The 144,179-nt window shown below is 37.8% G+C and overlaps 4 protein-coding genes across 17 annotated transcripts; all 4 read left to right on the forward strand.

Annotated features, from left to right (window-relative positions):
• The first annotated feature begins 894 nt into the window (after positions 1-894).
• Positions 895-9,955, forward strand: tpma (alpha-tropomyosin). Of its 8 annotated transcripts, XM_041990777.1 has the most exons (10): positions 903-1,075; positions 1,441-1,566; positions 3,640-3,773; positions 4,663-4,780; positions 4,943-5,013; positions 5,111-5,186; positions 5,299-5,361; positions 5,607-5,676; positions 6,334-6,412; positions 6,849-6,981. In XM_041990777.1, exons 1-10 carry the CDS (start codon positions 962-964, stop codon positions 6,850-6,852), a joined length of 855 nt encoding a protein of 284 aa, XP_041846711.1. In that variant the 5' UTR covers positions 903-961; the 3' UTR covers positions 6,853-6,981. The 8 variants fall into 8 exon arrangements, with proteins under 8 accessions (XP_041846692.1, XP_041846711.1, XP_041846720.1 ...); XM_041990758.1 differs by lacking the exon at positions 6,334-6,412 and having other exon boundaries at positions 895-1,075; positions 6,849-7,653; XM_041990786.1 differs by lacking the exons at positions 6,334-6,412; positions 6,849-6,981 and adding an exon at positions 8,066-9,955.
• Positions 9,956-10,568: 613 nt separating this feature from the next.
• On the forward strand, positions 10,569-18,879 carry fbxo22 (F-box protein 22). Its single transcript, XM_041992574.1, has 7 exons — positions 10,569-10,799; positions 11,080-11,212; positions 11,888-11,975; positions 13,561-13,659; positions 16,312-16,464; positions 16,555-16,720; positions 17,124-18,879. Exons 1-7 carry the CDS (start codon positions 10,669-10,671, stop codon positions 17,515-17,517), a joined length of 1,164 nt encoding a protein of 387 aa, XP_041848508.1. The 5' UTR covers positions 10,569-10,668; the 3' UTR covers positions 17,518-18,879.
• A 359-nt stretch (positions 18,880-19,238) lies between these two features.
• Positions 19,239-64,337, forward strand: LOC121645906 (transmembrane protein 266-like). Of its 3 annotated transcripts, XM_041994685.1 has the most exons (11): positions 19,239-20,012; positions 20,679-20,818; positions 30,505-30,696; positions 51,451-51,605; positions 53,156-53,229; positions 54,409-54,465; positions 55,097-55,235; positions 58,188-58,303; positions 59,168-59,363; positions 62,448-62,510; positions 62,735-64,337. In XM_041994685.1, exons 2-11 carry the CDS (start codon positions 20,805-20,807, stop codon positions 63,373-63,375), a joined length of 1,647 nt encoding a protein of 548 aa, XP_041850619.1. In that variant the 5' UTR covers positions 19,239-20,012; positions 20,679-20,804; the 3' UTR covers positions 63,376-64,337. The 3 variants fall into 3 exon arrangements, with proteins under 3 accessions (XP_041850619.1, XP_041850628.1, XP_041850637.1); XM_041994694.1 differs by lacking the exon at positions 54,409-54,465; XM_041994703.1 differs by lacking the exons at positions 58,188-58,303; positions 59,168-59,363.
• Positions 64,338-74,581: 10,244 nt separating this feature from the next.
• isl2b (ISL LIM homeobox 2b) lies at positions 74,582-79,949 on the forward strand. Of its 5 annotated transcripts, none has more exons than XM_041980650.1 (6): positions 74,582-75,743; positions 76,147-76,336; positions 76,650-76,912; positions 77,768-78,066; positions 78,637-78,804; positions 79,067-79,949. In XM_041980650.1, the coding sequence occupies exons 1-6, from the start codon at positions 75,686-75,688 to the stop codon at positions 79,181-79,183; spliced, it is 1,095 nt and encodes a 364-aa protein (XP_041836584.1). In that variant the 5' UTR covers positions 74,582-75,685; the 3' UTR covers positions 79,184-79,949. The 5 variants fall into 5 exon arrangements, with proteins under 5 accessions (XP_041836584.1, XP_041836740.1, XP_041836662.1 ...); XM_041980806.1 differs by having other exon boundaries at positions 77,768-78,054; XM_041980728.1 differs by having other exon boundaries at positions 77,771-78,066.
• Positions 79,950-144,179: the final 64,230 nt, after the last annotated feature.

The raw sequence follows: 144,179 nt of genomic DNA on the forward strand, positions 1-144,179 counted from the left end.
GGCCCAGTGAGGGGGGGTTGTTGAAATGCCAGAGCTTCTGTACCTTCCACAGCACACTGCACTGTATCCATTATGGCCCATTTGAGATTGACTCTCAGGCATGTATTTGCCATCAGAGGAGTTGAACAAGCTTGATGATATACCTCTACAAAGAGCCAAACCTATCTGATTGCTGCTCGAGTGTTGAACTATGTTGTCAGGGAGCTGCTGAAATGATCTCAGGAAGCAAGCCATACTGGCTAATATGACATGCCTCAGAGAGAGAAGAGCTTTCACAGGGGCTTATTCAATCAGTTATATTTGTTTTGTGTGAATAGCTTTGATGCATGAAATTCTATTGTATTTAATTCAGTGCTGATCACTGAATGATTGAGAAAACGAGTTGAAATTTGAGGGGAGAACTCCTTATGCATCCTCAAATCTTTTAATTCTATGGTGCTAAACTGTTAAAAAAAACTGAATAAAAACTTAAATAGAATTTTATAGTCCTTTGGTGTCTTCTTTGGATTGAAATTTCTGTTTAAACTTTCTGGGTAACAATTGGATCAATATCATGAACATGTTTCTCCCAAATAACCCTAGAACTCTACTACCTCTTGAGCATTGACACTGCTTCCACCTGGAGGGTGATAGAAATAGGAGAAGACGTCTTGGTGTGAGAAGGGAGTGTCTTTATGACGCCTGTACCCCATGTATAGTCACAGAAGTGGTCAAATGTCTCGGAGGGGCGAATCAGTGAAGAGATTCGGGAAAAGTCAGGTCCCTTGTTGGCAAGCAGCTGCAGTTGTTTCCAAAAAAGTATTTGGTATCCAGTATCTGCCTGGCCAAAATACATATTTGACTCACTACAATTTTAGCGAGCTCGCACTCCAGCTTGGCGTTCAGTGTGGTTCAGACGCTCCGATATCCATTCAGTTCCTTTTTTTGTGGCTCAAGCGGAGACCTCCAACACTAAGCAGCCATGGATGCCATCAAGAAGAAGATGCAGATGCTCAAGCTCGACAAGGAGAATGCCTTGGACAGAGCTGAGCAGGCCGAGTCAGACAAGAAAGCAGCGGAGGACAGAAGCAAACAGGTCGGCAAAACGCGCTCTGGCACTTTTAAGCTCAGGTGCCAATGGCGCGTTGCGCATGGAATTTCGTGGTTCCCGTGACTACATTTACTTTTTCAAACTGATAATAGCTTTAAAAATCACATTATGACTTCTTATGTGGTCTGCGTGAATCAGACAAACTAGGAACATTTTACATGGACCTTTGGCTGGTTTTAACTAAGCTATGTTGTTTGAAGATACGCCAAAAGCATTTAAGACAATTGTTTAAAAATAATTGTTATTTCAGACTGTCTGAATAGCTTTCAAAGTTGCAAAAAGCTGTTATAACGAGTCTGAATGTATCTTCTAGTTTTACGTGTGAATAAAACTTTTTCTCTGCATGCCAGCTTGAGGATGACCTGGTAGCATTGCAGAAGAAGCTGAAGGCAACTGAGGATGAGTTGGACAAGTACTCTGAAGCCCTGAAGGATGCCCAGGAGAAACTGGAGCTCGCTGAGAAGAAAGCCACAGATGTGAGTTTGGACTGTGGGAGAAACTCAGGATGGACACTAAGTTTACTTATATTTGCACACCTGAGCTATAGATGAGAAAATTGACATTACTATCCCAATGCTCATTTACCGTAGCCTATTGCTTACCAAATACAACAATCATTTGGCATATGACACCCGTGGGCTGTATAGGATGGATATAGGGGCTGTTAAATTTAGCTCTTGCTCTGTATATGGTAAGGTTACAGCTCACTGGCGTACCGTTGCATCGCGCAGCCGTGACCGCAGTGTCGGGTTTCAGTCGGCCGTTTTAAAGGCACATTTTGGGCTCAAAAAAACCCTTGACATGTTTGTGATCGTACTGGTATCAGTTTGTTCATAGCTCTGCAAAGTCCGGATGACGTTACTAGCTTATGACAACATTGTACTCTACGCCAATTAAGCCTAATTGATGATGTCACAGTGAGAAAAATGGACCTCAGCTGCAGCCAACATAACACAACATAAAACAAACATTATTTGTCTCCGGAATTATTTAGTAGGGACTGACTGGTTGACAGAGTTGGATTAAAGTTAAGGTAAAGCTTACAAAAAGTGCTTTTTGTAGTTTTAATTGGACACAATTAGGCTAACCAACCAGAAATCAATTAGTGGTGAAATAAGTAGAGGAAAATACAAAATGAATATAATAAGGGATTATTTTGCGTCAAAAGACATTTTATATTTTATACAATTTTTTTGTTGTTCTTTAGGTAAATAAAAGTGAATGAGTAAGTATGCTCTAAGTAGGCTAGTTGTTTATGTAGTACGCTTATTATTAATAAAATAATAATATAATAAAATATAAATAAATTAATTAAAAAAAATTATGTTTGTGATTCAGATCCAGTTCGCTCATGACTGAACCGGTGTGTGATGTTTGGAGTTGTGATCTTGATAGGGCTGGTTCAATTTAGAAATCGGGGATGCACGTTTAATTGCTTGGGATTTATATAGTTATATAGCAGCAAGAAAAGCACATGTAATAAAACTAAATCAAATTTAAATTGTGTTAGAAAACGATATAATTCGTATATCTTTATCTGATTGATACATTTTATTTGTCGCGAGTAAAATGTGTTACTTCCGGGGTTGGTGGCACGTTCCAATCCTCATCAGCGGTTGATTAAAGGCGGTGGGGGCAGGGATCAAACGCGCCGCATCCCCAAGAGTGTCTGTGCCTTGGTAGAGGTAGCCTGCACAAAGCTGAAAGAAAACTTGCGTAGCCTAGACCAAGAACGCGAAAAAATGGCCGCTGGGAGCTCCCTGGAAGCCGTGAAGAAGAAAATCAAGTCGTTGCAGGAGCAGGCCGATGCGGCGGAGGAACGGGCAGCGTTGTTACAGCGGGAACTGAACCAGGAGAGGAGCGCGAGGGAAACTGTAAGCTGCTAATGATTTAAGGCAATTAGTCCCTTGGCTGCAGGAGGCATTAGGAGCAAATCTGGTCAAAAAGCGTGGCTGCTAGGCCTAATAGGCATGGTTTCTGTTCGAATACAGCCGGATACCAGGCAGGTGAGTTTGAGGTTAGCTCACTGTAGGATGTGAGGAAAGGATGCGTGGCTGAAGGGACAACACCCTGAACATCCCGAATAAACAAACCGCCCTGTTACAAGTAGGCTGAGGTTAGAGCAGCAGCATAAGTCCTCATGAGATAAAACCCTCTCTAACTATGCCACCTGCTAGTTTAAGTATAAGGAGGTGCCATTTGCTCTAATCCAAGACGAATTTTGTAGCTAATTCGTTTATGGGACAGGACAACTAAATCACAATAAGACAGGAAATTGTAGGTTTGGCTGGGAAGGAGGAGAGGCTGGACTATGTTGTCCACCATTTTCTTTAAATATAGTACCTAATAAATGGTGAAAAATGTTACTCTAGTCCTCAGTGTAAAATGTTTAATATAGCTGCCCTCCCTCTTGTGGCTTCGTTCCTAAAGAAGCCCCTGCTCTCGTTGGACAGCATGAGATGTCCTTTTTTTCTTAGTATTTTTTAAAATGAATAAAACCTACTTTATTGCACAGTCAAAAATTATCAAAATAATGCTTTGACTCCTAGGCTGAGGGTGATGTAGCTTCCCTGAACAGACGTATCCAGCTGGTTGAGGAGGAGTTGGACCGTGCTCAGGAGCGTCTGGCCACAGCTCTGACCAAGCTGGAGGAGGCTGAGAAGGCTGCTGATGAGAGTGAGAGGTGCGTATCTTTAAGTTGGTTAACATGCTTTGGTCAAATGCTGTCTCACACAGGATATGCAGAATCAAACATTATGCTAGATTATCCCATCCTATTCATTGCAGGCAAAAATTGGGTCATGGAGTTTGGATAGAACAAAGTGTTTGGTTCCAGGATGCTGGTAAAGGATTTTATATTGTCGTCAAGTTGGCACACTCTAAAGATATATATATATATATATATATATATATATATATATATATATATATATATATATATATATATATATATATATATATATATATATATATATATATATATATGCCATAAGTCCCACGGGGAATGAAAATGAGCGTCAAAGACTGGAACATGAAACGTGTTGTCAGTTTAACACTTATGATGTGGAGTCCAGTGCTTCCACCACTGACTGAGAGTTGGCTCTGAAGTTGGCACAATATTTTAAATGCAGAGGTTTAAAAAGTAGGTTTCTTACACTGACTTTATAAAATTACTTGCTGCTATTGCAAAGTAACTCCAAACAATGGTACATGTTCTGCACCTGATTTTAAAACTACAACAAATGCTGGCGTCGAAAGCATGGATGATTCAGTCCAGCTTGCTTGTCATGTATAATTAGCATTAATTCATTCATAACTCTTCATGCACATGCACAGTCATCGGTGTGTATTGCAGTAATAATACACGTGTGTGGCGAAAATGCCCAAGTATTTTGTTTGGATAGCTTTTGTCCGTTTTGAAGTTTAGACAGTCTTCACCAAGACGAGACATTTATGTACAAGACATAATTGAGATGTTTTGTAATAATAATGGATAATGGATTTCCTGAACTCCAGTGTGACAAGCAGAATATTACTTGGACTCAGTAGCAATCCTGTTTTCTCTCCCACAGAGGCATGAAAGTCATTGAGAACAGGGCAATGAAGGATGAGGAGAAGATGGAGCTGCAGGAGATCCAGCTTAAAGAGGCCAAACACATTGCTGAGGAGGCTGATCGCAAATATGAGGAGGCAAGTTTCTCAGCTGCTCACTGCATTTATAAATATTTGCATTCTTTTGTTGTGATTGAACAGCAGCACTGACTGTCTTTTCTGTCTTTGGATTAATAGTAGATTAAGAAAGTATTGAATTCTGTCTGATGTGTGGGACTAGACTCTACATTGTGATTTCAGGTGGCCCGTAAGCTGGTGATCATTGAGAGTGACTTGGAACGTACAGAGGAGCGTGCTGAGCTGTCTGAGGGGTACCATCCTCCTCCCTTTTATCTTCTCTATAATAATTATTAAATAACATTGATTTAATGTGTAATTCTTGTGTTCAATCACACTTTAACTCAACAGCAAATGCTCAGAGCTTGAGGAGGAGCTGAAAACCGTGCAGAACAACCTGAAGTCTCTGGAGGCTCAGGCAGAAAAGGTAGGATGATTCATCAAGAAGATTCATTCTCATATTTCCCTGTGTAGAGTTGTGAAATGTGAGTGAGTCTTGCATGTTTTTCTAACTCTGGTCTTTTACAATGTAACCACAGTACTCACAGAAGGAGGACAAGTACGAGGAGGAGATCAAGGTTCTCACAGACAAGCTGAAGGAGGTGAGTGAGCTAGAGTTATGAGCAAATTTATACTTTTAAAAAAAAAAAAATATCCGTCCTGTGTTGGAATTTTAAATGGGTATTTTGTAAAGCTTCTTTAGAAACTACATCTGTCTGATTAGCTACTTAAGTTAAACTTACCAGAAATTAATACATTTAAATACTTTTTTTTACTATGAGTACTTTGTTTCCTGAGGAACTTTTTAATGAGGTTTGCTAATGCTAAACTCTGTTCCTCCATTCAGGCTGAGACCCGTGCTGAGTTCGCTGAGAGATCAGTCGCCAAGCTGGAGAAGACCATTGATGACCTGGAGGGTATGAATCCTTTATGCTTTATTTGTTGTCTCTGGAAAGCTTTTAATATCACTTTGTTTTTTACAAACTATAGGGGGGATGTTTGTTTTATTAAATTACTAAACCAGTCAATGCAGAAAGAAACAGGTGGGCCATAAGTGGCCAGAAAGTGGGTGTCCTTGCATAATTTATATCTAAAAGTAAAACTATTAAGAGGGGATAAACCACTGCAGTGTGGGGGGGGGAAATCTATTTAGTCAGCAGGATGTTAGTGTTTAGAACAAATATTTGCACTGTCAGGCGTCTACTGGGGGGTGGAAAAACAAAGCGGTGATCTACAGAGACCAGCGTGATATTATTCATGTTGGCAACATTTCTCACCACAGTGGAGTCTAGCGTTCTGGTGTAATGACTGTTCAAGGCCAGCTAGTCCTTAGCGGTCGTCACAGGGTCATGGAGCATGAGGCAGTTTCTCAGTGACTTCTCAGGAATCTGACACAACATCAGCAGCTGTTCATACGCCTTTCCTATTTCTGTCCTACACTTTTTTTTTTTTGTCTCCTTTCACATACTCATATTTTCTTTTTGACTTTCATGCTCTTACCCTGTTGTGTATATTTTTCCTTGTGTTCTTGTTTTCAAATCTTCCACTGCCACTTAAAAACTACCACATAATAGATGAGCTGTATGCCCAGAAACTGAAGTACAAGGCCATCAGTGAAGAGCTGGACCACGCCCTCAACGACATGACTTCCATGTAATTCACAACATGCTTGATTCTGCTTTGTGCCTTAGATCCTAACATCCGTAGATCCTAACATCCCTAGCACTGTTACAATAGCGCCCTCTTGTGGCATGTTTGGGTGTGATGATTTTTTTTCCCCCGGGATTAATTCTAAAACAGATGCTCCTTTTATTGCTCCATTAACTTTAATTTGCGACTAAACTCAGCATTTTGGATCAAATGTTTGGTTATATTTAGCAAGCTGTCATTGATAAACTACTAGGTTGTAGTCTCTGTCCTTAAGGTTTCTTGCATCACAGCTACATTGAAGTTTCATTCTCATTCTTTTTTTTTTTTTTTTTTTTTTTTTTTTTCCCCTGCATCTTTATATTTAGTTTTGCATGCCATTTATCTTGTTGTTCCTTTTGTTTTTCTCCCTCCAACATTTGTGCTTTTCTGTTTTTCACAGCTAAACTTTTTCACCCCTCACTCCAGAAGCTGGTTGAGCATCATCATTTCTCTCCTGTGCAGCACAGCCCAACTTTTTCTGTCTTCTTCATTTCTGCATTTCTTTTAATACTCTGCCACAACTGCACATTGGGCCATCGCTGCCAGCATCCATTGTTCCATCTCTCATACAGACTTTTGAGCCATAATGTTTTCTGTAAAATAAACATTCTTACATCTATGTCAGCCCTTTCCCTTTCTCCTGCGATGTTTCTTTATTTCCATTTGTCCTATCCTCCTTTTTTTTTCTTTTTTTTTTTTTTTTTTTTTTTTTTTTTTTTTTTTTTTTTTTTTCTTGATTTGTCTTCTATGTGTTTAATTTATTTTGTCGAGTAGCTTTTGAATAAACTCTTTAGCTCCTCTCCCATTTACTGTTCTTTTTCTGTTTGAGAGGACTGTCATGGAAATGATGACTATGGTAAGTTACCATAGTCGTGATAAGTTGCTTTTATAATCAGCTTGTTCAGTAATTTTACTCAGCGCAGATTGTAATGCTAGGATTTCTAAATATAATTACCCAAACATCTTGATTTTATATACATTTTAGGGCCTCTAAATAATTTGAATCCTTTTAAAATACAGTTTTGCTCAGTATTGCAAGTGCTTTACACCACTTGAGCAGTTACCCTGACATATCCGCAGTAGAAGAGAAACTAGAATCTGTTTCAAATGTAACTAAAACTCTGGACAATCTTAGAAAAGCTTTCTGAATCTAAGCCAGAAATGTCTTGGATTCAGATGGCTTTATCCCGAACATTAAAAAGATAATGGCTTCTGCTGCAGAAGTTTTTTTTTTTTTTTCTTCTTAAATAGAGAATATAAAAGTACCCCCCCCCCCCTCATTTTCTAGTATTTAATACAGGTTTCAGGCTAACACGAAACCCCCCCCCCCTCAAAAAAAAAACAAGAAAATCTGTTTTGCTGTAATGAAAAAGTTCTGAAAGTAATGAAAAGTAATTCTAAAGAAGCTAATATGTATAAGAGATCAGTGCGGGTAGTGAGACCTTGTGGAAATGTGAAAAGATGGATGCTTTTAACTCGCTGTGTTTATGAGGTTAGTAGGTCATCGGCTTCAAAACTGACAGATTCATTTAGATTAAAAACTAACAGTTTGTCTTCTGTACTAACCTGCCTTCTGTTTCTCTCCTTTTTTTTTCTTACTGCTTTCTGACTGTCAAGACCATCTTTACAAGCAGCTTGAGAAAAATCGTCTTCTGACCAATGAACTGAGAGTAGCCTTAAATGAGGCGTAAACTAGGCTGGGTTCTCACATGCTTTAACTTTTCTGACACTTCAAAGTCCAGGAATATTTTAAGGTTTTATTAAAGATGCCAATGTCTGCGACACATACTGTGAGCAATCTTCTTGCTCACATCTCGATTTACTTTTTTTTTTTTTTTTTTTTTTTTTTCCAATAGCACTTTCATGTGGGATGTTGGGTAACTTGGATTTGATGGATCTCCTCAGTTATTGTCAGAGCTGGAACACATGCACTGGTTGTAATTTACATTATTTTTATTTATTTATTTTTTTTAAACCCCACACTAGGAGGTTTTAAGGGGCGTAGGATTGTTTCTACATCTGTTCTCAAGTTGAACTTGTAACAAAAAAAAAAAAAGAAGATAAATCATGGAGTATGACTTTAGGTGTGGTGTGTTTGGATGTACTGAACACCAAAACAACTGGGTATTTTAGTTGCGGTACAGATTTGAGGGACTACCTTAGCATTTATTTATCTGTAGCATGTCAGTGGACAGTCTCAGGTCAGTGAATTGAACACGTTACATTAATTTGGTTTTAGTCTTATTTTAAATGCTGTGATGCTTGAGAGCCACTGTGAGCTAGGTTTATTCTCGACCCCCAGTTGATCAGGTAAGAGTCACATGAAGCTGAACTGTAGCAAAAGAAAAGATTGTGTGTTTAGGATGTAGCAACAAGACCTTTTGGGCTAACTGGTGGTGGTGGTATAAAAGTCTTATGAATGACTGCATGTTGACTCAAGACCCCCCCCCCCCCCCCCCCCCCCCCCTTTGAATGGGTTTAAGCTTCACAACATCAACAGAAAATGTATTTTAAGCAGTTTTGGTCTTTAAACTAAATTTGTCTTGCATCAGAAAATCTGTTTTATAGACACTTGTGCAGTCATGACTTCAGCCCTGTCAATAACCTAACGCATCAGCTCCAAAGAGAAGGAAGACTTACCAAAAGGGATTTAAGTTTAATAAGATGAGGATATGTACTTGATTATAAAAAAAAAAAAAAAAATAATCCAACTCTTCAGGTTTGTGACAATATCAGCATGTTGGTTATTGTTCTTCTGGACCAGAACCTTGTCTGTTTATTTTCTCTGCTGTGTTGGCTTGTTTGATGGTCTTTTAACTGTTGTAATGCTATATTAACAGATAAACTCACACGTGCTAAAGAAGAAGGCCTGAACATAAAGCAGATGCTGGATCAGACTCTTATGGAAATGGTTAATATTTGACCCAGCTCTATTCCTCTCCAAACATTATGTCACATTCTCTGAATATGGCTGGCTCTCACATCCAACCACTACAGATTGTGGGGGTTTGCGTTCTGGTCTCTCCTGGCCTTGTCAGCTTGAGGACACAAGCTCTACACAGAGTAGCCGCTACAAGTTTATGAGCAGCAATTCAACTGCAGTGTTTGTATTACATGTTCACTGTTGATCTTTAATTGTTTACATGTATATGTTGGGACTTTGCACTTTTTGTGGTAAACATACTGCACATGATCATTTTTGAATGAAGCCATAATTTAAGCCAAGGTTATATAAAAGGGACTTTTATTATATGTACTTTAGTAAAGTTGATTTTGTGCCAGTTTCTTTTGTATTAACACATTCAGTGTCATTGATGTTTTTCTCCCACAGTTCATCAAGGAATTCTTAGCACAGTTTGGAATGTACTGCATTGTCAGTGAAGCGAGAGAAATACTTTTGCTCTGTACTGTCTCTTATGTAGATGTTTTCATTAGCAAAAGCCTGTTTTTTCCCCCTATCTCTTCCATTTTATCTTTGAACAAATCATAAATAAATGGTTGAACCAAGTTATTCTTTGCCTGTGCATGGTTTTTTAAAGTTTATGTTCCTCCACACGTTGAAGAAATACAGGAAAACGGAAAACTTGACAGCATTGCATTATGGAAATCTTGGCACACAATGGAAAATGGAATGGAGCCTTTCGTGCTTAAGTGTAACAATATTTAAATGCTTAACCTGGAAAATATAAACATTTTTTAGCTTGTTACAATTTAGCACTCATGTCATTATGACTTTATTTCCTTTTTGATGGGCCCACACATGCTTAACGTGAGCACCTAGGAGTATGTGTGGCACTGATAACCAAACACTTAATACACTGAAAGTATATACAGCAAGTGTCCTTACCATTGTTTAGTGGTAAAGGGGAAAGAATCGGGAATTTTGGGGTGGACGCATCAAAACTTGGCCAACTATCAACACAAATGTTCTCTGTTTAAGTGGTCCTTTATCAAGTGTAATCACTTAGTAAAAATACTATAAAATTTTGTATGGATCCTGCCTTGGAGCAGACTGTCTTTATTTTATCACCCACCTGTCGAGACAAATTTCTTGCACGTGCGAACCTACTTGGCAATGAAGTCCCATTATGATTGCTATACCCCTCCTCGCCGCAGGAGGGCGGTATCGCTCTAAGGCATCACTGCAGTGGTGGACGTGCAGAGGTAAAAGTTCGTAGTTGGGTAGTTCTGCTGGAAATCCCACCACTTGAGACTGAAATATGAGTGAAAATCAAGAGTTAAGTGACACTTTACTTGACAGCAAAGCATCATACGTACTCAGCAATGTTGCTGAAGTAGTTGAGAGAATTCTGACGTTCATACCAACCAAATCGCTGCTCCGGATCGCGAGGTAATGAGAATTGTTTATATGCTAAACTGTTAACTTAGCTAATGTTACTGCTCGTCGAATGGAAGCGAAACTATTGATGTAAAACCTTGCATGAGACAAATGGGAAGCTAAAGCAGCAACTAAATCTTCTGCTAGAAACTTGATTTTGTGTGATAGACGGGGCTGAGTTGTTTAGCCGTGATACTTTAACCGAAACGTAAATAAAATAAGCTAATTCATGTTTGATGAAGTTGCTTTTCGGATATCAGGTGAATCTGGTGGTGTTTGTGGTTCTTGTCAGTGTGTGCAGGCTGTGGAGAAACACTGCCCGCAGAGTGCTCAGGACTCAGCAGCAGCTGGCCTGGGTGTCAGCATGTGGACCCTCCACCACAGATGTCCACTCTCTCTGCAACATCTTGGCTGAAGAAGTGGAGGTAAGCTACCGAACTTGCAACGACTGGATGCCATGGGGAATTCAACGTTGGGTCAAAGAAAATAATGCGAAGATTAAATACACATACACAACGAGTAGAGGGGAAAGGGGTATGCCAAAGAAAGGCAGAAATGGATGGTGGCCGGTACGTTTCTCACCTCATCACCACGAAAGAAATCCTTATATTTTCCCTGAGTGGACAAGCCCGAGTTATCATTTTCGGTTCCCGAAAACATTTAAGCAAACTTGTCAATTATACTTTATCTTACTGTATTGACGTCGACCAAGAATAAACATAAACATGTCTGAGCCTTTGTTAAAATATTCAGGAAAAAATGTTGGAATAAGGAACGAGTAATTAGATTTTGGTAGTGATCCGGATCACTGCTTGGATCCAGGAATTGTGTAGTGTTTTTTTTTTTTTTTTACTATGGGAAAATAGGGATAATTTTGCCATTAGAGCTTCTAACTCCAAAATAATGCCCACAATCATTAACAAATAAATTACCATGGCTTGGCGGAGGTCTGCGCTCTGAGTGCTTCTAGTATTGATCATGACATCTGTCTTTTGAACCTAACATTTTGATTTATGAGTATATTATTGGAGATTGTTTTATTTCACATACTATTAAAAAATGTTTTTAACATGTCCATTTTTGTCTCCGATTACTTCCAGAAAGTATTTCTCCTGCCTAAAACAGTTCTAGCAATGGTAGACTGTGAGGCCTTCAATGGACAAGCTTATTGCTACAGACAGAACAAAGGTTGGTACAACTGTATAAAACCTACTGTTCATTAGACAGAATATGTCAAAGGAAAATATATCTGTTGTACCGTTTTGATATTCACACAATTTTTATTTCATGCAAAACCATTTAAATAAGTCATACAGAATACTCTTTAAGGAGCTCAGATTGGGCAAAGTCATGTTATCATAAAGAAAATTTTACAACACATTCATAATAATTTGTGAAGAGCTTGCAGCTTGAAGTGAGTACCCACTGTCCTGAATCTAACCATCTTCAGTTGTTAATTGGCTCTGGGGAAGCCCTTTCCTTAAATTAGTCTTTGGTGATGGTGACATATTTGTCTTGAGGAGAATTTTTAATCACCTGGCTGGAAACTATCTTGAGTTAATTCCACTTTGTTGTCGTCTTTAGATGTCTTTCCTTTTTTGTAACCCTAAGTTTAAAAAAAACAATTGATTTGACCACATGTCATGTATCTGCTGTCACGGATTTTAGTTTTTGCAGGATGTGTGTGGCCTGTTTCTCTTGCATTAAGAGATCAGTTGACTCTAGATTTTTTTACTTGACTAAATAATAAAGAACGAATGAAAAAACAGCAGTCATGTCAGAAACAGCCTTTCAAGCAGGAATTCAGTTACATTTGGTTGCTTCAAAAAGAGGAGCATATGTATTAAAGCTATATTCCTTTATTCAAAATTAAAACTAAGAGTCTGTTTTTGAAGTCTGTGTTAATTACATATGTATAATTCGAATGTGTTTAGGGAAACAGTTGTTTTAAAACATTTTGTCAATATTCAAATGTTTTAGACCTTATTGGGTAATCTTGCTTGAGTGCAAATACACATCTGTTATGAGTAATATAAGATTTTTTTATTAGAAAAGATGCATCTAAGTGAAAAGGTTGACACAACTGAAACAAATACAGCCCAGGGCGTTTAGATGGACTTAAAACATAGACAAACTGGGTTCCACCAAAATGCCAGCATTTAACATACAGCTATATTTTGCTCTGTCAAAAATTAAAATTAAATTAAAAATTCTACTTATGGATATGATATTGTAGGTCCCATTGAAAAGCTAAAGCATAATTCCAAACATCATGTAGACAGAGTGGAGAAAGTCAAATGGCTTTAATAATAGTGTTGTAAATACAGTAATGCTTCTCAAATGCATGAGACTTTTGTCTTGGTTGCGAATAAATCGTTTGGTTGTTATACCACCGTTCATGCTGTACTGGTTGTGACAGCGTCCTGCGATGACAGGTTACGTTAGTAGAAGTTAACGTCGATCAATACTGTTGTTTAAACATTGACAACAAAAAGGGGAAACCCAGAATATTTTTTATAATTTAAAAATGACTTTTGTATTAGTATTTTTGTATTTTAGTATTAGTATTAGTAGTAGATAACTCTGGCTCTATGTTTGAATCATCTGTATGCCAGAAAATAAATTTGGGATTTATCAGCAGCCTCTTTAATGCTACTGTGTGATGGTTTACGACCCAAATATTGAATAAAAACATTGACAAACTACTTTTAGCATCCTCTCAGATTTGAAATGTTTATTTTTATTATCTATTTTTTTGCCTTCTAACCTGAAGCAAAAAGAAGTCGCCACTGTCCAGATACAGCTGAAAACCTGAACCTGCTTTTCCCTAAAGGCTGTGACATCTTGGGCATCACTACGCCAGGCATTGTGTGTAAGTGTTCTTCTCTTTCATGAAGGAAAATATAAAATCTCCACCTCATCATGAATAAAATTGTTTTTTTTTTTCCCTTTTTTATTACATTGCAGAACATAACATAGTTTAATATTATCCTTTTTGTGTCTTAAATTAGTGTAGTGATAAAAGCTTGGAGTCATTAAGAAATGGGGTCATTCAACAGTGCAGTTTTTTAACTTCCTGAAAATACGTGTCTGCTTCTGGTGCTGTTCTCCTCATTTCTCCTTGTAAACACCAGAGTAGTGGCTCTCCATCAAACATATTCTCTTTCCTAAAGATGATGGCTTATCAGGACTTCATAGCCTGTCTGGTTTGATGGCTGCATCGGCTGAATGTGGTAACACAGAGTTGTGATTTTGCAGCAAACAACTAACTGAGCTGATTTAAATCTTTAATTGAATAAAGTTCAGGCTGTAGCAGGGGCAGCCTATCCATTTAAAGTGATGAAGCGGTGCTTAATAAAAAATGGAGTCAAGCTACATTTGGCTGTTACATGAAATGATTGATTACCTTCTTTTGATGTTGTATCTTGCGTAGCTGTACTGACTCAGTAGTTTTGTGTTCAGCTGCTTCAGCCTGCAAAAATTTAGAATGACTTGATGCACATTCAGTCTGTGCTTCACAGCTGGGCATATTTTAACAGGTGTGATCTGTTTTGAAGCCCTGCTCTAACATTTAGAATCAGTTGCACACTTTCTTACAGATCCACAGGGCCCCTGCTAGCAATTTGGGAGCCTTAAGCACAACTGCTGTGTGGTGCCCCCATATTATTTAATCTAATAATTAGTACAAGATATAATGGTCTAGAAAAGTTTGGGGGGCCGGGCAGGAGCACTGACCAGGAAGAGGTTGACACAAGTGACATATATATTTTTAAGGTCTTGATTTTATGTAATATTGAACTGATTATTACAACTAAAGTGATCATATAATTTAAAAATGTGAAGAAAAACTCCGGTAAGCACTGGCTCTTTCTGTTGATACAGTACAGTAAAAATAGACATATTGATAATGATCAATCATGATTAATTTGTAAACTGAGATTAATGTTATTGAAATTTTTAATCATTTGACAGCCCTCATAAAATGGTGGTGGGGGGTCATGGTTAAAAAAAAAAAAAAGAGTTGGAGAATCACTGGATTTGAACCGAACTCTAAGAGGTTTACCAACTGAGTTTTTTTCTTAGTTTGACTAATATTTAGATGCCATAACTGTCTGGTTAGGTTTAGGAAAACTTTAAATTTTTATTTAGATGTGAACCTTCTCACAACACAAAAGAAAAAGTCCTGAAGGCAAACTTCTCCTATCTGTATTTGTCCCTCTTAAATTGAGCACAAGTGTTTAAGTGTTTATGAGCAGTCAGTCTGCTTTCTGGTGTTTTTGTTACTGTTGTCTCAAGAGGACGTTAATGCTACTACGTCTCACTGTATGAACTGTGAGTACCCATCACGTCCTGCTGCTGATCCGCTGTGACTCACAAATCCACCTCTCTGATCCTAAAAGACCAAGTGCAGTATAGACTGTAAAAATAAGTGAAAGGCCTAAAAAAGCAAACACTTTACCATCGTTTAAATCTTGTAAAAGTCCAGCAGTAAGTTCTCCACCACGGCTGAGACAAACTCCTGTTGAACTCAGCTCGTCAGCATAAATACAATTTGCTGGAATTGCAATAAGGTTGTTCAAGTTTTGAGTGTGTTTAAAAGGAAATAATTCACTTTGGTGGATATACTGTACATATAAATTCAAAAGATGACTTACAATAGATACAAATTTTCTTCTTAATCATAATGAATACCATAATCTGGAGTGCAGTGGGGAATTGGAATAAATGGAAATAATTTTGCCTGATTTGAATGAACAATAATAGGTTTCCTATAATGTACAAATTGAGTTTTACATCAACGCTTCAGCTCACGAATAATTTAAACCCAAAAATCTAAATCTAATAAAGCGTAGGAGCAGTGAATGAGGCTGCCTGTCTCATGAATCTTTCATTCATGGCAGTGAAGCCTGATGTTTTCTCATTTGCATTGTAGCGTATCCATCTACTAAACTGTCATTGACTGTAATTGCATCATTAATTCACAGAGGTGAAATCACATGTCGAGTGTCGAGTTTTATTTCAGTAGAAGTCATTTGTCCATTGTTTAGCTCATGTAAAAGCAGCAACACTGCCGTGGTTTGTGATGGTGAATCCGCTGCCAATGTGCCTCAAAGCTGCAGCTCCTCCAAACAGCCACTAGATGGGGACTCTGAGTCTGACTGTATAAGTTAAGATACTGATTTTTACCTCTTTTTCAGTTACAAAAGCAAAACTCAATTGTGTACAAGTGGTTTATTTTTTTTAGACTCCCCTGCATGTAATTTAAAGGATAGTTTATGAGGCTTTTGGCTTTGATCTGGTTTGTTTGCTTCATGATGGTTGTTTCCTCTCAGCAGCGATCAGCTTTTCCTGGATTTTACTCAGAAATGTTCATTTTCAGTACATCTTTAACCAGAAGTAAAGATCTAAAAAAATAAAGAAAAAAGTATTTAATAAGAAATCAAAGCATTTTGCCCTAAATGGAGGTTAGGAGCATAGAGTATAAAATGTAGTTTCATGCTACTTTGTGATTGGCTCTGTACAGTGACTCCGACTGGCTCTCGCTCCAGCCCTCCTCGAGAGTACCAGGAGGGGGAGGCTGGCTTTGCACTCATGTTCCCCAGCACTGAGGGAGTCCACATCAAGCCCTTTCACTTTTGTAAGAAGACCATCTCCCAGACAACCCTGAAAGAAGCAGGTGAGTGTACACATGTTCAGTAATCTAAGATGAGAATTGCAGAACTTTTGTAAAAATCTTACAGCTTTACTTTGTGTTTTTGCCTGACAGGACTAGTAGACAATCCAGAGCTACGTGTAGTGCTGGTGTTTGTCTATGAGGCATATAGATCTGGAGGAGCACGGTTCCTCAACCAGATTCTAGAGCCGCTGGCCAAGAGCAAGGCTTTAATTGCAGGAGGGTTGGTAGAAAGTGTTTTCTCACCTCCCAGGCACTGGTGAGTTAATATCCTGACATCAAGGCTCTTTGTTTGCAAATGTTGATAAGTACATATGCATAAAGCAGAAATATGCTGACAAGTAATTGCTGATAAAAAACTCCTTTAAAATTTTAAGGTTCTCTCAAACATATTTATACCCAGGTCTGTCCTTGTGGACATTCAACAGTATGTAACAGTGTCCTGTGGAAAAGTGGAAAACCTGATCTAATGATGCAAGATCTAACCATGCACTTGATCAGAGCACATTTCCACCGATGATGTTTGAAAGTCATTTTAAAGTTTCATGTGTGTAATTTTTCAGTATTGTTCTCCTTTATCTCACTAGACTTTGAATTTGAGGAATAAAATTCATTATGCATTTAATGGTGCTTTACATCTTTTATTATTTCTCACTTTGTAGCTGCAGCCAGGGAGCCTATGGTGTGGTGGGCCTGGCTCTGAGCGGCCCTAAAGTACAGGGGGCATCTGTGCTCTTGGACAGAGATGTCGGCACCGCAAAGGCGGCCGAAGCAACAGTCCAGCGACTAAAAGCAGCCAAAATTCCAGAGAAAAACACTCTGGGTTTCATGTTTGCCTGCGTGGGGAGAGGCCAGAACTACTACTTCAACCAGGCCAACGTAGAGGCAGACGCTTTTCACAAGGTGTTTCCCAACACGCCTCTTTTTGGTCTTTTCGGCAATGGGGAGATTGGCTGCGACCGCATCGTTAAAGATGACTACACGTTGTGCGACAACGATATGGATGGCCTGCAGCATGAGTACACCACTGTCATGACTCTGGTCCATCTAGGCTGACTGTCCTGCAGGAATAATGAACAAACATTAAAAGGACTGCCATGCTCATTTGCAGCAGCAGTTGGGAGCAACAGACATTATGTACAGTGTTACTCAGAATATTGCTTTCTCCAGTTTTTCTATTTACAGAGCAGAAGAATGATCCCTTAAGCCATAAATGGCAGTGTTTGAGAGAGATTAGCCCTTGGAGGTTGTGTGAATACAGCTTTATATTAAAACTAGTGAGTCTCACATAGACCAAAAAACAACAACAAAAAAATGTATCTTTTATATAATGTATTTGTATTATTTTTCCCTAAATTTCACATGTATTCAAGACATGCGTCCCTTCTGACTGTAACTTCTGTTTGCTTTGCAGATGAGGGACTTACACATGGTTGTTTGTTAAGCTATTCTAACAGTTACTGGTTCATCTAGAGCACTTTTAACTCATTTAAGTAAAAGAATTGTGGTACTTCTCCCACAAAATCAGGGAAAAGCTATGTAGGTTTTACACTTTTTGCTTTTACACAACTTTTACCAATGGATAAACTTAGTTGTTTTTAACAACCATTGTTCAAGTAGTCACAGGGTAATGCATTTGGAACTTTATAGTATTTTTTTCTTTTGTCCACTTTTCAGTTTACATCTACAACTACCTATTTCCATCCATTAACAGTTGAGCTGCTTGGTCACGTGATCCTTTAAGCTTCTGCAGCATAAAAACAACACAAACAAACAAAAACAATCGAGGACAGAACGGCTTCTCTTTAGGCTGTTTTAGTTGTTCTGGCTGATAGAAACTCTTACCTCACTTCAATATTGCCCCCTATAAAGTTTCCTGAAATGAGCTCTTTGTTGTTTGGAAATAACTCAATAACATATTAGGATTACAGGGGGGAATTAATCAATATTGGGGTTTTCACTTACTAGCTTCTAAAAAATCTACCTAAGTGTAGATGTGGATATCTACATTTTTCCCAGATGGACCAGACTTTTTGATTTGTTGTTTTTTGTTGCTCAGAGGAATGTCTCAATGTTTTAATGGTGCAGTGTACTATATACTTTGCAGCGGCGGTAACTGCTAAATGTTGAAAATTGCTGATATTAAGTGAAGTTTAATGTAAAAAAATAAATAATAAAAAATGCAACAATGGTTGTAGCAAGTTTTGATGATTGAGAAAGTCCCGGTATTTTTTTTGTGTGCTTTCTTAATGTTATCCTTTCTTTGTACTGTAATATATTGATTTTCCATGGATAGTTTTTGAAGATTAAATGGAAATGTAGGTTAGTCTAAATGAAGTAGTTTTGGTGTTGCACTTTTTCTACATGTGCCAAATCATATCTGTTCTGCTCCACTCCTTAATAAACAAGTCAATTGTGTGATTGTTGGCATAATTTTATATTTTGAAGCTGCTGGAGCATCCTTCAGTTGTGAGCGTGTGAGCCTACTGTGCTTCACGCAGCCTTTCTGGTCTATTCCAGGTAATTCAAATCACCACTTTTCTTTATTTTATGCACAGTCTGAAATCTGCACCTCAGCCTATTAAAACCTCAACAGCCCACGTCCAGGCGTGTTTAAATAAAGGAAGACACGCATCAGATTGATTGATGTGCGCTTTAACCATCGAGTGGCTAATCCCGATGAATGGCAAACGGTTAAGCCAATTGCTGTTAAGACACTTTATATCCCCATTGTATCTTTATTTTGGGAAACCAGAAAAAAACCCGCTCATGACACTGAGGAACGACCAACCAGGCGTAAAGCTAATAAAATAATCCCGCTCTCAAATTGGCCTCAACCGGGAGCTGAACAAATTTACTCACAGGCTTTTCTTCCTCTCTGCCACTCTCTTGCTCATACACACGCACACGTCCACCCCACGGCCAACATTTTTAAACTGCTATGTCGTGACCGGAGCGATGCAAATGTCACACGATTCATTGGCTACTGTCAGTCTCCTGCACGAAAACGTCAATGTTTTGGTTTGGCTGTGGATGAAACTGGCTGCGTGTTGTCCGCCTACTGCTGTGGAGGGGGTTCGTTAAGGAGCCGAAGCTTTGTCAGGTTCGCTTCAGCACCTGGACAGCTCCCCTCGCAGGGTTCCCCGCTGCGCACGCCGGGGAAACCCTCGGCTGGGGAGCGCAACCTGGATCTGCATCTGGATCAACCCCCCTTACCCCCCTCCCCAGCATGCTCAGCCAAGAGGGCCGGTATTTGATTGTTGTGTTAGCGCTTAGAAGCTAATATGGTCTTGCCAAGTGACGATGCTTCTTGCGTTTGAGCTACAGCATCTCGTAGGTTTTGCAGTGAAATCCTTGCAGCGTAACGGAGCAGCGGAAGCAGCGGTGGTGCTCGTGCAATGCAAAAGTGCTAAGGATTGCTGCAGCCTACACACACCGCGAGCCTGCTGCCGCTGCTTCACTTACTCTGATCTCTACCGAGGGAGACATTACTGTCAGCACGGGTGCAACGGAAGGCTCGGTTACCCATCAACAATGTAAATCTTACACAGGTAAGTCTTTTGCTCCGTGTAAATAATTAATTGATGCACAGAGAGGAGCTCTTTGGTTGTGGGTTTCACAACTAACATTCAGTCAGATAGGTGCAAGTGAATCAGTGCATTTTTATCGGAGGAGTTAATATTACAGCTGAAAGGAGCGTGGGAACTCTACAAACCCAACTCTGCAGAGTGCCAAATGTTTGCAGCTTTAAGCAGCTTTGTGATTTATCAAAAGTTCATACTGGGGAAAACATTTTATTTGGAGTTTACAAGAGACTTTTGGTGACTATGAGCATATATTTCAGCAGTGTATCTTGTTAAATTTTTTATTTGACAAACTTTTTACAAGAATGTGTAACATATACAGCTGACTAAATAGCACTGTAAAATTTTTCATTGTCAACACAAATTTCAGTAGTTTCTGGATTACATGCCACTAAAGATAGATGTTTACTGTTGCTGGTTTTAAAAAGAATAAAATATATCAGCTTCTAAAACAATTTGTCCACTCTCCGAAACATGTTAGACAAATACCTTTTGGTTGGGAAGAATTTAATCATTTAGAAAGGAAACTGCATTTGTTTTACCATTCACTAAATAATCTGGTGAACTGGTTCTACTGGGATTAATTTTGCTTTGTAAATTCTGTGCGGTGTGGTCGGCTGCGTTTTTACCCAGGTTCAACATGAAAGCGGCATCTCTCAGGTGGGAAGGTGAACTGCAGCTCTAAAACAGGTAGAAGCGAGTGGAGACCTTGTGACAAACACTACCACAACAGCACCACTCTCATCATCATCCAGCATCATGGCCAACGCTGAGTAAGTACAGTGTACACACCATGTTTAGTACTGACATTTCCACTTTTCCGCCTTTGCTGTCAATTTGAACAGGACCCATATGATACTCGATTTCTGTTTGCTTCCCCTCATGTGCTAAAGCAAACAGCCTCAAGTGGAACCAGAAATGTGTCATCAAATGCAAGAAGTGTCACTTAAGGAAATTACTACTTTCTGTAGATGTTTTCTTTTTTCTTTCTTGCTGTACTTTCCTCCCAGCATCATTCTTTTTCTCAGATTTTCCTCATCTGGTACTCAATCTTTCCTCTGTTGCCATTTACCAGGTTGATGTATCGCCATTTGTACAATAATGACCTTTATTCAGTCAGACACTGCTCCCATTGACGAGATGCTGACTCTCCTAACTCTGAATGAACATGCACATGCTGGGATGCAGATTAATGCAAACACACCTGCACAGCACTGACTATAAAGCACTTGTTCTGCAGTTGGAAACATTGATCACAGTCTTAATTAATGACATGAAAAATCTACTATATTCTTCTTCTTCTTGTTGTTAGCATTGCTATTGTTATTAATGTTAATATTGCCATGACTGTAAGTAATCATGGCCTTTCTCCAGCTTTCTCTTTTAATCTCCATTATCCGATGTGTTCTGTGAACAGCTGATGCATTGCTGAAGGAATATCCAGAGCACTGTGTGTATGTTTGTGTGTGTGAGTGGAAAAAAATAAGGAGAACAGTGAAAACCATTATTCTTTGTCAGCTTGTGATACTGCTGGCGTAGCATGACTCTGTAATTTGTCTCATCATAACTAGCTGCATTTATTCTCTTGACCTAGATGAATGGCCCCAAATCATTGCTCCATTTGGGCTTTTGTAAGAATTCGGTTCTGCTTGCTGTTCTCCGTTTAGCGGCTCTCATCAGCAACAAAATATTGTACCATGATTAAGGTGACGTGCATCCTAAAAAAAAAAAAAAAAATAGCAATGGCTTGCATTATATTAGAAGAGTATACTTGAAGAGAAACAAAAACACAACAACAAAAATCTTTGTGTTGACCTCTGCTGCTCATGCATTAAGATTCTATGTAAATATATATTGTAATGTTTTCAGTTTCTATTTTAACATGGAAACAACAAAGATAAGTAGAAATTATTCATTTTCTTTTTAACTAACATTTACGTTTAGCAAGAAATTAATAGAGCATTTACTTACGTAAAAGGAAACATTTTCTATTTGATTCTTTTTAAAATGTAGAATTGTTTTTGTCTTTATCTTGATATAAAAACAGATTTTGTGAGATCATATGATTTACTTTACGTCATGAGTGCATTCTATCCCCCCCCCAGATATAACTCAGATCTCAATAATAGTAATAGTACTTGATAGATAGTACATTGTTCCATATGCTATGGAGTACAAGACAACTCTAGAAGAAAATGGATATCCTGAAGCATAGAATTTCAGTTTTATTTACGTCAGTGCCCACATTTACCTCCTGGTTGATTTTAACCTGCAGCTTCAAGTTGCGTTTGAATTTAGCTTAAACTTTAGAGAAAAATGTTCTCATCTGCAAGCCAAAGACTAACTTCTTGGAGATAAAGCATAAACTGTTAGACTGTTTCTCAGAACAGGACATGGCCATTCATCTTTCTCACCATGTTGCTGATTACTCTGTTTTTATGCAGTGCTTCTGTGAGGTTGGACAGTTTGGAAAGTTTCTGCCTTTTGGGAGGAAATTCTGTATATGAGTGGCCCCAAAAAATCACATGCAGTAAGGATTATCTCTGCTCGACTTCATTTCTTTTTTCTGTCTCTCTCTGACTTTGTGTTATCTTGTAACGCTTATACATGTGTGTTGTAATTAATGACACACATGTCTTTGCTGCACATGGTACAATAGGTGTAAAAATGTACATACGTGAGAGTCTTTTATCAGGATTTTATGAAAATTTCATTTACTTTTTTTCCTTTGAGTGTTTGTTGAAGGATCTCTGCTTTACTTTTATATGCAGAAACACTGAGATAACAACTGCAGCTGCAGATTTTTCCTTCCATATAGAATGCAAATCTCATAAATGTACATTTATAGATAAGTGTCCTTCAATTATAAACAATACAGAGAAAGCAAGTCCGAGAATAAAAAAGAATATGACATTACAGAAATCCACCTTTTCAGTTATTAAGTCTTGGAGGACATATTTCATTAATGCTTCAGTAAAATTAAATTTAACAGCTATTTGACACTGACACAGTACAAAAAGTTCCATGGACCTTTCTATTCTAAAGAAGACATCTGCTGTCTTAGTCTTGCCCCACAGGGGTCTCTGTGTCTCCTGTGTCTTCTGCTGTTTAAAGCTGTAAAGGTCAGATAAGAGACTGGTCACACCAGGGCCAGAACAGTCCATTGTGCAGTCTGCCAATTCATCATAAGTTAATCTGTAATTTTATTAATGAGCTAATGTGCTTGGCAGACTTCATTAATATCCACTGGCTAGAAATAATGCAAGTTTCTCTGAAGTTGAATTGGCTTTTCTAGGAAATTACCTGGGGTTGTTCTTAAACTCTGTAGAACTGACAGGTGCTGCAACATTAATTATGTTAAACACCAAATTTTAAAATCCATATCACACTCTGCATGAGTCAGCAGCAAAGGTGGACATAGCTGACACTTCAGCTTGGAAGCAAGAGGAAGACATGTCTTCTGGTCACGATGGCACAACAAAAAACTGTTAAATACACAACTAATACAGACATCACAATACAAGACTTGCAACTTCTTATAGGATAAAAGTCTTGAAATAGTTTCTAGCTGGTTGTTTTAGACTAATAAAATAATGAGCCTGTAACGCTAACATACTGTGATGTCCAGCCTCTCCGAAGTCCTCCTTGGCAGCTGTTGAGAGCAGCAAACATCTGCTTTGTCCTGTGTTTTTAGATCCTCGGTTACACCCAGAAAGCCCAATCTTAGATGTGGGGTAATGTTATATATTTACTAGGGCTATGACAGAAGGGTATGTAGATCTGGAGAAATTGTGTCTACATGTAAAGACATTTTATCCAATGTCCCAGAAAGAGTGTTTTCATAATTGCTGTTGGAGATTCAGAGAGGAGACAGAAGGCAGCAGAATATCTTTGTTTAATATGATGTTTGTACAGAAGTAACATGCAATGAGCTCACTCTTAAGCTTTTTAGAAAGCATTTTTTTTAAACTACATCAGTGTTTAAGAAGTCTTTTTCAGGGGTTTCTTCTTTTTTTGTTATATTTTAGGTTATTTTAAAAGAGAGATGAACCCCGAGCTTCTCCAACTACCAGGGTGTCCAAGTGTTGCTTATTTCATTATGCTATTTGTGGAAGAGGAACATATCAGAGACAAATGATATATGTTTTTCACTGAATTCAAGGTTATTTAAACCAAAGAAGTAACTCCAACACCACGGTACGAGCTGACATTTTCATGTTTTAAACTCACAGTGATATCACTAGTATTCCTAACATTTTGCTAATCAGCAAACAAAGCCAAATTATCCCTTTCCTAGTCCCATGGCTTCAAATAAGTCTCTCATTTTGCAAGGGATTGGGAGGGTCACGAGAGAGGCACTTCCACTTGTCAGAGAAAGAACATTCTTTAGTGCCACTGGCCCGCAGTTACTTACATGACCTTCTGTTTTGGTCAGTGAAATCCCTTGAGCCTCTTTTGTCACATAATGACCTTTTCTACCTGGCCCGCAACACCACAGTCCACCATTTAATTTTATCTGCCACCCTCAGGAAAACTAGCTCCCCTGAATATCACTTCTATCCTGTGGCTGCTCTTCTGCAGCTGCAGTCTTGTTAGGCTTTCTATGTAATAATGTTTTCAGAATTTTTCAATTGTCTCTTTCTGTTAGATAAGAACATACAGAAAGGTCAATATTTGTATAAAAAATAGCTAAAAATATATTCATATTTGTACTTGGACAGGAAGTAAATCTGCCTTTGTCTTTTGGGTTCATTGACACAGGTGATATAAATTTGTTTAAGACTTTAGTTCCTTATGAAACATTTAAAATAAAGATATTAAGGCTAGTACTGGAACAATATAACAGTTATATGATTATTTTATACATTTTACATACATTTATTTCATACATTTTATACATGGGTTTATTTCTCATATGTTCTTTTTTCATTTTCTTACTTTTTAAAAATTTTATTTTACCTGTTAATTTGTATGATATACAGCCACTTAATACCTCACTGAAGCAGGTTTTAAGTGTCTGTGAGTAGAACAGAGACTGAAATATCACAAAGCCCAGCTTTGATGTTGTTGCCTTGGATAAGAAAGTCGATGAACATTTTATAAATCCATGCACAAGTCAGCACCTTTTCCTGATATCTTGACTGTCAGCCAGGCAGAGCACCAGGCCCATCAGAGCAAAGCTGTGGGCTGGTGGGCTCTGGACAGCTTGTGTCTGTCATGAGTAGTTATGTGTACAGCCCTGATTGCTTGGGAAAAGAGCCAAACCTGCTGCTGTGCTGTGCATGAGAGGTGGTATGGATGAGATGTTGCTTGTAGGAGAAGTGTGGAGAAAACAGCATCTTTCAGGCCTACACACTGTGGCATAACACTGTGCATCTGCAGTCTCAGGGTACAGATCTTCTCCACGGAAATTTGTTATAGAGGCACACTGACAACCTCCACGGAACAAAAATATACTTGTCTGTTCCAACATATTGCACATTAACAAAATGTGTTCTCTTCTCAGTGGCTCAGAGCAGCACTTTTAGAAGAACTTTATCAATAATAGTGATGTTTCACTAGAAATTTGATGCTCTCCTCTCTTTATAAGAAACTATAGTCTAAAGGCCTTGGGCATCATCCCAAGTTCAAGAATCCAAGAATCCTTAATTTACACTTACAGATACAGATTTTCATCTTTCACGTCATTATTTATTTTGTATGCACATATGTGTCACCAAAATCACTCAACAGACAAGAAAATTCTAATCCCTTTTATACTGTTTTTATTGAATATACACATGTCTCACCCACATCATATATATTACATTATTGTCCATCAGTCAAAAGCATCATGGCCCCTGGTGACTTCTATTTTTTGATGATATAGAATATGTATCTTCAAAGAAAAGTAAGGCCTTCTTGCCGAGGGAAATAATCCAGTCAAACTGGAATGTGAGCAGCAGCTCTTGAGACTAGGATGCAATAACCCAATGTTTTTATTAATAAAAAAAAAAGACAGTGCGATTTTTTGCTGTGCATGGAGAAGTGCACCACTCTTAGAAAAATTTACAAACTTTATTCATTTTTTTTAAAGTCGTTATCTAACTAATAAATTTAGGAATCTCTATTCAGGTGTTTCTACGCATGAACTACTGCCCATGTTTCTGTACATTTTCTCGAGAAGCTCTCGGAGTTTAAATAACTGCAACACTTGGTTCAAACTTATTTCCAGGTTTACCCTGCCAGCTTCTTTATAGTAAAGTAGAAGCAAATGCAGATACAGCAGGTAATCGCCTGCAATTTTCACATGTGTTGTCATAACAGTTGCTGATTCAGCGTATTTTGCTTCTGGTTTGTATGTTTGAAATGTAAACACAGTTACGAAGAGAGCAGCTCCTACCATGTGCAACATGATTAGAACAAAGGCTGTGATTAAAACAAGGCCACTTGCTACTCTGATTAATTTAAATTGTTTTATTCATTGATTAACCTGGTTGTTTTCTGTATGTTTTGTGGAGTGGCATACTTGTGTTCACTTCAGTAAATATATCTTTACAGCTATTATCTGTTCAGAACAGCAACATTATTTAACCTGTACTTTACTACTTGTGTGTATTTAAAACTTTTACAACATCCATTTGTGTATTTGATGTTTATGGGACATTTATAAAAGTCTGAACATTGAATAAAACCAGGTTTACATTTTTCATAAACAGGGACTGCTGGTAGCATAACAAGTGTAATGTAAATAATTAAATGAAATTTATTTATATAGCACTTTTTACAGATAAAAATCACAAAGTGCTTCACAACAAATGTGTTCATTCACTGCTGCTTGCAATTTCCTGACTATCAAAATTCCAAAACTAGGTACTTTTCCTCACCTTCTTTATTTCTCACTAACCTTTGAAACAGATTTGAACCAGTTTTTCTTTAACTGTAGAGCTACTGAGAATTTCTTTGTTTTTTTTGTTCTTTATCGTTTCAGGATTCTGTTACTGTTAAATTTGTATTTTAATTAGATTATAGTGCCAGGGCTCCGTGAAACACCTCATTCTATCCAGTTTTTAATATAGAGAACCCAAAGTGACAAATGTTCGACATCAGTGTGCCATATGTGAATTACGTTGGCTATTTGATAGAATTTTCATTGAATGCAGTTTCTTCAGCTTAAACGTTTTACAGTACGGGAGTGTATGGCTACTCACCTGAAGGAGTCTTTTGAGAATAGTGTTTACAATAACTGTAACTCATTCAGTGGATTTTTAGAGTGAGATGCTTTGCTTACATACTTCCTGTTTGCCCCTTAGTTGGGTTTTATAGGTTGAGGCTTGTAGTGGTATTGTTACTGCTGGTTTACATGGTACTATAGCAAATTGAGACAGTTAGTTTGTTATTTTGTGATATCTTTTAGCATTTGGGAAGGACTAGGATGAAGCTAAATGATACGACAGATTCTTTGACTGTGTTCACTCATGATTGAAATTTCTGTTTATGGTTGAGTGAGGTGCTGTTTAGTGGTTTGTGTTGAAGTGGAATTAAAATGCTATGTTTTATGTCTGTTTATATTTTTGTGTCTTTCTACTAGGTATTTGCTTGTAACTAGTTATTTACTTCCTGCTGTTACAGCCTCAGTGAGTCATTAAAGAGATGAGATCGGCCTTGGTGGCGGTTGATTTAATCATGATTCCCATATAGACTACTACTCTGTGAAGCACACAAACACTGGACCCATTCACAGTGATCAGGATGCCCTCTAACAGCTTAGGTCATTTTAGATAGTATCAAAGCTCCTGTTTATTTCAGTAAACCAAGGTTGTATTGTAGCATAGAGGATCATGGTGTGTGAGTGTGTGTGGTTATTTGTTATCTGCATACATATCTGTCCTTTCTGTCAGGTTGCATATCTCCCCTTGGTTGTGTTTTAGGTCAGTCTATGCTGTCTGCCACAACAGTTTGAAGATGACTTCCAGTGAAGCGTTTATCATTACACAGCTGGTTGCAGGGAATACTCCTTGCATTTCTGTTTGTGCTCAACTGTTACTTCAATCGGTTGAGCGTTTGGAATCAAACTTAATTTTCCTTTTCTTGTTGCCTTGTATATGGCCAACCATCTTTCTGCCTCTGTTCTTCCTAACGCGTTTCTCTCAACCCTCCTTTCTCAGATTATTGTATTACATCTACTTCTCAGCTTCAGTCTCCAGCCTTTGTGTTCTTTCCTTTCTTGTTACTTATCCTTACTCCTTTCTTTCTGGTTTCACCTCTCCCAAGTTCTTCTCGTGTAACCCCTGATATCTTCCCCTTTTCCTCCCACTCGTAGTTTCCCTTCTCATCCACCTTTTCTTTGACTTCCTTTGGCGTTTGAAGGAGAGTGGGGATCCACTCAGCTGACAAAGGGAGAGGCAATGACGTCACAGCTGACATGATACACCAGCATCTGCTCTGGTCTAAAAATACACACCACAGGGCACACACAGTCAGTCTGCAGCTGCACTCAGCATTTGTTTCCACCTCCACGCTCTTTTGAAATGGCCCAGCTTTTACACAACTGGGGCTTGTGGGCACGCTGGGCTTCATCTACTGGCCTACAACTGAGCAGCCTTTATGTGATCAGACATTAAGACTTTAGATGGAAAAGGGTGTGAGTTCGCTTAAACGACGACAGGAAGGTGGATGCAATCTCCTTTCAATATGTTATAGGCCCTTGTCTTAGATTTAATCAGTACAAAATAATAACTAAAAAGTTGAATCCTAATGAGAATTTCTACTGTAAAATGATCTTTTTCTTTTCTTTTCTTTTCGTTGTTGTTGCGTCTTTGTCATTTAAAAATATCTCATCATGGCAGGTACAGGCATATTTTTAAAAATATTCTTTATATATATATATATATATATATATATATATATATATATATCTGACAAAGTCATGCGGTTAAGTTTCAGACACTATTTAAGCAGTAGTTTTGGTTATATTTACATTGTCTCTAAAGTTTACAGTCACGGTTCCACTTCTCTTCTATGTGAATGAATGAAATTAAAGACATGAAAGGAAAATACTTTATTAACGAATGAATCTGCTTCCTGTAAAATGTCTCAGCCGCTTACACTGCAGCCTGTGCAAGCTATATTCTGCCGTCTGCTTGACAACAAAGTGCACACACAGCAGATTATTAGAACTTGCCCTCATGGGTCAGTATTGGGAACTCTTATCTCTTATGAATAGCTAAGGCTTGACCTGAAAATCGTGAGTAGTAATTTCCAAGGGATCTTAAAAGTAGCTAAATCTGGCAACAAATCTGCCAAATTGGCAGCACTGGTATTGATGAGGGCATTGTTTAACTTTGAAAAGAAACCTGCTGTTATGAATGTTGGTTCATTGTCAATAATTACTGGGGCATGATGGTGACTTTGCCATCATTTATATCATTCAGTATACCTGTGCTTTTCCTGGGGTGCTAAATCAAAATGCAATTTTACTGACCGATGAAAGACTTTTTATTCAGATGAATTATGCATGTAGGTCTTAAAATAGTCCATTAAATCCACACATAAAATCATGGATTACATTTTAATGAAACAGCAATCTGTAATTTAACTGACAAAAAAAAATAGAGTTGTATGTCTGTTAATGTATCATTACATTATCTCCAGTGTTACTAGGGAAATTGAACAGTATAACCAGCTATTAATCTCTCAGTACTTGATTGCTTACTTTATTTCTTTTCATTAAAATCTTTCCTCTGTAAAGTAATGAAGATGTTCTGTTAAACCTTAATGCTTAGATTGTTTTTGTAGGCCAATTTATGGGTCATAGAGATTGCCTTAAATTTTCAGGCTGTTGTCAGATTGCATCCATTACTGTCAAAGTCCCTTAAAGCAAAGTACTAGCATCAACTCCTCTGCTCCATATCAGTGAAGGATAGTGGGAGAGCATAGTAGCCTAGTCCCCGGTGCAGAGTCCATGTGTATGTGCAAACCTTTCTGACCCTGTGATAACCCCCGGGGCCATCACTGTAAATAAGAAGGTACTCTCAGTAAGGTTGCTAAGCTGAATAACAATAATTAAAAAAAATCCTTTTAAATGTACATTTCTTTTGTGCTACATATGCTTGCCCTTTTTTTTCCTGCTCTGCTATGTTGGCAATAACTGCTTTTTATTTTTGTCTTTATTGTATGTCATTATAGTCAGGTTTTTACCTCAAGCTTACTAGATATTTATCTGAAATACCAAAAATTATTTCAAAGGCAAACTTTTTCTTTTATTATGAAAGCCAGAAATTATCATATAGTATTTATTTATTTTTTCATATGCCTCAGTTCTAAATTCATATTACCAGTTTGAATTTTGCATGTTTCTGTACTTTTCTAGTAAATTTGGGCATTTTGAAAGTCAATCTTTTCCTTCTTTGTTCTGTCTCCTCTGTGTGCTTGCATGTGTGCATGGCTTGTGTTCGTCTGTTGCTGGTGTGGTAACTAGGGAAGTGGAGCAGGCAGGTCTGTCAGACTTGGAGATCATCTCCCAGCCGGTGGAGGATGAGAACCAGTATCTAGCTCCTCCAGTCCAGCTGGTGAGCTTTGGCTACAGAGACCTGCCACTTGCTGCTCTGGACCTCTCGCTTGCTGGCTCGCAGCTGCTCTCCAATGCAGATGAAGATGAAAACAGGGAGGGGTGAGTGAAATTTGTTGTTGCTGTCCTCTGTTCATTTTATTTTCTACATGATCAACCTGTGTGGCAATGTTTGAGAGACATGTTAACTAATCTGGATTGTTTTAGTTTTTTTCGCCCTATAACACACTCTGGCAGTTTCTATTGATTGTTTCAGTAAAAAAAAACAAAAAAAAAAACTGGTTTGCACTGAATCTGAATCACTTGCAAGAAACACACCATCAAAAGGTAAATCTTTCCTGAATACTAAACAAAAATTGTCATCCTTTTGCTTTGCTTATTTTAAGCATAATCACAAGTATTTTGATTACTTAAACTTGTGCTGTTTTTGTTGTGTAGTAGATTTAAAGTGTTGTAGGTAGGTTTTAAATGATTATTATTATTATTATCATTATTATTGTTATCATTGTTATTAATATTATATATATATATATATATTATTTTTTACCTCATATATTTCCGTATGTCCACAACGTTTGGTGAGATTAAAAATCGATAAAAATGTGTCCAACTGTATTTCCCAAGTTTCAAGCTGTTAAGATATGTGTAATTAATCACATAATAAGAGATAATGCAATTTTAAAAGAAAAATATACAATTTTTCATCATTTTTAATTAGCACATGGCCACTTTTGCCATGTCTGCAATGACCACCAAGGGATTTGCATGTAATATTGATACTTGATTACCTTCCATTTCTGCCGTACGGTTCATTCACACAAACAAACAACCTTCTGAAAGACATATTCCCTTCCTCGCCAGACGCACTGCTGCATCAAGAATAACTGAAAGAGAAGATAAGAAAAACAATAAGATCTGCCACATAAGAATAAAACATGGAGCTGCATCAAATCTTAGCAGTCTTGGGTTGGTCATATTTCAGAAATTTTACTGCATTCTTCCACATCTGATCATGAGCAATTTCTCCCTGCTACTGTTCTACATGTTTTGGTTGTATTTACCCATAATGCCCTGCGCTGAACCTACAAGTGTTGTAATCTACTTCCTGTATTTGGTTCAAAGCAAACTGGGATCTATCTTTGTAGGTGGACTAGAGTTTGCTTCTTTGATCTGCATTAGAATTTGGTTACACATTCACACCATCCAAATGAACTGAACTTTCTGAGCAAATGCCATCATCTTTTTGCTACAGGCTAGCTGAATGTTTTCTTCAGTTTATTGGAGTTTTTTTTAAACAATTATGTGGTACATTGCCACCACAAGGGATTGAAAGCTGTATTACATCTGAGCTTCTCTGACTTCCTGTGTCTTCAACTGATAACCTATGAAGTCCCGCGCCTGTAGGTGCAGCCCCATTGTGGCCCCATTGTTTAGAATCCCTGGTTTAGATAGTCAAAGCTAGGAAGAGTCCTCTTTTTCACAAAGCATTCAGAGCTTTAGAAAAATGGTGTACCTCTGTCCAGATCTATACAATATCACAGTTTTGTTGTGGGACTTTTCAGATACTTCAAACGTTTTATTTCTTTACATTTCTATGAAATTGTGACCATCCTCTAAAGGTGAAGCTTGAAAACTGTCAGAATCTTCGTAAGTAAGGAGGAAAATGTGTCTTTTTTTGGTGGATTTGGTTCACCGCTGTAAGAATGGACTTATATGCCCAATGTCAGCTTCTTTGGCCGAGATAAAGCCAAATTCAGTTTTTTAATATGGGATGAGTAACAACTTTGTTGTTTATATGTTAATGCATTTAAAAATAGTTCTACAGATTTATCTCTTTGCATAAACACATTAATTTTGACAGCCACAAATTTATTTGATAAATGTTTTTCCCCCCTAAAAAAATCATCTTGGGATTTATGGACCTTATATGTTCAGGTCTCACTCATTCTTAATTCTGTCCATTTGGGTTCTAATAGGACATCAATCTAATTCTAGACACATCTTGAGGGTCCTTAAACCAAACATACTTAACTTGAACCACAATTTCATGCCACTACAAATGCGTTGAATACTTGCAGCAAGCAATGGATTTCCTTCTTTTTCTTGATGTAAATTATGAAAATTTCCAGCATCATGTTTATTTGTCATAAAAGAGTTTTTATTGATGGGGAAACTATATTGATTCCATCAGTTCTGAATTAAATCTACACTGCTATTAATTTAACAGCCATAAATCTTATGTGTTGAAAAAAAAACAAGAAATAAACTAAAATAAAAAATATACATTAGATGCATTAAATTACAATTAATGCACTTAATTGCACTTAATTAGTATTACAGCAATTAAAATGTCAAACTTAAGAGACAGCAATGATATGGTATTCATTATCTAGTGTAAACACACTGCTTCACAGAGAAAACGTCCACCTCTAATTTTGTTCTGATAGTTAGTCAATGAAATGCCTGACTGATGCAAAGTGAACTTTACTGATCTTTCCATCGTCAGCAGTGACAAGATTCAGGAGAAGAGAGCAATGAACAACTTGTGTTGGTCTGTGCAGAAAACTGAAAGACTGTAGCTGGAAGGGGTCAATGGGTGGATGAGCTTTATTGATTAAACAAGTCAGCTGTATGGGGACCAAATACAATGGGAATATACAGTATGTTGAAGTTGTGAGCTCACCAATTTGGCTTGTGTTGCAAATTAGGCAGACTTCCATTCAGATGCACTAGTTGTGTCTTTTATCTGAACAGCATATGCACCATAATGTGTGCCATCATATTGTTGACAAACAATATCCCTTCTGTTAAGAAGGTCATCACAGTCATTATGGAGCAAGATCCTGCTTCTGTTTTACTAAGTTACATTATAGACTTATATTAAATAGGAGCTACTACATATCGAGACACACACACACACACACACACACACTCATGTTTACACACATGCCCCATCTTGCTTGTATAAATGTTACATAGTATGCAAGATATCCATCCATCATGGGTTAAGTCCCCCTCCCTAAGTCCTTGATGTGCTGTCCCTGTTGCTCAGTATTACATCCATTTATCATTAACTGACATCCTCTGGGTTGTCCAGCGTCCATAAGTTAAGTGAGATCAATTCATTATTTCAGGCTAAATATCTACCCTCCTCCCCCTGCTCGCTGACAATACAGTAAGGGCCTTTATTATACTTGACATTTTACTGTGCATGAGCCAGAAGCCGATAGTATCATATAATTAAGATCTTGTAAGTCTTGTCTATATACATGCCACCAAATTCAATCACTTTACAGGGTCTCATACAGCTGATCAGAAGTAGACTGATTAAAGTTGTTCTGTAACACTTGTTCAATTATTTCTTTATGTTTGATTTCAAAGACTTGAGCCTACAAATCGGCACAGAGTTGGGAAATGTTTTTTTTTGTATTTGTATGTGTTCATTCATGCTTTTCTACTGTCTGAGGATTCTGTGGAAGGATCCTTTTAACATCATCTTCTACTTCACTTTGTGCATTTATCATTAAGAGCTTGATTGAATAGACCCTGTAGACTTAGAATACAAAATAATTTTAAAGCATAATTATGCTAAATTATAAAACAAACAAACAAACAAATAAAAACAACAGCAACAAAAAAAAAAAAAAAAAAAAAACAATAACAAGGGGCTATTACACTTATGAACTAAGGGTTCCAAGTATAATATTGTAAAATGAAAGTTTTGCTTATGCATGCAGCTCATGTTAGTCTTTTTTGTTAACCATACATTTTTACTCATATTTTTTTTTACCTGCACTCTGTCCAGCAATTATGAGTCAAACCTGGCCTTTAGTCTGAGCTCTCACTAGGATGCACATAAACACCATAAGCTGTAGTGTGGGATCCAACACACACACACACACACACACACACACACACACACACATGCCATATCCATACACACTACCTCATCCAAGGACTCCGTTTGACACCAAATCAGACTTCACTCCATTGGTTCTCTACAGTTTGCCAGTCAGAGCCAGAAACAGATGGATTTCATGGTGAACAGTAGGTAGTGTTGACACTCACACTGCGCTGGTATTACAACCAGTACAACCCCACAGTGTTGTATCCCATATCAGGGTTAGTGGTAGTATTAATATATTCTGCATAGATGTGTAAGTATTTGCTGTGGCTGGGATTTAACAGTGTCTGCATTGTTTTACACTTTGCTGTACAGTGATGAAATATGAATGCAGCATTTCGTTGTCACCATACCTGCAAAATACCTGTAAGCTGGTTCTTTCTGGTTCTGTAAGCTGGAGTTTTAAATAACTGGGTCACATAATTGCTGTTGCTAAGCAGTTATAAAATGAGATCACCATTCTGTATAAATGAACTTGGGTCTGAGTCTCACCTTGTGGTTCAGAAGCTGAAAAGCTGTTAGAGCTCCTGCTCTAAAAGACCTAACAACAGATTTAGCAGACATTGTGGTGAAGGTTATTTTACCAGTGAGTTCAATTTTCTGAATGTGCGCTTAGTGTGATGGGGCCACTATTACATATTCAAGTCATTAGTGCAAACTGTCTCCCTGTAAAAATGTTGCTGATGGGAGTAATAAAAGTCATCATTCTTTGCTTTAGTTTTAATGGAATTCAATTTAAATCCAAGAGACTTGAGCTTTAGTGTTAATTTCAGTTACATATTTACTAGAAATACTATGTTAATCCTTCACATGAATTACTTCTATCTGTCTTTGTGTGGCTTTGTATTGTTTCAGGTTCATTTAAAATCCTTTGTGCAATGAGAGTTAAGCTATCTGTTATTGTATTAATATATCATTTTGTCAGGTGTTTTAGACAGTTTTTTAAACAGTTATTTTTAAAGCCCCACAATCAGTGAGACGTTGTTTAGTTTGTGAATGTAACACTCAGCTGACTCCCCTGCAGGACCCAATTCTGTTTCATTCTGTGGATTTCAGCACCACTGGGCTTTTCGTGTCTTCGTCTCCTCACTACTGTATTGATCCACATCTCAAACAGACAGCGTCCATTAGCCTCCCTCAATGACATTCGCAAGCACCATCATCATGTTTTACGACAGCCTCCTGCGGCAATGGGCAGCTTTCTTAAATCAGCACTTTTGTATCACCTACCTGTGAGTTGACTTTGTTGGGTCATAACTGCATGGAAGTGCCGTCGGGTCCATATCTTTGCTTTCAGAATGCAAATGGGAAAAGCAGCAGTGCATCTTGCAGAGTGAGCGATGGCTAATCTCACCTTTAGGGAAATGGGGCAGAAGAAATGAACCTTTTTTTTATGGACGAGTAGAATGATGAAGTGAAGTTTAGAGGAGGCGAGACAGCAGCAGTGGGGCTCAATCCACAATCATCAAAATGAAAATGTGGGAGAAGAATGTGGTGGCTGCTCTGCTAACTCTCAACCTGGGAAAGTGGATTGCCCCACTGCTAGCAGCCCCCCCACCCACCCATACACATCCACAACCCTCTGCTTCCTGGCTCATTGGCTTTCTGAGATAGTGAAGGTATGTGAGGAAGAAAACCTTGCATGGGAAGTATTTGGGCATGCTTCTGTGGCGATGTTAGGCACAACGACTGCACTCCTGAAAGTGAGAATGTCACACACATGGTTGAAGTGTTTCATCAGTGTGGTGACACTTCATTGGGTGGGGGGATGAATTATTTTCAAGGGTATTTTAAGACTGTGCTACTGTCTGCCGAAGTGAGTATAAATGAAAATATACATGTTTGACTGATATGTTCATATTTTTCCTCAAAAAGGACATGGCTTAGTTTACATTTTAGGTAGCAATTTAATGTAATTTTAAAAGTGTCCAACTAATCAGTTTTGTTGATGAGCCAATTAAATGAAAAATAGTTAGTTTATTTTTTAGCATATTGACATTAATAATTGAACATGTGTGCATGTTTCTTTTTTCTCTTCAGACACTTACAGATTAGTGTTAAAACCAACAGAGCTTTGTGTTATTACAGTTTGGTTACTATGAAGTTGCAGCATGTTTCATAGCAGGGAGCGAGCAAAGGGGATTAATCAAGAGAAAAAGCTCCCATGTCAAGCTGCCACTGTGTGATGAAGCACCTACTGTCAGGCATATTTGCATATTATAGCCTGTAGCATTGTGAAGGTGGAGCTGACCTTACTTCCATCTCTTGTATAGTGTCCTGCCCTCATGTCACATAATGGCAAAAGAGTCACTCACACTCAACCCCTCATTCTTTTGCAGTCTCCCTCCTCTCCACACCCATGTATATTTTTATGCATGAACAGAAACGCAGCACGTAGAGGATTTATACACTGAGAAAGAGAGACAGGAAACAAGGCCAGGCCTGAAAAGCCTTCTCACTGTGCTGTATAGTGGTTATCTAATCCTCTGTAATCATGGTTCACTTCATATTCCAGTTTATACTGGGCTGTCACACCTCATTAGGAACAATAGTGCTCCTTCATTGATGCCTCTGCACACTCAGATAGGCTCTTCTTTTTTCTCTCTTTCACCATTTTTCAGTGTGTGTCTGCATCTCTTCTGATTTTGCTCTGTGTTCTTGCTTCTGCTAATATTCCCTTAGATTATTTCCTGCTTCTTTGCGCACTCATTGTCTTGTCTGTATGCCCTCAGTTTAAGTTTATTTATTTATTAATTTATTTTTGCTGAATACCAATGAGCTCTGTAATGCCAAAAATAAACAAGTAATTAAATAAATGCATAAACTATGTCCTGCCAACATTGTAAATCCTCCCCAACACAAACACACCTATCTCTTTGTCCAGAACTACCTTGAAGCACCACCACAAGCCTGCAGATGGTTCTGTGGTGAGCTTGGACAGGTTGGAGATTTCCATCACCCGTTTCCTATATTGTTGCCTAAGAGAATGTTCTTATCAGGAGAGAAGTGGGCGACATTGTGGGAGGTGGTTGTTCTAGCTAGCATCAGGGGGCAGTTGCAGTGTTAGCAGTTTTGGCGCCATGGTAAGTGGAGTGTAGTTATTATTAGAGTTGGGCCCATCCATCTTCCTGTCTGGGAAAAAATGCTGGGAGGACCAAGGTGGCATGGGCTTGTGTTCAGCAGTTTCATGGCCTTCCACTCTTCCCCTAGTCATCAAGCTGCTTTTGTTTGTTTGCTAACCACTTTTTTTTTTTTGTTTTTGGGGGGAGTTGAAGGGTTGTTTTGGTGTATTTTGGGCTGCTACAGGTATATGACTTTGCTAATAAAACAAAGCACAAGGCCAAGAAAACAATGTGAAGTATTTATTATAATTATTTTTTTTAAATTAGAATAATAAAACACACTAGACAAACAGGACACACATACTGTAGACAAGCCAGTTTTTTGCTTAAGCTACTCAGCCTTCATGACTTCTCTTCATAGAAAAGACAACAAGCCTTCTGGGGTTTGATTTTTCACATAAACATGATTATATCGAGAATATCCTGAAAAAATATAACAAGTGCTCCCATGTTTTGCCACCCACCAGCTTTTTTGCCAAGGGTCCAAATGTTCTATTTTGGAAATACTATCGGCCTATTTGCTACACTACAATGGTTTTGTGCTCATGTTGGACGTGACTGTTGTAACATAAACCACACTGTGGCTGTTTTCCACATGGAGCATTTAAAGCAGCATTTTATTTGCAGTTTAGAGTCCAGTGTGATCAGCCTGAATCTGAATATGTGAACAGTACCTCTCCTTGTTAGTAGAAGCAATATGAAATTGTGTGACCGTTTACTGTGGTATTGTACTGAAATTTTTAATATACATGCTTTACTTTGTTTGACAAAAAGGAAAAAAGGTTACATGTTGAATTATTGCTTTTTGGAGTTATGGACTCTCTGAAGACTTTCACCCAGTCAAGCCAATTTGTCCTGATTTAATTAAAGAGCACAGGAAGTTGTCTGAAGCAGCGGTCAGGGAGTGACCGGCCTTTCTGTTATCACTTCAGCTCCTTAATTCTTATGCCACAAGAAAGACTGCAGGCCCATGTAATTATTAAAGGTAAATGTTCATTAAACAGCTATTTTCATCCATCATGAGCACAAACAGACCTAATATACCTTTACTGTATGAGACGCCTGAAAGAAATGTTTACTTTAAAACTTTGAAATAGTGCTTTTTATGACTTCTGTAGATTATTTTCCCACCAATGGGGTATGTTTTCCTGGAAACATACCTCATTGTTTAACAACTCATTTGACTTCGTACTTAAGTAATTTGATTGAATCAAGTTGGTAATAAATAACAAGTCTGTAGATTTTTTAAATTAAGTGCAACATATTTGCCACAAAATGTATATAAACATAAATAAATAATAGGTGCAGAGTTGTGCAGTGTTTGGATCTTACTCACATAAAAAATGTGAAATTCTTTGATTTTTTTCTTAAAAGAAATGAAGAAGGTTCATACACTCTGAAACCTTCATGTTACTCCCAAAATAAGAACAAACACTGTTGTGGGAGTGATAGGTTTTATTAGGTCAGTTACTAAAAATATACAAAAAATATTGTGAGAACCACATGACTGTGTGTGCTCTAGGTTTAAAGAGTTTTGAGTGCATTTGATGTTCATTAAAAAAAGTCTAAAGAAAATAAGAATCTAATCTTAAAAACCTTAAAATTATCAATAGACATTATTTTACTTTTTAATTGTTGCTGTTACTGGATAGAAGCTCAGCAAGATTGACTGAATGAGGATTTAATACAGCTGATTTTACTCTATCTTTGGCTGCTGTGGTCTTTCACATATGAGTCACCTGGGTCATGTTGCTGTTGGGGCTAAGTACATAAATAAAGAGGTTGAAGTAAAAGTTCTGTTTCTCTATAGAAGTTTTCTCCATGGATTGTTGCTGTAATGGCTAATAGTTTTGATCAGCTGATAACTAATTTAAGACTAACCTCCTCCCAAATCCCACCCCATGGGTTATTTGCCCATGCAAGCCCAAACAACCTATAATCATTGTCAAAGAATATACATACTCTTGGGGCCATAACAGCAACTTGAGGAAATTGTAAAAATGGTCCACGAAGGAAACATTTACATCATAAAGGAATGAGTTCTAGCCCTGACCACAACTATTTTCTAACATAGTTGTGAACTGATTAGTATTGGAGGTACTTTTTTTTAAAGCTTTAGTGTTGTGTTATTAACTGAACATATTCTACAAGGCAATAAAAGTGCTGTTGCATTGATGATGAACATGTGCCTTGAATACGTGAATAATCAAAAGCACTTCTGCCATTTCTACATGTAACTGCACCATCCAATAATCCATAACTGATCTTCTCTGTGAATCAAAATACTGATGGCTTCTGTAAGTTGCACCTGAAATAAACAGCGAAATAGCTTGAGATTTATTCCATTCTGAGCTGAGCTCCATGACGCTCTGCAGTCTGTTATAAATGATACTTATTGAGGTGTGCTTTTACTGGCAACCCACATATCAGTGTGGACACAGGTAAACACACGCAGAATACAGAATATATACTGAGTTCCGCCACACACACGCCGACTTTCCTGTCCCCTTGCAACACACAAATGAGTCCTTCCCCAACTTTCCCACAGGACTGATGGAAAGCTGAACACAAGTTACCTTGTTTATTATGGGGTGCTTAGAAGCAACTGTTATGGGTAAATCTAGGTTTGGTTTAATTTAAAATAATATAAATTTGATATAGGGGGTTAGGGGATTGGGGGTATGTGATAAGCAAAATATGTCTAGCAGTTTGAAGATGCAAAACAATAGTAATTGTAAAGCAAACAAGAAGTATAGTGTGTTTTTTAAAAGGATTGGAGTATTCAGCCTCACGCCAAGTCATTTTCAGCTCCAGGTCTTTTGGTATTTGCCTCTAAGTTTGGCACACGTGGCCACTGGGATTTCTGCCCACTCCTCAAGTCATGAAGTATTGCGATGGCTTCAAGCTGAATAGGTTTTGCTGGTGTACAGCAGCAATCACATCACAGATTCTCAATAGATTGAAGTCTTTGCATCAAACACCATTCATAGATATAGTCACCCTCGTAAAGTGTTTCTAAAAACACAAATACAGATTTTTTTTACCTTAATCAGTTTGGTTTAGTTTTTGGTGTTTTTGGAAAAACATGAAAAAAATTACTTTGGCCAATATTTCAAGAGGATAATGATAATTAACATGTTGGCTTAAACCATTTGAAGTCTCAGTTCTCTGAAAGATCAAAGCAGTTTTTCTTCAAGGTTTTGCCTCTATCCACTGACCTGCATAATTTTTCAATTTGGAGTCCTTGTCAAGGTTCTGCCCATTATTAAAAACAAACAAACAAACAAACAAACAAACAAACAAACAAACAAACAAACAAACAAACAAACAAACAAACAAACAAACAAAAAACAAACAAACAAACAAACAAAAAAAACCCATAATGCTCCTACCACCATGCTTCAATTGTGGAGATTGTGATCTCAAGAAGAGGCACTGTAGCTCAGGAGGAATAGCAGTCTTCATCCAACCTTAAGGTCGATGGATTGATTCCAAGCTTACCCTCACTACATGCCAAAGTGTCCTTAAGCAAGACACTTGATTCCACGTTGCCCCATGGTATGAATGTTGGTGATAGAGCATTACACTCAGTATGTAACAGCACAAGAGCTGTATGAGTGTGTGCATGAATGGGTGAATGTGATATGCCTAAATGACTAAAGCACTTTGAGTGATTAACACGTGTAGAAAAGCACTATATAAGTAAAGTCCATTTACCATTTACAGAGTTTCTGCCACACAGACATTGTCATTGATGGAATGAAAAATATAAATGTCATTTAACCAGAGTACCTTTAATCAGAGATCCTTTAAACACTTGTATCTGGGGTTCTCTGTGATACTTTTTCGTGAACTACAAATTATACTATAAATAAATATTTCTTCTTTTGCCATTAGCACTGTATACAGATCTTAAGAAAAGAATAAAAGAAAAAAAATCAGGAACTTGTTTGAACATCATTATATATAAATATAATTTGTGCTGTTTGGAGGGCAAATGATGGGACTGGATCCTGGACAGGATCACATTTCAATCCCAAATAATAATTGTTTGATGGAATGAAGTGACCATTGTTAAAGTGGGTTCCAGGGTCCATTTCGGAGTTTCTTAATGAGATATTTTACCGCCTTTTATTCAGTGGCTCAGCAAGGTAGAGCGGTCATCTTGTAACCCAAGGGTTACCGGTTCGATCCTCAGCCAAGTCGAGTTCATGTCGAGGTATCCTTGTCGAGGTATCCTTGGGCAAGACACTGAACCCCTAATTGCTTCTGATGGGTCGTGGTTGAGCGCCTTGCATGGCAGCTTCCGCCATCAGTGTGTGAATGGGCGAATGTGATGTATGATGTAAAGCGCTTCGTTCCAGGTACACTAAAGCACAATATAAATATGGACCATTTACCATTTTACCATTGTAACTCATTTGATAACTAAAAACTTTTACCCATGCAGATAAAATTTAGGTTTTATAATAAAATGTGCAAAAAAACTTGCCTTTCATCACAGTCCCTTAGTTAACAAAAAATTCCCCAGTGTAGCTTCAAATGAGTGTAAACTAACCAGGATTCAGCAGCTGATAGAAATGATTGTCTAAAACTATAATCAGTTTACCACTGAGAGGATTTTAGCCACATCGGCAGTTTTGCATCATCCATCTTCCCCTTGGGTCACAATAAAATATCAAAATAAGAACACGATGCATAGCAGCACAATTTTTCTGCACACGTGCGAAGTTGTCTGAGGATGAAGATTACTGTTCTGGATGAACCTGTAACCCTGTCACATCTTTAGTTTCTACTCTGCTATTTCCACTGCTAATTAGTAAGGTATTTTCTCATACTAAAGTAAGATTTGTTGTCATGGTAAAAATAAGCAAGAAAACAAGCTAAACTTAACTTAGACTTGAAGAAAAACTGAACGTAATGACAAGAGTGAGGTGTTTATTCTCCCCTTTGCTGTGAATCGCAGTATAGGTGTAGAAATGCTTCATCCACTTTCGTGCGTCTCAGCATTGGTGTTGAATATCTTAACGCCATTCTCATCCCAGGAATAGTTGTTATTACCACTTTTAAAGCACCACAGGTGATTGCCCAATAATAGAACTCCAATCAGAGTAAAAAGCACATTATGAAACAAAGGTTATATTTAGTCCAGAAAATGGCTGAGAGTTTGCCAAGGACTAAATTAGTGTGAACTTAAACTACAGCAAGAGCTGCAAAGCATGCTTGTATATGCACATAATTATGATGCCAAAAACAGAAATTTATCCACAATGGTACTGAATTCCAGAATCCAGAATTCCTGAATCTCCAGGGGATCTTGAAGAAATCCAGGACTATTTCATACAAAGATTATAACAACTTACTTTACTTGTTTTTGTTTCATTGTATATACAATACCTCACAGCTTGCCTTGAAGCATTTTCATCTTAAGAATATCTTGAACTAAAATAAAATCAGTGAAATTAATAGATTCTGTGTTTGATATTGGTGCAAAGTGCAAATCTTTGAATTAATATACTGTTTAGTTGTTGGCAATGCACTACCATATAGGAATTATTAAATGTGAGAGGAATTATCTTCTAACACTGAGCATTAAAACAACATTAAAAAATATCTTGGAAACACCTCTTTCCACTGCAGTAGAGTACTTTATCTGATGAAACCATCAGCTACTGTGAGTGTGACAGTTCCACTGTTTGGTGGCTTACTTGACATGGTGGTATTGATCACTTTGCCTGATTTAATCTCCCTCCTCAGTTTGCATGTCCAGTCTCACTCAGACTCACCAATAGAGGAAAACACAACAGCTATATCAATTTATTAAATGCACACTGGTATCAGACATATTTTAATTTAAGGGAAAAAGGATTTGACAGATATAGTGTCAATGCTGGAGACAGACTCAGATATGGACAAGGATATCCATATTTGAGTCCTGAAAGTCTCACATGCATGCTGATTAAAACAACACAGGGATAAATCAGTATGATACTGATAAAAATTTGTGAAGCCAAAGTCAATTTGAAAACACAGTTTGACAGTTTGACCTTGTCAGCTGAATGTGCTTGTCTACCAGTGACTCAGACCAGGTGGTTCTGTCAGACTGTCATGGCAGACTGGGTCAGCTAAACAACATTTGCTGCTGTTTTGTTGCTTTAATAAGACTCATTAATATACTGCATGTGTCACCTGCAGCGTCTGACTATGTCTCCTCTGGGCTGGGCTGGTTTTGGTGTGACATGAATTAAGAACATACACATTCAACCTATTTGTCTCCATACTGTCTGCAAACTCACAGTCAGTATTTTATTTTTTGTGTAGATATACTGTACACTGCCTGGTGAAAAAAAAAGTTACCACCCAAAAAAAAAAAAAAAAGAGAAAAAGACAGTCACACTCCAATATTTCTATGGACTGCCTTTAGCTTTGAATATGGCAGCATTCGCTGTGGAATTGTTTCGATAAAGTTCTGCAATATCCAAAAGTTTCTTTCCATTCAGTGTTGCATTAATTTTTCACCAAGATCTTGTACTGATGATGTGAGAGTCCTAATGCTGAACTCCAGATCATAGTACCGCCCCCACAGGATTGTACAGTAGGTACTAAGCATGATGGCTGCATAACTTCATCTGCTTCTGTTCTTGCCCTGATGCTCCCATCACTCTGGAACATGGTAAATCTGGACTCATCAGAACACATGACCTTCTTCCATTGCTCCAGAGTCCCATCTTCATTCGCCCTAGCAAACTGAAGCCCTTTTCTCTGGTTAGCCTCACTGATTAGTGATTTTCTTATGGCTACACAGCTGTTCAGTCCTATTCCCTTGAGTTGACTTCACATTGTGTATGTGGAAATGCTCTAACTTTCACTATTAAACATATCCCTGAGTTCAACTGCTGTTTTTCTTCGATTTGATTTCACCAAACATTTATGCGATCGGCAATCACAGTCATTCAGTATTTTTTTTCAATCACATTTCTTCCTCCTAGTTTCCTACTATCCTTTTAGTTTTTAATAATGTGTTAGACAATTCTTAAGCCAATTTTCAGTAGTTTCTGCAGTCTCCTTAGATGTTTCTTTGCATGAGGCATGCCAGTGATTTGACTCTTCTTAAACAGACTAACATCTTTTCTACGACGTCGGGATGTGTCTCTCCACATGGTTGTTTAAGAAATGAGAAGCTACTAATGCATCAGTTGGGGTTAAATAACTTGTTGCCAGCTGAAACATGATCATCCATGCAGTAATTATCCAATACAAGGCTCCTACCTATTTGCTTAGTTAAATCCAGATGGTAACTTATTTATTTTTTTGGGCCAGGCAGTATATCTTTGTTGCTGGTTGATGTATTGACTTGTGCGGTGCAGTTAGCCTGTAAAAGAAAGGTGTATGCTGTTGATGCATGGCAGATTGTAACTCAGTTTATTGCATTGTTATTAATTTTAATATCCTTAGTTGATAGATTTGACGTTAGGTGGGCTGCACTGAGTACAAGAGAGGGATTATTACTTGTCACTGTTCTTAATGTGGCAGCTTTTTTAGGAGGGAAATGTATTATTTTTCTAACACTTTATGCCTTTTTTGTTGTGAAATTTGAAGACCTAAAGTAACACTACATAACTTTAAAACTCTGACTCGTTTTGATGGCACCCTTACATTAACTATGTACATTCTTGGAACCGTTGTTACCCTACAGTGTCATGAGGTTGAGAGACTGCACTTCACATATTTTTTATTTCCGTCCTGGGACATCACTTCATGACAGTATTTTGCTTTATGGCACCACATCACATACTAGCAACTAGGGCTGGGCGATATGAACCGAATCTTATATCTCGCCATTTTTTACCTGAATCACGATATACGATATATATCTCGATATATTTTTTTTGTCAAGCAACCAAAATGACAGTTCTAATTTACAGCCTTTAGTGCCAAATATACTTTTATTAAGGATCAGCAGCACATGTGCATTAAAACAACTGACTGAAAACTGACAACTGAAACTACAGTACCTTTATATTAAATGAAATGGTCCTAAAATAAAATAGAATAAAAATACTTTTCAGTGACTATAACAAAAATACAGCTGTGCAAAATGCAAAAGAAAAGATGCTTTTAACTCAAAATAAGCAATCTCGAATTAAACGATATTGCTACCTTCTATATTGTGTCTGATAAAGTCTTGATATATTTAAAAATCTCAATATATTGCCCAGCCCTACTAGCAACTCGATAATAACTTGATGACCACATCCTGGCTGATTCATCAAAGAACTGCAAGATGGTATTATTGAAGGAAGCGAGGAAAAGAAAGAGCAAAATTGACAGCAAAAATCAAGACTAGGACCAACACTGGACTGACTTTTACTGGCTGGAGAGAACTCAGAAAAGAAACCGGATCCAAGATGGGTGCCGAATTGGCCAACATTAGGGGTTGTTCGATAGTGGGGCTTTAACATGACTTGATTAGTTTTATTAATATTTTCCTTTTTGAATTAAACCTTATTCAGAATGTGTCCTAATCTGCATTAACCCCTTACAATGCAGATGTACCCGTCCTGGTACATGACTACTAATCAACAACATTGCAGCCATGTGTGCAAGCCCCTCCGTCATGAATGCCCACAATATACACATCAAATGAAAGCTCAAAGTCTCGTCTTTCTGCTGATATAAACCATTTTGACACGCAACAACCACAGCGCTAACACTAAAGCCTTTTTTACAGAAAAGCAGAAAGTTTAAATGTTGACTTTCCTTACCTTTGAGGGCTCTCTATGTCAAACATCAATATTTCCCATCAAGATTGGTCTTATTCTGTCCGTACAGGTTAGGTGAGGACAAAAAAAATATTTTTTTCTATGTGTTCTAAAGTGTATAACTTTTTATCAGTAATACTTACAGTGATTCTGATTGCTGTGGGTGAAACTAGAGAGTGTTACCTTTGCAAAGAGCCCAAGCCTGTACTTACAATCCAGAGGGTACAATAGCAGCAGTAACTCTAATTTGGAGAGGTCATTTTACAGGCGTTTTTGCCAAAATGACCCCGCTTAATAAAGGGTTAAGGACACTCTTCATACAGGCACAGATGAACATATAGAAATATGGGGGTATTTCTCTATCTATAATCAATCATTATTGTTTGATTTGAGAGTGAGGTTTCTTGTTTTCACGCTCAAATATGTTGCTCTCTTTGAAGAAGGTGAGGACGATTTCCTTGGTCAGCATTTATCTAGTACTCTATTGACTGGAGGACATTTGACAAATAGCTCATTCAGCAACCCAAGAGAGAGGAAAAAATTTCCAAGAGCAGAGGTTTTAAGAGAGCAGAGAATGTGTCTGACTGTGAGGGAAAGAGACCAAGCTTGATTACAGGAGATTTGAACCTGCAACACTAAACTTGTTGAGGAGCAGAGTTTTAAAAGAAATAACAATATATTTGAGAGCAAAAATGGACTTTTTGGGTGTGAGAGCAGAGTTTTGAAAGAGAGCAATATGATATTTAAGTGTGAAAACAAGAAATCTTGCTCTCAAATCAAACAATTACACTCTTGATTAAAGATAGGGAGATACCCCCATACAGAAAGAGTAGTTGCCCAAGACACACAAGTGCTGGTTAGCACTGGTTAAAGCATCCCAACACATGTACACTTAATTTATTTCAACAGAGAAATATTTAATTTTCAGTAACCAATGTTCAAATTTATCATTGATTTAGTTAATTTGACTGTATTTAACCTTATAATACTATGAAGTACCTACATATTGACACTGTAGTGTTTCGTCTGCACATTAATTATATTTCTTTATCTTTGAAAAAAGCCGCTTGTCTTCGTTGTAGAGTAAAAGGTGGGATCAAGGGCTGAAGACTGTGAAACTCTAGAGCCAGCTCATCAGGCTATGCAATTAGCTGCTGAACCAGTTTTATTTTCACCTTTTGTATTATTTGATTTGGCTGAACCAGTTTACAATACAATCAATATAATCTTTTTTTTTTTTTTTTTTTTTTTTTTTTTCTTTGCTGCCTGTTATCAAAACAACTGGAAGCTTAGTTTCTGGATATGTGGAGCCGATATCCAGAGTCCATTAAAACTAGTAAACTAGCCAGTTTATGACAGGGAGTTGTGATAATAAGAAATACAGCCTGTTGGATACAGTGTAATGCCAAATGTGCCAGATGCCTGTTTTCTTTCACTGGCATTTCATAACAAAGATTTTGAAGGGATTTTATTTAAAGCAAGCATCTTGAAACCGTCAGTGGTTTTGCACTTTAAAACTCTCCCTTGGCTTCACATCTGGCACTTACTATGACTATGACAGAAACAGGTGCTCTTTCAACACGAAATTTAAATTAAGTTAAAAGGTCAGTGAAGTTGGAACAACTTGGCAGATCCATGTGGGGCCTTGTGCACATCATCTGATTACCACTTTCATGACACACTCTCACAATACATGCAAACTTACTAATACAGATATTTACTGAATGTGCTGGACTTTTTATAGGCCACAAGCAGTATTGTTGATGGTCCTACAAACAAACAAACAAACAAAGAAAGAAAGAAAGAAAGAAAGAAAGAAAGAAAGAAAGAAAGAAAGAAAGAAAGAAAGAAAGAAAGAAAGAAAGAAACAAACAAACAAACAAGTAAATAAATAAACAAATAAATAAATTTAAAAAATAGATAAATAAATACACTACAGTATTTACACCTTAAGTCTATAATTTATTGGTTTACTATTTATGACCTTAGTCTATATTATATTCTCACTGTGGTCCTGTCCAGGGTTTATAGAAGTAAAGTAGTAAAAGTACTGCTTCCACTGGTGTTTACTGTGATTAACTTCACTATGATACAGTTTCTGGAGCCATCTTAGCTGGAGGAGACAGCACCCTTTATAAAGTTTTTAATTACAGTATTTCACTTTAATCCCCTCTTTTTACTACTCCCACTCAGAGTTTTATTGTTCTGGTAAAATTTTTCTTAAATTTTTTCTTCCTTGCAGCTTGAATGAAGCTTGAAATCATCTGATAAAAGATGCACTTTCAAAAATGATCTAATTATGGTGCAAGTTGGCTATACTTTAACCTCTGGAGATTGAGCTGTTTGAAACAGTTTTGTTGATTAAAAGGAATTGTATTACCAAAGCACATTTTCTTTAGTGTTTTTAAAAATATGCATATTTCATAACTACCTACAGTCATAATCATACAACCTGACTTAACAGGAACCCATTTGTAATAACCTGGTTTTATAAAGAAAACTATGCTAACAACATGGATGAAACAAGTCTGAATAAATTCTGGTTTTTGTAAAGCATGACTTGGCCCAAATATACGGTGTTATGGTAAATACAGAAGGATGATTATTGCAAATCCACAGTCTTTGAAGTCTTGGAAGATGTTTTGTCCAGGCGGTAAAAATTTAAAATAGACCAGGAATGTATTTAACATATCATTAGGTAATTTGCTTGCCATGTCAGATTATAACATGCATTTATACAAAACAAGTATTTTGCATAGAAACCTTCTTATTATGATGTCCAGTTTGGATACCTGAATGATTTTCAAACATCACAGATTGATGTGTTTATTTGTACCACATGGCTTATTAGCATGAGTAAGATGGAGCACAAGGGTCAGTGAACACGTCATTACGTTGTGTATGCACATTAAATAGCTGTTTCTGCTATCTCTGATCATTTTCTGACAAAATTTCAGCTTGATTTTGTACCAAACCGGTAGTGTGATTTTAATTCAGATATTTTATTGAGATAACCTAAGCAAATTAAATGAATGAACAAATAAATAAATAAATAAATAAATAAATAAATAAATACATAGAATCACTATTTTTTGCTGAATCTTATCTGCAAGGCGCCATGTTCTGGCATATAGGCCTGTACATGTAATGGCACGATACCTGGCATCCTTAGAGTCTCGCCAAGATGCTGGTAGAGCAGATTCTACACCATCTGGAGTTTGTATACTTGTGCCATCCCAACCAAAGCCAAGAAGATGATTGCTATCAGCATGGTCACGCCTTTATTAGATTATCCATGCATTGTTTGCAGAGTCGTGGCTTTACCCGTGCCAAGCTTGAACGAATACTTCTCTCGGGGGAAACCAGTGGGAGGGTGGAGTGATGAACTCTTCAGCAGCTGAAGACATATCCCTTATTGCTTCAAAAATATTGTGAAAGGAGATGATAAAAACATTTTTATTTGACTTTTCTTTCAGCTTCTTTTTACGAATATGTGTGGAAAAACTAATGCACTTATACTCTAAGTGATATCCTTGATCCAGCTGTTTATCGCAGTTTTGCATGTTATGTGATTTTTGTCTTTACTTAGATAACCAGAGAGGCCCACATCTGTATTAAAAAAAATGACACATGTGTGGCCTCTTCCACCTACTGAGCAGAGACAAATATGCGACAAATGAGGAGGTGACTCGTAAAAATGTCACCCACACGGGACGGTTTTGTTACAGCATCAAATCAACAGCAGTTAATGCTCCAGGTTCAGTATTTGTTTATGCTGGGAGTTTGAAATGGAGCTTCTAGTTCATTTTTATATTACGGTATGGCTATAATGGAACATGTGCATCAAAAGTGGGTAAAACAGAGCTTTCATTATCGATTGATTGTTTCTTTTTTCCAGTATTCTCTGTATTATTTCCCTTAAATGCCAGTCTTAAAAATGGATTTAAAGTATATGAAACATCTACACCCAACATTTTTTTTTTATAAAAGGACAACCTTAAATCAAGTATGGAGTTGTAATAAATAAAACCCTCACATTATTCTTAGTGTAGTCAACTCCTGAAGCTGCAGTGAAAACAGAGCCATTTTGCCACCATTGCAGCTCATATTAGCACCATGCCAAGGAATGAAGACATGATCAGAGGAGGGACATGCTCTGCCAACGTTTGAGCCTTGCGTGCCAGTACATGGGGAGAAGGGAAAGGTAATGAGCAGAGCCAACTTTCCATTCCAGATGGAGAGCTTGTGAGAGGCATTGTTTCTCTCAACTCCAACTGTCAGCCCTTATAGTTGATCTGTATGTCTGCCTCATGTTTTTAAAACATGAGCATTTAACTACCCTGCCAGACACTTTAATACCATAAATGCTGGATTCCTACTGCAACTGTCAAATGAAAAAGAAAGTTAAAACTTCACCTACTATTTTCTCTTTACTTTTTTTTTCCATTTTTCATTAAATGTAGAATTATGAGCATCTAAAACTGTCTGAATGATATTTTATTGACAACAAGTATTGAACAACACATTCTTTCTGAGATTTTTTCATTTTATTTTTTAAATATTTCACATTATGTCTTCTTTCCCAGGTAACTGTGTCCCCCAAACATGAGACCCTTCCTTTTTTTTGTAGCATCTTCTACAGTGACTCCCTTTATTGCCTCATAAAAAGGAGTTCATTGGAATTCTACCCACACTGGTGATGGTCACATCACCAGTTCACAGAGCCCCACTGTCTCTCCCTCTGTCAATGCTTTCTCTGACCACCCAATTCTCTGACTGTTGCCCCAAATTTTTCTTGGTTTTAAGTCGACATCTCCCTTTATAAGTGTAAATTAACACCCTCTGTTGGACATTTCAGGAAGTTCAAATGTACATACAGTATTTACACTGAAATACCACCCTGTCACTGTGGGAAGATACTGATCAGTGCAAGTTCTGTTTACCTAAACAACAAAAAAAATCTAAACCATATTTTATTGATGGCACTAAAATTCTAAGTAAGTACTTATTGTTTTATCTTAACTGTAGAATCAAATCTAAAAACACTCTTTCTTTGCTCTCTTTTTAGGTCCAACTGGCTGAAGCCATGCTGCGGCCGTCGAGTGGCCCTGTGGCAGGTCTGTCTGCTTAGTGCCGGCTTCAACTGCATCCTAGTGGCCTGTGTTATCCTGGTTGTTCTTTTCCTGTCTTTGGAGCTGCTCATTGACACCAAACTACTACAATGTAAATAGCCTGTGCTTGTTTCTCCTATTTCAACCTCTATTTTTCTATAAAGAAAGATTTGCTGAGCATGCATGTTCTTCATCTATATGCTGTGACATTCATGAAACACCTGGGAAGCACACAGTGCAACTCATAGTAGCAGCTCCACTGGAACAGCTGGGAGTTAAACTCTTTAGTGTCCTTGAGCATTATACTCAATCTTTATTAACTTTACTGGCACCTTTCATACACTGTGTCCTACCTGCCAAATGAATTATATAAAGGGAATTTATTTCAGAGGTACAAAAATATGTGCTTCCTTCTTCATGATTATGTCTTCATGTCTTTCACTGCACATCTACAGTTTCTTGACAATTTGCACAGCTCAGCATCATAAATGTTTAAAATATATATCTTGTATAAGGTCAACTAATAGTGATTTAGCACATAACACTTTAAAATATCTATTTAAGACTGACTTCACTTCAACTTGTTAGAACAGTAAAAGACTGCTTACAGATTATTACATTAAATGTTTATCAGCTACCAATCTTTAAAATCTTTAAAAAGACAAATAAGAAAAAAATGGGGAAATTTAGACATTGTATCTTTAATGTAAATCAACTGTTCAACATAGCTTTTACAGTTGCAATATTATCACCACTAGTCTATGTGCAACAGCATGCAGCAGAGAACAACCCACAGAAACACAATGCACACTTGTGCTGCTTTAAAATACATAACTGAGAGGGGTTACTTTGGTGTGAGTATATGTTTCTTGAGAATATCATCCTTAGTTTGACTTTCCACATATCAAAGAAATATCAGAGAATGCAACCAGTAATCAGTCACACATCATTTGACAAATTATTTAACTCATAACGTGTCTTTGGTACAGAAAAATCAGCATACTGTCAAGTTGAAAACCTAGTTTATCTTTTTTATGGAGAATTCAGGATGTAGGACCTGCCAATGTGACAAGTTATCTATTTATCTACTTTCCACATATTTGTATCTGTATACTTAGGTAAACTATTTGAATACATATTCCAATTGATGAACATATGTAAGTAAGCTTGCCAGTCACAGAGGAAATGGTGGAGCTGGATGGTAAATGGTTCTGATGGAGAGTGATGGAGTGAGGTGATAATGAACAAAGTGTCTTGTTAATGGCAGCAGGCACACATCTTCATTGATTACTGGCCAGTATCCAGCGCTGATCATACCCGAGTCTCAGAAGGGTTGCTGCAAGACTCTAGCAATTAAATCTATTGTAATCTTGTTCTTATTCTACTGCTAGTCCTCCATGACACATATAGGGATGGATAATAATGTGGGATGTGGTGTTGTAGGTTAATGGATGGACTCTAAGAAAATGGACATAGATACAGATGGTAAGGGACAAAATTTAAAGGTAAATTTCAGAAAAATTGACCAACTTTTATGTTTTTGTTCAGTATAAAATCACTCCAAACGTTACCTGGAATTCAACAGACAGTTGAACAGTTTTGCTCCGTTGTGTACTTTCTCAGAACTATCTTAACATTTGTCTTGTTGCTTCTCCCTGACAGTTTCCAATGCGTTCCAGTTTGCCAGCATTATCCACTGGATCAGCCTTATCATCCTATCACTATTCTTTTCAGAGGTAAGTCATGAACATTTTATCCACAAAATGTGTTTTTTTTTTCTAAATAAAGAAAAAACTCTCTCCTTGTAGTTTTGAATGTGCTATTTTCCTGCCTCTCTGCTTTTTGTTCCTTTAGTGATGTTGTGTGATCACAGGAACATTTCAAAGGCACAATAGATGCGAAATATCATATTTCTTTTTCACAAATTGTAGATTGAAAATGCCCTTTCTCTGGCTAGGCAAGCCAGTTACTGGCTTAAGGAACCTCAAGTAGATGGCCATTGCCATTTCTTTGCCATTATTGTCTGGTCAAAAATTAAGCCTTAGCTTCATAATTACTACTTCGATGCTACTTGGGTAGTGAAATGTCAACAATTTAAAGACTAATTGATACATTTTAATCCATTATTTGATCAAATAATGTATTGTTTGTACTGGAGAATTTTGTACAACAAAACAGAAAGGGTCAAATTTGACCCACAGGCCTCTCTAATGCAAAGCAATTACCCAGTGCGCCTCAGCCCCAATGTCCTTCACTAAACATTAATTAGCAAAAAAGCCAGCAGGAACAGTTATTAAAGCTGAGCTTAATAAGGAGTAGAGATGGGGTTACAGCGATGTGATCCGTCCATGTACCTCACCTACTGACATCACAGAAGGAGAATCACCTGGGAGGGCTGTTGGAAATGACATATCACCAGCTGGCCCATCTGTACCAATCAAAGAGCAGAATTGTTACATGTGGGTGGAGCACCTGTTTTTTCTGCATGACACAACCCCATGGTCCAACATGTGCTCCATATGATGGGTTAACAGGTCCACTCTTACATGATAGCTTATCCTATTTTAAGTCTTTGCTCAACAAAAGGTCCCAAAAACAACAATATTTACATCTTTATGAAAGATTTGAATATAGAAATGAATTAGCTAAAAAATATAGTTAAATATGGTTAGCCATTTTATTTTTGGCTTCTTTTGAGTCTAGCTTTAGATATAACATTCTTGCTTTTTTTATTCCACAGTACTTGAAAAATGAAAGAGATTTTAAGAAAGCAGGCGCAAGCCTTCTTTCACTAGAATCTTGCATGTGATGACAATTCAAAAGACTGAGAATATCAAAATGGCTTTTGATATGTGTCAGCATGCTCCCTCATTTATCTATTTTAACATTTTCCTTTATCTCTCTGTCTCACTTAGACTGTCTTTAGAATTGTAGTGCTTGGGATCTGGGACTACATAGAAAACAAAGTTGAGGTTAGTATTGGTATACTGGCTAATATTAATGCTCAGTTTTCAATCTCTATCAGTTATTTTGAATTATTACTTATTTGCTTCCCTATTTCAGTGAGATATCTATGCATATTCAATATCCTGGGAAACGTTCTTGCTTTGACTTAAAGTGAAAATTCTTAAGCTTTAACTTATACATATGTAAGGGTCAGGGTACATAAAGTTTGTGGGGGGGGGGATCAGCAAGCTGTGCCCAAACATAACAAAAGTCACCTAGCAGGCCATTTGTAATGAAAAATGATATATAATTAGTTAGCTGTTGTCCTTAAAGGTGGTTGTAGCCATATTTAGTTTTCTTTGGAAATATTTACACTAACTGATTCTCCATTTATGCTAAGCTCACTTAATCATTTGTGGGTTGTCGTGTAACTGTAAACATTAGAGTTGAAGCAGTCTGTTCAAAGTGTCAGAATATTCCTTATAACTAACCCAGAATTACTTTTATACAGTGTTAGACCTCACACAAAGGCCTTACAACTGACATCCATATGGTTAGTCATGGTGGTGTGGGTGGTTATGTTTGAAGGGAATTCTGATTCACAACAAAAGTTGCATGTGCTACAAATATGTGTTCTTGTGTTTATGATAATCTCAGGTATTTGATGGTGCTGTCATTGTGCTGTCTCTGGCCCCAATGGTGGCCTCGACTGTGGCCAACGGGCCCAGCAGCCCCTGGGATGCCATCAGCCTCATCATTACCCTACGCATTTGGAGGGTCAAGAGGATCATTGATGGTGAGGGATAAAAAAAAAACAAACAAAAATAAAAACTTTTGTCCATCAAAAAGTCCACATGTGAGACTGACTAAGCAGGCCAATATTTTTTTTAACACAAAGGGGTCATGCAGAGGCAATAAAACAGCTTTCATCTACTCTTTCAATGGTTATACAAATTATTTGCTATTGCTTGCAATACAGCTATTGATCATCCCTGAGAGTAAATTGCTGCCACTCTGCTGATCTAACTCATATCGATTTTAAGAGTATGGTTAAGTAGATTCAAAGAAACCATGATGAATATAATGGTTGTCCTCCCCTATGCTAATGCAGGATGGTTCAATATCTGTTCAGAGGTCACCCTCAAAATGGGTCTCTGACTGCATACAGGATCAGCTGCCACAATGCACACAGGAGTTCAATCTGCACTCTGTTTCTGTTCATGCTCGCTTAGAACATGGCAATGGTGTTCCCACTACACCCTATATATATATATATATATATATATATATATATGTATATAATAGATATATAATAGTGTTTACCATCCCCTCATGTCTGTTGTTTGAACTGATCTAATTGATTAAACTACTGAATATCACAGTAACAACTAATTTCAATAATTAGTGCTAACATTCACATTGGTAAAACATGCAGAAGAACTTCCTGTTTGCTTCTTAAAATGCAGGTGCAGCATTGATTTCCAGGGAATGAAATCTTAATTTCCCTGCTGCTCACCTCAACCTGTTGGGTTTGATATTTGTGAGTGATTGAGTTTTCTTGTTTGAAAGGCAGCAGCACACCCTCTCCCAAAACACTCAAACCGATAAATGTACAGCTGTGGGACAGTCTCAGTTATTGTAAGAGAGGGACTGAGGGACTTGCAGAATAAGCTTGAAATATTAAGTGGCAACATTTGCGTCAGTCTGGCGGGAATGGGAATACAGAGGAGTAAATTAATAATGAAAAGAAAACTGGAATTTATTAGCAGTGCAGTGTAAGATGGGAAATGTCAGCCTTTCAAGTATAGGTAGCTCAAAACAAACCCAAACAAACAAAGGGAGCCTCCTAAAAAGACCTATAAAAGATAAATAAAAAGCAACCATAGCACTAATTAACATTTTGCAACACCAACATGCTTATGCTTGTCAAATTGTTAGCTCTTGTTTGCAAAACTGAGTGAGGCATTGCTTAAAACTTGCAATATAGGGATCATGCTTGCAAAATATTACTTGTAAAAAATGCATCACCTGTAGCAGGACATGATATTGTGCTCATGAATAAACATGTAGTCCTCTTACAGAGAATCATTAACCAGCAATGTTTGCTATGAAAATAAATGCTCCAAAATAATAAAACTGCTATTTAGCCATGTCTGTCTCAGGATGATGGAGTTCAGGATTTTATCATTTAGGTGCATGTGTTGTAGAGTAGAGAAAGAGGAGTAGGGTAATGTCTCAGAGTTGTGAGAATCAGTTATGCTACAAATTGTGATATTACAAATGCACTGCTAGAAGCTGTCAGCACTGCTGAGATACACTGTATAACATTTATTAGACTTTGAAGCATATTTCCACACAGACACGTGACATATAGTAGCTAAAAGACACACTTCTTCTGATGCTTGTTTGAAGTCTGGCTGGACTGACCACATCTGAAGTATCCTCCTTTTGTTATGCGAGTCTGCAAGCATGACTATAAATAGGTACAAGGAGCATGTGGCGATGGCTGCATGCTTTGCTCTGCTTATCTCTGTAACAGAGCATGTTTCATTCTCATGTTTGTGTTTACATGACATCAATCAAATCTCTTAATAATTTAAAAAACTTGGGAATAAGATTAGATCATTACGCAGCATGACCTTGTATCATGTGACTAAATAGGAAATGTGATGATGGAGAGGTGTAAATTACTGATAGTCTACAATGGGGACAACAGGTAATGAAATTTTTAATTTTATCTTCCCATCCTGCTCCAGAAAATGTGTCACATGTGAATAAAATGCAATACCAAATTATACAGGGTGGAGTTACTAAATGATCATGGAATTTAAGCATTACTGCCTTCTGACATTATAGCACACCCATTAGTGACTCATTCTATTGGCAATTTTTTCCTCGCCATAAACCACGTGACTACCAGCCGTCACCACAGCAACCACAAACCGCGTCAAGATGTCATTCCAAATCCAATCCAAAGTTGTGTGTAAATATTTTTATTTTTATTCCTTATGTTGTATTTTATTCTTTGTTGCATATCTATTCAATAAAAATGTTTTTTCACCTCCTTGCGCCATGTTGAGCTTTTGCCCACAATGCATTGTGGTCTATATTGACTGGTCTAGTGACCATTAATGCTCACTACTTTTCAAGATGCATTGTGGGTAATTTTGAGTGCCCTACTTTTTTCTCTCTGGACATTCGTACACCCCGACAAAATGGTGTGGCCCTTACATAGGACACTATGTAGGGAGTAGGGTGCACATTTGGACACAGTCCACGTCTCATTGAAATGAGACGTATTTGTATTCTAATGCAGCTTTTAGGACGATCCAAAGACTTTAGTTTATGCAGATGCTGCAAGCAGGCTTGTTGACTAGAAACTTTTTGAAAGATGTTTGGCAGGATGTTATCACAATGAAACAAGACATAAAATAGACTTTGTGACTAAATTAAGTCAGCATGAACAAGAGCCTTTCCTTTTTGACTGCTTTGTTTAATCTTTTCACTGCAGGTATGCTGTTACTAGTAATTAATGAGGGTTGTCTATGTGATGACAGACATCTTGGGAGCAAACGATTAATTGTCCATCAGCACTGACCTCTGCTTAATGTATATTACCGCAAGTGTCTTTATCTGGCATCTAGTTCTTTTCTTTTGTCAATCAGATGTCTCTTAATCTGATGTTACACAGTTTTTTATATTAAATTTTATATCTTCTCTGTTGAATTTTCCTCTCCTTTCCTTTTAGCTTATGTGCTACAAGTCAAGGTTGAGATGGAATTGGAGATCCAGCAGTGTGAGAAAACCAAAGCTGTCAGAGAGGAACAGCTGGAGCATCTCACTCAGATCTGTCAGGAGCAGGCTGTGAGTTTGGCCTCAGTTTTACATGAAATAAAATCCTACAAAACTTTTACAACCACAGTGTTTTTATGATGGTGCATATATAATACTAAAAATACTTGAGGAAGACGGAGCCTTAAAGGCACATTGGACAAAGGCACACGTGAATAATTTTGGCTTGAATTTGAATCAGTTTTTCAATTAGTCACACAGGTATTGCTGGTCTAAAGCTGCCAGTTCAACTGCTGCCAGAGGAGGGCAGCAATACCACACAAACAAGTCAAGGCTTTCAGCAGACCTCGGCGTTCACGCAGACCCAACCTGGAAAATGGAGACTTTAGAATATATTATGGAAGGCTTTCTGACTAATTTCATTTACAGAAAATCCGGGACATAAATTGTAATAAATAAAAAAACTTCTCATAAATCACCCCAAAAAATGTAAGAAATTCTTTTCAGGCAAATTCAAGCAATTGTTTTGCATTAATAATTACATGTATAGTTTAGCTTGAAACATGTCATGTGGGCTTACATGGCCTCATGTGTGAGGTTATTTGGATAATCTATAATGCATCTTTATGTCCCTGACTGTTTGTGATGTTGATTGAATTTAAATGCATGTGACCAAATTCTTTCTCTCACTTTTTCCTGCTCCTTTTTCTTTTGTTTACTGCCTTTCTTCATCTGTGTTCTCTCACTTCTCTCTGATTTGTTTTCCGCTCCTTTTATTTTTCCATTTTCTTTTTTTTTCTACCCCCATTTTATCTGTGTCAAACTAAATATTATATTTTATACACATTATATTTTTAATCTCTTTTGACTCTTGATTCATTTACACACCTTACTTTTCACTTTCTCCATATACATGTATTCACCCACCATCTTCAGTTTGAGATCAGGCAGCTTAGAGCCCATCTGGCCCAGCAGGACCTGGACCTTGCCGCTGAACGTGAAGCAGCCATGCAGATACACCATGTGTGGGGCAAGCAGGGCAGGAGTTTTCAGGTCGTAGAAGGTTTGACGCCTGGGGAGTCTGACGATGAGGGCGGTCAGAGAAACCCCAGGGAGCCACATGCCAGTGCAGGTGTGATATTGTTCAGAAAGCTGTGCTTGTAAGAATTAAGTTGAAGGACATTGGAAATGGACTTTAAATGTCTTTAAATCATCTGAGCGAGTTATGACAGATAAATTCAGAAAGTGAAAATGGTTGCATCTAAAATAACAGTTTATGGTATTAGAACATATGCTAATTTGAACACACACAGATCCAAATGCAATTTTTGCTTGAGAAAGCAGCATGACAAACCGGCAGAGAAATGCAGCATAAAGTATGTACATAATTGTGTGGAACAAAAAGTCTGTAACAAGGTAACATCAGGCGACCTGGATGCCAGAGCTGTGTACAGTTAATCTGGTGCAGTAGCCCTGGAGCATCTTAGAGGCCAAGCTCTTAGCCCCTTCATGCTCGCACACAACACCCATCTGACCGGAGGCGCTGTGGGATCAATGCAAAGGCAAAAAAGCTTTTAGGATCTGATTAATCCTGGAGAAAACAAGCATGTTCTCTAACACTACGTCAGGCTACGTAGGCTTCTGTCACGCCCCAATCATCTCTCCTATTGACCCCTTGTGGTGAGCCCAGCCCAGCCAATTCAGAACACTTGGGCTATTTCAGGTACAGAGTGCTCTGTGCATTGGGCCTTGTTCGGAGAGAGTGGGCTCCTGTCAACATCTGTTCCCCACCTGGAAACCACAATAGGGCACCAGGAGGCCCCTCGGTGGCCACAATATTACCCCAAGGGCATAGTGGCAAATCTGGCTCATAGAAACATGCAGGGCTTTTTACAGAAACATGGTCACTGGATAAGCACGTAGGCCACAGGGCTCAAGTCAAGTCAGATAAACTCAAATCCAGTCAAATCTATTTGTACTCTCCAACATTTAAGTCTCTTTGACCTGCATGATGCCATCCAACTATCAGGGGCTTTTATGAAAGCAGTGACCTTTATAGAAATTACTCTCTTACAAAACTAATGAGTTAAATGCCTTAAAATACTAAATCACATAGATATAACCCTTTAATGTTCACACTAAAAAAAATGTTTTGGGACAATAATAAAAAGAAAACTCAATATTATTAATAGTTTAAATAACAGCTAATAACATAGTAAGAATAGTTAAATAGTGAAAACATGACTAAATAATGAGATAACAAACACTTACTTTTGATATTACATACCCAAACCAAGTGGCAAAGATGGCTCAGGCAGGTTTACTTTAACAAATATTTAATAACCTTCATTATGGTCACTGACAAAATTGCTCAACCAAATGGTAGAGCAGGCAGTTAAAGGGTGAAAGACATTGTGGTAACAATAACTGTGTAACCTCAATCATTGTCACGTGGGAGGTGGGTAAACAACCCAATCGGATCTAAACGGCTCTCAAAATGTTAAGCTCAAGATGTCTCTACTTAAAACAAGTAGCGTTAGATGCTGAGAGAGCATTGTGCTCACAGAGCTTTCTCTGCTGCAATATCACTGTAACAATAGTAAATTTAGTTGCTTTCAGCTTGTTCCACTGAAAAGGACACTTCAGGTTACCCAACTGTACCGCTGAAACTCATGTCACACTGTAAGATGTTGCCATGCTTGCAGATCTGTGAGGTTAATGTCAGTACAACAGGAACCTTTTAAATGGGTACCATTCTCACCTTGCTTAGCTTAGTTTGTTCACATGCAAGTGTATGCAAATTTAAACTAAAACTACAGTTGAGGCTAATTAAAATGTTGAACAAACTTATATTTAGACCAGCTGATTGCACATGAGCCTCGTGTGGTTTATTAAGATCTGTTGTGCCGAGACATAATTTGAGGTATCTCCATTTAACCGCAGGTTCTGCCCCCTCCACTTCACCTGTGGTGTAGAACTAATGCTTCACCCATTAAAATTACAGTTGAGTTTTGAACTAGGAGGACCTCAGCATGTCATCTCTTCTTTACTTTCTGCATGACAGCCCAGTAACTTGAGTGTCATAGGTAGAAGAGAAGAGCCTCTTATGTATGCTGGACAGCCCATTCTTTTTCCTTAAAACTCATGTGTTATTAATTGTGGAGTGATTGTCTCAGTCGTGTTTTAGTGAGTGCAATGCTTCCTCTCTCGGGGTGGCTCATGGATTAATATTTTAGACTGAAAAATAAATGAAATTACCCATCAGAGTCTACTGGATGTCCCACGGGACAGGGGCTAGCACTCAGGGTACTCTGGGCTCGCACTCAGCCAGCGAACAGTGAGCTCAAGACCAATCAAGCGAGCAGAAGAGCATAGCAGATCACAGCCATTCGCTATGCACACTGAGGCCAGCCAGGCTGCAGGGATCGGGGACTGAACAAAGAGCTCCCAGCTTCTCTCACCCCAACCCCACCCTCTCCCAGTTTAGTTCTAGCGCACTAAGGTGCAGCTAATGTACAGTGGAGCAGTGTGTGCATGATCCTGACCACTTGCCAAGCATCCATGGCCTGGGGCACAAGTCCTCTCTGTCAATATTATGTTGTAAACATAAGAGATATATTCCATTTGGACTGACTTGTGCTGTGATTACTGAAATGGACCCAAGGTACAGACAAAAAGGTGTAAAATTAAATAATTCACAATCAAATAGTTTTTTTTTCATGTGTATATGATATTCTAACCAATATAATCTTAACCAAAATTACACTGTATATATATATATATATATATATATATATATACATATATATATATATATAAATGCCCATGGTATTCAGTGACATATAGTTAGTAAATCATTGATATTAGAATAATTCATCATAAGAGTTGATCCGAGAGCATACAAAACAAGGTCTTATAAGTCCAAACAAACATGTAAATACATGCAGTATCGTACATCTTAAATGCAACTGTTTTTGTGTGGGTGTTTGACTAGGACCATAAAGTGGTGGTAAGGAAGAAAAACAGGAAAGATTGCTTACTGCATGAGAGAGAAATATGAAATAATAAAGAAATAATAGACCCTGTTCATTTGTTTTCAATTATATTCTAGTATTTTATTCCAAACATGACTACAAAAATAAAAATAAAGTAATAATAATAATAATAATAATAATGTGATTTGTGTATAAATTTGTCTATTTTTGTTCTAACTCAGATCCAGTTGTGCGTGATGACATGAACAATTACATCAGTCAGTATTACAGTGAAGCCAGCAGTGGTAAGTAATTGTCACAAACAAATATTTATTCCACTTCATAGAAAGATGTAAAACTTTTGTGTACCATCACCCCATAATAATCTATTTGGTAAACATTTAAAAGTGAGTTATTTTGCATGCCAAAATTTTAATTCATACAGCCACATTTCTTGTTAAATGTCTGCTTTCTTGACCAGCTATGTGACTGTCTTTTTTTTCCACCCAAAATGTGATTGGCCATTTAGATGCTGGAGCATCTGGCCTAGGGACCCGAGTCATCACCACGGCAGCCATTGACGTCCACCTCCCCACTACTACTAACCCCATCCAGTCAAATCCAGTGCTTGCTATGGAGCGGGTAAGCAGTGCTGTGAGTGACGCCTCCACCAGCATATCACGGTCTAGCGGCAGCCTTACAGCCCGCCCTCACAGCCTAAGCAGCCACACCCCGGGCTCATCCATGACAGACTGCAGTAGCAGCGCAGCTCAGGACCTCAGTCTGAGCTACAGCTCCCATCACTGTTGCCCTCCTTCCTTCTCAGGCCAGGACCCCTGCAGGGACCCCAGCATGGTGGTACAGGAGCTACTCTCCTCCCTTTCTGAGGACTCTTGCCTTGCTCAAAAGGGCCTGGTGGTAGATCCCGTAAACCTTAAGCTTCCCAGTCCTACTGGCTCAGAAAATGCCAGTCCTGAGCTGGAAAACAGAATAAACATCTTCAATCGCAGGAACCAAGAGGAGAGGCGAGGCCGTGGAAGGGGATGTGTTCTCCTGCAGACCAAGCCACTAATCCATCTGCAGGGCAGCTCCACTGAGCCATCTTTGGAGGAGAAGTACCGACTTCTTGGCCCATCTGACTCACCTTTGGGGCATATGCCCGACACATAAGCTACATTTACACAGAAACAGAAGCTTTTCTTCTCTTTTTACTGCCATCCTTTGTTGGCAATATCTGATCTCTTGTGACAAGTCAAACCTCACGAGAGGGACCACATAAGATATAAAAATGGGATTTTTCTGTTGCTGTGTAAAACCAGTCATAGCCAATACAGAGCAAGCTTAAGCTGTAGCTTCCAGCTTGGAGAAATGACTAAAGGAATTCTGAGGCCCTTTGCCATACTGTCCAACCTCCTCTGTTCCCGCTAAATTGATTTTTGAAATCAGATAAGCCTGGATATAGCACAACAAAGACTAAAATATCCCAGTCATGGGAATCTTATGTGTTCTTGGACACATTCTTTATCAGGAATTCTCACTTTGAACAGGTCAGAAATGCACTGAAGAATTAAAACCAGCAAAGGGCCATTCAAGCCTGTAGTGAACTAGAACAGAAATGCTGAACAAATTTCAAGCTGTTAAAGGAGCATTTTCTATTGCTTTTTCTCATATCTTCTTTCTTTTCATTTGTATGATCAACTTTAAATGTTCAACATGCTGTTCTTTGCACAAACAGCCACAGGGTACATGTAACACAGGACTAACTACTGAAATTACCCCGCTCCTCCTTTTTTACCTTTGCCTTTCTGTCACCCTTTTGTTTGATTTGAAACCATGAAACACGCTCAAAAACCTGTTAAATAACATTTTTTGTTTAAAAAAAAATATTAGTAAGGGTATATTTGTGTGGATTGAATGAAAAGGCATCTGAATGGACTCTACATATTAAACTAGACCAGAGTGCTTGTAGCATGAACCTTTAAAAGATACATGCCATACATGGCGAGCAAATTTCTTTGCACTTTAATGTTTACAGACACTTTTGTAAACTTGATATGGAGGAAATTGTTGCCAAAATGGAGGTGTTGTTGTCTGAATAAAAACAGCAAGAATAAAAGTTAGTATTTCCTTAACTGCTCATAGATTTTTGACTCTGGTTGGGACATCATATTATGAAATTTAAAACTGTGCCACAGACTCAGTGGGTAAATCATTTTAAAGCCATCCAATCAGAGACATTCTTCTCATCACTGGACTCCACATTATTTCATTAGCATCATCTTAGTTGCATTTGGTTCTGAAAACTCTAAATTATTCAAGGTTATTAGCATTAAACTTGTCACAACAGCCACTGATTGGTGAAGTCACTGCAATGTATGACACTGAGAACAACCTAATTACCCCCTCATATCATTAATTCAGAGGATAAAAACTGCTGTACCATTTTGTTGCTTGTCAAATGTTTACAACTATCCAGAGAGTGTTTTAATTGTTAATAACGGTGATATTACAGCTGTTACAATTAAGTTATCAACACAAATTTGGATTGTAGGTTTTCTTTTAAATATTGCCAGTAATAAAACTTTAGCTTTAACACAGAATTGAAAACAACTTTAAACAATTAAAAATATATATTTATTCATTTAGAAAATACTGCCACTATAAAGAGGTACACCATTCCTAGGTTGCAATCTGTATGTGACCTTTGTTCTGCTAATGTTTGTGTAGACTGTGTATTTAAAATGTTAAGGCAATGCACAAACACGTGTTTTATTTATGGAATCTGTATCCTTTGTCTTAAACAGATTAATGACATTTCATTATTATTGATTAATTAACATTTAACATTTAAGGTATGCGTTAAAAAGCTGAGTTATACGTTTATTTAACTTTTTATATATTTTTGCTGTTGCATTCATTTAATATTTAGATTAACCATGGCTTCAAAATAGTCTGACTAGTTTAAACTGGAAGTGAACTTTATCATTCTTTATTTATAATTATCTATCATTTATTATTATTTTGAGAAAAGGTGCAAAATCATAATGCATATAAAAAGAGCTGATAAAAATGTAAATATAGTAAATATAGTAAATTAAGTTTACTAGATAAAAATGTTGCCCCCAAACAGTTTTAGCTTAGTCGGTTAATTTTCTTCTGCTTTTCAAATCAGACATCAGTCATTTAAAGTTATTGAAACAAAGATTTCACCCCAAAAAAAAAAAAAAAAAAAAAAAAAAAAGATCTGAACAGCTGGCATGTAAGTTGATAACCTGCATCTGAAACCTACTAGCTATTACGAGACCCAGCACATCAATCTCATTTACAACGTAACAACATGCCTATTGCATGCCATGGTACAAGTAAATAAATAATGATCTCCTTGGCTCTTTACTCACACAAAGGAATCCTGATGAATATGGGTGCAGAACCCTGGGTTGGCTCCTATCTATCATAATCACCTTTGTATTAATGTATCAAGTGGATGTTTAGTACATCTATTCTAAACCCTTTTCAAACCGGCCAGCCATGTAAAAGAAGAGTTAAACTCATATTGCTCAATTTCCAGTGCCACCCTGAGTGAAACTAATCAGTGTGGATCACCCAGTGTCTTTGTAGAGGTAAAAGTTGCTAATAACTGCAGAAAAACTGTCTAATGCCTTTTTATTACTAACGGGTAGATTAAAAGTTTGCCTAAATGATTCACATTGTCAGTACCCATCATACCCTTCAGTCTGGGTTGACAGTAGGATTCTGACAGGCATGAGGCAATGTGAGGACCTTTAGGAGACATGCTAAAGAGTAAATTGCTTTTGGGACCTCTCCAATGAAATCAAGGGTACAGTCCCTGTCACACTCACAGGAAGATAAGTGAATTAACAGTGACCATTAGACTCTTAATAATAGAAATGTTTTAATAATGGCACAGAGGGAGTCACTTTAACTGCATTAACATTACATGATCATTGTTTTCATTTTCATTCGCAGATGACAACCAATGGTCTGCAAGATAAGATCAACATTTGTCTTTAGTGTACTAAGACTTTGGGGAAAAAAGAACTTTTTTCCTTCTAGTTGATTTTTCATAAAGATGTTTAGAGCTCATGTTCATAAGCACACGTTGGCATTATTCTTAGATATTAATATTAATCATGGCCTACATGTGCAGAATGCATCTCAATAATCAAGCTCACACAGAGGATTTTCACCAAACTTTGGTTGAGATGTTTTATCAGCTCTGTGGAGTTTTATGGGATTTTTTTTTTTTTTTTGTCTAATTAGTGTTGATTTTCCCACCTGGAATGTTATTGATATATTCCTGATGTTTTAATAGCGTTAGCTAATGCAGTAACGAAAAATCTCAAAGAAAGGAAGATATTTTATTTTGGTTTTGGTAGAGACAGCAAACAGAAGGTACTAAGCTTGTATTTACTAAGTTATCCTCTTTATTTGCTCATGAACGTTATAAATATAATATTATTCATGCATCCATTGGCATAGAAGCAGACTTTTCATTGGCTTTGGCAATAGTGAGTTTTCTTTTTTTTTAAGTAGCTGAGTTTTTATTTTTTATTTTTTTGTGAAAACACTAATTTTTGAAAAATTGTCCTACAGTGTTTTTAGATTATGTGTTGTTGGAATGATTTCCACTGGTAATACTGGTGGTTTTAAACATCAGCTATAATGATGAGTTACCATGGACAATAGTAATGCCCTGGATTCAGAGTCCACATCCAGAGAAAATAAAAAGAAAAGGCCTCAGAAAGGGGACAGGAGTAAAATGAAGAGCAAGGAGGAGGAACTTTCATTATTTCTTCCCTCAGTCATAATGGAGAGTGTGAGATCATTGGCAGATAGTGGACAAGCATCCACAGCATTGTGTGTTTCACCAAGACATGGCTGTAGAAACATCAATAAGTCAATTGTTTTTGGGGCAAACAGAGACAGTGAGTAACAAGAGTAAATGAGGGGGGCTGCAGTGTTTGTAGTGATTGGATTAATCTTTTTAGGTTCTTTTAAACAAAAACATACATTACAAAAATCATTAGTTGACCATAAAGACCATGTAAGTAAGAAGCTATTTGCTTAAATGTAGTACTTTAGTATGGTACATATTTAAGATACTTGCACTTTGTGTATTTATATTAATGCTACTCAAAACACCACGTTTTTTTTTTTAACTATTTACCCTATTCTCTAGTACATATATATTTGACAGATTTAGATTTGAATAAGGCTGCCATTAAAATAGGCATTTACACAAATCATAGTACAATAAGCTTTAAAACATTGTTTAAGACCAAACTTGTAGTTTCAGAATATATTTGGGTTTTAATGGTTTACAAAAAGTGCAGCGACATCATGGAGATGCTTTCTTTGTCTATTAATTTTTCACAGCTATACTAGTGAGGGTTTTCTGCTCTTTAAACTTTTCATGGGATTTTCAAAACTATTTTCTAGGATGTTCCTGCACAAACTACAGTTCAGCCAATGAGGTTCATTTTTCATATAACTTTAAGAAAGAAAAAATGACCCACTGAAATACTTTGAAAAAGATATCTTAAAAATGAAAATAAAAAAATGTTGTTCGAGAGGAATCTACTGATTTATGTTGAAAGCAACAGTGGTTCTGTTTATGACTTGGATTTATTTTCAAGTGTATTGTTAAGATTTTAAACACAGCAGATGACAGACACCAAACAGCTGGGTATATAAATGAAAATGTCTCATTGAGAACAAATAGATGTGGGGAATAGGACTGCATTACTGCTGCGGTCTGACAGATTCAGAACACATCTCACGCAGGACACTCCTTCATGAGGCTCTGAAGCAGGAGAAAAATACAAATAAATTATACATCATTTTTTAAAAAGCTTCCCAGGTTCTCTTTTTGAAACATATTTCTTAAGTGCTCAAGATTCAGAGGTTTGCCTGGTGGAACAAATCCACTCAAGAGACCGTTGTCATGGTTACAGAAGATTTCTTTCTTTCTTTCTTTCTTTCTTTCTTTCTTTCTTTTTTTTTTTTTTTTTTTTTGCATTTCCATAAACATTTTCTTTTGGTGCCTTCCCCTCAGATGCTTACTTTGCTTCTTTGAACCAAAGTGGGTCAACAACAAAAGAGCAGAGGTAAATTAGAAAGAAGACCCACTAAGTGACCAAACTAAATCACTTCAGTCCTCTGAGGATATATTATTAATTATTAAATTATATTGTTTTAAACTTAACCAAGTAAAGATCAGAAAAAATACTTGCATTTGATTTGATGTTTTTTTTCATAAATAAACAAACAAGAAAAAAAAAAGCTGTATTGAATGGTTTCTGCATAATCAATCAAAAGAAGATGTATTCTAGTTAGTCGTGTGATAAACACAAGGACACCAGTGCCTCAGTCCTCTGGGAAACAGAACATGACATCACTCTATGAAACAAGCTACCAAACATCACAATTAAATTAGTGGTCAAATGTATAAGTATGTCGCTATGCATGACTGGCCAAAAGAGCGCCAAGAGACAGAAAGAAACAAACATTTTTAAATTTGAATCATAAATCTTTAGGGAAATGGCTGCCAGTTCCAACTTTTCTGAAATCCTGTATAGATCAAATAAATGTTTATTTTCTTTGTGCTGCTTCTGCAACAAGCACAAAAACATGCTGGTCACTAAAATATGTCAGTCAAACAAATCAAGACTAATATTACAACAATGAGCTCATTTCCTTCTCAATTAAATCAGTTCATAAACTATTAATCTGAAACCAGTCAAAAACCAGCATCCACTTTGTGAAATGTTTATCCCCCAAAGTAAAGTTACTGTTAGGTACTAATGGCTGATTTTTGTTTCAGTGGAACATATCAGATGCTTAGCAGGATCTCTGGTCACTGGGGCACACACTGCCTTTTTGATCTAGTAGCCTTCAACTTAGTCTGATTTGGTAGCCTTTGCTAAATCACAATCTCAGTGCCGGCCAGAGCTCAGGGTGTCTGCCAGCCCATGCTGGGGCCCTGCAAGCATTTCCATCTGGCCCCTGGGGAGTCGCACATCAATTGCTCTCAGCTAAATGCACTCACATATGAATATTTCAGTACAATTTAATGTTTCAGCTACAGCCCCAAAGGAGCAGAGCATCAATTTGTGAACACAGTTCTCCCGGAGTTAAAAGCCAGACCGGATAATACAGTATGAAAGGCGCTGTCAATCTAGAGTCTTTTTTTTCACTTGAGAGAAAAAAAAAGAAAAAAAAGAAAAAAGAAAGAAAAGCAGGTTCCTTTGACTTTCAAAGTTTCCTCTGGAAATGTGATGCCGACTGAAGCAGCAGCAGGCAACTTTTGGTTCACCAGAGTCTATAGTGGATTTGCCAAGCTGAGTTAGTTTTCCCACAGCTCTGGCAGCTCTGCCACTTGGTCTCAACATGCCCACACAAACACAAACACACACAGCTGGTGGATGGTGTGGGTCAGAGACTCCTGCACCTGCTGTCCTGTTGATAAAATACCCCAAGGTGATGCTGAAACCTCTTCCTTCACACTGCAAAGCTTCCCACAGGTGTAAGAACATGAGTGCTTTACAAAACAAGCAGATCATGACAGATCGTCTGTCAGCTGGTCAGTAAGCAGAATCCAACAGAGCACAGAGGAAGACTGACGTCTGCACAGCCACAAATATCATTTAATCATCAAATTGTCCACATACAGAAAGCAATACTTTGACTTCATGCTACTGTTAAAACTAATTATTGGTTTTATTATCAATTTATCAATGAAATGCATTTCTTTGTTGTATTCATTAAATGATCAGCATTTATATTCAGTCTCAGAGAGCTACAGAAAGATTGTACCCCAAATTTCTTCTGTTTTCTATTCAACACAAAATATCCCAGACAAAGATAGATAACAATTTTAAATCCTCATATCTGAGAAACACTGATGCCTGAAAAATGGCTCAAACATTACAACAATAATAAGAAAACCTTACCATTTGATTGACAGTTGCCAAAAATCTACAATATATGGCTCCACGGAAGTGAATTAAAAAGGCACAATATAAAAATAATTTGTATAACGTAATTAGTAAAATGTGGTCTATGGTCGTGAAAACAGGTTATAGTGTCTTTTTTTTAGCACATTGCATGTTAAAACATGTTAATAAGCTTGATACATCAAGCGTCTTATTCCAGCTCATTGAATCAAGGGATTAAAATACACCAAAATCCACAAGCATCCTGTTAAATCTGAGACAAAAAGACTTACAATAAACTCTAAATAGAGCTAGTCTACACGATAAAAAACAATGGATCTGTTAACTGTAAAACAGTGGCACAACAATGGACTGTTTTGCATTAAAAAGTGTATCAAACTAATTTACTTTCCATTCAGTTTTTTTTCAGTTTTCTTAAATGTCATGCATTTAGTGATGTAATTGTTTTGATTAATCTAAACAGAGGTGCTTCTTTTCTCACTTAAGTGACACAGCCTCTTGTTAGAGCTGCTGGAGAGCAACACGATTCCCACTCTGTGCTGACAAGAGTAGCTGATAGTAAAATACAAGATGCATATTTGTAAAATAAAACAGGCGACTGACAGTTACACTAATAAGATAATAATGGCACAGGTTCTCCTGCCTAACAATGCAGAGCTGCCCTGAGGCACCAATCAAAAATTAAAACTAATTATCATGTGAATTTTGCATTACCTCTGACAAATTATGAATTATAAATCTGCAACATGGTTCCCCTCTCAGTATGACCTCACTTGCATGTGGATGTGATTTTTCTGTTTTGCAGAAGACTTGTCACAAAATAAATAACTGTAGTTGAATGCTACATTACTGCCGTGGCACTGAAAACAATTTGTGAAATTTAAGTCATGTTTTCAAAACCATAGTTTTGTTTTTAAACCTTAACCAGTTGTTTTCAGAAGATAGCTGATAAAAATATTTTCACAGAAGAGCCTGAGCATCTGTTTTAATTTTAGATTTGGCAGACTGGACATGAGACTGGACAGAAAGGACTTGAAGACAAATTGGTGTTGGATCTGGTAAACAACTCATCTAATGTGACTGATAGAAAAGTCCACAAGTAAGAACCTGTATGACAATTTTGGGTTGCATGAGATTTAAACTTGGTTCTCTTATGACAGCCTGTTCTTTGATGCCACCATCCTACCCCTCCCATCTACTTTTAAGCCTTTTGGAACACTTAATAGTTGCGTAATATCACTTTTGTGACAGTTTAATGAAACTGAAAAACATAGCCAAGTTATAATTTGCAAAGGATGTCAAAGCTTAATTTTTGAGCCTTTATTATAAGATGTCCCTGTTTTGCATTGTGGACAAATGCAGCATCAAAGATTCTGACTTGAAGTTGTTTTCCTCCAGGACAACAAACAGGTTAAGAGAAAGAGAAAGAGAGAGAGAGAGAGAGAGAGAGAGAGAGAGAGAGAGAGAGAGAGAGAGAGAGAGAGCGAGCGAGAGAGAAAGAGAGAGAGAGAGAGAGAGAAAGAGAGGGAAAAACCCATATACAGTCAAAAGAACACACACAACTCACATTCTCAGACACTCACACACATTCCAGGCTTCTCAATGAGCACAGTAATTTAAAAATTCAGTTCTTCAGATAGATCATGCAGCTGCATGAAATTATCCTGAACTCATCCTGAGTACATTGAAAAAAAATTCCAACTGAAGGGAAACTAGAGTTGTGTGTTTCTGTTTTTGTTTTTTGTTAGTGTGTTTTTTAGTGTGTTTCTTTTTACAGCCATAAATGAGAAGTCATAAAACACCAGGCAGCTCATCCAAAATGGAAGAAGTTGTTAGTTGTTGGCAAAAATGCAAAAAATAATTTTATTTTTAATTTTATTTTGGTAATGGTTTTTTAATGTGAAGCAAGCTGGGGGAGAGGGGGGGGGGGGGGGGGGGGGATTGACCCAATGCCCCATTGCAACAACAGATGTACACAAACTGGCACAGCTTCAACTGAAGCTTGGGGAGTTTGAGTGAATGGCTCCTGTAAATAACGTCTGACAATAAAGGCAAAGTGCCATAGAACCCTGAGACCTTGGAGAGACCGCGACTCACTGAGAAAAGTTATTTGGATGCACCCTTGAATTCTAAACACGCACATTTGGCCTTGCCAAAATTTTAATGGATTAGTTCAGTCATACCAGAATATATATTTCATGTGTTTAATGCGCCCAATCCAACTCGATTAAAGGTTCTTCTGGGACATCATGCCACGAGTGACATCTAACGCTAGACCACATCAAACAGCTATTAACAATGATGCTGCAGATGATAATTCCTGTCACTGCATATTTTTATATTTGAATGAAATGCTTGTAAATTTAACATTTGACCTGCAAAATTAGCTAAGTATTGACCTCAAATAATGCTTTGCTTGACATTAGCATGTCATTTGTCTTTGTGCTGCCACACCACAAAGAAGAAAAATGCTACGCTATTGTTGTTTGAAGCACTTACTGAATTTACCCCATCATAAGTCTCATCGGCTTATTTGACGCCACGTCTAAGCTAAGAAGCTCGAAGAAGCCAGTCATGTTTTGTGAAGTTCTTGCAGATCTTTAGTGACAGTTACTGTACAAACAAAAATAATATGGTGGACTTGGTGAACCTGGTTTAAAACAAGACAATTTGAAATTCAAAATTTTTTGACAACAACAAATAGGATGCAGGACCATTGCATCATTGCATACCACATATTGTCCTAATATTGAGCTAAATTAAACCTAAGAATGCCTGGGAATAAAGATCCATATGAGCTGAAACAATTAATAAACGAAATTTATGGCTTTCTGCAGCTTTTGCAAACACAACACATAAAAACAGGAGTGTCCAGCTCTGGATCTTGAGGGCCACAATCCTGCAGATTTTAAATGTTTCCCTGCTCCAACACATCTGGCTCAAATTAATAAGCCATTGTGCAGAACTTCATAGGCTTTTGAATCCATTTAATTTGAGTCAAGTGTGTTGGAGCAGAGAAGAAGTGAAAACCCACTGGACAGTGGCCCTCCAGGACTGACTGTTTTTTTATTTTTTGCCTAAAGACATAACATACAAAATGTTAAAAACAGAATCTTTAGATGTACACAACCACTGTGATTTAAATTCACTATGCATCATAATTTCTGTATCTTCTTAGGAAATATTTTACCTCTGCTCCAGCAGACAAGTTGAGACATGTTTTCTGCCAAGTGTACCGATACTGCAACTGTTTTATTGTGGTAAACATTTTAGCAGTACAAAGTGAGATGTTTTCCACAATCTAAAAATGAAAGTAAAATTTAATCTCGTCTCGATGTACTTGCAACCCTAACAAGAGGCTTATTTCCAGAAATTCCAGCTTTCAGAGATGTTTGTTTTTTCCCAGTGAACGTTTACATGAGACTTCACTTGCCTTTAGAAGCGACTCCAAAAATGTTTGTAAAGAAAAAGAAAAATCTGGGAATAAGAGATATTTTTTTTATTCTTTAGAACATGATGAGGGAGAACAGCAGTGGGATAATGTACCATAGTGGCAGATTTAGTGGAAATTCATACACTACGATAATGTCAGAAATAATGTCATTAAAATCTTTGGAAGTTGTAGTATTATGAATTATTTACTATAAATAATTGACAATCTCGACTTGCATTTGAATGAATCCTTGCATGCAGTATTTTTCTTTTATTAGATCCATCTAACCACCTAGCCGCTGCAGGTTTTAAGTGATGGTTGGACCTTTCTGTGCTCAGATACTGTAGCAGTTCCACTCAGATATAACTTCCCACACGTTGCAGTAGTGATGCTGTTCATTGTTTTACTCTGTGATAGTTACTTTTGTTCCCCGTTACTGTAGTTTAAGTAATAAATCAGCATGTGTTAAAAACAACACTAAGCCACAGCACCTTTTGTGTGAAGTGTTTTAGCAGGCAAACAGTTTGACTTGGTTATAGCTATGATTGACATTAAGAAAATGTCATCACATTAATCAAATGGTCCTTGTTCACAATTTACAGCTGAACACAGGCTGCACGGATGTTCCAATAGATAACACTTGTGAGAATAATATTCTGAAATTTAATTTCTTGAAGTTGTGATATAAAATAAGTATTCCATTGCTCAAACTGTATTTATTTGACAAGTACTGCATCATTTGATGAGCTAAAATACATCAAAATCTATTTTAGTATTTTAAGACATTATTTACATTTTATGACTGAATGCATGTAGAACCTATAAACAGCATTGTTTTGTCCTGATTTGACCATGAAGTACCACCAAGATGCTGGTAATCACTGTCAACCTTCCACTCACAAACCTGCATAAAATTCTCATTTACTTGATGCATGGCATCCCTGCCAGCATGTCAGCTAACCAAGGACTATCCTGAACACAGTCTTTAACCTATGTTTTCCTGATTTGAGACATTAGTTAAGAAAGAAAATCTTTTTACATTTTTATTCATCCTCTTTTTTTTTCACTAAATTTTCAGTATGCATTGGCTGCATAATGTTTCTGTCAATAGAAATGCTTTGACAATCAGTCCTATAAAAATAAGTCTTGCTCCAATCTTCCCTTTAGCTTTGTATCTTTCGTCTCTTACACTACAGTGTATTTCGCATTTCAACAGCCAGTTCATGTCCGACCTTTGGTAAGTGCAGTTTTTGTTTTCAACCAGTAGATGACGCCATTCTCGAATGGATGATGAGGCAGCCAGAGCATGAGCTTTTTAAATCTCCTTATACATGCTGAATTAATGCTAAATACAACTAATGACTGTGAGAACCGACCGTTTCACTTTTAATATAATTTTTCACAAGATAATAAAAGCAATCATTTTTAGAGTTTTCTTTGTCAAAGAGCAACAAACTCTTGCAATCTCATGAAGCCATATTTTTTAATCTAAATGATACTGGGACTTAAAGAAGTGCATTTAAGAATGTAAAACAGATAGATATGTATTCCAAGCAATTGGGGGATGGAAAAAATCAAATCAATGTTATAAACTGTGACGTGAAACATCTTAATTTCACTAATAAGTTCCTGTTTAATTGAGAAAACACGACTGTAACAATTATACTTTAATTGAAATTTTTGGGATTTTTCAGTGATAAATGATTTTTGATGATGATGATGATAATAAAATTGTAATTTATTTTACAAACACTGTCATTCGCTTCTTTGGAGCATTTCGATTTGATCTTCCTTAGAGATAACAAAATATCAACATCTGCATTTCTAATTTTTTTGCCATCCATCCACATCAAGGTCTTTTTTCTCTTAGACCTGTGAAGGAGTGCAGTGGGACGATTGGAGAGTCCGGTGTTAACGTCATGACGTCATAAGGGAAGCGTGTGGGAGCCTGTAGCCACTTCGGCCCCCCTCCGGTCCGGAGAGACACAAGTTATCTGGGAGGCAGCCGAAAGGCCAGTCATCTCCTCACATCTTTTTCTGCATCTACCACAATCCCCATTATCCTTCCTGTATGGTGGATATTATTTTCAGCTCTTCTTTCTTGGGTGATATGGGGGATCATTCCAAAAGTAAGTACGCTAAAGTGTTCGGTGGAGTTTTTAGTGGCGGAATTTGTGTCCGTCGCAGTGTCATTATTTGGTGGGGTATGACAGCATATATTAAGCGGTGCATCGATTAATAGAATGATTTTCTTTAAAGAAATGTAGATTTGCGGGCTATTACTTGGTTGTGCACTTTGGACGAGCTTTTATGAAACGAAACACAACAGTGTTTTGCTTCATGAATATTGGCTAAAGCCAGCAGCTGTTATATAACAGCAAAGGCGGTTCTGTTTGCAAAAAGAACAGTTCTCTGGAAAAATGAGGGGGAATAGAATCCTGGCTATGAGTAAAAAATAATAAATACAACGACTGTGGTGTTAATTCGGCTGCGTTTTCAGTCTGTGGTTACAAGGCTGTGGGTTCTTTGCAGAGAAGCCAGGATTCGCGATGTGTGTAGGATGTGGAAGTCAGATCCATGACCAGTACATACTGAGAGTCTCTCCCGACCTGGAGTGGCATGCAGCCTGCTTGAAGTGTGCAGAGTGCAGCCAGTACCTGGATGAGACCTGCACTTGTTTCGTCCGGGACGGCAAAACCTATTGCAAAAGAGATTATGTAAGGTACGAGTTTGGTCATATTTATCTCATGTTAATTCATATTAGTTGTTGTAGATGTAAAGTCAATTTTTGACGTGAAATAAAAATTAAGAATGACAATTTTAAAACATAGGAAATTGACCATGACAAGAGAAAAATAAAATAAAACATTTAAAGACAATATTACGCAGAGGAAGCATATTCACACAAAGTTATCATTTTCATTCAAAACAAAACAAAAACTTACAACTCCGCATTTTTAGCCGAATGTTTGCTATGCAATTTCATTAATTTTCTCCAAGATTTTAAATTCTCTAAACGACATTCAATTTTGCAGGCTGTTTGGAATAAAATGCGCAAAATGCAACCTGGGATTCAGCAGCAGCGATTTAGTGATGAGGGCTCGGGATAACGTGTACCACATCGAGTGCTTTCGGTGCTCGGTGTGCAGCAGACAACTGCTGCCGGGGGACGAATTCTCTCTGCGGGAAGAGGAGCTGCTGTGCCGGGCGGACCACAGCCTGTTGCTGGAGAGGAGCTCTGCTGGGAGCCCCATCAGCCCCGGACACATCCACTCAAACAGACCACTGCACTTGGCAGGTCAGATTATTATTATTATTATTATTATTATTACTATTATTATTATTATTATTATTATTATTATTATTATTATTATATAAAGGACTGGTAAAGGGACGTTTAAACTTATCAAACCAACGTTTTTGGTAGAAAATATATTGCCTTTATGTTAGGCTAAATTTTCTTTGTCCAGGCTCAACATCAAGATAATTTATCTGTTTTTTGTTTGGCCGGGCTTGGTGTGCGCGCGCGCTTCGACCTTTCTTTAGGCTAATTTCATAATTGATCTCATTAGCGGTAACCTGCTCTGCTGCCATTATCTAAATAATCTGGTATTTGAGTCGCGGTTGTGGTAGTGGGTGTAGGCCTGTGTCCGCATGTTTGTGTTTTTGGAAAATCATCCTGCCAAAGATAGAAATGCGTGAATGTCCGCCAGCTTCCTGCTTGAGGTAAAATTGATTAAGGCTGCACAGCTCAGTGCATTTCCAAAAGCCTCAACAGTTCAACATGAAAACATTTTTCAGTTGCGTTATTTCTAATTATGAGGGCAAATTTTTGTCATATCAAACATTAAGCGTCAGCAATGCAAGATATAAGGTATTTTGGAAAGTCTTGGAAAGGTTTCATCACATGTTTAAGCTTTAAATGTTTAAATATTTCAGAGATTTAGGCTGATCATTAAAAAAAAAAAAAAAAAAGGAAGTAAAAGAAAAAAAAACTTTCTCAGCCTGGTGAACATCTGCTACCCTAGACAAGCCCCCCTAAGAGGATGTAAGAGACAAAACTGTGCAACTTGAATTGATTGGGCAGAAGCATTAAAATATTTTAGGTTTTTGTGCCGCCTTATGATTGGTGTCTTTTCTCCTCCGTCCTCAGCAGACCCCGTGGCGGTGCGGCAGGCCCCGCATCGGAATCATGTCCACAAGCAGTCGGAAAAGACAACGCGAGTGAGGACGGTCCTGAACGAGAAACAGCTCCACACGTTGCGGACCTGCTATAATGCCAACCCGAGGCCGGATGCACTAATGAAGGAGCAGCTGGTTGAGATGACCGGCCTGAGTCCCAGGGTGATCCGGGTGTGGTTCCAGAATAAACGCTGCAAGGACAAAAAAAAGTCCATCCTCATGAAGCAGCTCCAGCAGCAGCAGCACAGTGATAAGACTGTAAGCATCTTCGTAAGTTTGACTACTTCTTTACTCTTTACAACTGGTTATTTGTTTCAAGTCATGACGAGGCTAAATGTGCATTTTTTCTGTCTCTTTCTGTTTGAGGCTGTTATCTGCACAGGCAGTGGTTTGATTTGCGACTTATTTATTTATTTACTTTTTTCTTAGTGACTTGTAAACTTCCGCATTCATTTACTTTACTGACACTGAAGCGCAATACAATCTTTCCAGTTAGCTTCACATCTATGCTTTATTCAAACTTCACTTCAGTGAATTATGAATTGATATTTGGACACAGTTGCTTGACCAGAAAAATAAAGTGTCCTCTGCAAATAGTCTATATCAGCATCAGTTGTCTTTTTTTTTTTTTTTACCGTAAGACGTTGATTTGTCTTTTCTCTGTGCTAGAAAAAGGGGCCTCCCTCCCATTTTTATCTTAAAACAAACAAACAAAAAACAAACAAAACATACACGAATTTTGCATTTATTGGAAATAAGCAAGCGAATGTCAGGATATCATAGATATCTATTGCAGAATAGAGAGTCTTTAAAAAAATATATAATCTTATTTTTTCTCAGAATCTGCAAGGCCTCACAGGAACACCTCTTGTGGCGGGAAGTCCTATTCGACATGAGAGCACTGTTCAGGGAAACCCTGTCGAGGTTCAGACCTACCAGCCTCCGTGGAAAGCCCTGAGTGAATTTGCCCTGCAGAGCGACCTGGACCAGCCAGCCTTTCAACAATTGGTGTGTGTTCATGACAGACTGAGTCAGATGTTGCTCTCTCTCTCTCTCTCTCTCTCTCTCTCTCTCTCTCTCTCTCTCTATCTATCTATCTATCTATCTATCTATCTATCTATCTATCTATCTATCTGGCACATGCACGCTAATAAAAAAACGATTTTATATGGCTCATTGTTCTACAAATCAGAAAGCTGAAATATCAGTACAAACAACACAGTTTCCAAAGTGAAAGCAGCAGATCTGATCATTTGTTTCCCCCCTTCAGGTGTCTTTCTCTGAATCGGGCTCTCTCGGAAACTCATCGGGCAGCGACGTAACTTCTTTGTCCTCTCAGTTACCGGACACTCCGAACAGTATGGTACCCAGCCCGGTGGAGACGTGAAACGAGGCCACACGGACCTAGTGGTCTCCCAACCCATCTACTACCCCCTACCCCCCACCCCCTCCACCACCACTTCCACCGCCTCTGCAAGGACAATTTGCAGCACGAACACCATACCCCTCCTCCCCTGCGCCTACCCGCATGTGACCAGCTCATCACATCATCCAAACAGCAAGGAGAGCCTTTTTTTCTTTTATTTCTTGACAAGGAGGAGATGATGGAACAAAGAGAGCACCAACTGACTTTTTAATTTCTTTTATTTTTTAAACATTTTTTTAGATCTCGTTGACAAAAAACAAAACAAACAAAACAAACAAACAAAAAAAAAACAAAACAAAAAAAAAACAAAACAAAACAAACAAACAAAAAAAAAAAACAAAAACAAAAAACGAGCAGAATAATTGATGCATGACTTGATATGGAGAATAAGTTGTACAGAAGACCTCCCGGTGGACATACAAGAAACCTTCCCTCAGAAACAATTGGAACATTTCCATAGATGGACTTTCTGCGGTTTCAGTGTGATCATATTGTGTCTTGTTTCTTCGACATGAGAATTTTTTTGATACATGAATTACGTTGTCGAGTCCAGTTTACTCTTTGTCTTAAGGTCAGAGCATGATAATCTGCTAAGTATTCGTGTTGTAAAATACTTTATCTTAAGGACAAGATACAGATTGTTTGAGCTTCTCGAACAAAAAGTAAATTATTGTTATATTATTTATTGTTAGGAAAGCGATTTGTTAAGGGATTATTAACTAATGAAATAAAATAATAAAAAAAGAATACATCAAGTGTCTTCGTGACCAGTCTTTGACGCAGTTATTAGCCACATTGCATTGAATTAGCAAAACTATAGTATGTTTAGAGTCTGGTCTAAAGTAAACAACTTTCTTCTGCTTTCTTTTGCACAGATCTAATTTAAAAAAATAAATAAATAAAATATATAATAAATATTTGACAGCCATATTCACTGTTCAATTTCAAATGAGAAAAACAAACCCCTTCTCCTCCAGACAGTGGGTGTTTTTTTCATTTCAAAAACAAATGCAAAGCTTCTTCTAAGGCCGTGTTTGTTGAGTTATCTCTCGGGTTAAAACAAGTAAAACAAGCATGCATTTCTCTCGCGCTGAATATGCTGTTTGTCCCGTTCAACCTACATGAAGGTGGCCCGAACCTTATGGCTCTGCAGCCTTATCACCCCGCTCCATCTCGCGGTGTTTTGCCTTCGGTTATATGGCAGGAATCGGCCCAGTGGTCATTTACTATCTTGGGGGCAAAAATCTGCTGTAAATTGTGCTCAGTCCAGTTACTCTGGTTGAGCCACAAGCTGGTCTAGACAGCGCGCAGGGATCGGCGACCTCTTATCTAGCCCTGGCATCACCTGCAAGCGATACACTGACTGAAGCCACAACAAACTAAACACCCCCACCTTAGACACACACACAGCCCATCAGAAAAGACCCTCGTGACTGAGAGCAGCTCGTAAAGGGTCATTTCACCTCTTCGGTTTATTTTCTTTGGCTGAATTGCGTTATTGCAAACGGGTCGGGTCAGTCTAGAGGACATCTCAGACTAAATCCACTGACCCCTTCATACTGTGTGTAGGACAGGCAAATAAAATGTGAGTGATACCTTCTCTCATTTTAATTTTATTTAGCTTTCCCCTATGCTCATTGGTCACAATTATTTGGTGTTCAAAAAATATAGATTGTAAACCCCATGCAGATTTTCTGCATAGTAGCCTTCTACTATGCAGACTATATATATATATAGTGTGTGTGTGTGTTTGTCTTTTTCTCGTTTCTCCTTTGTTTTGTGCAACATTTCACCCTTTTTAAATAAAAATGAGAACAAAAAGAGTCAGTGATATACCAAATGATTAGTAGGCATTGAGACATTTTGATATTTGCAGGGCGGGCATTTTATTGTTGTTGTTTTCAGTACACTTGCAGTGTCTTAATCGGAAGCTTGAATGACAAAAGACAGATCATAGATTTGTAATTGAGCTATTTCAAAGAAGATACGCAAACAATGCGTGCAGATTACGATAAGGCAGATAAGCGAAGAATAACAATGGGGTTTACAGACGAGAATGCAAGGCCCATTAACTTTCCTCTGCAGAAAATCATTATAGGGCTGTATATGATCCCAAAACAACTCATTTCCAGCTCGGATGCTGACTATAACTCTACATCTGAACGGCGAGAGAAACAGATCTAATTGGTCTAATTAATCCCATTAATTCTTATATAAGAAAAAAATGCATGTTTTTTTCTTATATAAGAAGAGACGAAAATTTAAAAACAACATAATTTTCAGGAAATTTTTATGTAGAAATTAGGCGGACTATTAGCTAAAAAGACTAAAGCTAAAAATAATAACATTTGGCGAAAGAAATGAAAGGTGCACAAAATACACTCACAAAACCATAAGTTAGGACTTCAAAAATGTTTATTTTCCCTTATATGGTTCCGCTTTAAACTCCCCACCTTAGACACATAACTTAGACACTTTCTGGCTTTTTTTACTTTTTGTGCTCAGTTTTGAGATCAGTTTTTAATGAACTGACACTTGCCTGTCGGGGTATGAACTTCAATCAAAACCATCAACTGGCGATTTCCACAGTTCCTTAAATAAGGGCCAAGATGGACACCAAAATAAAGAAATACTGATTATCCCTTTTATAAACAGCAGTGGGCTACACGTGGTTTCAACCATATTAATTTAATCACTATTTTTTTAACTTCTTTGGCCATATTTGAAAACAGACACGTTTTGGCCCAACTGTAGGCCGTTTGTGACTCCACAGAGGCCAAGAGCAAATACTAAACGCTTATAAATTCATCTGACCCGAAACACGGCGACAATTAGCCCCCTTCATGATTACCTCTGTGTCAGTGCAGCGAAGAAAACGACTTAGCACGTGTCATGTTGCCACGACGCAACTAGAGGCTGTCAGAGGGAATGACACCGTATCATTAATGATTAAGAGGACGAGTCCATTTAAAGGTGTGATGTAATTCTCTAATTGGTGGAAGGGCGAACGTAATTAGATCACCCAGCGTGCTGGGGAGGACCAGCGCCGCCCACTGCAAGACTGTCTGACACATACTTTAACTCAGCAGTTATTCATATTTACTCCACCGACAATTATTATTATTATTATTATTATTATTATTATTATTATTATTATTATTATTATTATTATTGCTGTTAGCCAGTACATTTTAATAAATTATTATTAATTTATTTTCCTTAATATTTTCTCTTTCTTTCTTTCTTTCTTTCTTTCTTTCTTTCTTTCTTTCTTTCTTTCTTTCTTTCTTTCTTTCTTTCTTTCTTTCTTTCATTGCAATTTAATAGGTGAAACATTTTTATGTAAATGTAAATAAGCAAAGCTAAGAACTATAAAAGTTCATTGACAAAAAAGGAGAAAGTAATCTTTTACTCTAATAAAGATGAGGCTTCAATAACTAGCTTTACATAAAGAATAAAGAGCATATCAAATATCGGTCTTATTTAACATGCGACTCATGCAGATTAATTCTTTTCACAATATTTTATTTCTAGAGGTTAATTAATTTTTTACAGTCATGTTGAAACAAATTAAATATTAATAATAATAATAATAATAATAATAATAATAATAATAATAATAATAATATAAGCTATCTGTGAAAGGCTGATTTAAATAGTGTCTGTTTTTCCTAAACAACATCCATTCAAAACAGAAAATATATTTTAGCAGATTTCTAATCTTCGTGATGATTATTCTGCATCTGAGTCTCCTGTCGCATTTTAAGAAATCATCATTTGACTTATCAGTAATTATCACTGCCAAAAAAAAAAAAAAAACACAAACAAACAAAAAAAACAACAAAAAAAAACACAACAGTCTAAAAATAAGTGAGTGGGATTTGTGTAGCGTCTCTGTGAAAGTTTCACACCCAGTTCCACTGTGACCTTGCTCCTCCAGCGGGGGCCACCAGGAGAGGAACAGCCGGGACGAACTTCAAGTCCAAAGCTCTCAAGGGAAGAGTTCTGACAAGCTGACTTAATGCAGAGACAGAGCTGGGAGCTTTTTCTTTTCTGAAGGGGGGAGCGAGAGAGAGAGAGAGAGAGAGAGAGAGAGAGAGAGAGAGAGAGAGAGAGAGAGAGAGAGAGAGAGAGAGAGAGAGAGAGCGAAAGAGAGAGAGAGGGAAAGAGAGAGAATGTGAGAGAGCGAGAGAGAGAGAGAAAGAGAGAGAGAGAGAGAGAGAGAGAGAAAGAAAGAGAGAGAGAGAGAGAGAGAGAAAGAGAGAGAGAGAGAGAGAGAGAGAGGAAACAAGCAAAAAGGGGGCTGGCTGAAGTGGGGTAAGAGAAAGTGTTGAGGTACAGGCTGACAGTCTTAGAAGCTCATGTAAAAATCAAAGCAAGACTATAGAGCAGAAACTTAAAGCTGTGTTTGGGAATTCACATATTTCTGCATGCTGGCAAATGTGAAGACAACTGAGAAATAAATGTTCTCATTTACAAAATCAGTGACTCCCTTAAAGAGAAACAAGATTCATCAAATGAAGACGTTAATGATTTTCTTATCACTGAACTTAGTTGGATATGAAACAGCCAAACAACTTCAAACAACTATATGTGTGTGTGTGTGTGTGTGTGTGTGTGTGTGTGTGTGTGTGTGTGTGTGTGTGTGTGTGTGTCAATTTCCTCATCACTTCTCTTGGGTTAAAAAAGAAAAAGCATCTGTGTATACTACCTTGCTGCTTGTGAAGTATTGTTCCTGTGTAATGAATGCCGTTTTTATGGGAAGCTGACACAATGAGTAAATATCCACAAATTATACTTTAAACTTTTAAAAGCACAGAGACCATAGGTCAAAAGACTTTTTAGAAAGCAACCTGAAAAAATACCAAAAAACCAAAAAACAAATTTTCTTTCTATGGACTGTGTGCTGATATATTTTGACCATCATGTTGTACTTTTTTTAAACGTAGTTTTGCCCTGATTGTTCAGTTGAAAACATTCAGCATGGCAAAACGTCCTCTTACCCTCCTCCACATCAAAAGTGTGTGTGTGTACTGAAATACTTTTGTGTTCAGAGCTTCAGAGCAGGTTGCTCTTACTGTGTGTGCATGTGTGTGGACTGTGAGCAGACCTCAGGCTCACCTGGAACACACACAGTGAGCCACAATCTGCCTCCGTCATCCCCGCTGCTGAGACAGTGTCAGAGCTCTGTAAATCACAGCGCCCCACCCACACATAAATCTGCTGCAAAAACAATACACCAACACCCATTAGGAGGAGAGGGGGAGGTTGGAGCCACCCCCACTTACAATGACTCGCTATAAAGTACAATGAGGGTTCACCTGTACCTGCCAAACCCCCCCCCTTCACGGGACCAAACTGTCATCAGCTGAACAAGGAAGGCAAACAAACAAAGAGGCTGTGAGTGTGAGTCATTCAAGATGAGAAATGGCATCAAAAGGTTTCAGGGAGACTCTCTGGCGTTCATCAGGGTCACATCAGTGTCAGTTCAGAAGTTCAAGAATGTTTTCAGGAAGTCTTTGTGTTTTAGATTTAGTACTAAAGTTCAATTAACCTTCTGACTCATGAGTAAGGATGGAACAGAGGCAAACCTTAATTATAGCAAGAGGAGCAGAAACTGAATTGTAAATGTCACTCAGATACTGTTCCTGTCAGAGGAAAACAATAAGTCATCTTTTCAAATGGCCTGGAAAGATGAAGTTCGAGCTACAAGTAAAATGCAGAACACAGGCCAGACATCCAGGTTTATTTCTTAGTTGGAAACATAAGCTTTTTTTCTCTGCGCATGAGCCAAATCTTCCTCATCCTCATAGCCACAGAGGCAGCCTGGAGATTCTAACAGAGTCTGTGACCAGCTCAAAAAATACGCTTCAGCGCTATGGACACATAGAGCTACACCAGTGAACCTGAGTCAGTGAGAGATGAAGAGAAAAAAAGAAAAAGAGCTGGGGGAAAAATTGGAGGGGAGGGTTTTGTCTGCCAACTGTGGCATTCCACTCGTCCCAAGGCAATCCTGCCACTTTAAGAAATGAAGCAATATCATTAATGGAGGCCTCCAAGGGCTGACATCTTGCTCCAATTCACCAGTCCCCCGTCCATCACACCATTACGGTGGGCCCAGCAGTATTAAAATCCAATCACTCCTCTGGGTAGTTTGATTAAGGAGGGCAAGTGCACAAAGAGGGGGCTGTGACCCATTGTTGCCTCTGCCAGGGAGTCCCCTGAGGCTGGAGCAGGGTTCTGATCTTAGATAGGGCCAGGCCACAAGCCTCAGTGCAGTGTAACTAACAAAAGTGGAACATTTACTCATTTTTTTTTTACATTTATAAGGCATTTGTTGGTAACGGTGTTGATGAAAATATAGGTATAGTTGAAATTTATGTCCAACAATGTTGAGATGAAAACTAAGAGCCTTGCAGAGCCTCAAATCCAGAGATATATATGCAACTTTACCAGTCTTACAAGTTCTCTGTCAGGACAACTTGGCATCTGTAATTCAATAGACAATTTCCTGAAGATGTTTATATGTTCATGTACTTGTTGGGTCTTTTTAAGGATCTGAAACTGGCAGTGCCATTTTGTTATTTGGTCCAGACTGAAATAGTTTAATGAATTTCCATAAGTTTGTGCAGACGCTCATGCTTTCCACATATACATCCCATGATATACAGTATCTCACAAAAGTGAGTACACCCCTCGATTTTTGCAGATATTTTATTCTATCTTTTCATGGGACAACACTATAGAAATATACAGATACTATATATATATATATATATATATATATATATATATATATATGAAAATGTAATGTATAAAATGACAATGTAAGAAATAATTTGAAAGTCAGTTCAACTAAATTTGAATTCTTGAATTCAGCTGCTAAATGTGAAATAGCTCAATTACAAAGATGTGCTTTGTGCTACAAACAAAGCTGTTGAGGAACCAAATAAAGAATAAAAGAAGAGCACCTCATTCAAAGACCCATCTACTTCAGCTGACCGCTGGATGGTCTACTATAAATAATCTTCTTTCTTGATCCAAATATCTCAATTTGGTTTTCAACCAGCAAATCACTGACTTGCTTTTTCACATATCAGGCTACTGCTGCCCTCCCTGAGGTCGATACATCGGTCAGATTGCATCTGGGAAAGAAGACAGCATCACAGGTACAGACCTCTGAGCCTAAACCAAATTAAAACCAGAAGGCCAGGGTGAGCCTCTTAGACCACAGTGACATAAATTACTGGGATTTACAAGATTTTTAAAACACTTTTAACAATACTCCCCCTTTAATGTGCTCTCTGTTTAATAATGCACTTTAGGTTTTAAGAGCATGATAAACAAACCAATAATTCACTTTTTTATCATCTGAGGGTGAAGCCCTTCAGGACGGGGTTCTACAGCAGCGTTCAAAGGGGTCTCAAAGGGATGAACTGAAGGGCTGTCGCAAGATGTTTTGGACAACAGTTGAGATGTAACGGTGAGCTTTTTCCTTTCTTGAGAATTACAGTACACTGAGGTTCATCCTCTCATGAACTGGGCAGCTTTTAAAAGGGACACTGATACTGAGATGAATAAACACAAGCTTTGGTAGGGTATTGATTTGTCTCATTGGATGGAGCAACAAACTACTGGGGTATGTGGATGGCACTTTGGATATTTAACATGAAAGGATGCAACAAGTTTCTACTCTAAGAAAAGAAACTGCAGCATGTGTTTAAAAAGAACTAGATGGAAGCAAATAAATAGAAACCTATTTCAACATAGGGCTTAGTGAGAAAAATGGAATAGTTTTCTTGGCTTGTGTTTTTCAAATAACATGCCTCCATTCCTCTGCTCACTCATTTGTATGTGTGTCAGTAAGTGAGTGCGAACTGGAAAAGCTCACAGTAGCATTTGGCTGGAATTTTTGGTGTGTGAAGCTTCACAGGATCAGTCAATGATTCTCCTGGCTGCCAAGACATATAAAGAGGACTCAGCAAGGCTTTCATAAATCTTGAAACAATGAAATACAGAGTTTGGTCATCTTTCAGCAGGAAAGAAGGTTATAGTGTGAGAAAAGGACAAACATGGATAGACGTCTTCCTCTGGGAACTGAGGAGCTATTATCATAAATGTAAGAGTTCAGAGCAAGCAGGGTGGAAGACAACTGACGATTATGTTAGAGCGAGGACCTGGAACTGAACACACACACACAGCACACCCACCCACACTGACAAAGACTGACGGGCATGTACGCTGCAAGCAGCCACGCTCTCCCTCACACGCAACAACACACATTCTCCAAGCTGCTGCCAACTACAACAAATCCCTGGGCCATCTCATATAATCCTCCGCCAGCCAGTGCCACAGCATTAAACATCCAAACAAATTGTCCTTCGTCAAGTGCTCACTGCAGGAGAAGACATAAAGCAAAAGCGGATGGCTGGGCTGGGCCACAGGGTTGGTTTTGTAGCAGCCGCTGGCTCTGTGTAGCTCCAAGAAACAGGATGAAAAAGGCTGTTCTCAGCATGTCAGCTTGCACTAAACTGCTCCACGCTACTTTCTGTGGATAAGAAGAGCCACTTGATAGGACAAGTGTATGTTTTTGGTTCCTGCTGCATTTGATCCTCTCTTTAAGTAAGTTCATTGGAGACATGTAAATAGTTCTCTATGTTTGGTATTTAGAGTCAGAACAGGTGAATTTTATTAAAAGATTTGCTGTTTTTTATTTAGGTTGGTTAAAATATTGAGTGTGGATGTGCCAGGCAAGTGAAACTCTTGAGATGGTAACTTCTGCAGATTTACTACATATGTGAAGTATCTGTGCCATTCCCCTGGTTTGCTGTGAATACAGACAGCCAAGGGGCTTACAGGATAAATCAAAGTGATCAAACTTGACTTCTCAACCTGTGTCACTGCAGAGTGTGCAGGCAAGGAGAGATGCAAAAAAAAAACAAAAAAACTTTTAGCTTTGCACAACTTAAAATTTGGTATGCAATTTCTTTATCACGCCTATCATTTATTTAATTTATTCATGTGATTAAAATAATTTATTTATTTTTATTAGGACATATTTGATATGAAATTGTTATAATTAGCTTTTTCTAAAATAACAATATCTAAAGGGCAGTTTTTATGTGTAATTATTATACCAATTCTCCCCCAAAAATAACACACACACACACGCACACACACACACACACACACACACACTCACACACACATATAATTTTTTAAAAATATGTTATAGACAGAAAACAGCATGTGCTTAAATTATTTTCTTTTTCTAATTTAGTTTCATCCTTCACCCATGAAGAAAAAAATGACCTTCAAAGCAGAATTTGGCGATGCAGGTTTTTCCACAGGACAGCACCGACATGCAGCTCTTGATCGCTCAATGAAGCAACATTTTAAAGAAAGAAAGTTACAATTCCAGGTCCTTGTGTCGACACCTTGAACATCCTCTCTTCAGAGATATGCATCACCCTAATAGAAGCTGGAAGTGGGCATGGTCGGGTTTCTGATAAGAGCGAGGGCACAGCTGTATCTGGGAGATCTGAGAGATGCCGAAGGCTCTTGTGAAAAGGAAGCTGACTTAAGCTGCTGTGGAGGCTTATCTTTACAGTTTCCTATACCACCTACTGACAGATACTGAGACTGTGTAAATTCCTCTGTCTTCTGAAATGACTTCAACCAGACAATGAGACGACACTTTGTGTACTGATGTGTACTACAACACAGAGAACAGAGGAGATTTTACAAGGTATGTGGGAGACAAAGACAAACACTGGTTACATGTGCTGCAAATTGTGTTTGAAAATGGACAATCCCTCAAGTAAACCAATGGGGCTTGCTTTATATCCTCTCGCTATGAGCTGACTCTGTGACTCAGCACAAAATTCTTACAGGACATGTCAAAATATCTTTCATTTGTTACTTTGCATTGGTTTTCGTCTAATATGCTGATTAACAAGAAACAAAATTGATCAAAAACATAAAGAAAAAAAAAAGACTAATTGTACACAAACCTACGCTCAATAAAATTTACAGAAAATGAGTCAGAATGTGAGGAACACCAGGGGTGGAAACATGGCCTAATGTTATTGTAGAAATGACGGTGTATAAGTCACTCCTGAGATGGCTTTTGTGCTATTGAGAAGAATTATTTACATCCGAAGAGCGGGAGACATTCATCATCCGGGGATAGTGGTTCCCCTTCAAAGTTCCCCTTTTTATGACATGCATTATTTCTTGTGTGCACACATAAACAAAGCCAAGGCTGCCGGCACTGAATCAGCAGACTGTGTCACCGTGTGGCCCCCAGGTCAGGCCAGCTTTCTTGTGCCGCCAGTGCTTACATTAGCATGTGAAAGGCTAAAGCTGTTCCAAATATTCCCTCTAAACATTTATCCTGCCTGAACCCCGTGTGGAAAAATTCCAGGGAGCAGGATGGGTCCCGGATGCAAGTGGAAATAACTTTTTGTCACGACAAACCAATTAACAAGATGACGAAATACAAGCTGAACTAATGAGCAAGAAGAGGAAATTTTCACCAGTTTGGCACAAACTTTAAAAAATGAAACTGAATCATTAATTATTGACTTTTGAGTGTATTTTGGTCTGTTGAAAAAGAAGTTTATGTATTTGCATTTTATTTTAATCTTTAAATGGTTTAAAAACATGTTTCACACGTTCTTCATCAGAAAAGTGGAGTCTGTCCATAACATGGCAGGCAGGCAGGCACCAGGAGTCTGTGTTTACATTGGAAGTGCCTGGAAATGAATTTCCCCACACTAGTCTCATTCGTCTTATCGGTGTGTAAATGTGCTACCTCTTTGATGGAGGCACACATTCAAAACATTCACAAAAAGTGTCTCCTCTTTATGTGCAGGAGTAACCAGTGAGGAGCAGCTTGAGATGAAGAAACACCATCCTGTGACTTGGAATCACCCAAGTTTAGCTGCTGCACGGCTGCACATTTTTTAAATTAGCAGAGTGCTTTTGTTGGGGGAGAACCTCAGTGGGACGTATAAATATTCAAAAGGTACATGGCGTATTCCCGGTCTGCTCATTCTGTTAACTTTTCCACAGTGCAAGCTGAATCATCTGTCATTCACCCTAATTAAATCATCAGCCACTCTCATTCAATTATCCAATATAATATGCAAATGAGGTGAACAATGGCCAGCTCATGCTAATTATGTACATCAGAATAATTAGATTGGATAGAAGTGGTGGAGGGGAACTGAACTATCATAAAATGGGGAGCAGATTCTTTAATTAAGGCTGCAAAAATTTTATTAGAATCTGTAATCTGCCCGTAAATTGTTGAATGGTGGCCGTGCACAGGGGGGACATTACTCTTATTGAAAAGCGCTCCCTGAGGACTCATGCAGGCAAGCACTGAGGGATGTGACCATATCAAGGGCAAAACCATCCTAAAACAGGAATCTCATTTATTATAGCAATGAGTTTGGAATATAAACATGACTAACTTTCCTCAAAAGACAGCAAACAATAAAACAAAAGAAGATTACAGGGAGTTGCCAGCTTTTAACTACTTGTACTTTTAAATAAGTAAATAAAATATCCTTATAACACATTAAAAACCTTGTAATTCTTTTCCTTGGTGTTTCCCAATTTTAACAGACAATCTGAGCTCTATTCAATGTAGATTGTCACACAGTAGTAACCAGAATTGAGTTGTGTGTGCTGTGCCAAGGCGGCAGAGCATGCCTGGCAGCCAGTTAGGCACAGAGAAAGATCAACCCTAATCCTCTCTTCTGCTGCTGCATGCATGCAGGCACTGCTGCCTCCCTACAACAGAGCAGCCATGTCCGGCAACACAGCATAAAATAGTCTGCTATGGTACACACAATGGCTCACTCTGAGGGCCAGCAGACAGCAAGCAGCAGGACTCTGACGGGGTGCTGAAGCCACTGAAATATTTACAGAGGCGTGTTTTGTTGCTTTTGTGCTGAGTGACTGAAGGGTGCTGTTCAGACAGCCTATCTGGTGTTGCTGTCGAAAAGGAAGTCACTGGAAAAATAAAGGAAAAGAGACCAAAAATAAATCACTTTATGTCTTTAAAAGTAACATTATTTGTATTGAACCAATCTATCTGTGTACACATGGAGTTTACTTAGAGGGAAGAAAGGTGCAGGCTTGTTTGAAGTTTGAAGAAGTCTAAAGACGGTTGAATCCTACATAATCCATCACTCTCTGTGCAGACAGACAACAACACCTCTGTAATGCCATGGTGTATCCCGTCTGGGCCAGACAGTATTTGTTAAACATGTCAGGGTGACAGAACAGCAGTAGGTCTGGAGCACAGTAGATTAAAGTGGGAGTAAGTTTGAGTGAGGATGTAGAGACATGTAAACTGACACATACAGAGCTGCGATAGCTTGTCTGCTATCTCTTCCTTTTCCAATACATCCACGATAAATGTGCACACAGGAGAGAGGTAATTGTTTACATTGCACATCCTCTTTGCAGTGCATTATCTGTGTGTAATCTGTAAGCCTTACTTCAACAATATAAACATATTCATATTCAATCAGTTCTATTCAGTTTTCCATGTAAACCATGTTGTGTAATTGACAATAAAATTCAATACAGTGTGAACAAAGGGCAGATTTGCATATGTTTATGTGGTTATATGGTGTGAATGGCTCACAAAGAGAAAATTAGTTTTGTGTATGTCACAGACTCTAAAGCAGATGTTGTATACAAACTTCCACATCACAATACATTTTGTTTGAACAGGTGATAGGGCAGACTGACAGGATGGCCATAAATATTTACATGGGGGACTCCTGAATTGGACAGAAAATGAATGATTGTAGGAAAAATCCTTTATTAATACATGCACAAAATGAAATTAATACACTTTAATGGCAGAATAACTGCATTTTCTCTGCTTATTCTGATCCCTAACAGACACGGCTTCAATGTAAATTGATCTCCATATCCCAAATCTTCAAATCTTTAGGACCTTTCTGTATTCTGTGGGGAGTTTGCATGTTCTCCCTGTCATGTATGTGTGGGTTCTCTCCTAGTACTCTGGCTTCCTCCCACAGTCCAAACACATGCATGTTAGCTGGTCACTCTAATTCTCCCTAGGAGTGAGTGTGAGCGTGAATGGATGTTTGTCTCTCTGTGTTGGTCCTGCAAAAGACTGCTCACCTGTCCAGGCTGTACCCTGCCTCTCACCTGCTAACTGCTGGGATAGGCTCCAGCTTCCCCGAGACCTTCATTTGGAATGAGAGGTATAGAAAATGGATGAATGGATGGGTTGTGTTTCATCCGATAGATGTGTTGCTATCTCACAGTTTGCAACAATGGATTGTGACTATTTTGGACATCTAGACAAACATGTTTCACTTTTCTGGTTAGTCTGCTCTGTTCTACTGACGGAGTCAGTTTTTTACCCATTTTTCTTTTTTTTAAAAAACACTATTTCATAAGAACATTTTCAATTTCACTTACACACAACTTCTATGACATAAACAGTTGCTTAACCTTTGTGTAGCTTTGAGGTTTAGTTCAAAACTAGGTAAAGTAAATTTTATTTTGTTTTGACTACAAACATGCTACCAAAACTCTTGTCAACAGTGTGACATTTGGTAAACTTTCAAGATTAATCAAATTGCCAAACCAGGTGTATAGTGTTAGTGATGTTTACCTTTTCTATCATGACAAGTTCAGTACTCCGCATTAGTCACAGGAAACAGTTGCAGCCTGAGTTATTTGTTGAATCAGACCTGCGTCACTGATTAGGTTGGCAAGTATGGGAATCCACCTGCTTGTTGCCTCTTCTGCTATTTCTTAGTTCATATATTAACTGTATAATAGCAATGATTAGTAACTGTGAGCTTCTTCCTTGTATTTGATTGGGTTTTATCAGCACTTTTCTTACACATCTGAATAGTTTGTAGATTATCTTCAAAATGGGAAATTTTATCCCACCGAAGTGCTAAAAAAAACAAAACAAAAACAAGAAAAGACATATAATGCTTTAACGTCTCACATTACTTCAGTTTATGCTTGAAAAACAGCAGGTTTGTTAAGTTGGGCTAATGCAACAACACAATGGCCAGGCTTTGTCTTATCTGTCCCCATGATGAATGTGCAGGGGCCAAAGGTCACACTCGTTCATTCTCACTGAGGAAACTTCTTTTCCTACTGACAGTTTGCAGACACAAGGAGAAGACTTTTTGCGATTACAAGCATCAAGATGGACTTGATGAAAAATCCTAACATCCTAGCCTTGCACTGATAGCATACAACTCTGAAAAATAATGAACAAAAACCTGATTTATTATTTTTTTTAATAAGCTTGTTTTTACTTCAAAGATACATTTTAATATTGTTAAAAATATACTGATTTAGTTTGATTTCAGAGCACATCAGATTTGTGACTGACCTTTGCACTGCGAAGACTTGACTGTCAGCCACTAAAGAAACATTGGCTGGTGAGGTCTGGCTGTAAAAGTTCACATCCCTTAAAGAAATCTTTGTGTCCAGATGAATAGAGGGAAAGCAGTATGGTGGAAAAGTGATGCCTTGATTTAACCCAATCATCCCTAATTATGATATCAGCCTACAAGCTCAAACTGATAAAGGCCAAACATTTCACAGTGCAAACACAAACAAACAGCAACTTGTCTAATCTCTCTGAGAGCTGCAACTTAAACTTCTTTCAGGATTTGTAATGACTTGGCAAACATTTTCACTTCAAATTTTCACCACTTTCCATCCTAATTGCAGAGGTACATTTCCTCCTATGAATACCATGAGCAGGTATCTCTTAGTCAGCAACTTGATTAAAACAGGATGCAGACCTTATGCCTATACCCTTATAGTGTAAGAGCCTAATTATGAGTGGGATGTCCTGGTCATATGTAACGCTGCACTGTGACGTGAAGAAAGGAGCATGTCTATTGTACATTAACTAGTGCTTCTCCGTGTTCTCTGAAAGTCTTATTTCAACCTCCTCGCATTAAAATCAATGCATCTTTTGAACACCAGGAGGTCAAAGCTGTCAAATGGCACTAAAGCAACACCATTAGGTCTCTTAGAGGCCACTCCTTGACAGACTCATCTGAGACAGTACTAAAGACAACTGTGCCCCTGTGCAAAAGAAACCTGCTAAGGATAGATATACAGCAGGGCAGAAGGACTAAATCTTGAATCAAAACAAAATGGAAGAAAGCCTCTCCTCTCATCCATCCCCTGATAAGTGAGCCCAGCTTAAGAATTCCCTGACATTGAACTCTTTCATATTATACACGTCTGTGAATTACATTCATTGGCTACTGTGCAAACTGCGGTCATGGTGGGGCTGTGGAATGACGTGAGGAAGCAAGCGGCAGGTTTCTCACACATATTCAGTGACAGGCGAGCCGCCGATCAAACAGCTGGCTGTCATTAGAGCACAGCAGCTGGGGCTGACGTGGGGTCTGGCTGCAGCACACAGAGTTGACCCTGACTCAGACAAGAATCTGTCACATTCTTATATGATGTGTCAAGTTACTGGTACAGTTTCTGCATGAGACTTAGAATAATGTCAATATGGAAGAGAAACAGTGTGATTGTTTGTTGGTATATCATAATTTAAGCCCATCAATAACCTGCAAGAAACTACAAAGTGCCAGTGCATGAGTTTTGTGTATCAGTTTTAATCACTTTTATGCTGAGAAACTGATAGGTCCCTCTACTCATCTGCAGTGTCTTTTACATCCTAACTAAATGTAAAACCCATCTTATTAACAGTGAGACCAGAATGAATGACCAGCAGATTCCACCTTCAATGGCACAAAAAAAAAAAAAAATAGACTCATTCAGTGACACAGAGTATTTGACAGAGAGCTGAACAAAGTGAAGGAGGAGAACTTGATAGTGCAAGAGGAAGGAGAGGGGGACCTGTCTAAAAGTGAACAAGTTTGAATTAATGCCAACAAGCACATAGTGGGAAGAGACCAGGCAACTGATGGAAAGGTAAGAACTTTTACAAAGGATTTGTAAAGGTTATGCTTGGATTATCTTCCCCATATATATTTACATATTTTAGTTAAATATTTATGGAAAATAATGGTGCAATCTAAACATACCAGAATGGACAAAGGACCACAGTGATTATACCCCCCCCCCCAAAAAAAAATCCATCCAGACTAGTGGGGCTGAAATTAAATACCTCCTGCTTTAAGGTAGAGTTCTCCATAACATTGCATTATTGTGATATCACAAAATTGTCTGCCAGTGACATTCTCCCTCCGCCCAATGCTGTACAAATCACTGGTAATTGGTCTATTACTCTGTCGCCAGGTCTGCCTCAGTTCTCAAGCTTTCTGCGCCACATGAGGAGCCAATAGGCATCTGTCTCACCTTGTCTGAGTGGCTCAGGTATGTCTGCCCTTAAGGCACTGCAGTCCACTTCTCTTAAAGGAATACCCTGTAGAGAGAGCTGTCCATCACCAGACCTCCCAGTGTGTCAAAATTCTCCCAGTCAGCTTCAGAGGCCAAGCAGTGGTCGATCACTTCTGCTAAGAGCATTTAAAGCAGACTCTTTTGAGCGTCCGCCTTCAGTAGGACAATTCTACTCTTTCACATCTTTGTTAAAGCTGTCAGTCTGTATGGACTTTACATATACCTGTAATTACCATTTCAATCCACTCACAGCCTCCTTACTCAGTGTGTCACATGTCACAAAGGCCTAAGCTTATTGTTATGACATTCTTCTTCTAAATGGCTTCACTATGGCATCCATTGTCGATTTGTCAGTCTTTGGTCTCAACAGTCCAGGTTGGATTTACAAGCAGTTACAGTAGACCTTCACTACAATAGATCTAAGAGGACTTTGCCATATGCACATGCAGACAAGGGAAGGGAGGCTGTTTCATAAGACACTATTTATGATGCAAAATAACATCTCACATCTGACATGGCTTCTTTCATGTTTCCACACAAATAACTTGGGGTGACCCACATCCTATCAAACTTTGATAACTTATATGGTGATCAAAACTCCAAAACAGTATACAGATGTATTGCAACAAAGAAACAAAAAAACAAAAAACTATAGTACTTTAACTAACTTTATTGTCTAAGTTTAGCTTTATTTAACTTTAGTGCCATATTGTTTCTGGGGTAAAAAAAAAAGCAAAGAACAAAAACAAACAAACAAAAAAATGAAATCATTTACAAAAAAAAAAAACATCAAAAAAACACAAAACAATAGAAGCATGACAAAAATGTTATCAAACTGTCATTTGATTTTTCATTAACCAAAGTCAGCACTAGACTAAATATGAATATTAGTATTTTTTTAAAGTGAGTGGTTAAATTGGGCTGATTGACAGGAAACAGAGCCCCAGCAAGAAAAACTGTAACAGCTCAATCGTTTAGCTTCCGTGATCTTAACACCAACAACGTAACATTAAACTTTTATCCATTTATTGTTGAGTTCAATGACAGTTTTCTAAAATGTATTTGTGCATCTGTTACGCCATTCCTTTGAAGGGTGAATATACACTAATACTGCATTCAGGTGGAGTCAAAATATTTTCCTTTTCAAAGCTTAAGACCAAAAGACATCTTTATTTACAACCTTGAAGGTTGAAATTTGTGCTCAGATAGCAGACAGATGGAGCTACAGCATTTCATTTTTGTGCATTAGTCAAACTTGAAATCTTGACTCAAGCGTTCAGTTTGTAGCATCTAAGAGGGACAGTAACTATATCGTTAGTTATGTAATGGTGTCTTTGTGACTGGACATGATCAATTACACCACTGGGCATCACCAGAAGCATTTTTCCCTGCCAACATGCAATAAAAAGTGGGTGCAATTAAAAGTCCTTCATAAATATTAAACACTATCTATCAGCAAGTTATCCGTATAAATGATGTAGTCACTTGTAAGCACAGACTATCAACATCTAAATGCTCTCTGTAAATACAGCTCTGTCATGGAATCCTTGCTCTGCTCTAATTCCAGAGCTAGCCAATTTTGAATGGGCATGGAGCCAGTGCAGCACTTCACCATGCTAGCTAACAGAGGAGTGGTAGTACTGATGTTTGGCTCATGCTTGCATGGTAGGTGATCAGTTTCATCAAGCTGGGGAAACCCTGAACAGGGACGATTCATCTGTCACCGCAGTTAAAGAAGCCCGTTGAAAGAAACAGAATACTTGGAAGGAAACATACAGTTGTGAGTTTATTCATAGTTTCAGGGAGGAGTTTGATATTTCACAGCTGAAAAAAACATTGTTTCCAATTCCATAATGATAAAGCATATCTAATGTACATGCTTGTATATCACCAAACATATAAGAAGAATCAGCGTAATGCATTGTAGTTCTCCTACCTACCAGCTGATGTGTTCTTGTGTATTTAAAATCATCATAAATCCTAAGAAAGAAAAAAAAATCTTTGCAATGTGGAATTTCAGAATAAAAAATCCAACTACATTTAAATTCAATACAGTTTAATGAGATTAAACTTTGCTGCATTGTTGAGCCTCTTGGAGATGATTAGTCTCAGGGAGAATCTGTAGCATTGTACCATGAATAATAACACGTCTCTATATTATTAATCAGCTTGCGGGTAAAGTTGGCCATGAGAAGTCACCGTGACAGATTCTTTCTGGTCGGGTGCCAACTGGAGGGAAGTGAGAAGTCTCGGAAGTGTTTGCAGCAGGGTGTAAAGGAGACCTGCAGGTCATGTTAACGCTGTTCAGATAACCACGGCTAAACACTGAGGCTAACCAGGGAGGCTTAACAACAAGAAATGTCCAAGTGCCAGAGTTAAGCCTTGAGTGGACCGCAGTTTGTGCTCACAGTATGCCTCTGAGATAGGCAGAATCTGAAAATGTAAATGGACGGAAAGACAGAAAAAATTTGAAAAACTGAAACACAAGTAACTAATTGAAAAGGAAAAATGAACACAATGCAAAATGATATGGGATAGAGTATATTTTGCCAGATTCTAAGAACACTTTATTTGGTTTTAAACCAACTGAGATGAAAGACACACACTTTTGATGGTGTTGTCCATGTAATCCAGACATGTGTCACAGTATAACCACTTGAATTGTATGGTTAAACATTTGAGGTAACATTAGCAAATCATAAGCTGGAATGTAAAATCCACACAAAAACTATTATCCATTATGTAAAAAAACCAAACCAAAACCAGAATATATTAAAAAAACAAACAAACAAATAAAAAACAATCCTTTGGGGGATAATTGACTTTTGTCAGAACACACTCATCATTTTCCGTCAGTCCAAAATGATGAAGCGAAACGTTTTTGTGGTCAACATGTCAGATTGGAGCTCTGTCAGTATCATAGTAAAACATATTTTGTGTATTTTGAAGTTTTGTTGTCTTTAGATCAGGTGTTAGAACTGATTTGTTGTGAGATACTTGAATTCAGGAGTGAAACATTCAAACTATTTAAATTTGGGTCTTTCCAAATATGAACCATGTGTTATGTGCTTGTGAGTGATTCTGACAAACTTGAGTTGTTTAGTCTGCATGGTTCCGTTTACATGAAAATGTGACAAATTCAACATCACCGCTGTCTTTCGATCTAGAGATAAGCTTTAAAAATAACACATTATTGCAATGTGCAACAAGTTAAGTTATGATTAACATCTGTTCTTTCCAGAAGAGGTATGTCTTGTAAAAACTACTCTGTTCAGGTAGTAACAAGTATAACGTTCAACCAAGAAGGTGCGTACAAACTTATATTACAACTTTCATCCCTTTAGTTTAAAGTAAAATTCTTGACATTTTTCTGTACAAAGCAGTTCATGAAAAGAAGAAATTATCTAGACAAACAGTGGCACCTTTGCATTGCACTCATACTTCTGTTAAGGATTCATTTGTGCCTCTGAATGCTGTGCTAATTCCAGAGACCCGGTATTAAATTATTCATGCCAAGTACATAACTTTTCAATTAACTAATTGCCTAGCTCTGGAGATTTCTGCAAACACGGTGCCCCCCGGCAGGTCACCAGCAGCCACGAAGTGGAATTTTTCAACTGCATGTTAATATGCAGAGACTTAAAGAGCAAATAATTGAATAAATATTTAAGAGAACAAAATGAGCTTTCACAATTTTGCACTCAAAGACTGAAGTGACAACAGCTCCTTGCTCTTTCATAGATGTTAGAGCCATATAAAAATTATGTTTATTCTGTACATAACATCTGATTAGAAAAATTTAGTTATTAGGAGTAATTCATTATTTGCTTTATTAAGAGGCATTTGGTTATATTTTGTATTGTTTTATATGTTAAGTGTTTATTCTTGGTCACTAAATTAAGCTCCCTTTAAATGTCCTGCATTTGATGAGGGTGAGGCACAGTTCCGCTTTTAGTAGTGCGCATGCTTAGGGAAAAAAGGCTAATTAATAGAGCAGGACGAGGAGCAACAGTTTTCTGACCGTTGTCGTCACGGTTGATATTTTATTTTATCTCGAACGTTTTTTGTTAATCTGACCGTCACTACAGGTTTTCAGAGATGTGACCAGTTTTTGTAAACCTTGGCTTTTGTAATAAACCGAAGTCATTTTATATATCCGTTTTGCTTCAGTTTTTGGACCAAGTTAAACGCGTCAGAAACCTTCGCGTCCTGCAAGAGTGGCGAGAAAAAGTTTTTTTGTTTGAAAGGTTTAGCCACCACAATAGACTTTCAACTTTTGAGTGAATTTGAATTTAATTTTTTCTGTTTCAATTTTATGCAAACGAATAGAACGTAGATGTTTTTATAATTACAGAAAATTTTAAAGTTAACTCACTAGTAAGGCCACATAAAAAAGACTATGTGACAAACAAATATATATTCGGTCTTTTAAGCTGCATTGTTAGTTTTATCTCTTCTATGTACTTACAATTAAGAAAGGACAATATACATTTTAATAGTAAAATCTTTTTTCAACCTTTTTTATTAATTTTATTTACTGTTTATTGCAATACAAGATTGAGAGGGGAAGGAATTTATCCCAGCAATTAGCAGGTGAGAGTCAGGGTATACCCTGGACAGGTCGCCAGTCCATCGCAGGGCCAACACAGAGACAAATAACCACTCACATTCACAGGGAGAATTTAGAAGGTCTAATTAACCTAACATGAATCTTTTTGCTTGGTGGGAGGAAGCCAGAGTTCCTGACAACAAAAAAAGCTGTGATGGGTGAGGAAGTGGCAGACAGCTGTAAGGAACCTGTTTCACTCACTTACCAACTTCTGCCATGTTACTGACAATCTAATCTCCTTGACCCAATGACCTAGGTGCAGCGATAAGAAGCAGGGGCAAACGGGAGTTCCCATGACCAGCAAACCTCTTCAACAAAAGCTGATGCGTGTTGATCATATGTCTTAACCTGTAATTACTGCATACACAAAAAAGATTTCTTTTTCAGTCTGAAACATTGTTGATGTAGCCAATGCAACAAATAAGCCACATCCAGTATGAATGATGCACAGAAAACTTAATTGGACCATAGAATTTCTAGAATTATAAGACTTAATTTTATCTTAATTGTAATCTATTAGATGAGCAGCAACCACTCTTTTCATCCATGTTTGTAAAAACCATCCAGGATTCCGCGTTATCAAACTCTCTTCTAGACAAAATGTGTTAAACTTAAACCAGGACTGAAATTCCACTGGAGAGGCTTGGATTTGTGATATTTTAAAGCAAAACCCTGTTTATTCTTTGTCATAAACATTTCAACATCCATAACTTTCTCCATCTGTTCCTCATTCTCAAACCAATCCTCAATGGAATAACAGCAGACACTGCAAAGTGCATAATGTATTGGCCTAAAGAAGCTATGCACAGACTTGCGTTCGCTCCAGATCGAGCAGAATTGAATACGCATTGACTACAGCTGCTTCCTCTTTCAGGCAGGTAAACAATGTAATAGGAAACTGTCACAACTGATTTGAAAGGCACACAGCCAATAGCATGAGATGATGTGACATGTCTGCTCAGATCACAGCCTGCTGATGGCAATCTGTTCCATTGGAGGGTGTGTAAGGGTAGCAGAGCATGAGAGAAGAAGCCGAAATTGGAGAGAACAGGAGGAGAAGAGAAGAATAAACATGGTACCAGAAGAGAACAGGGGAGAAAGAGCCAGAGAAGTTAGCAGAGTTAAAAGCAAGAAGAGGTGATGGGGTAAACGTTGGGCAGTGATAATAGTGGCTCCTTTCAGCCTGTACATGAGGGTAAGGTGAGACTCTCTTCAAACTGTGCTTTCTGGGCTGTGGCCCAAGCCTGGGGCTGTCGGATGGATTTGTCCAGTAAAAGGCCCGCTTGTGCAGCTGTGCCAGAGCTGATTTCACCCAACAGCTCCACAAACCACATTAACCAACATGCTAAAACCCCTGCTGAGAGCAAACAACAGTGACAGCAAACTACTAGACAGGCAAATTTTGCTTTAAACTCTTGGAACAGTCTCACATACACAAAATAGAGTAGACAGGTTAGATGAATATGTTGTCTGAATATGTTCAGTCAGGAAAGAACATTAGTCTATTTGAAAAGAGTTTGAGAGAACTGAACAAATCACAGCAGCAAGGTCATTCATGTTTGAATAAATATCGCGATATTTTCATGAGCAAAATATGGATAAAAAATCAGCCACTTTTCATTTCCAGAGTGATAACAGATGCTGTATAAAAAAAATAGAAAACAACCATTACTGGAATGGATAGCATTTAATTTATTGAACCCCATATTCAACAAAAAATAACAATAAAAATGTTAAATGTAACCTAAACGTAACTCACATTTCAGGATGTTTTTAGATCTGCATTTGAAATCTGAAATATTTTGCTCAGTATTTGAATAATTCTTTCCCTTCAAACACATTTTCCACTAAAGGCAAAAATAAAAATGCCTACTGTAACACAAGATATGAAGCATTTCTTTTGACTTGGGAATTATCCATTAATTATCTTGTAGGGGCACAGGTTCTGTGTGCTGAGAAGTGCTGTCTCCTTCCCTGTGTGAGTCAAACCCTCTCTGATTAGCCATTCAGAGTGGATGGGATAAGGCTGGCCCCAGGTGGCCCCCTCTATTAAATGGCAGATTAAAGAGTGCACAACTAATTTCTTTAGCCTAATCTTATTAAAGGAAAAACAGCTGTCAACTGTCACCATGTGAATACAAACGGTCTGCAATGGGAGTAGAAGTGCGCCTATGCTGTGTTGCAGGGATGAACGGTGACGCTACACATACATGCAAACATCACCTCATGCAAATTAATCAAATGCAAACTGAAATATTACAAATTGCCTTCAGTTCACATTTAAACTACAAAAGATAACCCAAAGACTGATTCAGACCATGTTTTTTTAGTTTAAAACATAATGCTGAAAACAAATTATGTCAGTTTTTTAAATCCTTCTGATTTTTATTTGGCCCACAATGGACTTTGTATGAACTTGAGACATGCATAAAATGAAGGAATATGCAGCATATTCTGGCTGGAAGCTGCAGAGCTACATTCAGTTTTATCTTGTTAAAGTACAAACTGCTTTCACCAACGTTCTACACTATAATTTGTATTTTGTTTGCATTTAGTTGCATCACAGACTTTTTATTAGGAACCAAAACAAACCATCTTCAATCCTCTCTACATAAATCAATGATAATTTTCCTATATTGTGATAAAATCAGTTCTTAGTCAGGAAAAAGTGAAACTTTTTAAACAGTCCATCTGCAGCGTTTCATTGTCATCACTTACTCACATTCACAGCTTAACTTGGAATTTTTGGCCCTGTGCCCTCTGACACGATCTGACACCAGGTGCTTTGGACCCCAGGGTTTTGGGGACCCCCTCGATTTAAAGCCTCATCACCTCTGAATCCCCACCCATGCAAACTTACTACCCTCCAACACACCAATACACACCCACCTACACACATATATACACTGATGGAAACTGTCTCCAGTGAAGTATTTCATATTTCATTCAACTTTCAAGCAATTGCAAGGTCCTCTTGGATTACGATATAGTCTTTTTAAAGCTTTGACAATCTGAGTTAAAGGCTTATAACACCCAGCTATAGCAGGCCACACACTTATCACCCTATACCATGCTACCATAGACTTTTGATTGCCAGTAATTAACCCTGGCATCAGAGTAGGCCAGAAAAAGTCTCTCTCCCTTCTCTGCTGACAGTTCTTGTCAGTGGGTTAGAGGGGCAATTTGGCTGCTAACATGCCTTCCCTAGTCTCTTGTTACTGAGGAAATATGCTGTGCTTGACCCAGTACTGCCAGGCTATCTGCTGAATGCCTTCTTCTCCCTCTTTCTTGTCTCTTCTCTCAGTTTCTATACCCCCACCTCCTGCCTCTGTTTGTGTCTCCCTTCTGTCATTGCCTCTCTTCTCCTTCCCCTCAGTCCCCTTTTTGCTCTTCTTCTCTTCCATTGAAATCTTTCTGTCTTTTCAACGTTTGCCTTTCTTTCTGCTAGAGTTCACTTCGGACAACCCGACTCCATGGCTTTAGTGCCTGGGCCGCCTGTATTTGCCTGCTTGCAAGACTGCACGGGGGAGCAAACAATGGGCATATTGTTAATCTGTCCGTAAGAAAGCCTTATCTTGTTGTAGACATGGTATTAAATTTCGGAGCGGCCCCATGTGGCCAGCCCAGAGGAGGGGTGTATGGGGGGCACACAGAGAGAGATGTGGATAATAAGCTGTGTAATCTCTTCACCTACTCTAAACAGCTTAACCTTGTCAGTGGCTGCTGGCCCACTGGCACCCTGGCAAGGGATAACTCAGAGTTAATATTAAGTGTATGCAACGTAGGCTCAAAGAATGAAATTGTAGAAGCAGGTCCTTTTTGGTACCATCTTTGTCAGTGCGTGCATCTAGAATATATATAAGCTAATAATGCGTGGGTTTTCCCTCATAAATGCATACAAGTAAATTAACAATTCAGTTTGTGGTTGTTATAATAGGTTATTAAATAGGTTACGTTACTTCTTATACATATATGTGTGTGTATATATATATGTTTATGTATATATATATATATATGAGGAAATATAAAAACAAATGTAAACTTTTGTGTATTAAACTGTAATTGTAATTATGGGAAATTTGGTCTTTCCTAATGCTGTATGAAATCCAGTCTGAATTTCAGAACAGATGGTTTATCTGTCAGAGGCAAAAGAGGATTAGAAGAGTTACAAATGACAATTTTTGGTTTAGACGATGTCCTCAGTTCCCCTTAAAGTGTTCACTCGTCATCTCTTCAGTCACACAATTTCTTAAAGCATCTGCAGACATTCCAAGTAGGTGCAGTTAATGTGGAAACTGATATCAAGCTTTCTGGAAAGAGTTACTGTCAATTCAAGCAATAAAGTTGAGTTCAAGTAAAAAGATGAAAGATCCTGCATGTGGTGAGGGATCCCATGGGGATTATCATGCTCAGGGTTGTGCTGCCATTGTTCGGATCCAAAAGTTCAAAGTGGACCCCCTGTGAAAACAGGAAATAAGAAGGAAGATCAGGAGATCAGAAGAGGGCTCAGCTGGCACATGGTCCACAACGTGTCATGCTCTTTCATACACACCTTCCAACACTTTCTATGAAGGTCATGTCTGTAAAGAATTATGAACATAAGACATCCTGATGCATTTATAAGGTTTCAAAGTCTCCTTATTGCTTGGCTACAGGCACAAAGTTTCGAATTGGTGCATAAAATTAATGCTTTATACCCACATGCTAAAATGAGAAATGTATTTAAAATAACAGACTTTGTAGATGCTTGGGAACAGAAGGACATGATAACATACACATTGTTTAATTTACTGAAACCGAATCATGTTTTAGAATTATTAATAACTGATTAAAATATGACTTTGTAAGCTGTAGGTAAAAGTAAGGTAGTGTAAAGAGCTTCAAGAAACTGTTTGATGTTACATCTTAAGGCTATAATGACTTATAAACATTTTTCTACCATTTTTGTGACATGCTTTCACATAAAAAGCTGAAGTTTAGGAACAAGTATATTGAAATGCACCGGAATGGGTGACAGAAAGACATTGAAGATGATGTGCATTACGTTTTGTTCACTCATTTGAAGTCAATTCAATTTTAAATCCAAGTAATAACCAATGATTTGTAAGTCAATTCATGAAGGACAATTTGGTCACACATCAAACATCTACTTGTTCATCACCTCTGTCACTATTTACATTACATAATATGACAGAATGTCCATTATCATTTGGTTTGAGATTAATTTCAAAGCCATTTGCTTATTACAATAACTGTTTTGTGTTCTTGTGACATGACACAGACATACATGGCCTACTCCGTAAGGTTTCTGTGGATACACATCAGATTGTTGATAAGTTGCATGTATGTCTCTTCCTGACTAGGAAACCAGTTGAAAGTTAGTTGGACCTCAGACAGCCTCACTACCTCAGAAACTGTGGATTTGCTGGTTTGCTGAAAAAAGTCAAAGACAGTGATCAACGAAAGGGCCTATAAAATAACAAATTTTAAGACTATGTAGAAGTAATATGTTATCATTTAGATGCAGCAAACCTATACATAACAGAACCATACTATAAATGATAGAGGTAGGTTAAACTGTAGTTTGAAAGCACTGGATCAGGTGTAAACTAGCACTTAGAGTACTGCTGTGGGTTTTTCTGTCAGTGTCCCCCTGTAGACTTGGTGAGTCGCGGTCTTGTCTGTTGACAGGAGGTTGGTGATGTGCCCAGATTGTGGGTATGACACACACTAACGACAACTCTGCTGCTCTCCAGCAGCACCTACAGGATTCTGCATGAACCTACAGACAACATACATGGTCTGAATGTACAAGGACAGAGAAAAAAAAATCTGTTTCACCTTTTGGATTATATTGCATTGCTAATCTAAATATAACGCTACCTCAAGGTTGATTTACTGATATGTGTAAAGAATAAATAGCACAACTGTACTGAATATGCTTTTAGAAGAAACCCAGTGGGCTGTCTGTGACTGTAAAACGGTGGTGAGAGACAAATAATAAAAAAGCTGCTGCTTCAGGTTGGATAGATAAGAACTGATGTAAAAAGCAAAAGATATTGTATTCCATCACCTTTACACTAACACTTCACACCAGAACACCAACCGAGCTGAGTTAATGAGATTACACATTTGTGACACAAATAGCTAATAAGCCACTCACATGACAGCATCTCAATTTGTGTGTGCATGCAGGCATGGCCAAGACTATTTGCTGAAGTTCAAACTGAGCATCAGAATAGGGAAGAAAGGGAAATTTCACAATATGCTGATCCACTATGATTTTCTCTGGCTTTACATAAAATAGTCAGAACAACAGCTGTCTGGACAAAAATGCCTTGTGATGTCAGAGGTTGTAGGAAAATGGTCAGACTGATTAGAAATGACAGAAAGGCAACAGTAACTCACAGCCAAGTTATGCAGAATATCTTTTCTGAATGCACAACACATCCAACCTTGAAGGGGATGGGCTACCGTAGTCGAAGAGCCACTTCTTTTAACTTAGAACAGGAAACTGGTCACAATTTGCAAAACTGGACAATAAAAGATGGGAAAACATTGACTGGTCTGATTTGTCTCAATTTCAGCTGCAAAATTCAGATTAAAGCATGGATCCATCATGCCTTGGATCGATGATTCAGGCTGTTGATGGTATAATGGTGTGGGGAATTTTTTCCATACACACACACACACATATATATATATATATATATGTGTGTTAAAAGAAAGGATGAATGGGGACATCCAGAGAGAAACTAATGTGTGTAAGCTTGTCTTTATTTATTAGGGATGTTTAGGGACAAAGTTTTGGAGACTATCCATGCACATAACATGCATATTCTGGCTGCACGTTCAGGAGCTGGTTATTTATGTGGGCGAGAGCAGCTGCTTCTCCCTTTGAAGAGTACAGTTGTCACTCTGTGCAGGGAGAGAGGTGTGCTCTGCTTGCAGAGTTTCTCATAAACGGAGAACACTTTATATGAATGAGAAAGACTGCAAAAAACTGCATATAAGCTCAACATTATCTTATGGCCATGACTGCTATCAGAGCAGGCTCAACAAACCAGAAAGAAAGAAATACACATCAAAATACATTGTAGAAAGCTAATGTTTTCTTGAAACACTGTATACTGACAGTGAGGGCATATATTTGCTTAGTATTTTGGTTCACATTTCAAGGTGTACATAGCAGTCTCTCAAAAATATTTTCAGCATTAGTAGAGACTCCTGGAACTTTCATAACGTGAGAAATATTTCATAATTTAAAACAGCAATGCTGTTTCCCTTTGTCTGCCTTTTCTTTTATAGTGAGGTATTCAGTCATCATCATTTTTTCAAATATGTTGTCCCTGGGAAATGATGAGGACCTTGATTTTATTACCCTTGCTCTTAAATATAGGAGACGAGATTGTTTCAGTAGCTTCTATAAACACAAACTTTGAAATACAAACCATGACAAAATAGAAAGTGTCTTAAATTTGGCAACAATTATGAGTTTACTTAACACCCAGTTTTGTGTGTCAGCCCACCTTCATTCTACCATTTAATAAAACATTCTTGACGTTCCATCTCTAGAGAATAAACAGATTAGCAAGCCTCAGAGATTCCTATAAAGGCAGCTGCTTTCCTTCAGATATCTGTTTTTGCCGCCGTAGTCATTTTCGTTAATGACTTGACTTACTTAAAGCGGTGCGGATCAATAAGCTCCGGAGGTAAAGTTGCTGAAGTAACTGTGTGGGCAGGAAGTACAGACACGGGACTGGCAGAGGAGAAATGTGTCATACTCATGAAACTGACCTTGTTGCTTAAAAGTAAGTAAGTTAGTAATCAGAGGTGCTCCTAGCAGAAGACAGAAACTAAATGGACAGAGGGGAAATTGAGGGACGATGGTAAAGAAAAAAAGGGAGCCTGAAACTAATGAAACCAAAACATAAAACAAATCAAAACATATCACAAGAATTTACAAAAATGTTCAGTGACAATAAGAGAAGAGGGGGAACTAAGTTACATGCAAAGAGGAAGAAACACTGATTAGGGTTTTGTTTTTTAATGTTATAAATTGTGGAAATGGTGTGGCTTTTGTGGTCCATTGCTATCAAGCTAGACCCTGAATAAGACAGATCTCAGTGGACCACCATGGTTGTTGTGGGTTTTGAAAGCTTCCTGTTTTTCCTCAATTCAGAGGTGGAGCCAGATGACTGGCCAGGGTAGTACTGACCAAATCTGATTGCACACCATAGGTGTCATTTCAGGTGATTGACAGGTCACTGGCGGATGGGGACACAAGTGCCTTTCCAAACATGCATGGATTACAAGTGTCACAACACCAGTTTGAAGGAAAATTTTAAGTAGTGTCCTAATTAGTCATCTGTTAAAAATATTAACATTTGGCTGCACATTTCTAAATTTCTGTGCAAGTACAGCTACTAACGTTATGTAAGACTGTTAACCTAGCAACAAAAATCATTAGCATGAATATTTGCAAGTGTAACCAAATATTTTAAAGTGGTGCTAAATCAAAGTTGCACTGAACTATGAACAAATAGAACAGACTTTTGATGTACTGTACGTGTGTGTCATGGTCAGGTTATCATAGTGGTCTGCAGGTAGTAATGATGGGATTCCTCGCAGGTCTCGCAGCCCTCCCCGACTCACACTTCTCAACACCAGTGATTACACAAGAGGAGGAATCTCTCACACCATTCACACACATGGGAAGCAGAGGTGCTGGGGAAGCCCCCTTCAGATGAGAGCAATGCCCACTTACTTATCTCAGACATGCTCTTCACATTGCTCATTTAAATGTGAAGAAGACTTCCAGGATATCATTCTCCTGAGCCAAAGGTGACTTTTGTGACACAGTACAGATCATATTTTTGACTAAAGATGGGGAAACCTTTCTACAATTTTGGCTTGATCTTTTTAAAAAATTATATTGACTTATTTTAGTTGGTTTACAGTTGCTGCTCTAGAGAAGGAGATAAAACCCATTTAAGAAAAGAGGGAAAGCTCAAAAGTTTCAAAATTCAATACAAAGCAAAATTGTTGAGTCATTAACATGTTTTACAGTTCCATGAAATAGCTTATTTACCACTTTCTATTACATTAGTATTCATATTTTCCTTCTGAACAGCAACCACACCCTTGACAGTGTGTTTTCTTATTTTGCAGCTCAAACCAAATACTTTCTCCTTAATGAAAAAAAGACCATGCTTCATATTCTACAATCGTGTAGATTATGATATTGATCGTCTCTCTCTGTAAAAGCACTATAAATATAAAGAGCATTTCTCCATTAACGACGAGTAGGAAGCTGGCTAATGCTAATGAGCCTCAGAGTGGCCATTCCAGTCCATTAAGGGCTCTTAGCGCTGGGAAATGATTGTGTTTTTGTGGAGAGAAAAACTAACACAGCCATGCAGACTCACAGCTCACACACGGGGAGGTTAATGACAAATGGTTCTAATGGACTTTCTGTGCTTTTGATAGGAGAAAAAATAGGGGAAGGGAAAATGTATTTGTTGCTGTAACTTTCAAAGAGTTATTTCATTTGAAGATTTTATTTGATTTTGAATGCATGACATGAAAGAAAAGGAGTTTTATGAAGGAAAGAAAAGTTATATTGCTGAAGCTATGACATGAATTTATTGTCGTAAGCTGCAGGAGTTTGTTCTTTTCATTAATCTTTCTATCCATCTATCTATACATCCATCCACACATACATATTCTATGCTGACTTTGTCCCGTTTAGAGTGAGAATTGGCTATAAGGGCTCAGCGAGAGGTGAGTATACACTCTGAACATGTTACTCGTAAGATGCAATAACACAATAATGATAATAATAATACACACTTATACAATGGGATACAAAAGTATGGCTACCTTGAATAAAGTTTTGCATTTAATGCAGCTGATTTAGAATTATTTAACCTAATCTCGCACAAGAAAAGCTAAAACTTTTTTGGTCCACAGTGTAAAACAGCAGTTTTAAATATGCTCAAAAAATGTAGAATCGTTTCCCTTAATGAATACTGATATGTAGATTTTATTATGTGACATGAACATCAGCATTCTACATTTTACAACATGAGGATGTAAACCTTTGACATCTCACTACATATGTCACGTCAACCTTTTTTTTTTTTTTTACCTTGATATGAAAGATACAACTCCCAGTAAATCCATCATACCGAGAGATTCCTTTTGTCCTACACATTTCATTAATCTATAGTTATGGTTATGTTCTCAGAATACACACTTTGGGTTAGACTTGATAACCATGGACAGACTGAGATTTTATAAAATATATGATTAGGGCTACAAAATTAGACATGACGAGTGATTTAGCAATTCACTGTTTATAGGAATTGTTGCCATCTGATAATCTCTAACTGTGAATTATTTGAACAAATGTACCTCCTACACGGTTTCTGGTAAGGATGCACAGCATTACCATTTTAATCAAAGTAATCATTAGTGACATATGATAAGTTTATCCGCTTACTTGTATCTGAATGCCATATTCAACTCTGCTTTAATGGGACCATTTAAGGTTATTCATTAGTTGTGCAGTACTGGCTTTAATTGTTGTTATTCTTTAAAATAAAAGAGTAAATCAATTGTGAAGAGATTATAGTAAGAAAAATGCTATGTGGCTTTTGGAGAATCCGTTTAAACAAACATGCATTGTGCAATGAAGAGCCCTTTTGGAAAAAGGTCTGGCAAGGGTTAGAGCATTAAACAAAGGAACAGAGCAAACAGTGTCCTATGAATAGTGTGTTTAGAGGGGTCAGGCCTCTTGTGTTTAATACTGAAACTCTACAAAGGAATGCACATGGGACTGTGTAAAAAAGAAGAGGGGGTGGGTGGTGGAGCTGGAGGTGGGGTCCGGGTGAACTACCTGTCGACTGAGTCAACTGGAGACTGAAGGGGAGAAAAAAGGAGAAATGTACAACGAGAACATAAAAAAGAGGGAGAGGAAGGATAGAGAGATCATCCAGGGTTGAGAGCAAGAATGTGAGAAAAAGAGATGGAGTTGGTGAGTATGAGTATGTATGTGTGGGGGGTAGGGGTGGGGGTGGGAGAAAGAAGGAGGGGCAGGGAGTACCTGTCTAGAGAATCAGTGCTCCCCTTCGACCTGTAACATTACTCCATCTGCATTGTTCAGTGACGGACAGAACAAGACACAGTCAAGAACAGCCAGCCAAGCTGGGGATCAAATTATTCTCAGGGAGCAAAGATTTACTCTGAGCAGCTCCCCTTCCCTCCCTGCCCACCCTCATCTACCCACATTCTCCACCTTATTTCCCCTCCCTGCCACCCCACCTCCCTCTGTGAAGCGGAGTGATCCCCAAACCATTCCTGCATAATCTCAAAAGCCAACGGACACCCTTTATTCCCATCCACACACAGCCTCACAAAAAAGTGCACAGACAAACACAAAACAAACACACAACATACCTGCACAGGCTCCCGCACACGCTCAAACATGCTCATTCACAACACTGTAGTTGTGAACGCACACACACAGACAGAGAGGAGGGGTTAAAACTGAGACAGAGAAGTTGAGAAGAAGCAGGTCTGTGTGTGAGCAGCAGTGTGGTGGTCTGCTCTAATCCAGGGAATACAGGAGGAGGAGGAGGTGGAGGAGGAGGAGGTGGAGGGGGAGGAAGAGGGGGAGAGCAGGAGATCAAACCAATCAGAAAAATAACATCAGTCGGCTACCTTCATCACAAACATACATGCATAGAATTAAAAAAAAAAAAAAAAAAAAAATGAAAACAGTCAAAATAGAAAACAAACAAACAAACAAAAAAAAAAAAACAAAAAAAAAAATATTAATTTAAACACAGAGGTTGTGTGTTTTTTTTTTGGCATGAGGTAAAAACACAATAATAATTAACACAATAAGTAACATAATAATAATTAAAGCCGCAAGCGGCATCCATCGGGTCCGAGCTGCCTGGACCCCGCCACCCCATGTCACCATGACAACAGGTGGTGTAACGCGTTAAGGACCCAACGTGTGTGAATACTGTCAAGTTTGGTGCAGTTCCCATTCATTCCTGTGGAGATATAAGCAAACCGTGTTTCATGGCGAGAAGGCTTTTGCCATCGGTTGCCACGGTTACACGCTTTCTCCTATTAGAAAGATTTGAATAGCGTTTGGTCCCCCACTTGTCAGGAAGCTTCCCACCAAGTTTGGAGTCAGTCGCACAAATCCCCTCAGACTAGTTCGTTAAAATGGCAATGAAATCCAAGATGGCTGCCACCCCGTTGCCATGGCAACAGGTGTTCAATTGACTCCTTTGCTGGACTTGGGGTGTCACAGGTATGAATACTGTGAACTTTGGTGCAGATCCCATCTATTTCTATGGAGATATGAGCAAACCGTGTTTCATGGCGAGATGGCTTTTTTCTGTCGGTTGCCACGGTAACACGCTTTCTGCTATTAGAAAGATTTGAATAGCGTTTGGTCCCCAACTTGTCAGGAAGCTTCCCACCAAGTTTGGAGTCAATGGCACGAATCCCCTCAGACTAGTTCGTTCAAATACGATGTGTGTAAAGTGGAAAAAATGGCAAAAAAATGGCCGCACACGCCAAGATGGCGGGCACCCCGTTGCCATGGCGACAGGTGTTACATTGAGTTTTTTGGTCAACACGGGGTGGTACACGTGTGTGCCGAGTTTCGTCTTCCTACGTTGAAGTAGACTTCCTGGGCCCCATTCATGTGGTGATTTTTGGTGACTCTAGGTGGCGCTGTTGAGCCAATTTTGTGTTGAATAGTATGCGGACCTTATAATATCCGATTTTCGCCGGGCTTGACGTGTGTGCCAAGTTTCACAACTTTTCATGGGTGTTTAGGGGGTCAAATTTGGCGTCGAAATGCTTAGGAGGAGGAGGAGGAGGAGAAACATTTCAGGAACAATAGGGCCTTGCCATACTTTGTATGGCTCGGACCCTAATTAACTGCTGTAGCTCTGGAGGAACAGCAGTCATCTACTAACTGGAAAGTTGGTGGATAGATTCCAGGCTTCCCCACATTATATGCCGAAGTGTCCTCGTGCAAGAAAATGTTGCCTCCCGATGTGTCTATCAGGGTGTGAATGTGTGTAACAGCCGGTAGAGAGGACAAAACGAGTGCTGTATGATTGGGTGAATGTGGCATGTAGTGTAAAAATGCGTTCAGTGGTCAACATATGACTAGAAAAGTGCTATGTAAGTAGTCCATGTACAATAATTTCCCTCTAAATTACACATAGAGATAAGATGATCAGACTGAGATGAAATCAAATTATCTGCACAGAAGATCCTGTAGAAGAAATGCACTACATTGGTAATGAAGTTTCTACAACAGGTTTTACTAACAGGATTTCAAAACCTCAATGAGCTAATTTAAAATGTGCTCTTTGGATGGTAAAAATAGGAAATGGAGAAACTGTTTCTACGTAGCTCTTTTTCATGCATTTTGTATTTGTGAGATAATCATAACAGCAGGTAATGTAAGTCCATATGACATTACATTGCTGGCATACTTACCTGCTTCCTGGACACTTCCTTCCTTCCTTGCTAATATAAAAAATATAATAGCCTTTAAATTCTAGCAAAGTTGCTAATGATTAATATGCTTAGTTTTAAACTGACCTGAAGGTGAAAAAAATGTCCATGATAATTCTTGCCTGCCTTGCCAACTTCAAGGAGACAGAACTACATTCTCACAGTGTGGCTGGTTTCTTCCAACATCATGCAAGTCTCAACACATTTTAAACAGAAACACGGAAAACTTTCCCCTCAATTGCATCTAACCAGTTTGCTGTCCATCACTTTGGCTGCCCAGAGGTTTCATCATGCTGTACTAGCCATAGAAATAGTGCGTTGGCAGCAGAATTCCTGGGTTTCAACTGACTGAATTCCACCTATGCAATCAACTACTGACTGAACTGTGTGCCTGTAATTTCCTGACAAGACATGTTGCTATATGAGAACACTTGTGAAATTGTAAAGAAAAGCTAAAGGACAGCCAAGACCCTTATACGTTTTTCTTTGTAATGATCACTCAGTACTAACAAAGTACTGATTGTGGTAGTAACAAGCATTACAGACACAGTATAATAAGCTTAAAACACAATAAAAAACAGCCCACATTATTATCATACAGTTTTATTCTCATGAACTGCTGCCATGCATGTTATGTAGATTTTTCAGTAGTAATTTTCCTGTATGTTTTCCAGATTAAATTAAAATATGATGTCTCATTCCTCTAAACTCTTATGACATAAAGCTTAATTTTAAAAAGTATCTTGAAATCTGTGGGTTTTGTGGAAAACTGAAAGCTGTCCTAAAAGCTTTTATTTTCTCAGTCAATGAAGAAACTAAACTTAATAAATAAAAACCATACAACAGGTTAAATATTTGGATTTCATAACAAATTTCTATAAATTGTAACAATTAATGTAACACAAATGTGCTGCATTGTACCGTTGTGATTGTTTTTTAAGTTTTTTGCATTGTTTTTGGGCATGTATATGGGCACATACACAGTATATGTGTGAGTGTGTGTGTGTGTGTGTGTGTGTGTGTACATTAAGAGCTACAACAGATTTTTCAAAGAGCGTTAAAATGAATCTAAAAATAAAACAAAACCCCATTGAGGACAATGTTTTTCAAATCATATCAGGACAACATATCAAATTTTGAAATTTAAAAAGAATAAAAATATACACATTTTGAATCTGATTGCAAGAATATGCTTAAAAAGAAGTTGAAAAAATTGTTATTAGTGTTGCTTCTGTTCCCCTTTCTCTCTGCAAGCACCGGGACATGAGAAGATCATTAACTGGGATTTTAAAAATAGATTTCTTAGATTTTTCTGAAACTTTGTACACTATCCCCATCCCTGGTCCTCAAGGCCCTCTATCCTGAGTGTTTCCCTGTTGCAGCACAACTGATTCAAATTAAATCAATCTTTGAAAAGCTCTGCACAAGTCTGCTAGTGAGCCATTAATTTGAGTGTCTTAAATAAGAGAAACATTGAAAGTCAGCAGAACAGTGGACCTTTATCTTTACATGGTGCTTGCATCAAATTCTGAAATGAAAAGAAATAACAAAAACAAGCAAACAATAAATGCATACATAAATAAATAAAGTTGTCAGTTTAAACTTTTTATTATCATTATTACCTTTTTGTACATTCTAGACTTAAGAATGATATTTCATTGATTTTTTTCCCCCTAGATTTCATCATTTACATATTACACATACTGCACCTATCACTGTCTGGATTTAAATGACTACAGTTGAATTTAGTTATTTATAACCAGAGGACATAAAGGACAGGTAAGAAAAAAATCTCTTTCACTGACAAAGACAGAGACAGATTGTTTGCTTCACTGACCAGGATCTAGATTAGAGGCTCAGTTCTTGAGCAGTAGACCAAAGATAAACAAAGGAGGTGGGCTGGGTGGGAAGGGAAGGGTACTGTCCCAAAGGTGAGTGACACAGCTCAGCCAGTAGTATCCTATGATTAGCCCTTTGTGTCCTGGTGTTCTTGGCCATAATCAAAAGACTAAGACAGGGCTAATAGTTAAAAATGATGGCTCAGAAAAAGGTGGAATGAGGTTAGTGGGTGGGCCAGACATAGTCTTTGTACTGCCCTTTCCTCACACCCCACTAATTAGTTGACATTGAGGGTGGAGGAAGAAGAGGGGCTCGGGAAGGGAGAGGACAGACAACTAAAGGGACGGAGGAAAAATGGGCGAGCAAATGAGATAGGATGCAGAAGGAGGTGGAGAAGACGATCACCCTGTGAGATCTCAGGCAACAGATGGAGAACAACTAAAAGGAGTCAATCAGGCGAGCAGAGGGAGTTGTGGAAGGGGGTAGGCCCGCTACTGTTACAGCACATGTGACAAAGAAACACACAGGATGATGGAAGCTGACACGCTGACACACACATTTCAACATAACTAAACAAATGCTTAGTCAAGCTGTAATAAATGCCCTGAAGTGTTCCATTCAGCTACTCCAAAGTCCTGCTGTTTTATTTACAATAACTTGAATAATAAATGTACTTGCAGTCATTGTGACTGCATTAAAATGTTTACATCAAGAGTTAAATGCTGCATAAGGTTAATGGATTTATTTAAGGTAACAGCAATGTCTCAGTGAATGGGGCGTGCATGGTAGAAAGATATGATGTGATTAGTGTAAATTGTAAATTCATTAAGACTATTCAACCTAGACTACATTTGTTACATAAGCTCTCATGTGATATGTGAATGGGATTCGCCGTTATTGCTGAAGCTATTGTAAATTATAGCCTTTGTCACCATTTACACATATGGAGAGCCTCCTCTAGACTTTTAGTTTATCAAGAGCCTTTTTTGTCCTGTGATATTTTGTAAAGGAAGCTGAGTTGCATAGAAAGTCAATGAACAACCTTGATGAAAACAGAAGAGACCTGTTCACACTCGACATGCAGAAAGATTAACTTTTTTTTCCCTGACAACAATAGCCTGAGTAAGCATAATACCACGATGCACTTTGAGATTGACAAAACATACTGTGTTGAGTACAAAATAGTTTTTTTTCTTTTACTTTATGCAGCTTCTGTCATGTTTCAAGAGTCTTGTGTAAATTTATAAGGCTAAAAAACAATCTCCAATCATATTTTCCATATCTTAATTTTCAGAATATGATATAATAAAATGGCAGTGGCAGTGTTGTGGGTACAAATCAAAAGGCCATTAACCATTAAAACACTGTGTTAAATATTATACAAGACGTGAGGTGACCACAAAACCTCAAAGGCAGGCACCTCGAAGCTGCAGAGGTCAGACACAGCTGTGCTTGGCAACCATCACATTATCCTCCAAAAACCTTCCCAGTGGACAAAGCTGGCAACCACAGCCCCCAGCAGCTCCCAGCATCCTGTAAACACTGTCCATCATGGCTACCTTTTATTTGAAAGGTGTCACAAACAATGGCAGTCCTGCATTGTAAACAAGTGAGCTCATGACAGGTTCGAGTTGCCCAACTGCTTAATTTGTCCTGAAAATTTGAGCAGAGTGGAGCCAAAATGCGCTTTGACACAAAATAAACCATTACCGGTCACCAAGGGAGCGGCACTGGGAGGTCATGGGCTTTGCCAAACCAGTAGATGAGTAGAGGCAGGGGAGGGTCAGAGAGACTGAGGGGGGGCTTGAAAAGGAAAGAAGCTGGCTGCATTCTTTGCTCCCACTGGTTCTGGGTAAAAATGGAGTACATGAGCAGATAATCTAGAAAAAATAAACTTGAAGTTAGGGTGGCTCCGGCACATGAGAGATGGTGGGTCAGGTCAAAGTAAAAGAGGATGCCTATTTGGCAATTTGTCAAAAGTTATGTTAGCTCAGCAGGGGGTTGTGTTTCTTGAAGCTTTGACAGGGAATCAGCTTTCCTTCCTCTGCACCACTTTAACTACACCAAGAAAAATGGGAGCTCTGACACCAGATTAGCACACATACACACACACACACACACACACACACCCACACCCACCCACGCACAAACACACACACCCACACTTAAACTCACACACACTTCTTTCTCTGTCGGGATCATAAATGTTCTCTGGGCTTCTACACTTGCCATGAGCCCATGGTAATAAAATTACTTTGACCACCAAAATGAACACAGGTAGGATGAGTAAAGCCATCATAGTGTAACTCAGAACTGGATATTTTATGTTGATATACTAGATTTACTTCAATCAAATTTGGTAAGCTTTAAGAAAATTACTAAAAAGAAAACCCTAAAAGTAATTTTTGCTCTAGAGAATGCTGACTACAATGTATATTGTAGAATCCACATAAACACTGTCTTTTACACTAGCAGAAAATTTGAAAAAGTTGTAGTAAAAATTGTTTATGGATTTTAATCATAAAATGTTATTTGGATTATGGATCAGAAGAAGAGCCAGACATTGTGTAAATCACAGTTATGCCACTCCAAAGTAGAGTCCATAGATAAAGGAACACTACTGTTGCTGTCTGTAATAGTGGTAGCAGCCAGTTTATTGACTGGGGCTGATATGTGATCTGGGTGTTCTGCAGGGCTACGCTTTGACCTTTGACTCTGCAGCCCTCAGGCATGGCCCTTGTGCCCACTGGCAGATGTGACTTACTGGAGCAGACTTTCCTGCAGTGTGACAGCTTGTTAGACCCCCACCATCCCCACCCTAACACCACTGCTCCCTCCCTGCTCAGACACTTTCAAGCACACAAACTCCGCCTAGTGCCTTTGCTGCTGCGGTGGACCCTCCTCCCTACTCCACCCCCACAATCTTCAACCCCATGGGAGATTCATTAAAAGATCCCTACTTCTCCTCCCCAGCTAATGATTGGCACCATCATCCACCTATCCACTCCGCCCAACTACATACATGAGGATCTATATGGCTCTCCTGGCAAACATGAAGTAACAGCTGGAGAGAAGGTGGAGAAAAGAGGGATGGGTTGTGTCTCTGGTTATAAACACAGTAGTAATCTATCATGTCTGACCTTGCTGGCTAAGTACAAAGGGTGGAAACAGGAGTAACAAGGTTTCTGTGCCACTGGTCGCACATCATGTTACTGTCCAATGGCCCAGCTGGTGCTTTCTTCTCTTGTTTCATCAGCTGCCTTTTCACATGTTTATGTCCTCCTATTCATCATAACATGTGTCTTGTATTTTAAATCTGTGCCAGTTGGCTGCAAAAATATAAGATGCAATTTTCATCACTGTGTCAAGAATGATTGCTGATTTAATGAACTTTGAGTCATTTAAAGATAAGGAAACACATTTTAACCATGATGTATATCTTTGATTTATGGAAGTTAAATAATGTTTTAATTCCAAATAAGTGCTTTTTCTCTGTCAGCATAGTTTTGCCTCTGTAAACCATATAATATTGTATTCTTCTCCATGTGCATATCTAAGTGGAAGGAAAACAGTCAGTGCTTGCTGGAGAGAGGTGTCACTTGTTCTCAGTATTAGTAGTGGTGTAGATAAGAAAACAGATGGGACAGGGGAGGTCAGAGGGCCATGCTATGGCTGACAGGTTTGTTTATTTGGCCTGTCTCTGATATCCTGCTTTCCCCCTCCACGCCCTGCGCTCACTCTGCCTACAGCCTGACCTGGAAGTGACCATGCAGAGATGGATCAAGGCCACTTTTCACCAAGAGAGTCAACACTAACCACCCCACTCACCACTCAGGGCAACTCAAAACACATGGGGCATGTTTGGGCTTATTACTCCTTCTCTGACAAGAATAACAATTGACTAATTTGTACTTGCGTGGCTGAGCCAAGGTACTGTAAGGGGAATTTTAAGAAAAACATACCTGACTGAAACCATTAGGACATGTACATATCAAATAAAACCGATAGAGACTTCTGACATGTTGCAATATTACTTGTAAATGCAACACATTTTTTAAATATTTTGATTAGTCCTGGAGAACTCCTAATGAAGAAATCACAGGTTAAACTCCATCATCTCCTCTTTCCACCAGTCTGTGTGAGGTCTGAAGTTCTTGTGCCTGAGGTAGGCCAGAACTGATAACCTCTCCTGGGCATTGACAGATAAGACCGTTCACTGAGATCCCACTAACACCAAGTTAAAGAGGCTCTAAGGAAGATAAACTGGATCTGAAAGATTTCACAGGATTCTCCCAGTCAACTCATTTCACTCAGTGGCAGATGGCAAAAAACAGATGGCTGAAGTTTGGGAAACTATAAGAATTTCTGAGGAACACTTGTGCTGAAACACAAAGCAGTAATTTTACACATTCAGATTCATTATTCACATAGCCTCATATTTACTGTTGTTGTCAAAGTTAGACAGCAGATCCATTCAGATGATCACAATATTTCTCCCCTTCTAGTCCTGTTTGTAATTATTTCAGAAAACAATCAAAGTGCAACATTCAAAGGTAGGAAAAAATAAATAAATAAATAAATAATAGTATTTCAGCTCACATGACAAAAATTCTTTAGGATGTCGGACAAACATCCCCAAATTGTGTAATGTTAGAAAACAAGGAATTGGATTTGGTGACATTTACTTTTTTAGGCAAAAGCTACAAGGGTAAAATGAGCTCCTTTTTTAAGTGAAGCACTTCTCAGCATCAAATGTTTGGTTGGGTTTATAAGTGTTATAGTTATGTTGGTCCTCAAAGGAAAACACAGTATGGATCTACAAAGAAAGTAGCCTGCAAACTGGAAAACTGACTTGTCTAACACGTGACAGACGATTGGTGTCACAGATAAAATGTGGGAAACAACTTTTAAATGTGCTTGGCTAAGGTAATGAAGCAGTGTATTTCTATATTATCTGGCATGCCAAACAGGGATACTTTTCTAAACCTATTTAAAAAGCATAAATGCCTAAACATAATTAGGAAATTTTGTATAGTGTAAGAGCGGTGCCTAAACCTACAGTATGTACACAGTATGCAAAACTAGAAATAAGAAGGGAAAAATAAACCCAGAACACATTAAGCAAACAAACAAAACCCAGAAGTAAAGATCAAAATCAGCTGATCTTATGGGCTTTTTTTTATTGTTGTTTGTTTTAATTTTTGTGTATTTCAGAGATATACTACGCACCATTTCTCCTGTTGAGTGCTGCCTAATGCCCCACACTTGCATATGTTTAGGTTGTGTTTACCCGTGATGCTGTGCTCTGACCGCACAATGCAGTTTGTTTTGTAGTCTGCTTCCTGTTTGGTCCACTTGAAACGGACCAAAACCAGCTTTTGTAGGTCGACCGAGTCCGCCTCTAAGATTCGATTCAAAATTAGTGTGTAAGAATTTGTGCGATAACAATAACCCCAGACAGTGGACTTTCCAAGCAAACAGATTTGAATTCAAATCAAAAAGAGTGGCCTGACAGTGCCCTAAGAGATTAAACCTTTTTGGTTTGTTTTTTGCTTTTTTAATGTTCTATCTTTGTTAATTGTTATGTAATATCAAAGCATGCCAATGGAAAGGAACAGGCTAAAAGAAAGGTTGGTAACTCACAATTTCATTGCCTTTATTGTGCTTCTAATAGGTGGCAATAAACTGACATTTAATCCTCACCCAATGAAAAGCACAAAGAGAAAAAAGACCTCAAAAGGGTTCACAGTATATTGTTATCTGTATGTTGTCTTTCTTTATTCCAAAGAAGAAGGAAAAACCCAGGACACTGATAGTCCTGTTTAAACTGCCATGATAAGTGAAAGAGCTGGATGGTTTTATTAAAGGAGCACAATACGAGGACTTAACTTACACTTCTTCAAATGTCCCATAGTGGATGGGAAGTAATCCCTCCAGTTATAAACAAACGTGGAGAAATCAAAAACAAAGCAGTGCTAAAAACAACCTAAACATCTGCAGTGCTGCCAGAGAGGCAGAGGGGATATCAAGCACACCCAGATTCAGCCAAACAGATGGTTTATCTCTGCCATCACTCTTTCACACACATCCTGCTAAGACACACACATCAGGGCAGGAGAGAGCTTAAAAGTTTTATGCTGTGGACTGGCCCATTTACCCCGGAAGAAGAGGCTGTATTTGAAAAATTTGAATGAAACTATACAAGAAAAGCATTAAATTCTTTTTGCTTTAATACGTGTTGTGCAATGTAACATAAACAAACACAAAATTACAGATGCATTTATTATACATGTTATAAACTCATATGGCCTGTGCACTTTGCTTCCATTTGGTTGTTTAAAGTCATCATGCTGAGTACAACAGGAAGACCAGGATGTTAAAGTTTTTAAACTGCCAACAAACAAACAAAAATGAGTGTGCTGCAAGAGAACTGCATGGAAAAGATGGGGGAAGAGAAAGCTAGAGGGGGCCCTGTGCATGTGCATGCATATCTGAATCTCTGTTTCTCTCTCCCCTCTTGCAACATGCTCTCTTTGAAGCAGACCTGTTCAGACAGTGAGGGTTGACTCCTGTTTAGACTGGGCCGGCGCCAGCCGTCCCCTAACTTTGCTTTAGCGGTGACAGGTGAGAGTTTTCAGCTGACTATCATCAGACTCACCACTGACAACACCACGACACACCACAGTCAATCCATCACGCCTGCCATACAAGAAACCTCTACTTCCAATCTGGTGTTAAGGAAATACACAGTTTGCTTATATACACTGTTGTCTCCTCATTTGGGGAAATATATATATATTTTAAATAGAATTACATGGTATTTATAAAGCATGATTGTACAAAGAAGACAAAAGAAAGTAAAACAATCTCAAACAAAAGTAAGAAAGTCTCATTTTGGATTCAGAGGAGGAAAAAATATTTTTGTCTACAGGAAAACAACAGTACTACATATGCATACCCAATGCTAATTTTTTTGTGGCAATATTGTAATTTAAAGCTACTTTGTAAACAATACACATGCTAGTTGTGAGTCAATAGCAAAATTACAACATAAAAACAAAAAAAGGTACGTTCAGGCAATTAGATGAGCAAAATGCCAGGCCTACAAAACGACAGCATAGAAGTATTAACTGTTGTGATAAATTAAATCCAGTAGTAACCAAGAACATATCACTGATGGATTTGTATCTGGTGAGGTGTGATTGGTTGCATGATTTATTGTACATTAATGGAAGTAATTTTAAAAGCTCATAGTGGTGCATTTTGCCATGCAGCAGCATGTGCACTACTGCAGCAAGAATGTGTACAGGTTTTATCAAATCTGCTAATCCCCACCTGCTGTCCCTGGGCAGGTCGTTCTTAAACCATGCACTATTTAAAAGCAATTAAAAACTAAAAAAGCATTACCACTAAAGTTACCAAACACATTCACATATAAGCTGTCCACAGAAACACACAGGTATGTGTTTTCCTCTACTGTAAGAGATATTAATTTTCTGAAAGAAGGAGCAGCGACATTATGAAGAATTTTGAATACAAGACAAATGTTGGAATATTTTATCATGTTATTTATGAAGACTGATATTGTACAATCAATGTTTTCAGGCTGCTTCAGACATAACAACCACACTTTATTAAACCATACTACCACTTATCCTTATGTCTCATGATTAATAAAAAAGAATAAAAAAGAATAAATAAAATGAAACAAGTTAAAATAGAATAAGCATTTCTTAATTCATTATTAACTCTTTAAACAGTTTTATCTGACTACTTACTGTATTAACTGGTCTAAGACTGCAGTCTTGCCCATTAACTTTAACTGAAACTTACAAAACATACCCAATATCACAATACAGTCTGGAAGCTTCTATTTTCCAGATATTTGCAGACATTTTTCCCAGATTATCAGAACTTACTGAGCCAAATTATGCTCAGCTATTCAAAACAATAGAGGATGATCTCTCATGGTGAAAGAAATCAGATTATCAAGAGGAGCCTTGTGCCCATAAAGCTCCTCTTGGGAAAGCTAATTTGTTCAACACAACACAGAAGCCAGACCATCATTCTGCCTGCTACAATGCTGGACAGTACAAGAAAGGAAAAAAAAAAATATTGATTAAGTATAATAATAGTTTGGTATAAAATCTGTTTCATATTCTTAAAACAGCTGCTTCAGTCACTATGTTTTAACTCTAGTTTGCCCCTTTGTAAGGAACTGATATCAAGGTATTCCCTTTGACAGCTTTACAGTCTTCGAGGTTTAACGAGGACCAAATGCTTAGCAATATATCAAAGCTAGAATAAATGTAGTTAAATGGCTGGTGATTATAAATATCATAACTGATAATCAATAAATTAAAATTGCCTTTGCATTCACACCTTAGTGGGACCGATATAGACAACCTTTGTCATGAAAACAGATCACTGAGGAAGTGGCATTTTAAAGCTGCTTACCATGTGCTGTCACTTGATATATAACTATTTTGAAAGGATTGTGAAGGCATTCATTACATCACATTTCACATAACATGTTGTGGTCCAGTCATACTCCATGAGATGAACATGTTTTGATTTTTATTTTCCTCTTTTAATTATTAATTCATTAATTCATATATTCATGCAGATTTCAGTGTGTGGTAAATGTGATTACAAATGTCAAAGTATGCTATAGTTGTCACTGTTGATGTTGAAAAGCATCATGTCACTTGTAAACAATATTTTAACAATAAAGGTGCACTAATTGTGGACATAAAGTGAGATTTAAGGGTTTTTGAAATCCTGCCACTGATGCCAGCAACCAGACACCAAACAAAGTCACCACTTCTGAAGTCCAGCGTTGTAGGTCAGTGGACAATCACAGGTTACATGGGAAGCCTGATTTACAAGTTAATCCAACCTCTCCTATGCAGGAAACTGGTTTCTTCAATTCTCTCTGAACACACTTACACACACAGAGAAACATGCACTACATCCACATGCACTACATCTAAGCCTGACACACGCACACACAAACACACAAATTTTGCACACACAGAAAAACAGACACACACATATACATACACACAAACACTGAAATGTCCACTGTGACCCACCTCACTCTCCCCTTCCATTCCCCATTTACAACCTCTAAAAGCCTTTTCCATTTAACAGTGGGCCTGAGGCTGTGAGTGACAGGGAACAGAATGGACCTTATGTTGTCACTTTCGCAGCACTGTGGCCTGGAGGGAGGCCTGGCACAGCAGTGTGCTCTGGTGGCAGGGCGGGTGGTGGGTCCACAATGGGAGGGGCTTTTGTAGGGGTGAATGGTGGAGCTCAGCTCAAACCTTCAAGGGCACAAACACAAACAGAGCTGTTCTTGAAATTCACTTTGAAAGTGTAGCTTAAAAAGACGAGTGGCACAGCTTTCTTTCCTTTTTGCATTTAAATTGAAAGGAGGTGAACAGCCTTGTGCTTGGTTTGACCAGAAATAAGTCGAGGTAACACCCTCAGTAGAACATTGTCCAATGGTTGTTTGATTGACTCTTGGGTTTAAGGTAGTGTCAGTCAGGAAATATGGTGTACAATAAAAGCTTTTAGACCAGTTTTTTTATTAATTTTTTTATTTATTTATTTTATTGATGGAGAGTCCCAGGACAGCTGGAAAATAACATGACCTCATTCTGAGATTCTTGCCTAAGGTTGCGTATAGCCAGCAGTAAAATAAGTTACACAAGTAAAAAGACATAACGGCTGTCAACAGTGGGTGAGTTAGGCTTTATGGTGACCATCTTTACATAAAATATATAAAACAAACAAAAACAAATACATTGTCATTTCTGAAAAGGCATCTTATCAGATGACATGAATGTGATAATTTAACTGCTGATCACACCAAAGAGTGAAATATTTGTGGTGTGGAAAGTATCCGGTTCATGAAAATGTGTCTCAGAATGGCTAGCTATTTTTTTCTCCTTTTTATCCTGCCAAAAAAAAAAAAAAAAAAAAGAAAACATTGCACAGGAAATTATTCTAGCATCAGCATGCATTCTCCAAGCAGCTGGGGGTTGTTTTGTAACTTTATTCCATCTACTGTGAATGTTTACTTGCTCATATCACACTTCCATTGATCTGGGTCCAAAAAAAAAAGAAAAAGAATAAAAGAAAAAAACTGTCAACTACACAATCCCCAAATGAAAATACAGGGTCTTTCTGTTTTCTTTCCCGTGATTCACACAATCCATTGCATACAGGCGCTGCAGGTCAGGTAACCATGGGGTAATGAACTGGGGTGATTCAGTAAATATTTACAGAATTCAAATTTTCAGAAACTGTCCAGGGGTCTCCGGTCTGGGGGCCCCTCTGCTCTGGTCTGAGTGGGCCGCTGCTCTGTCTGCTTTGGCAGTCCTGGGCTTGGTGCTCTGTGGACCTGCTGGGCCTTTGGGGCCTCAGGCTCCCCCCGTCCCCCGCTGATGCTTCGGGGTGCAACGTGATCACAGCCTCCTTGCAAGCACACATTTCCTCCTTGTTGCATGGCCACACACGCACATTCACACGTGCATGCTCACAAACGTGCTCGTCTCTCCATCCGCTTCTGACTAGATGTTGCTGATGTTTGTGTGTTGGTACGTTTCTCTGCAGGTACGTTTGATGACTACTTTTTCATATCATCATTATCCTATTTTTCCTTATGTATCATGCAGTACTGTGGTAGGATATGTTGTTTTTGTGATGTGTTTTAGGCAGCCTAGACAACTGTTATTTCCACATTTTAATCCTGTCCTTTTCTCCCTCTTTTTCCTCTTCCTCTATCTGTCAGGTTCGGCACTGACATATAAAGACTAAAGAAAATAAGATTACAATAAAAATAATAAAAATATCAAGGGCAGCCATGTATATAACATGTCCCCCTTGGTAGAGCAAATCTGTCAAGCAAAATATGGCACACAGACGACCGTTCTGTATGTTAGGATGCTGGACAAGACAGGGTTAAAAAAAAACAAACAAATTTGGACTGTCCAAATAGGTAATGATAGCTAAATATAGATAGATAGATAGATAGATAGATAGATAGATAGATAGATAGATAGATAGATAGATAGATAGATAGATGATAGATAGATAGATAGATAGATAGATAGATAGATAGATAGATAGATAGATAGATAGATAGATAGATAGTGTCACATCCACACCCTTTCCAGTCAGTCAATCGCAGCATACTAATCATCCACACCTGCTCCCAATCTTCTCACCCTACCATATACACTCCAGTTATTCACCACAGCAGTCAGTCCCCGGATTGCTAATCAGCCTCACCTGCACCCAATCTCCTCTCCCCTCCATATATACTCCAACACTGCACACTTTCCCTGTCAGACCTTGTTATCGCTTCACTCATGAATTTATCCTCTCTCCTAACCTGGCTCTGTGTGTCCTCATCTTCTGGCAGCTTCACCATGTTCCTACCAAGTTGTAAGATCATTTCACCTGTCCTATGGTTGTTAATAAAGAGTGTTAATCCTTCTCCTGTCTCTGAGGGGTTCATCCTTAACAAAAAGTCTCTTTTTAATTTTTTCAGACTTCTTGGCATTGCACCATTATTTTACAGTTGTCATAAAGATTTGTGGAAAATGTTAAGAAAAATATAAGTTTATGAGGAAAGTTAAACTTCAAAATCAGCAGGTATTGAATGCCTCAATTAGACATGAATCACAGTCATCTGAGGACATTGAAGTGAGAAATTTATAGCAAGGAAAGTCATCAGAATCAACAAAAAAAGCTGAACATCTCAAATAGATAGCGGTGCAGTGTTAGGCCCCCATCGGAAACTGCCATCATTTATTACAGTTTATGAATCACTCATTTGGGGTCTTGTTTCAACACTGTGGGTCCAGCTTGGGTCCAACATGGGCTCAACATTCAGGTATGCACAAAGGAAGGAGACATGGGACATTGACCGATGACTAGGTGTTGACAGTGAGTGGCAGGTAGACTACCTGTTTCACAGTTCACTTGGAGATTCATCAAGCATTTTGGACAGGCTCCTTTGGAAAGGCTTCGCTTTGGTGTAACTCGATCTGCGGCCTGAGGGATACTGTAATGTTTTTACATGAATCGCCCCGAACTATGGGTAAATGCTCTGTCACAGTTTAGGAAAGAGAAGAAATAGTAAGGGTAGAAGTAAAAGAAAAGGATGAGGATAGGCTTGTGTAGGCCACTCCCGCTGGCCATCTCTCCTTTTCTTCTTTCCCTATTGACTAATGGCTCATCCTGCAACTCACTTTCTATTCGAACCAGGTTCTCAACTTTTTTTTTCTTTGTTCTTTGTCCCCATGTTGTGACAGGCATCTAAATTGATTAAGCTCTGCCCCAGGATCTGACACTACAGCGTGTTGCCTTCTATTTGTTGATTACTATTGATTTTCTTTGATACTTCATTTAAAAATCAATAGTCAGAGCAGAAGAAAAATAGGCACAGTTTACACATACTTTAACATACTATTGTGCAACAAAGAAGGCCATGGTTTTGGCAGAACCCATGATGGCAGCAGCCAATTACAAGGAAAGCTCTTAACAGGTGAAAGAGAAAGGCCTCAGATCGATTCTAAGCTTTCTCCTCCAATCACAGAAAGTGGCCATAAATTAAAGCGCATCTGTTTTGTTATGAAGACAGCAATGAAGCATGGTGGCAACTTTTTATTTTCATTTTTTATTTCTTCATATCCTTCAGTCTTTATATAGCCCCCACTTCTGGAATAGCTGCTCTATCCTCCATCATTACATGACAGACAGTAAGGACAAGTGTCAAATAACAGGCAAACAGTGTGCCTACAGCATGATGTATCAGTGAAATTTGACCTGCCTCACCACCATTTGAATTTACAATGGGGAACGTAAAGTAATTTACTGTAAGTTATGTTATTCCACTCCTCTCATCAGTCACTCTTGCTGTATTAATGCAGTCATTTTGACTGAGGCTTATGTGTTTTAAATAAGATATGAGTAACAAATTTGACACAGGAATTCACTATAATCTGTGGAAATATCAAAGTAGAGCTTTAACAAACATTGCAGTTCTTGTCCATGGTACATGGTAAACTTGATTGGAGTCAGTTGCTGGATGCTTCAAAGAAGGACCACAAACCTCACCAGGAAAGTAATGAGCAATAAAAATTTCCATTCGAGAGGTAGAGAAGTTTTTTTTTTTTTATACATACTGGGAAATTAAAACAGCTTATTACCAAGTGATCGAACTAAATACAGAATTTAATGTAGTTCTCCTCAAAATTAAGTTAGTTATTCACTTTTGTTTTTGTTATTCAAATGATCTGTCCAACTCTTGATTTCTCTCAATTTTAATTAATTTGATTCCTTATTTGGATTTCAGCTTTAATATGTTGGATGTTAGCATTGACTAAAGCATTCTGTCTGCTTTTTAAATGTCAGCTGAGTTGACAAATTAAAGGATATGCAAACCACATGTGCAGGAATGCTGTTGAAATAAATGTAAATAAGTAATGTGTTAGTTTATATTAACCCTTCTTACATAGACACAAGCAAATTGAAAATCATTTTCATTCTTCTTGATGACTAATGTAATTTTATTCACAAAAAAATTTCAAATGTAGGATATGATAACAGCAGCACACTGAAACAGCTAGGAGAGAGGCAGAGGAGAAGAAAAAGAAATATAGAATATTTAAGTAATATTGTTCTGGAAGATTCTACAACCACCAGATTAACTGATGATCAGTTAGGGTGCCAGGATTGGATATATAAGGAGCATCTACCAAAAGCTTAAGTTTTTCTAGTAAGGATGGGTTATAGTACACCACTTCTTGCCAAACTCAGCCAATGTGATTACAATGCGATTAACAGAGTCACATAAGCTCAAGAATACTTTAGAAATCTAAATCAAACTAGAATCATTTAATCCTTGCATATTTTTTGCATCTAGAAAACAACAGCAAATTACATTTAAAAAAATCTTTATTAAATCACTTGAAATGAATCATTGGAATTTTATTTTACTTTATCTTTCTCTAATTTTTTTTCTATCCAGAGCATGTGTCTAATTTGTCCTCATTTGCAAATCCTTTTCTTTTATTTCTCTTTCTTACTCACCTATTCTTCTCATCGCCTTCACATCATCCGTTTCCCAAACTCAAGCATGCAGAACAGAGCACGCAGGTCTTCTCTAGCAGACCTGAACGCTCAGTTCTCAGAGTTCTCACCTTTCACCCGGGGTTAACGTGAGGCAGCATCACTTGGGCCCCCAAGCCCCGCGGAGACCAGAACACAACACCAACGTGACGTGCCGGGCTGTATGGGGAGTCAGTGGCATGGTGAAAGACACAAGCTTGTAGAAAGAAACCAGGGAGAACAAACAAGTGACCGACATGATGGAAGAGACAAAAAGGTGACATAGAGACATCAAAAGCTGCAAGGTTTTTGAGTTGAGGCTATCCGTGTCAGTTTATTTGCATAATGATCAAATGAGGATGAATTGTGATTTATTAATTTAAAATTAAAAAATTAATCATAAAGTAACAGAATGTTAGATGAATCTACAGGAACCTGCTTTAATGTATTGAGTGAAATACTGCAATCATTTTATCTCAGCATCACATGTATTGCTCTTTCCTGCAACCTCTCTGATGACCAACACATGCATCATTTCTGGCCACTCACTTACCACCACCTAACTGCTTTAAGTTAGTAAAACTTTACATTTATGTGAACATGATTGTCTGCTGGTCTGCACACTAGGGCTAGTGTGAAAGTGTGTGCCAGCAGCAGCAACCTTGTCTGTGCCCCCCACCCTCTCCAGCAGGAGTGCCAGATGCTCAGTAATCTGTGTGAAAGTCGATCCACCACTTAATGGGATTGTTTCTGTTGCACCTTAACGAAGAGGCAGCCAGCAGACCAGAGCTGAGCAGTTGTCCTCTGTAACTGCTGTCCTGGGACCTCAGGTGGACACAGTGGGTGATACCACGCAAGTGTGGTGGAGGGAGGGGATATGAAGAGGCAGGCTTCACACCTTAGAATCATAAAACAGTACTCAGCTCCCCTCCCTGCAGTGTGTATTGTCTTAAAACAGATGGCTGACATATTGACAAGGAGGAGAGAGATGATATGGTTGAAAACTGTGAAAACCCCTCTAACATATGGAGGTTTGATTATCTCATCTCACTAATATGTTTTAAGGCAATCTCAAACAGGTGTTTTTAAGGTTCAATTATATATACATATACATATACATACACACACACACATATATATATATATATATATATATATATATATATAAAGAAATGCAGCACTCTGCTCTGTTTATGGATTGCAACCACACAGATGTTATTTTAAATATGGAAAGATGTTTATAGTTCATTAGTCACAGACTGGGTTCTGAACAGAGTAACATTAAAGATTCATTTGCGTGCCAGGGGTTCAGAAAGGTACATTTTAGGTAAAAGAAATGATGTTAACTGCAGTGTGTCTTTCTTATCATTGAATCAATGACTTACTGACTTCTGCAGTAAAGGTTATTTATGTTTTGAGCTGGTGAGATACAATGCCACATTTCTGTGCTGGTCCGTTGCAGCTGGCTTTGAAGTGGAGATAACAAAGATCCATATCTTTGTTATTTCTTTCCAGCCTTTAGCTCAAGCTAAGATCTCAAATTAGACCAACCTCAGTACACCAGGCAGGTGTACTCAGGATGCATTTTTTTTTATCTTTACATTAAAGAAATGAATGATGGCACTATTCTTACTATCTAAAGCATCATGTACTTAGGGCAGATGGCAAAATAAGTATTTTATGTGACCATTTAATGGCTTTAAAACAGCAAAACTATGCCATGCATTTAGAAGACTAAGTGGGTTAGTAGGTCCCATGACCCTCAAGACGACAGATTAATCCAGTCAAGAAATCAAAACAAATCACTATGTTTGTGTGACTATGCTTCTGAATATATGTAATATTGATTAACTTTAACATAGATTATAAAGTCTATATATGCAGCTGACAATTGCAATCTCTTTTCTTATCATTGTAAACTAAGATATGATGTATGGTCTGGGAAAAAGAGGCAAACAGTAGACAGATAAACGGACATACAAGTGGGCAAAGCAGAGATATAGAGGAGAAAGACAGAAAGAAATGACTGCACCTTTATCTCTACGTGAGTAACATGAGAACAAGTTTCCTTCCTTCCACCCACGGCAGCGGTAAAACTGTCTGTGTCATAACGCCCAGCGTGTCAAAATGATATGTTTAACCATCTCCTACCTTTTATTCAGGACAATAGTTGCCCAGGATGGATTTCCTCCCAGTGTGAAATGACAGATTCCCCTTCTTTCTTGCCGAGTGCCCACTCGGCTCACCGCCCCTCTTCAAAGAACTGCGACTATATGTCACCTGTGTAGAACGTAAAGACACGTTAGATAGAGTTTCACAGCAGACCTCTATTCATGCTTATGATTGCTTTGTTTGGTGGAGAGATTTCAGTGTCCATAGGGGATGGTAAGGTGGGACCTCTGCTTTATAAATGAGCCGTTGCTTTGTCAACACAGGAGAGGGGTTATCTCAAGCAGCAGCTGACAGATTGATGGAGTCAGATGATAATCAGTGTGACCACAGAATGGTGATTAGGCCATAGAGATACAGTACTGTATGCATGGAGGGATTAAAAAAAATGAAAACGTTGCAACAGATTAGATACCATTAAATTTTAATTTACAGAGCACATTTTATAAACTTAATGTGCTTTATACCAAGCATTGGCAAATATGAGGAAAATAAATACAGACAATAATAAAACAATATGTGAAATACAAAAGCTTAATCTGTTTACACTATGCACAATAATATGTACAGCAAAGTGTCATGTCCAACACAAATAAAGTAGTTACATACAGATCTTCACACAAAAACCAGTGTGAACTGAATTTAGTTTGGTAAGAGCTGTAAAATGTTTATGCTTATCAATAGTAGTTAAACTGAAAATAAAATACAAACATTTGGAGGGTGAAAATATTGTTGGTGCCATGCCAAAAGCTGAAATTTTGCTGATTAAAGCTTCACACTAATAAGAACTTTTTCAGCTATTCATTCATTTCTTCAGGGCTCCAGACTGCGACCAAATGGATGCATTTTGCGACTAAAATGTGAGTCAGTGCGAGTGAATTTTTCATCTACTTGTGTAAAGGCGATGAACACATTTGCCAGTGTGTAGTAGTTATAATCTAATTTATTTTGTCGCTGACAAACTTCTGCTCCCCTCTTCAGCTCAGTAGTTCACAGTAATGCACAAATTAGCAGCTTGTTTGCCGATTTACTAACTTCAGTACGCGAAAAGGAGATGAACACCAACGAAGAAGATGACAGCCAATGTGCGTGGGAGTGGGGGCTTATGTGTGAAGAGGTGGGTCTTGGGGGAATTTATTATTATTCAATGTTGCCAACTTAGCAACTTTGTCGCTATATTTATGTATTTCAGACCCCTCTAGCAGCTTTTTCTTTTTATTTAAAGCAACTAACGACAAATCTGGCAACTTTTTTTGGTATTATTGGAGACTTTTGGAGACTGACATGAATGAACGTAGTTTATTCTTCCCATTGAGGAGCGGGTGCTGTGCAGACCCTTCCCCGTACACAGGGGAGCTCCCAGCTGTATTCAGAGCAGACGACGTTCACCTCTGTTTCATGACCAGGCTGAAAATGAAACGTACAAAGCTGCTGCTGGATTTTCCCTGCGCTGGCTTACTGTCAGAGTAATGTCTATTATTGAAGAGTGTGAACAACAATATTTTAAAAGTTAAAAGTGTTGTGAAATGTGAAAGACTCCTAATTAAAAAACAAAATACACTTAAAAAAACTCAACTAAAAAATAAAGGAAATATTGACAGAATTATTTTATTTTATTCATTTATTTTGCTGTTTAGGTTGTCTTTTTCTCAATTTTTGCTTTTCTCACTACATCCCTCTTTATGGCAGCATCCATTACAACTATATGTACTAAGCTGATTATGCTAATTAGCGACTTCTAGTAACTTTTAGGACAGCCAATAGCTACTTTTCTTACTGAGGAGTTGGGAACAGTGGCTGGAGAGGAGTATCAGTCCCTGAAGCTGTTTATTGCCAGGAACTACATGGACAAGTCATACCATGCTCTATGGGGGATGATGGTGATAAAGTTGCCGTTCTGCTTTGACTACAAAGTAAAAATATATCACCAAATCTGATTTGACAAGTTCTGTGTCTGCTTGTTTTGTATTGGTGTAACCAGTAAGATGTTTTTTAGTTTGTTTAATGTTAAATGCAAAATGTGTGAATTGTAAACATTGCAATTTCTGAATTTATTGTTCAAGTATTTATCACTAATACAGTGAAAATGAGAGGAAATGTGAATACTTGCTCTGCAAAGCGATTTCAGTGTGCACCCCTAAATTTTCTGCTTGCGCTCCAAAAAATCTAAGTTAGGGACCACGCAAAAAAAAGTTAGTTTGGAGCCCTGTTCTTTATTGTGCCTGTGGCAAAGAGATAATATTGTAGTTTTGAATCTCACTCTTTTCATTAGAAAGCTGCAGAATCCTCCCATTAATTCAACATCCATTTTTAACTCAGTCAGTGACAGTATCCACTATCGAGGGCAGTGGTTATTTTCCTTCGTGAGGTCACAAAGGGAAAGATCTCAAACTCACCCGTTTGAACACACATTTGCTTAAAAGTGGAGAAAGCAGGTGAGAGAGATTTTCTAATTTTGGGGCCCGTTACACAGGCTATGAGGACACATAAGACTGTTAGAAAATCTTTAGAAAGTGAATTTTGCATAATTTGGGATCTTTAATTTCATTTTCTCATTTTTAATTTCCTGTTGCACACACTGGTCAGTTCAAAACAGGTAGAGAATTGTCAAGTTTTTGGAGGATAAAAAAGGATGCTGTTGGATAATGCCTAGGGTAACAAGTCATTAGGGCTACTCAAGGGAAAGTTTGTTCTGACAACTTTGTTTTTTAAAAGCAATAAAAAGGCAATACATGCATTAAAAGGGCAACGTGTGGGATCTATGGCCATCTACCAGTTGCAAATTACAGCCAATTGAATACTCCTTTGAAAATTGAAGAGAAACTGTTACTGTCAATGAGGCAAAATATCATTTCTAGAGTCAGTCGATGGGTTGCTGCATTTTTATATAATTATAAATCAAATTTAAAGATAACTTTTAAGATTTTTTGGCACTGAAAACAATGTTTTTCAGAAGCTGCCATAGAGTATGCATATTAAGCAATTTTTTACAAGAGATACTTTTTATTAATGGCTTTATAAATTAATTAAAATAATGTGATTCAGTCACTTATAAGTTGCTCACTTTTCTGTTAAGGTTCCTCAATCCTAATTCAGGCAGGGCAATGAAAGTAACAGAAAGAGCCACGGTGCATTTGTAAGATTTGCTATTCTTGTGAGACTGGGCAGTATATGAAGGACAGTATGATATTAAAATTTATTACTGAATGAAAAGTCTTCTCACAACAATAAATAATATTCTTGCCGTAGTTTAAGTTAACAGTGCAATGGCTGTGTAAATTGTAGTTGCAGTGGATAGAAGCACCTGAAAATATCATTTTTCCACATGTTAAAGCATGTTGAAGAGTCAGTGTTATACTGAGGGTGTAATGTACTCTACAGCTAGAGCATAGCACCTATTAGCTTAAGAAGACAGCATCTTATCTCTCCATCATCACAACCGTTTGTCACTGGTTTCAGCAAAGAACAAAAAAAAATCTTGTAAGTTTTTCTAGAGAAACATTTTTCTCATAACTGCACTTTTTTTTTTGCCATACAAGCTTAGATAAAAGTATGAAGCAGAGCATTGTGTTAGACACAATGGACAGGAGGATATATGGTCAGAGACAGCAGAAATTTCAGCTATGCCTTAAAAACATTTCTTTTGTTCATTTGGCTCAGACAGAAAAAATCATTAAGTGCAATTAATAATTGTAATTAAAACCACAACAAAGGATAGTTTGTACCTTGCTGTTATTTATGCAATAATATGTCTATCTGGTAAATTTAACGCTATAACGGAAAATATGCCAAGTAAATGTACTTCTGTTGTGTTTGTTTGTCATTGGTCCACACTCATGAAAGTAATGTTTACAGGAGTAATGGGGTTCTTAAGAAAGCTGTGTATGCTGGGAATGTTGTGATTTATTCTTTTTAATGTCTGTGCACTTTTACTATGATTATTCACAGATGACATTGTTCAGATCAATCATGTGAATGACATGTTTGCTGGATATTTCTAGATTAATAACAGTATGCATCTTTTCTCTTTTATTTATTAATTTCTTTAAAAAGATGTGGAGTTGCGACTCTAACTTCTTGCCTTCCCCCTAAGCCTATTCCCATCTATTTAACCATATTTTTTATTGACATACTGCTTGGTTTACAATCTGGAGCAAGGAGTGCAAACACATATGCGGGCGCGCGCACACACACACACACACACACACACACACAGACACAATCTCTCATATTAAATGTTGAAAATATAATATTTTATCTATCCTTTCTTGTATTGTAAGGTATTGTATTGCATTGTCATGTCTTATATTACATTTTATTGAATTAATTGTAATATTATCTGTGCAATATCTTATGTCTTGAAAAATAAATACTGATGATTTAGCATGATTAAAATTATCATTATAGTTTTGAGAAAAAGGTGTCTTTTTCTTTTATTCTACTTCCTGTTGATTCTGCATAGTATAACAGAGACAGTGAATACCTCACAGCAAGCTGTTAAGGGCACTTAAAGATGTCTTTAAGGGCAGCTAGACAAGAGAAAAAATTGTATTTCTTAAATACACATCGCAATATTGCAGGCAAATCAAGATGATTTAGATATTGGAAAGCATATTTAAATTTTACCTTTTCTTTGACAAAGAGACAGAAACACACATGGTTAAATGAGTGAAGACATAAAGGTTACAAAAGAGGTCTGGGGCCACAGATCAGGGGTTCCTTCTTTCTTCAGCCTTTTCAATTAAGCCCCAGCACACTGGTAACAATTTATGAACATGACCTTACAACTCTCTAACTCCCACACTCAACCCTGGGATCCAACCACTCACACCCTCCCAACTACATGAAACCAAACACACAGTACCCCTCTGACCCTCTGACCCACAGCGCATATCCTATCTTGACAAGCCTAACCTAATGTCACACATTCAGAAGCATATGTGTATTATATATGCAGCCTTTTCATACAGGGGCAAATGCGCACACACTCTTACACACAGGAACTAGTCCCCTGTGTTCATTTTGAGGGGTCAGTCCTTATTCTTTAGCAAAAGCTCAAAGGTTAGTAATAAAAAAAATCCAATACAGAAAATGCATGGGGTCACCAGCATATCAATATATAATACAGAAAGGGGACAGATGACAACCAATAAGTCGACAGAAAGCAATTGAATTCTATGTTTCTCCCTATTTCACTATCTTTGGATGCATCAATCTGCAGCTGTTGATAATTGAATTAAGAAGAAGACATGATTAACATGTTCTTCAAAAAAGCTGGAATAGCCAGCAATCAGATGACTTGAGACCTTGATGGGCTTCTCTGGGAGCAAAAACTATTTGTGACATCTTCACAGTTCAGCCAGCTGTCTTCATTTAATTAAAAATCTTTCATGGGCGTAAGAGTTATGGGAGGTGTAGCGATGGCTGCTGGCAGCAGCTTGAATAAAGTACCACATAACAAATTGTGAAAATGTGAATAGCGTAAGCAACAGCTACATCAATCGGATGTGACGGAGGATGTTTTCCCAAAAAAGGAGCATCCCAAAGCGGCCAGTGCACAGCAATGCCAGATGACATTATTGAAGCTGTGAAACTTTATATGATATAATGGGACCAGCCATCATTAACCTGAGCTCATGGGATTATATTAACGATGTTCAGTGCAGAGCTGTTTGACTTTGGAAGGACTATTATAGATGTGTGTTTCATATTGTAACTTTAATTTAACCTGAAACATGAAGTAAACCATCTATTAGACATTACACCAAAGAGAAGCTGAATTTTGATGGTGGCACTAAAAGTTTATTTTAGTTTTATTATACTTTATGAAACATGTTTCTGATGACTCTGTGTTTGCAAGAGTTATTTTTCAAGTGTATTTAACAAGCATTAGTTTATGAAGGGTAATAACTGAGTGGCTACATAAGCTGCAATTTACCCTTCCTATTGCTCACTTTGAAGCTGAGTGTAGTTAACTTATTTTTGATTCTTGAAGCTCTTTTTCACCTTCACAAATTCATCAAGTGGCATTATGTTTACTATAATAATGTGTGAGCTGACATCTCAGAGAATAAATATACAATACTATTCTTCTCATAAAAGAATATATATATATATATATATATAGTCAGGAAAATATGAAAAAGGTGCAGTGATTGCTGAAACATGTGCAAACATAGTTGGAAATACAGTGTTATAAAGCAAAATCATAGTTTGTCAAAAATGGTATGAACACATTTATTCTAATCACAGCCTAAACCCTCATAGAGAAGCTTTCTTGCCGTTTCTTTGAGAAGTCTTCAGGAATAGTTGTCCAGGTTTCCAGGATGTTGGCTGCCTTTTATTCTGTTCTCTGTCAAGATGACTCCACAAAGCTGTAACTGCTTTTCAGTCCAGTTCTTGTGTCATTTGGCATAATTCTGCGTTTTCTCTTATAGAATGGCTTTTTGACAGCAACTGAAGGATCAGATGTGTCTCTCAGGTCCTGCATCAGATCTTTGTCTATTTCTTTTTCTTTTTGTGAGGATGTTGATTACTTGTCAATTGCTGAAGATAGGCTTAAGGCTCAACACTTGTTTTCCACTCTTCTAGTTTACTTCTTTAGTTTTTGGTCACAGTTGTTAGTATTAAAATACTGCCATGAATTGATCAAACTGTGTTATCTTTAGTTTTTTTCATATCCTTTTTTTTACAGATGCAACAACAACAACAAAAACCAACTTTTTCAAGAAGCTAAGTTGTTTATAAAACACAGCACTTGATTAAGTTGCCTCTTTATGCTTGTGTAATTTCTTAAGTGGTCTGAACTGCCTCTTTTAAGGCCAAAGTATGCAGAAATGTAAGTTTTGCATGGTACTGTATTATGTATGTAATGTCAGTTGACCTCTACAGAGATAAAAAAATAATAATAATAATAATAATTTCACAATAATTTCTAACATAATCACTTGTATAAGTATAAAAATTTTAAAGTGCAAACATAGTCTCTTGCATTGGACTTACAATAGATTTAAGTGCTACTCTCACTAAAACATATTTCATACAGAACACCAGAATATGGGATCAAGCTCTGTCTGCAATGGTAATCATATGAATAAAATTAACACCACTGGCACAGCAGACATCAGACACGTAAGACTATTCATCAGAAAATTAATTGTCAAATTAGTCCTGATCTCATTGCTTATTATGTCATGTCTGCTTGAACCAATGAATATAAAAAAGACAGCGTTCTTCATCTGCTCTGTACTGATGATGGCAGTAATCCGAGACACCTGTGTTTAATGACTATGTATGTGGGGGCCACATTTGCAAATCATTTTAAATACCAATAAATGAAGCTTAACTGACTGACCTCGCTATAAGTCTGCTGACAATTACACCTTATCTTACCCCAGATAACATCACCTCCTTCAACATGACAGCGATGTAAATATTTCATAATGTGTCTGCTCTACATGCGAATATAACAAGAAGGATGTGTTTTTTTACAGTTAGTTATTATCAGCTTTTTATTCAAAACAACTCCTACTCCCTGCAATTGAAAAGCTAAAACCTGTCATCTTTATTCAAGTTCACTCTCCCAAGACCTCCATCAAACTCCCCACTACTCCTTAATAGACTAAGGTCCTCCCAGTGACACCATAACTCACACACTCATCTCTGCTGAGGCTATTGTCCTCTTTTCTTTATCACTGCAAGAGTACCCACCTCTTGCTGCAGAAGTGAGGAGCCATGGCTGTCATGACTGAGTTTAAGTTTTTTGTCAAAGGTCTTTATTTGGTTAATGCAGTGTGACTTTGCTCTAGAAACACACATACACAAATTTTCTTGGTGTTGCCGTCACAGAGATACCCAACATCAGAGGAACACACGAAAATCAAACACAGGCCTTGGTCATAACAGGGTCCGGTGTGGTGCATGTCATGAAAGTGACCCTGGCAGGGCAGTGGAAGGGGAAGTAATCAATTAGAATGGAGCTGGGAAGGCATTAGAGATTAGGTAGCAGAGAGGGCTCCACTGAGGAGCAACGGCAGGGTCAAGGGTTAGGCATATACCACCAACAGTCATCAAGCAACCTCAGCATGTTTATTTAGAAGAACTGCTTATTTAAAAAATAAGGGAGGGTTAACAAACTCCAATCCAAGGTAAAGTATGAATCTTGAATTCTTTTTTTTAGGATTGCAAAAGTTTAATATTTTGAATCAAGTTTTTTTGTTGCCATTTATGGGACAAATTGCATTTTCTACAGACTAAACAAAAATAAAAGCACAATTACATAATAGATAGTTCTGAATGATGAATTAAAGCCAGCTGGTGCAGAAATAAATAACCAAAAATAAAAATTAATGCCCAGTATGATTGCAAGTGTCGATACTGAGAAAAAAAATATGCAATGAATAATGAAATTCTACTAAAGTGTTGTGAAAAAAATCCTTTTGTATATCAGAGAAGTTTTTTTCTTAGCTATGTAGATAAACTTAATAATTTGGATTTAAATTTTCTAAATATCCTTCATGGACATGCTTTTAACTCATCCACTGCAGACACAGGATTTCCCTTTGACACAGAAAATACAAACATCACCTCGTAGATCTCTGAATCTAGCTCAAGACCTTCTAAAGACCCCGTCGAGGTATAAATTGTGCAGTACTCTGTGAAAGATCTTGTTTTCCCTCCCAGGCTGCTTGGCCTCATAGGCGCGATAAGTAAAGCATCCTTATAAATCTAGCGGTCATCAAAGAAGTTCTGCTTCCAGACGCTGACACAGATTCACAGACACTGGGGTCAGTCACAGAGCCTGACTCACACAGAGGCCGTCAATAACAAACTCTCTCCGACTGTCCAGCTTCTGGCACTCAGATCTTCTGACACATTGTTTTGTTATTCTAGCAGTGAAACATTACACAAAGTAGAGCTGTACTGCAATGTCGTAATTGATGACCAATCCTAGACATTGGAATCTGAGTAACCTTCGGAGGTCAGTAGGCCTTGTTGTGATGTCATTTCCTGCAACAGTGATGAGAGGTAATGGCATATGTTTACTGTTAATCACTGAATATGTCTTAAAGTGGGAAAAATATCCTGTACAATCATTTGCTTCATAATGCTTTTGTCATGACTGGGGAGTGGAAACTTGTTTTTAATCAGTTCCACACAGCACACACTCAAAGGACACACACATCACCAGAAAAAGATTCTTACACTGAATTTTGCATGTAATAAATTTGTAGCATTTATGGTTGCATTTTTGTTCATGTGTGAGTTAGTGTGTGTATTCCTGTGTGTGCATTTTATTGCATAAGATAATGTAAATAATAACGCATCTACTATTTTTCAAATTTGTCTTAAATGACTAATTCTTCCATATGAAAAGAAAAAACAAAGATTTTCCTAAGAATCATTACACACAATGCAGCTGTGTATAATAATCTTTCAGCAGTGAATAAAGTTAACTTTCTATGCCTCTGCTCCAAATAAGAAAGCATAATAAATTTACAGTGGTCAGTAGCTTTTGCACAGGATTATTTGTTCGCTTGCTTGATCCAATAAGACAATGGCAATGGTTGGGATTTTCGTATCGAATTTGAGGCTATTTATCCAAATAATGGTAAAAAAAAATCATGGCTTGCATTGCAACAAGAGTAGTGCGAATGGTGTGAGTTCTGACTGAAGCCTGACTGTGCAGCCGTGGCTAATGTCAATTAAACAGAGTGGCTTACTGACTGTGACCTAAAGATGATCTCTGGAGTCAGCTGCTGGCCAAGGTCATGCCACAGTCTTAACAAGATTTGATCCTCCGAGCTCTCGATTGCACTTTCCTCGCTTCTCTCATTTTATCCTTTCCACTTGTCCTGTCTCCTGTAACGATATTTCACTGTCATTTTGTTGTTACTCTTACTTCATGCTATACATCCTATCTCCTGTTTATGTCTCTCTTTGTCTCGCCTTTTACTCCTCTGTCTACAGGATCATTTTAATCAGCAAGATGCTGGGTGACATTCATTGTCCCACCCATTCCATTTTGTTCCATTGCAGATAAATGTTAGACCCATTTTGATTTGTGGCTTGCTGTCTCTTTTTTATAAGCATAAATGTAAAAGGCCATTTGTCACCCAGGGCCACTTCATGTTCAACAAATGCAGTTAAATCCTCATTTGAATATGTTCCCTGGAATAACAAGAGGACAGGGACCAACCTCTAGGTCAAAAAGTACACAAAAGAAGAGAAAAGAAAAGAAAAGAAAAGAAGGGGAAAACTAAATCTAACATTTTTAAAACTCACAAATCCCACAAGAATGTGGGGAAATGCAATGTTTTTGCATAAATAGGACTGTTGACAAAGATTTTATAATCCCAGCATAATTTAGCGTGAAGCATGTTGGATGCAGTGACATCTACAGGCAAAATTACAGATTACAACCAACTGACGACCCTGTGCCTCACCCTCCTATTCTAAACATGTAAGAGAAACATTAACTGCTGACAACCAAAAAGCCTGCTCTTGAGCCAGTGTAAGGTTTCTCTCTTTCACTCATGGAAAAGTGTGAGGCTTTCACCTAGCTTTACATAATCGAGGTCGGAGAGGCAGGGGTAAACGCATAGAAATGTAGCACTGAAAAATCTGTGAGAGCAGCAGAGGTCTAAATAGCGCTATAAATACCAGTTATGATGGCTGGTTGTATTTAATACATGAGGAAGTGCATCAGAGTTGGATCAGAGAGATTGATGAGACAAATGAGTGTTTTGAATACTAAGATTTTAAAATACTAAACCCACTGATTATACATATATACATATGTCTATTATTTGATTAAGTCATCCACTAAAATCCATTAAATTAAAAAAAAAAGAAAATGTTGCTTTTTGGGGCACCTATTGTTATGTGATTAAAATACATTTAATCAAAATTATTTCATTACAAAGCCATTTAATTAATTAGATTTATTATAATTGAGTCCCACCCCTAATATATCATAGTTCATATCATATAATATCATAGTTCATCATAGTCATAGTTCATAGTAAAAGTAACAAAATCTTATGCAGCTGCCAATATGCAATGCCACAATCCAAAATTAAAAATGTAAAAATCCAGCACCAAAAGGGATAAGTAACACACATCTTTCTTCATAGTGGACCTTAATTACAACTTTGTCAACCCAAGTGTTCAAGTAAATCAAAATCTTACATAACAAAATGTAAGAATGTGTTAGGGGCACTTAAAGACAGACAAAGAGGAGTACTGTTTAACGTTTGAAGGCAGCTCCGATAATAAAGGCAAAAATGAAATCAAACAGATAATCAAACACTTCTAGATTTCTTTTGCTTCTCTATTACAAAAACATTTTTCTTATATGCAAAAAATGGAAGACTTGAAAAATTATCAAAAAAATAGTGAGTGATGTTTATTTTTTCAAGAATAATAAAGAAAGATCAGGACTTTGTATTAGGTTGTGAAACTTTAAAAGAGTGAGCAGGGAATCTTTTTTCTGGTAGCACTTTCTTCAGAATTCTGACTTCCTTGTAAAGCTACACATAGAGTGACAACAGCAGAAATCTGTGGACTGGATACATTTTGTACTTTGTTTTCAAAATAAAAAAGATTATACACTTTAAGTGAGATTATAGATAAAGAAATGTGCAAGACCATCACCTAAAGAGTAAATAGAAGGGTCATATCGGAGGAGAGACAACAAATGCCACCAATCACTGAACTTAGAAGCAAATAACAAGTAAGTCGAAAATATAAACATAAAATTTAAAAAAAAAATTAAACTAGATGTTTAAAATAAGAATACTTACATATTACAAACTGATTGATCTTTTCTGCCCACCACCACAGACCTGAGAGATTGGCAACATTTATATGCGTATCCCTGGATTTCGTAGGATTATTTTTCTCCGGGCAGATGTGAGTGTTTCAGTACATAATACTTGCACTTACTGACTCATCATCAGAAAATCCATTTATTTTCATCAGACTTATAAACAGCCATACATCCATCTGTGGTAAGTGATGCTTAGATCATCACTCTGGCTCAGTAAAATGATTACTCTGTTCAATAAAGACCTTTTTACTATACAAAAAAAACAAACACACTTATCAAAACATTGGCTAGACGAACTGGCAGGCGTACACACATCAAATATTGTGTACACAGAAGCAGGCAAATAATCACATACTTTATGTGTTCATACACAATCTATATGCTTAAAACATAATCCAGTAAATAGTGGCAAG

Source organism: Melanotaenia boesemani, chromosome 1 (assembly GCF_017639745.1).
Source record: "Melanotaenia boesemani isolate fMelBoe1 chromosome 1, fMelBoe1.pri, whole genome shotgun sequence".
NCBI lineage: Eukaryota > Metazoa > Chordata > Actinopteri > Atheriniformes > Melanotaeniidae > Melanotaenia > Melanotaenia boesemani.

Bases quoted from the DNA above. Each gene is read 5' to 3' on its own strand.
- tpma (XM_041990758.1), top strand. From the start codon at position 962: ATGGATGCCATCAAGAAGAAGATGCAGATGCTCAAGCTCGACAAGGAG. The intron at 1,076-1,440 runs GTCGGCAAAACG...TCTGCATGCCAG, and splicing joins CGGAGGACAGAAGCAAACAG to CTTGAGGATGACCTGGTAGC. The intron at 5,014-5,110 runs GTACCATCCTCC...TTAACTCAACAG, and splicing joins CGTGCTGAGCTGTCTGAGGG to CAAATGCTCAGAGCTTGAGG.
- fbxo22 (XM_041992574.1), top strand. From the start codon at position 10,669: ATGAGTGAAAATCAAGAGTTAAGTGACACTTTACTTGACAGCAAAGCA. The intron at 11,213-11,887 runs GTAAGCTACCGA...GATTACTTCCAG, and splicing joins TCTTGGCTGAAGAAGTGGAG to AAAGTATTTCTCCTGCCTAA. The intron at 16,465-16,554 runs GTGAGTGTACAC...TTTGCCTGACAG, and splicing joins GACAACCCTGAAAGAAGCAG to GACTAGTAGACAATCCAGAG.
- LOC121645906 (XM_041994685.1), top strand. The intron at 55,236-58,187 runs GTGAGGGATAAA...CTTTCCTTTTAG, and splicing joins GGTCAAGAGGATCATTGATG to CTTATGTGCTACAAGTCAAG. The intron at 62,511-62,734 runs GTAAGTAATTGT...TTGGCCATTTAG, and splicing joins TTACAGTGAAGCCAGCAGTG to ATGCTGGAGCATCTGGCCTA.
- isl2b (XM_041980650.1), top strand. From the start codon at position 75,686: ATGGTGGATATTATTTTCAGCTCTTCTTTCTTGGGTGATATGGGGGAT. The intron at 75,744-76,146 runs GTAAGTACGCTA...GGTTCTTTGCAG, and splicing joins TATGGGGGATCATTCCAAAA to AGAAGCCAGGATTCGCGATG. The intron at 78,805-79,066 runs GTGTGTGTTCAT...TCCCCCCTTCAG, and splicing joins AGCCAGCCTTTCAACAATTG to GTGTCTTTCTCTGAATCGGG.